This window comes from Musa acuminata, chromosome BXJ2-5 (assembly GCF_036884655.1).
Source record: "Musa acuminata AAA Group cultivar baxijiao chromosome BXJ2-5, Cavendish_Baxijiao_AAA, whole genome shotgun sequence".
Lineage (NCBI taxonomy): Eukaryota > Viridiplantae > Streptophyta > Magnoliopsida > Zingiberales > Musaceae > Musa > Musa acuminata.
In genome coordinates, this window is record NC_088342.1 from 43,383,878 (window position 1) to 43,489,875 (window position 105,998).

At 39.9% G+C, this 105,998-nt stretch overlaps 15 protein-coding genes and 1 long non-coding RNA gene across 24 annotated transcripts; 6 read left to right on the forward strand and 10 right to left on the reverse strand.

Moving 5' to 3' along the window:
* Window positions 1-6,411: 6,411 nt before the first annotated feature.
* LOC135611841 (auxin-induced protein X10A-like) lies at window positions 6,412-7,231 on the forward strand. The gene has a single exon (XM_065107487.1). The coding sequence runs from the start codon at window positions 6,586-6,588 to the stop codon at window positions 6,997-6,999; it is 414 nt and encodes a 137-aa protein (XP_064963559.1). The 5' UTR covers window positions 6,412-6,585; the 3' UTR covers window positions 7,000-7,231.
* A 1,775-nt stretch (window positions 7,232-9,006) lies between these two features.
* On the reverse strand, window positions 9,007-11,832 carry LOC103985519 (pentatricopeptide repeat-containing protein At2g33680). The gene has a single exon (XM_009403244.3). It carries the CDS (start codon window positions 11,672-11,674, stop codon window positions 9,446-9,448), a length of 2,229 nt encoding a protein of 742 aa, XP_009401519.2. The 5' UTR covers window positions 11,675-11,832; the 3' UTR covers window positions 9,007-9,445.
* Window positions 11,833-12,064: 232 nt separating this feature from the next.
* On the forward strand, window positions 12,065-17,373 carry LOC135612878 (uncharacterized protein At1g76660-like). Of its 3 annotated transcripts, none has more exons than XM_065109657.1 (3): window positions 12,065-12,675; window positions 15,632-16,724; window positions 16,812-17,147. In XM_065109657.1, exons 1-3 carry the CDS (start codon window positions 12,544-12,546, stop codon window positions 16,967-16,969), a joined length of 1,383 nt encoding a protein of 460 aa, XP_064965729.1. In that variant the 5' UTR covers window positions 12,065-12,543; the 3' UTR covers window positions 16,970-17,147. The 3 variants fall into 3 exon arrangements, with proteins under 3 accessions (XP_064965729.1, XP_064965726.1, XP_064965727.1); XM_065109654.1 differs by having other exon boundaries at window positions 12,067-12,675; window positions 15,632-16,811; window positions 17,006-17,373; XM_065109655.1 differs by having other exon boundaries at window positions 12,080-12,675; window positions 15,635-16,811; window positions 17,006-17,373.
* Window positions 17,374-17,760: 387 nt separating this feature from the next.
* LOC135612880 (small ribosomal subunit protein uS19) lies at window positions 17,761-21,326 on the reverse strand. The gene is made up of 5 exons (XM_065109659.1): window positions 21,174-21,326; window positions 20,896-21,047; window positions 20,729-20,786; window positions 18,566-18,700; window positions 17,761-18,121 (listed from the first exon to the last, which is right to left on the reverse strand). Exons 1-5 carry the CDS (start codon window positions 21,174-21,176, stop codon window positions 18,008-18,010), a joined length of 462 nt encoding a protein of 153 aa, XP_064965731.1. The 5' UTR covers window positions 21,177-21,326; the 3' UTR covers window positions 17,761-18,007.
* A 98-nt stretch (window positions 21,327-21,424) lies between these two features.
* LOC135612879 (protein MIZU-KUSSEI 1-like) lies at window positions 21,425-23,683 on the reverse strand. The gene has a single exon (XM_065109658.1). It carries the CDS (start codon window positions 23,071-23,073, stop codon window positions 22,381-22,383), a length of 693 nt encoding a protein of 230 aa, XP_064965730.1. The 5' UTR covers window positions 23,074-23,683; the 3' UTR covers window positions 21,425-22,380.
* Window positions 23,684-23,835: 152 nt separating this feature from the next.
* On the reverse strand, window positions 23,836-29,466 carry LOC135612875 (squamosa promoter-binding-like protein 15). Of its 3 annotated transcripts, none has more exons than XM_065109653.1 (11): window positions 29,115-29,466; window positions 28,248-28,972; window positions 27,618-27,811; window positions 26,705-27,537; window positions 26,549-26,623; window positions 26,353-26,460; window positions 26,158-26,275; window positions 25,861-25,996; window positions 25,626-25,770; window positions 24,910-25,512; window positions 23,836-24,664 (listed from the first exon to the last, which is right to left on the reverse strand). In XM_065109653.1, exons 2-11 carry the CDS (start codon window positions 28,880-28,882, stop codon window positions 24,236-24,238), a joined length of 3,276 nt encoding a protein of 1,091 aa, XP_064965725.1. In that variant the 5' UTR covers window positions 28,883-28,972; window positions 29,115-29,466; the 3' UTR covers window positions 23,836-24,235. The 3 variants fall into 3 exon arrangements, with proteins under 3 accessions (XP_064965725.1, XP_064965722.1, XP_064965723.1); XM_065109650.1 differs by having other exon boundaries at window positions 28,248-29,000; XM_065109651.1 differs by having other exon boundaries at window positions 28,248-29,008.
* Window positions 29,467-35,213: 5,747 nt separating this feature from the next.
* LOC135611842 (uncharacterized) lies at window positions 35,214-36,930 on the forward strand. The gene has a single exon (XM_065107489.1). The coding sequence runs from the start codon at window positions 35,331-35,333 to the stop codon at window positions 36,306-36,308; it is 978 nt and encodes a 325-aa protein (XP_064963561.1). The 5' UTR covers window positions 35,214-35,330; the 3' UTR covers window positions 36,309-36,930.
* A 2,650-nt stretch (window positions 36,931-39,580) lies between these two features.
* On the reverse strand, window positions 39,581-40,498 carry LOC135611843 (protein POLYCHOME-like). Its single transcript, XM_065107490.1, has 2 exons — window positions 40,146-40,498; window positions 39,581-40,076 (listed from the first exon to the last, which is right to left on the reverse strand). The coding sequence occupies exons 1-2, from the start codon at window positions 40,392-40,394 to the stop codon at window positions 39,726-39,728; spliced, it is 600 nt and encodes a 199-aa protein (XP_064963562.1). The 5' UTR covers window positions 40,395-40,498; the 3' UTR covers window positions 39,581-39,725.
* Window positions 40,499-41,437: 939 nt separating this feature from the next.
* On the forward strand, window positions 41,438-45,750 carry LOC108952774 (uncharacterized). Of its 3 annotated transcripts, XR_010487132.1 has the most exons (6): window positions 41,438-41,575; window positions 43,215-43,449; window positions 43,949-44,167; window positions 44,284-44,556; window positions 44,629-44,675; window positions 44,781-45,750. It is a non-coding gene; the product is annotated as an uncharacterized LOC108952774 (long non-coding RNA). The 3 variants fall into 3 exon arrangements; XR_010487131.1 differs by having other exon boundaries at window positions 44,629-45,750; XR_001977857.2 differs by having other exon boundaries at window positions 43,215-43,402; window positions 44,629-45,750.
* A 146-nt stretch (window positions 45,751-45,896) lies between these two features.
* On the reverse strand, window positions 45,897-48,469 carry LOC103985511 (transcription factor bHLH130). Its single transcript, XM_009403234.3, has 6 exons — window positions 47,382-48,469; window positions 46,697-47,007; window positions 46,455-46,616; window positions 46,311-46,376; window positions 46,167-46,235; window positions 45,897-46,076 (listed from the first exon to the last, which is right to left on the reverse strand). Exons 1-6 carry the CDS (start codon window positions 47,992-47,994, stop codon window positions 46,017-46,019), a joined length of 1,281 nt encoding a protein of 426 aa, XP_009401509.1. The 5' UTR covers window positions 47,995-48,469; the 3' UTR covers window positions 45,897-46,016.
* Window positions 48,470-52,981: 4,512 nt separating this feature from the next.
* On the forward strand, window positions 52,982-57,300 carry LOC103985510 (protein cornichon homolog 2). The gene is made up of 5 exons (XM_009403233.3): window positions 52,982-53,135; window positions 54,201-54,382; window positions 55,242-55,364; window positions 56,152-56,236; window positions 56,961-57,300. The coding sequence occupies exons 1-4, from the start codon at window positions 53,061-53,063 to the stop codon at window positions 56,219-56,221; spliced, it is 450 nt and encodes a 149-aa protein (XP_009401508.1). The 5' UTR covers window positions 52,982-53,060; the 3' UTR covers window positions 56,222-56,236; window positions 56,961-57,300.
* Window positions 57,301-65,725: 8,425 nt separating this feature from the next.
* LOC135611844 (serine/threonine-protein kinase UCN-like) lies at window positions 65,726-67,422 on the reverse strand. The gene has a single exon (XM_065107491.1). It carries the CDS (start codon window positions 67,302-67,304, stop codon window positions 66,006-66,008), a length of 1,299 nt encoding a protein of 432 aa, XP_064963563.1. The 5' UTR covers window positions 67,305-67,422; the 3' UTR covers window positions 65,726-66,005.
* Window positions 67,423-72,389: 4,967 nt separating this feature from the next.
* Window positions 72,390-72,837, reverse strand: LOC135611845 (arabinogalactan protein 23-like). The gene has a single exon (XM_065107492.1). The coding sequence runs from the start codon at window positions 72,756-72,758 to the stop codon at window positions 72,582-72,584; it is 177 nt and encodes a 58-aa protein (XP_064963564.1). The 5' UTR covers window positions 72,759-72,837; the 3' UTR covers window positions 72,390-72,581.
* A 3,417-nt stretch (window positions 72,838-76,254) lies between these two features.
* Window positions 76,255-79,382, reverse strand: LOC103985507 (mannan endo-1,4-beta-mannosidase 6). Its single transcript, XM_009403230.3, has 5 exons — window positions 78,955-79,382; window positions 77,901-78,098; window positions 77,496-77,618; window positions 77,112-77,323; window positions 76,255-77,019 (listed from the first exon to the last, which is right to left on the reverse strand). Exons 1-5 carry the CDS (start codon window positions 79,327-79,329, stop codon window positions 76,608-76,610), a joined length of 1,320 nt encoding a protein of 439 aa, XP_009401505.2. The 5' UTR covers window positions 79,330-79,382; the 3' UTR covers window positions 76,255-76,607.
* A 322-nt stretch (window positions 79,383-79,704) lies between these two features.
* Window positions 79,705-87,194, reverse strand: LOC135612881 (uncharacterized). 3 transcript variants are annotated; one of them, XM_065109660.1, is made up of 4 exons: window positions 87,077-87,194; window positions 85,497-85,614; window positions 84,084-84,252; window positions 79,705-83,201 (listed from the first exon to the last, which is right to left on the reverse strand). In XM_065109660.1, the coding sequence occupies exons 2-4, from the start codon at window positions 85,608-85,610 to the stop codon at window positions 80,044-80,046; spliced, it is 3,441 nt and encodes a 1,146-aa protein (XP_064965732.1). In that variant the 5' UTR covers window positions 85,611-85,614; window positions 87,077-87,194; the 3' UTR covers window positions 79,705-80,043. The 3 variants fall into 3 exon arrangements, with proteins under 3 accessions (XP_064965732.1, XP_064965734.1, XP_064965733.1); XM_065109662.1 differs by having other exon boundaries at window positions 85,497-85,684; window positions 87,077-87,173; XM_065109661.1 differs by having other exon boundaries at window positions 85,497-85,744; window positions 87,077-87,166.
* Window positions 87,195-93,751: 6,557 nt separating this feature from the next.
* Window positions 93,752-99,973, forward strand: LOC135586883 (probable protein phosphatase 2C 66). The gene is made up of 5 exons (XM_065109663.1): window positions 93,752-94,150; window positions 96,955-97,341; window positions 97,731-97,848; window positions 98,251-98,474; window positions 99,144-99,973. The coding sequence occupies exons 1-5, from the start codon at window positions 93,839-93,841 to the stop codon at window positions 99,672-99,674; spliced, it is 1,572 nt and encodes a 523-aa protein (XP_064965735.1). The 5' UTR covers window positions 93,752-93,838; the 3' UTR covers window positions 99,675-99,973.
* The last annotated feature ends 6,025 nt before the right edge of the window (window positions 99,974-105,998 follow it).

Here is a 105,998-nt window from a genome sequence, read left to right on the forward strand (position 1 = left end):
TTTAAATGGTCATATAGAAAGAGATTTGATAAAAATATCTGCTATATTTTATTTCCTTTTGATTTTCATGACCTCAATAACTCATTGAAGCACATTTTCTCAAATAAAATGATGTTTAATTTCAATATACTTGGTTCATGATAAATTAGATTTGTAGCCAATTTTAAAGCACTTTGATTGTCACCCTATAAAATAGTTGGTTTGTTAATTTGACAGCACACATCCTCGATTACATGTCATAACCATATACATTCATGAGCAGTAATTGAGGAGCCTTATATTCTACTTCGATTGTATAAAGAGAGACCAACTGTTGTTTTTTACTACACAATGAGATGTAAACAGAACCATATAAAAAAACATAGCCAGAAGTCGATCTACGATTATTCAAATCACCTCCCAGATTAACATCTGCATAATCATGTAATTCAAGATGTATGTCATTCTTATAGAATAATCCCAAGTCAAGGGTAGAATTCACATATTTTTAAATTCTCTTTGCTATATCAAGATATGGCTCCCTGGGAGATTGCATAAAATGTTACAGGACCAACTGAAAATGTAATATATGATCTTATAATTATTAAGTATATGAGACTACCAATAAGAAAAGATCGAGGGTCAAAAAGAATCTTCCCATCATTACTACTTAACTTTATATTTGCATCAAGTGAAATAGAAACCTACTTATTTCTACTAATTCCAAACCTTACAATCATTTTCTTTACATAGCTTGTTTGAGAGATAAATATATCTTCTTTTGTATTCATCACCTCGAGACCAAGAAAAATATTAAGCTCTCCTAAGACTTTTACGTAAAGAAAGATCACCATGTATAGAAGAACAAAAATATTAAGGCTTTGAAATCTCTATTTTATCATTATTGGTGATGATCATATCATCTATGTATAGAAGAACAATAATATATAGACTTCCTTACTTTTCAATAAATAAGTTATGATTTGAATAAGAAGAAAATTAATTATAGAAATATAAGTAGTAAACAATATTTCTATACCATGTTCTCGGAGCTTACTTTAACTCATAGAGAGTTTTTTTGAGCTCGTAAATAGAATTTAGTTTAAAAATAAAAGTATACTCTAGTGGTAATATCTTATAATTTCACCATCTGCATTCTTCATATCAAGTTGCCAAAGATTCCATTTAAGATTAGTTGCTAAAGCAATCATCATCTTAACATATATCATCTTGGCCATAGAACTAAAGATTTTTTTATAATCTTCTTTGTATTATTGAAAAAAAAAATCCCTTAGAACGAGTCTTGCCTTATAATGATCTATACTTCGATCTGACTTATATTTCACTTTATAGACTTATTTGTAAGTAATTAGATCTATATTTGCTAGCATTGACATAAGATCTCAAATTTTATTTTTATAAAGAGCATTTATTTCTTTATTCATGGTATCCTCCTACACCTTAATACCTTTAGCTTCATCAAAACAAGCTTAAGATCATCAATTAGTTTAGAAAAGAAATAATGACATATGCTTACACTATCTCCATCTTTATAACGTGTTAGTTTGATTTTTTTTTTTATCTTCTCAATGTTAAAATTATCTCTTCATGAACATGAGTACTCCCCTTATCACTTTGCTCCATTATTGATGATGAAAAAATAACAAGAGTAGATACATATGAAGAAGAAGAAGAGCCAAAATCTACAAAAGCATTAGTTGACAGAAACTCAACCACAAGTTTTAAACATATATCACTTTCATTATTGTGATTGATATTTTAAAAAATTTATATATGAAGGATAATAATAAGAAACTTTATCAAACACAACATCTTGAGATATAACATACCTATGTGTTTATGGATCCATGCATTTTTAACTTTTCTTCCTTTCATCAAAGCCAATAAAAATATATTTCTTGGTCTTAGCATCAAGCGTGCATATTTTTGAATCTAATATGTGAACATAGCATGAAAAACTAAATACTCTGAAATGTTTAATATTTGGTTCTCACCAAACATAAGCTCATATAGAGACTTCACATTGATTAGACTAAGAAGAATTCGATTAATAACATAAATTACATATGTTATACTTTCTGCTCATAAAACTTTTGGTAATTTTTTTGTATGAAGGCAACACTTACAAGTCTTCACAAGATGTCAGATCTTTCATTCAACCATACTATTTTGCTGTGGTGTATTTACATATGTAAATTCTCTTTTGATGCAATACACTTTACAAACAGAGAAGAATCTATCAAAAATATACTCTCCATCATTATCAGTATAAAATCTTTTAATTTTTTTTTAAAGAGCACTTTCAACAATTAACTTGGACTCTTGAAATTTTAAAAAAACTTCTAATTTTTCCTTCACAAAATAGACCTAAGTGAACCTTCTAAAATCATATAACGAGAACTTGAATAAGATAGTATTTGAGTAAGGCCCATTAAATCACTATGAATAAGCTCCAAAAGGAATTTATACATCTTGAAAATGATCTATCAAAAGGTTATTTGTATACTTTGTCATATTGACAACCTTCACAAACTTCATCACTGCTAAAAGAAGTAAGATTGGGAAGATCATTTAGTGAACTTTTCTACAACATAATTTTTAATATAAAAAAATTTATATGATCAAGTCTAACATGCTAGATTGATGCACCATCATTTGTACTTGTTTTATCAATATAAGAGATTGATTTTGATAAAATATATAAAACTTTAACCCTTTTACCAGTATATACTACATCTATATTTAATTCTTTTATATTACAAAGAAACTTAACTTCATTAGGATAAAAAAAAATATAATTTCTAGCATCAACTGTATTTGCAATAGAGAAGAGACTTTTCTTCGTACCTGGAATATGATACACACTGTTTAATATAATAATATCATCATCTTTATCTAAGATTATGATGGCACCTTCCTTTTTCACTTAATGAATAGTATTATCTATTATGATAATTACATCATTACCTTTATATTGATGAAGATCAATGAATTTCATACCATTATCAATAAGATGATGATTACATCCTAAATCAATAATCCAATCATATTTGAAATTAATAGATATCATGGCCTCAATAGTTTCAGCTATAAAACACTTGCCTCAATCTTCATTAGAAACATTAGAACAACCTTCTTTATTTATAATGTTTCCTCTTTTAATCTTTACATAATTTTTTTTTTTATATGGCCTAATTTGTTATACCTATAACACTTAATATTCTTTGGATATGCACTATTGTTTGAAGAAGACTCTTGTTTGTTGTTAGCATCATCTTTATTCTTCTTATTAGTATCATTATCTTTTTTTCTTATTTGTTAAAAAAGCATCTCTATCTCCCCCTGAAATAAAAACTCCTGTTAGAGCAAGAGATTCCTAAGGAGTAAGAAGATTTTTCAATTCTAGATGGTTGTTGAATCCATCCTTAAATAGATATAACATAAGGAATATATTTTTTTCACCATCCAAATCAGATAGCCAAACCATCCAAATTGGGCCTAATATCTAGTCCACTCAATCAAACTAGTCAAAATTAGGGTTGATTGAGGTCAAAACAAGATTCGATCAAAATTTAATGTTGACTTAAGTCATCTTTTAGATTCAATCAAAATTAAAGTTGGCCGAGGTCAAAATAGGTCAAATTAGATTTTAGCTCATCAAAATCTAAAAACCAATCAAAATCTAGAGGCCCAAATCTAATCAAAGTCAAAATCTAATTTGGCCTAAAGTTGGTCAAAATCTCTAGCAGCCCTTCTCCAATCTCCGCAGATCGATCGAGAAGAGAGCAGCAGCAATACCAGCAACAGATTCAAGTTGATACAGGTCTCAAATGATGTGGAAAAAGTCGACAGCGAAGAGACTATCAAATCGCTTCAACTGAGACCACTCAACCATTATAGAGATGGGATAATTACATATTATCATTTTTTTTTTGACCCTATTGAGATTATTAATTTTATACTTAAAAAATTTATATTAAGATCTTTATAGTATTAAAAGTAAAATAAATAAACTCATTTGTCCAAATGTCAATTACATTAACGAATGTTAATTACACAAAAGTGATGGAAAAAAAAATATTTCAATTTTTTTTCTATTTGAAATATTAAAATTACCTTTTGATATGTAAAATTGATAGAAACGAAAGGAATATTAAGATTATTTTTTTCTATTACTTTTACATGTAAATAAAAATATTTGTTTTATTTTTAGAACTATAAATATTTTAATATAATTGTTTTAATTAAAAAATCACGATAGTCCAAATACAAAGCTAACATCTAATTCGCGCGACGTCCCCAACTGGTCCGCCCGTGGCTACTGTCGCACGCTTCTCACCGGTAGCCAATCTCCGACGTTAACCAACGTTGTCCGACGACGCAGCAGTGCCGTCGCCTGTCAACCGCCGTGCACAGCCACCATAGCCACGCGACGCAGCTCGCCGAACGCCGTGCATAGCCACCATAGCCACACGACGCAGCTCGCCGAACGCCGTGCATAGCCACCATAGCCACGCGACGCAGCCTACCGACAGTCGTGCATAGCCACCATGGCCGCGCGACATAGCCCGCCCACCGCTGCCGCATCACGACCTCCATACCGCGGTCGGCTACCCACCAATCCAGCAGCGAACATCCTGGCGCTGCCGGTGTCTGTATGCTGCAACTTCCGCTAAGTTCCACCGTCGTGAACACTGGCAGTGACGCCCAGCTGCTGCACTCCTGTGTTACCACACAGAACACTCCCGCTGCATGTGCAGCCGCTGCAAATGGCAGGGCCGGCAACCAAGGAACGCCGCCGCCCTCCAGAGCGCTGCCGCTACCCATCGCAGGGCCAGCAACCTATGATCACCGCCGTCCGTCGCACTTTTGCTTCACCGCCGTGGACAGCCTTAGCATCCAGCGACTGCCGCATATGCTGCCATTGCACAGCAACAACATTTGACAAGACCGGTGACCACAGTAGGTTTTGACCTTTCACTACACCGTCGCCAACAGACGACAGTCCGTCGATTAAAACAACGACGACGCCTTTTTCGTTTGCGGCTTCCTTGTGTACGTGTGTGTGAGGGATCTTATAATCTTATGTTATTTTCTATGCATATAGATCCCTAAAACAAAGTGTACAGAGAAAGTAATTTATGAGAATCCATTGGTAACAATAACTATACTTTGTTGGATAATCTTAATGAGAATCCCATAACTTAGGTTAAGTATGATCGCATAATCTGACACTATCTGCTTATCATCTTTAACGAGTTGACGAGGAATGAAAGGTCATCAACTAACGACAAAGAAAACGTTTACTTGCATGGTTTGACCGTCGACTCCATCGACCGACATTTGAACTCTGTATAACTCAGATGAACCTCGTCGGTCCATTCATCTTTCGCCTTTCTCCGTTCGAGGGTTGCTCGGCATATTGCAGGGCTCCAACAGATTGCCCACCAATAACAGGAAATGAGCTTCATTTCATTGTATGATATGTAGTATATGTATAGTGTAAATAAATGTAGAGGGAGCATTTGTTCATTTCCTTAAAAGCCTACACTTAATGGGTAGTAAACTGCATTGTGTTCATGGAGCTCAGCCCAGACTGGTGGTTCATTACCTTCCCCACTATCTGCAAGATCCAAAGTTCGTCCCAAAGCTCCCTTTGGTAATTGTCTTTCTGCTACTGCTTGTTTTCATCCATCCGCATGTTGATGAGATGGGAAGAGATGAAAGATGGATAGGTGGGGATCGCAGCACATCATTGCGTTGGTTCTTCGCACCGCGTACCCAACTAAACAATAATAGCACCACCGTCCGCCACGGCCATCTCATGTGTTGTTGGATCTCTCCTCACCTCTCCTCTCGTCTCTCCATCTCTATGAGCTTAACACGCTTTCCTCCACTGAAATATTCCAAAGCCTTCGTCTCCAACCCATATCCCATGTGCTTCCCTCCTTTATTCCGCGGCTACAGCACCACGCGAAGTCAAGCCTCAACTGTCATGCATGCCCCCCACCCACATGATAGATACTCATATCTAAACATCGAGGCTGGAAGAAATATCCATAGATTAATGGGTAAGGGAACTATATTCGTCAGATATGTTGGCTTTACATAAATCTGGATCTGAAATCCTTTTAATTTCGTGTAGAAGCAGAGCGATTCTCAACAGTCAACCGCTACCTTCGTGCATGTGCCTCGACGAGGCAGCAGCACAAGACTACATGTGGCGTTCATGTTATGCATTTCAGAGGACGACACCAAGCTTGATTTGTTCTTGGCCTTCAGTTAACTGTGGAAGATAACAGTGTGATGGAATCAGAATAGCTCGATCGTACGTCGGCTCAGACTACCTTAAAGCTGAAGGCTTTGTGTCGACAGCAGTTTGCGTGTGTACACGAAAAAAATCAAGGGATATCTGCAACATTCATTACTGGAACATGCAGCGTATTCGGATCACCGGTGTGAATGAGAAAAGACACATCATTTGCATGCTGACCGGCTGCCTTTATAAAACGCTCCACACCTCCTCCCTCCTCCACTCATCAACATCAGCATAGTCTAATAGCGAAAGGCACCTTTGACAAGCAAATGGCGATCGGCATGACGGGTTTGGTGAAGAAGTTTTTAGCCTGCGGAGGCAGGAACTTCCGGAGCGGGCTACCGGAGGGCCACATATGGGTGTGCGTGGGCACGGAGGCGGCGGCGGCGCGGAGGCTGGAGGTGGAGGCGAACTACCTCAACCACCCGCTGTTGGAGGACCTTCTGCGGCTGTCGGTGCCGGAGTTCGGGTACTCGTACGAGGGGGCGCTGCGGATCGCCTGCGACATCGACTTCTTTCTGTACTTGCTCGATCTGCTGAGGAGCAGCGACCCCGCCGTCCACTACATGGAGCTCCGGGATCTGATGGCCGCCTTCTACGTCTCGGCTGGCGGTAGCAGACAACACCACCCAAGTTACCACCAGCAGCAGCAGATGCTGCTGCTGCTGCTGCAGCAGCTCTGATTCTAATTTTCCTCAAAACAAAAGGGGAAAAAATGATTATTTTCTTCTGTTTGACTTGATTCATTTCTTTTTTCTACCAATATATATATATATATATATCGCTCTTGAAGAAGAGTAGTTGACTACTTGCATTTGCATGTTTTGCCCATGAGTTGACATTGGGCCCTTCATGTTCGTTTGTACAAAGGAAGGGATGCTGATTGAATGAAACAGTTGGTGGCACTTCTTTTCATTTAGTGGTAGATTATTCAGGGTTTTCGCGTCTATTAATACTTTAAATGCTTTGCAAGATCTTTCAAGTTCCCAACATGGTTTCGGGATTGGAATATATGATGCATCAGACTCTCGACCAAATCAAGATCATGTTGATCTACCAAAAAAAAAACTGAATTGTTCATTAAAAAGTTAAAGGAAGATTGAAAGCTGTATGAGCCTTATTATGGATACATAAAGAGTTTGGGAGCAGAGTCAAGCTAATCTTACATGCTAATTAGAGAAAACAAATATGCCTAAAGAACACTTTGTGGACATACCTCAACTAAATTACAAAATGCTGAAGACTTAAAAAAGGATAACAAATTTCTTAGAAAAACCACTATCTTTGATAAATTGGTATGGAGCACTCTAGCTTTCAAAAATTCTCATACAGTACTCTTTTAGCATGAAAAGATAATTTTGCCTCTAATCTTGTCGACTCCGCCCTTGCTTTTCTCGCCCTCGCAAGGGGGACGAGGTGCGGAGGTGACGACAGCCCTTGCTCCCCCACCTTCCTTGTGCGAGGGCCATAGACGATAATACTAGCTGCGTGTGCAGTGACAAGGATGACGAGGGCGAGGCAACGAGACCGATTAGGTCCAAGGGCATAGGCAATAGCGGGTTTGATAGGGTAGAGAGGATGGGAGGCAGTGGCGGAGGCAACGCAAGTCACGCTGGCCACCTATGTAGTGAGTGAGGATAGCGAGAGTGAGGTGGCAAGTCTGACGGGAGTCAAGATAGAGACGAAGGCAACAAGAAGTTTGATGAGGCAAAAGAGAGGGGAGGCAATAGTAGAGGCGATGTAGGAGACATTAGCGAGGCAATAAATTTGACAAGGGGCAAGGGTAGAGGTGAAGGTGGTGATAAGTTCAATGAGTCAAAGGGGGAGGGGAGGTGGTGGCAAAAACAACATAGATAATACTAGGTACTTGTGCAACAAGGTAAGGACAACCAAGACGAGGCAATGGGTCTAGCGAGCGCTAGTGATGGAGGCAACGATGAGTCTGATAAGGTTTAAGGGAAGTGAGGTGATAGCGGAGGAGGAGGCAGCACAAGGGATGCTGCCTGCTTGTGCAATGGGCGAGGAGTAAAAGTTAGGATGCTCAGGAATTTCTCAAAAATAGGAGTTTCTTTTTCCAAAAATTCACCGGAAGCAGATATTATAGAAAAAAAAATCTGCATCAAACAGAATTTAGAATAACAATAAGTAAAAAGATTGACACCTGACATAGCCTATGTGTAAGGATAAGCCTTATAAGAAAAAATAAAGTGAAGTAACAGTTACTACCATGAGCATCCTAAAAGATTCAAAAGATCAATTAGCTCCAAGAATGTGGTGTGATTACAATTATCATATTCCTGATATATATGTTTATTTTGCATCAAAACAATTATTAGTGTACAAATTACATTCCGTACTTCTGTTAACTAAGGTAATAGAGTACACAAAACACTTTAACTGCATAGTTAGGTAAAAGAGAAGAATGACAGGAAAATTTTTATTCTCATATATAGGAAAAAGTATTGAGTAGCTATTTATCACAATCTGATCATCTATGCCTTCATGGCTTCACTTATCAAATTGATCCCAAAGATCAATGAGCTTTAGTTTCACATCATCTTTTAGAGTGTTGCATTTCAGTTTTAGACTTGGAAGGCAAGGAAATGATGATAAGTACACAATATATGATCCTCTGTTCATCAAATTCAGCAAAAAGAGAATCCACAAATGATTTAATCACACAATTGACATGATGAACAAGAATGACAAAGTTCATCCACATGCATGTTAAGAGTAGCTGTTGTGAAATTGTTTGAATCTAATCATCTATGCATGATAGATGATTACAAAAACAGATTTAAAACAAATTTAATCATCTATGCACTTCATCATCCATATTGTTCAATAAATTACAAAAACAAATTTGTGTATGCTCTAAGATCTCCGGAAGCAAATTTAAAACAAATGTTCCTATTATCATCATGTCAAATGTGTGAAGCCAACATTCTACAACCAGAATAATTCAACACCTGCCCATGCTCCAGCTGTTCTAGATGATCCCAAGTAATAATGTAAATATGTGGTTGAAGACTTGGCCCTAAAAGTCAAAATTTGAATGGTGTGGCTATAATTATATACCTGTTCCGCTTGTTAGAATCCAGCATAGGGAAATCATTTGATTCATGAGGGTCAAGAAAGAGCAGATGCTATCAATTGCGACGCTTCTTCAGTCTGAAATTTTATTTCTGATTCTAGATAATCATGACATGGTGATCGTGAAGCAGGACGATAGCCTTCATCCCTCATGTTTTTAATTAGTCTTCTCAATTCTGCATATATGTCCTCTATCTCAGGGTGCTGGAGCTCCCTAGCAACAAAAACATGAACTGTATTATACAATTCAACCCAACTGCATCCAGGGTCCTTGTCTACTCCTCGGAGCCTCATCAATCCTCTAATTCGTTCCACATCATTCCACCGACTCCAGGCGGCATATATATTTGCCAACAGAATATAAGCAGAAGAGTCCTGTGAGCCAAGTTCCATGAGCCTCTCTCCAGCATATGCACCAATGTCAAAGTTCCGATAGTTGTGACAGGCTCCTAGTACTATCCGCCAAAGACATGTTCCATGATTGATTGGAACTGATCCTATGAAGTCTTTAGCTTCCTTGAACAACCCAGCTCGACTGAGAATGTCGACCATGCAAGCATAATGCTCTATCAGTGGAACTAGTCCGTAGTCATTAAGCATTGACCTTAAGTAACTCCAACCTCTTTCAACTAGCCCAACATGACTGCAGGAACTGAGGAGGTTGACGAATGTGACATGATCTGGTTCTGTGCCCTCTTTCTTCATCTCCTCAAAGAGGTTCAAGGCATCAATTCCACGTCCATTTTGAGAAAATCCTGATATAATCGAATTCCATGCAACAACATCCCTCTGAGGCATTCTTCTGAAGACAAGGCTGCAATCTTCAAGATTACCACATTTTGCATACATGGTAGATAGAGCACTACCAATTGGAATCCCCAAACTGAATCCATACTTAAGAGAACAGGCATGAATTTGCTTCCCTTGTTTCAGAGCAGCAAGGCTAGCACATGCTCTAAGAACGGTAGCCACAGTAAGATTACTAGGCAAAATACTCTCTTTTCTCATGCTTCCATATAATGCTAGAGCCTCTTCATGCTCTCCATTCTGCACATACCCTCCTATCATCGAGGTCCACAGCACAACATCAGCATCGTGCAACTCACCAAATCCTTTTCTGGCATCATCAATACAACTGCATTTAGCATACATATCAACCAGTGCACTTTTCACGTAGGCTTGAAGCTCAAATCCGACCTTCAGCAAAAAGGCATGAGCTTGTTTCCCTTCAACTAGGGCCACTACATCACTGCAAGCATTGAGGAACCCAACAAACGTGAACTCACTGGGCCTGAACCCTGCCATATGCATCTTCAGGAAAAAAGATAAAGCCTTCCTGGAGGCACCATTCTGTGCATATCCAGTGATCATCGCAGACCATGTGATGGAGTTCTTGCCTGCCGATGATTCGAACATGAGTCGTGCATCATCCATGCATTCACATTTCGCGTACATGGTGACAAGAGAATTCTCAACCGAGACAAAGGACAATATACCGTTCTTAATGGCAAGACAATGAACTTGCTGACCCATCTCGAGGAACCCAGGAGCACTCAAGGCACTAAGAACACCGGTGAACACAAACTCGTTGGTGCCACACTCACCTGCTTCCAACATAAGTCTAAACAGCTCAAAGGCCTCCAACCCGGCCTTGTCGACCGCGTAGCCAGAGATCATGGCCGCCCAAGAGACGGCATTTTTCTGGGGCATCCTGTCGAACACCTTGCGTGCGTCTGTAATGCATTCCAGCTTACAGTACATGTTCAGCAAAGAGCTGCCTACGAAGACATCGTCGCAGTTCGCCGTCTTGATGGCGACGCAATGAGCCTCTCGTCCGTACCCGCTCGCGCCGGGCGAATGGGAGGCGGCCGTGAATACACCCGCGAAAGTGAAGCAATTGGGAAGGACATGCACGCCGCCTTCGGCCCTCATCCTCCTGAAGAGGTGAAAGGCGGTAGGGGAGCCATGGGGGCCAAGCTGCGAGTAGGCGTTGATGAGGGAATTCCAGGAGACGACGTCTCTGCCGGCGCCCATGTCCTCGAAAGCCGCGGCGGCGCGAGGCAGCTTGTCGCACTTGGCGTACATGACCACAATGCTGTTGCTGAGGAAGACGTCGGCCCAGGAGCCTGATTTGAGGGCGTAGGCGTGGAGAACGCTCCCCCACGCGACATTCTTCTGCTCCGTGCACCGGAGGAGCAGGCGGAAGAGGGATGGATAGATGGGGGTAATTGGAACGACTGCTGCGACAGCGGCGGCGGCGGCCATCCTCTCCCCGTCCTCCTCCTGCTCCTCATCCGAATGATGAAGCTGGCTCACCGAGAGCGTAGCGTGACGTCGAGTTCAACAGCGGCGTGTTGATCGATAACATCGTCGTACGGTCGACTCATAGGGAGAAGAAGAGAGAGGAAGGACTTCGTAGTGTTCGACGTCGAGTCCTAATTAATAGAAAGGAGAGAGCACGTGGTGCATGTTCTTGCGATCGGTGACAGGGTTCCACGTGTGTCCGACTTGTCCAATCGTAAGTGGGTATTTTCTGAGGGGGACGATTGAAGGTAAGGGAATATGTATAGCTTCAGCCGAAGCTGGTAATATCACGTTATAGATCCCATGATATGAATTATGATAGAGACCCGCAAACCCACCCTCACATACACCCCCTCTCTCTTGCCTCACGCATCTCTTGCTCACGCCTGTAAGCAACACAAGAAGACTGTTGAGGGAGGGAGGACGCAAAGAAAGAGAAAGAAACAAAAAGAAAAAGGAAAAAGAAGGGCCAGAAAAGAGAAAAGAAAAGATGGATGGAAAAAGGCTGCACCTGCACGAAGATAGAGAGAGTGAGAGAGAGAGAGAGGCAGTGCTTACATAGAAGTCCAGTGAGAGGTGGATGAAGGCGGTGGGAGCACACAGCAGGCGAGGAGTGAGCAGAGAGAGGGAGACGGAGGGCCCCGCGGGCATTTGTACTGCTTCACTTGCTCGCTCCTCACTTAAACGGGAACAAAAACCGAAGCAAAGCAGAATCCTTTCTTCTTGCTGCTGCCTCTTCTCCACCTGGGAGTCCTCCTCCTCCTCCTCCTCTTCTTCCAAGGAATCTCTGATCTACTGGAGCAACTGGAGCAGTGAGCCAGCGGTTAACAATGGCAGGAAATGGCGGTGGAGAAGGCAGCAACGGGGTCGGAGGCGGCGGTGGGGAGGCGGCGCCGTCCATCAGCGCCCTGGCGGCCACTGCCATTGGCTCCGTGGAGCCGAGGCTAGGTCCTCAGGAGAGGGTATGTCTGCTGCTCTTCGCCCTACTCTCCCCTTGCACATCTTTAGCTCTCTCGATTTTTGGTCTTCCAGCTTGGTCTACCTCTCTTTACAAGTGAATTCCTTGGTGTACTGCGACTCTTCATGCATTTTAGATTTAGATTTGTAGCGATTGCAGTGTTAGGGAAAAGAATCGGAGACCCCATGGCGGCCTCCGTTGTTTCGTTGTGGTCAGATCTAGGGTTTCGATGTACCAAATTGGCTCATTTGTTTGGATGAGGCGTCTTTTTGGCATCATCTACCCTAATACTGCCCTTTCTTTTGGAAAATACGTTCTTAAGAACTAAAAGAACATAAACTGGGGTTTTGGTGGTGGGATTTATGAAACTGACATCTGATTTCTTGATAAGGTGATCAATGGAAGGCTCTTCAGGGATCCTATCTATGTTAATCTTTTGAACGAAATAATGTCAGGTTTTACCTCCAGTCTTGGGCCTTCATACTCCTGCTTCCTGTTAGTTAATTTCCACTTGAGAGTCTGGAAAACATTTTTGTTGACCAATTTCCATTTGATGTTTTGTTTTGGATCAACAAAACTTCTTTCATAAATATGATCTTTTAATGGAAAATACTGTCCTTGCATTGGATGTTGCGATGATTTGATAAATTAACTCACCATGTTTTAGTTTCTCCATTGTAGGTTTGTATGTAATTTGATATCCTGATATACATATTGTAATGTTTTATGAAGGCCAACTTCTCCTGTATGAACTGATGGGTAGCATCTGCTTCACAATCCTAACAAATCAACTGAGCTATGTGCTTAGTCCGCTAGAAAACTAAAAAGAACCTTTGTACTTTGCTTTAATCATTTAAGGCTTTTTACCCTTTCATCCAATGTCCAGATTTGCAGCCTTCTAGTGTCAAGATATTCAAATTATACGGTAGATGAGGCAGGTTGGGGTACAAATTTTTGTTTGGCTTTTATGGAAGCATTACCAATTATACTTTCCTGGTAATACAAGAAAACAGTGAACAAGATGGTTCCACCGAACAACCGTATGAAAAATGTCTTATGCTTCAATTCCTTTTCATCTAATTGTATTATAATCGATTAATTTTTGTGTGCTTTAACCGGCATGGACTAGGAAACTTGTATTGGTTCTCATTTTTATTTGCTTTCTCTTTTTTCATCATGTGATGATTTTATGAATTAAATCCAATATGTAACATCATTATTGATGTACATAGTCTTACCCCTACAGGCAAAATGAATGTTTTCGCAACTCGAACCCTGGTAATTTTTATCACAAACCTTATAAGGTTTTAACCATGGTAACAACTGTTCACATGCAGAGGTGATGATACCTACATTAGTCCACCTGAGAGCTGCATTGGTGGGAGCCTTATGCACTAGTCTGCAATTTTTCAGATTAATGTGTCTTAGTGTTGAATGAATTGACAATGTTTGCTCTTAGTGACTAGGACATAATACTTTCAAATTTTGCTTACTGATAGGAACCCTTTACAACATTACCATTTGTTACATTCCATAGTCCAGACTTGGCCTCTTGGATTTGTCACATAAATCGCCTACTTTTTTCTCATGTAGAAGATTGATTGGCTTGACTCTGTCCTTAAGAAGAGGATTGGAGTGTTGTTTCCTGAGTGCAGCATTCCTATCTCTCTTGCTGATTTTACTAACAGCAGACACTAATGTATATTTGTCATAATACATATAATTTTTAGGGGTAAGTCTGCCTCGTCTACTGGGCCACCCTTGTTTTAACTGAATCATCCTTGATATTTGTGGATAATTAGACTGAATAACTCCATAAACTAAACTGTTCAGATCTAATTACTTTATTCTCCTTCGAGACCAAAGGCTCCAGAAGTTCACATCATCTACACAAACAAACATATTCTATCCCTAAATCTTAATAATGAGAATTTAGTTGTGTCCTGATTAGTTAGTTTTTCAAAATGTGGTTCAGCACTCAGGTCCACTGGAGAAAACCTTTAAATGATTCTAAGAGTCCTATCACAACGGCAACCTGTTTATCCATTTAAAAACGCAAGTAGTATGTTTCTTTTCATGATTTTGATGCTTTCTATGCAATGTGATATGGATACATCTGAGTTCCGTCATTTAAAATATTTTCTTCAAGTTAGGTTTGTTCTTTTGGTCACCATATCCTTTGATTTCTCGCCATCCATCATATGTTTTCTCCTTTTCTTTATTTGGCTTTTCTTCTTTTTTGATTGTTTTGATCTGTTTGTTGCTCGGGATCTTGAAAAGGTTTTATCATAATTGTTGTCTCCATAATTTCTGACTTTATAAGGGTTGGACCTCAATAAAAGTGGAAAAGAACATGGACCAATAGGTGAAACTTGCTATAACATGGAGCTGATTGGTCAGCATTTTCATGGTATTTATGCATATCTATGATGGTGATATCAACTTGCTAACCTTGCATGTCAGATTAACCTCCACAGCCAATCTGGATGACATCATAGCCAACTGAACATACCTCTGGTGAATGCAACCGTAAAATTGAATCTTATATTTCAAAATTCATTTCTGATGCTAAAATATTCTTGATTAAGAAAAAATAAAATCTATAACTTAATTTAATGAAGTGCACATATGTAATTCATGCCACGAAGTAAAACCAATTTATGCTAAATATTTGCTATACCATAAAACTAAATTATATTGAGTGATCTATAAGCCAGACATATTCCAGTTAGAGAACAGAATAATGAAGCAAAACAAATTAGGGTAAGTATGTCGTTGCTCAAAGTAAATAAGAGAATTATTCTTTTGACAGTCAACATTTATGGTATTTCCAGTTATGATTGTCCTGCATTAGGATGCTGTCCTACATAATCAATTTAGTTTATATTTGTTGCCTAGATGCATTTCACATATTTATACTTATTGTATTTAATTTATACATGTTTGTTTCTTCGAGCTAGCAGAGTAGATGGGAAGGCTGCTTCGGTGGAATGTTTTCCTGGTTTGGATCTCAGAAAAGGAAGAAACGAATTGTTCCAGCATCCCGTACTCCAGATGGGAATGCATCAACTACTCGTGCCAATGGGCTTCAAGCTGCTGGAATTTCTAATGAAAATACAACAGTGAACTTATCAGTTCTTGCCCCTCCTTCATCTCCGGCATCTTTTATAAACTCTGCACTTCCCTCGACAGCCCAATCACCCAACTGTTTCTTGTCAATATCAGCCAATTCTCCTGGAGGACCGTCATCGGCCATGTTTGCACCTGGACCGTATGCTCATGAAACTCAGCTGGTCTCACCTCCTGTTTTCTCTACTTTTACAACTGAGCCATCAACTGCTCCACTAACCCCTCCACCCGAGCTTGCTCACCTTACAACTCCCTCGTCACCAGACGTGCCTTTTGCAAGGTTTCTGTCATCATCTCTGGATATTAGAAGTTCTGGGAAAGAGAATGGACTGCCTTATTCGCCATCCAGCTATGGGGTTGGTAGCGATCTTCAGGTCACTTATCCACTTTATCCTGGAAGTCCTTCGAGCAGCCTTATATCACCTGCCTCAGGAACTCCAAGAACCGGGCTATCTTCACCTTTTCCTGAACGGGATATTCCCATGCAGTGGGATGCTTCTGCATCTGCACGTGACTCTCCCTGTTTTTGGAATGGGTCATCCAAGCTGTTTGGACTTGATTCAGCTACAACCAGAAATTTCATATTGTGTCCTGATTCCAGTTTCTTTTATCCTGCAACATCTGCACAGTTTCATTTGGACCAGGCACAGCAATCATTTCCCCATGCTGGAGGGAGGCTTAGTATTTCCAGGGAACCTGATGGATACTCCATTGGCGGCAACAGACATAACAAAACATGCAAACAAGATGTGGAAGAGATTGAAGCCTATAGAGCATCATTTGGATTCAGTGCAGATGAAATCATCACAACGCAGAACCACGTGGAGCTACCTGATCCACTTGATGAGTCCTTCACCATGTCTCCATTTGCAAATAATAAAACTGGAAAGGAGCAGTGCCCCATTACTGAGTTAGATGATAAAGGTAAAAAGCTACCCAATTTGCTGGATCCTATGGGCCCGAAGCAACCAACATCTGATTGCAAGTCTAACCAGAACAATATACATGCAGGTAATGACAATTTCATTGGAGTCGATATTCTAGTGCATTTATATCAAACCATCATGCTAGGCTTTCCTAACAGCTGCTGTTGTCAAGACCATCTCAACATCAGATGTGTTCAGAATCACACATCTTCTACATCATTTTCTTTTGAGTTCCTGTTCTAAATGTCATGAGCGCTGCTCATCTTTTATGCTGTCCAGCTCCAAAACACAACTGTCGGTCTGCTGATCACCCTCCGTTACTTAATGTTGGGGCAGAGAAGGTCGACTCGAGGACCTCAGACGACCATGTTCGCAAGCGACCTCATCCGGGCCAATCATTCTCAGATGCAGAAATTGATTACCGAAGGGCGAGAAGTTTGAGAGAAGCTAATACACTGCTGGCCTGGCGGAATTAGCTGCAATAACTCAACTACTGAAGTGGTCATCTCTTCTAGTTAGGAAGATGATCAAAACTTCTAAGCTATGAAATGTTTGGGCTGGCAAGTGTTGATGTATATTTTGCTACTGACTACTAGTTCCTGAAAGTGCAGGAAGATGGTGATGGATGAATTCTATTTCTGATTCCATTACTGTAGCCAAATCTTCTTCTGTGAGGAAGACATTAGCCGAGTCTCTTGTATAGAACTACTGCCATCTTGTGTGCTATGTATGTACCTTATGATGTGTTAGCTGTAAAATTTGCTGCTCATAATGATAATGTAGCCGTTATTCCCGTGTAAGATAATTACTTAAGTATAGCTTGAATTTTTTGGACAATTTATGCACAAAAAACAAATCTCTGTTGAGGATGACAAACATGTGTTTGATATTTCAGGTTTATTATATGCTTTTGTGTCAAACTCCATCTAATCTATATCTTATTTGATCTTATTTTTCTTCTTTATTCTTTCAGCCTCTCCTCCGTCTCTCCCTCCAGAGGAGGAAAGTAGCACTAACAGCGTTTTCAAGCAATATTAAGTAAAAGTAGCTGAATTAGTGGAAAATTATCCAACAAGGAAATAGCCATCGTTTCTTCTTCTAGTCAAGGAAGGCAAAACAAAAAGCTGATATGAATCTAACACAGACCAACATTACTTCCCTCAATTAAGTCCAAAAGACAGATGATATAAGTAAACATGATAGCTGCTCCTACATAAGAGGGAAAAAAAGAAAATACTCGAATAGCAGCAGGAATTTGCCAACATCCTCGATCTGCAGTTGTTACTTGAGAGGGATGAACCTGGAGGAGTGCGTGGCACCGATACCAGGCCTTCCATGCTTCACAGGCTTATATGAGATAGAGAACTCCGCCAAGTAATGACCGATCATCTCAGGCTGTAGTCACAAAGACAATGGAACAGAATGGAATTAGCAATTATCCGAAACCATATCCCATCATCAGTTCCACTATACCTATGTTGGTATGTACCTGTAACAAGCTCGGCTCAACCATTTTAGTGGTCATTTATAGTTCAAGGCGTAATAAAATTGGCCTATTTAGCAGCTTCAATTGGACATTTATTACTGTAATAAACCATATTAAGAAGCTTCACGATACAGTTACCCTTGTCATGGTAAAGATTACATTCAAAAGATTAAGTGAAAGCAGAGAAATGAACATACGAAACGATTCATAAATTTGTTATTATATTTTTAAGAACCAAGTCTATGTGAAATAACGTGCCAATCTACCTGCTTCAATTGCCTGTTAAAAAGAAAACATGATAAACCTAGCACGATCCCAGCTGGAAAAGGAAAAGTTAAAGATGTAAAAATTACCTTGATTTCAACCTGGTTAAAAGTTTTTCCGTTATAAACACCGATGATGCTTCCAATCATCTCGGGGACTATTATCATATTCCTAAGGTGGGTCCTCACAGGTTCAGGCTTTTCACCAGGCGGGGCATCACGCTTCTGCAAGTTTTCAAAATCGTAACAAATAAGAGAACATGTATTAGCTAAGAAACAGATGATACAAGATACAAGTAAAATGAAACCATGCAAAAAAGGAAAGATTAACAATAAAATTTCCTATTTGCATAAGTTGGCAAAAATGAATGATGGACTAGGTCAATTTGGTTAGCACAACAAACAGAAAGCGGCAGGGAACCTCATACAGAACATTGCATGGTGAGTAGCATACGATTTTTGCGACTTCTTCAAGATTCGTTGTATCCATGAACCAGTTTTCTTAATCAGTGCTTTGTAGGTCTACAGCTTACAGGGGAAGAATTGAATAATATACATCAAAACTTATTAGACTAAGCATGGGCAAATTCATATGTAGCTTCACATATCTGTATCAAACACTCTTCTCAGAAATTTCAGAATATGGATTACGATACAGATTAAGCATCATTCATATCCAAATAATCAGATAAACTCCAAGTATTGGAGAAGCATTTAGTATACGTATTAGGCCTCATCACATTGTGTGGACCTGAGCAACTTGGGTATGCATATGTCTAAATGCAAAAATGTATAGGTGATAGGGGATTGTGACACATGGATGGCTGCCCACACCTCATTGCCACTTGGCCAATAAATCACTATTACATGGCCAACATGTCAAGATCACTTGGCTAACACCTCCAATCCTATTCAGCCAATGTGTCACGTGGGATCAAAGTCCACACGACTGACAGCATTGCATCTATGGGAGCCATCTCAACAAGCTGTTACTTCACAAGTCATTACTTTGCAATTCCCGAGTTTGACACACGACTACACGACCTCACTTATGGCAAATGATGAACGTAATCGTACCTGGCATTTAACCACGACCTCCAATTTAACGATCTCATAATGCATTTTAAAAAGGTCTCATGTACACTTTCAATCATCTAACTCACCCAAATACAATTAGACTCACATAGATTCGACACTAGACCGAATCCAAAGAGTGGGAACCGAGATAAACATCAAAGGGCCCTTGTCAAGCACGACTTTGACATAGTTTTGCAGGGCCTTCGCTCGGACTCTTCCCTCGCCCGACACCACTTTGTCCTGAGACAAACGCAAAAAAGACCTCGATCGACTCTGAATCAGCACTACATAAGACAACCAGAATCTAATTTAACAATAGGTATATCTAATGCACATATCCATCTTCTTAGGCTACCATCAGAACCACATTAAAATGCTTTTCCCTAATCCGATCCTCAATCAAGAATACACTATATCATATTTATTATTCTATCTTCTCTAGAAACTCGAACTCAATCAAGAATCCACTATATTTGTGTGCTATTATCTGCTAACATTTTAATATGTCTATGAAGTCCATCGAGTCTAACAGATGTTTCATAAAATGAATCATCAAAAGTGTTTACTATGCCCAGTAATCGTAAGTCACCAAGGTTGCCCCACAAAATGAAAATAGCATTATCTTTTTCAACTTCCCTTTCTATTGAACAATAGATCTAATATATCAAAACATTAACTTTCAGGGATTTGTTGCCCATCAAAATTGTGTATCCTATAATATATTTATCTACTTAAACGTTCATGAAAACAAATGGATATAAATACTATTATTTTAATCCAATCCATGCCATTCAGTTGCATCAACAACGCCTGCAGCCAAACCCCCAAAAGCCATGAGTGAGAAACCATCGTGGTTCTTTTAGCTACATGGCATAAGATGAATCTATCCAACGAATCACTCATAATCCTTCCCAGTCCCACCAATCCTCCTATTAGTTCAATATTGCAGAGAACTTCTTGCATAAAATCTACAAAAATACTTCCAGAAACAAAACAACAGTGACCAAATGTGTTCTTCCTCTCCGTTTATGTTTCAATTCAACGTTATTGTTGTATACATAGCAAAACAGTTACTGGAAGGGGAACATATAGCAGACGACCAATGACAAGGAAAATAGAATTGAAACAGGAGATTCATCGACATCTGTTCAAGCATAAAAGAGAAGAGCATCGTACCGCCTTGCGAAGCTTCTTAATCAGAGCCATGGGCTTCCTCTTCAGCCCCCTCTGGAACCTGCATGCGTCCATGCCACGCCACAAGAAGGTCGTCAAAGAGAACGAGACCTAATGGTGGCTACAATAGTGAAAGAGAAGAAGAATGGAGGAGACAAAAGGATCCAAACCTTCTGCGAGCACGAGCGTCGAAAAGCTTGACGAGCTCGTCGAGGCCCATGTCGAGGAGCTGGTCGAGATCGACGCCACGGTAGGAGAACTTCCTAAAGGTCCTCTTCTTCGGCTGCGCCCCTCCGACATCCACCGCGTCCGAAGCGTCCGCCTGTTCATCCCCCACAGCACAGCAAAAAGATCGAATCAAAATACAAGGACGAGATCGACCGTCACGGAATTGTCAGTATCAACTATACAAAACGAACGAGAATTAAGCAACAGGAGCGAAATCAACCATTCTCCTCTCTCCGCTGCGAATGGGCTCAGGGATTGTGGTGGTCGGCGGCGGACCAATGCGGGAGACGCCGAGAAAATTAGGGTTCTTACTCGCGACGGCGGACGCCGTTTTCTTTAGGGAGCGGTTTCTATACCGATGGGTGCTTATTTTACTATATTACCCCTCATTCTCTTGTATGGTTGCGTTATGATTTCCTTCATATCGTAAGGGTAAAATGGTTTTTTTAGACCCTAAAAAAAGGGTTTTTTCTTTGCTTCAAATATAAATATAATATTTTTATATTTTATTTATTTTTTTAATATATTTTAAAAAAATATTTAGATATAATGTATAAATAGTGTAAATAGATAGATTCACCTTATGAATGGCTCTATAGAAAATAAAAAATAAAAAAAATATTTTAAATATAAAAAATATAAAAAAATTATTTAGAGGCGCTTAAAAAAATAAAAAAATAAAAAAAAATAAAAAAATTGTTTTCTAAAACTCGCCATGTTTGTTTGCACCAAACATCATTAATAAGAAGACTAGTTTAGTTAAACAAGATTAAAAAGAAAAAGACTTCCATTAAGTTTTCTCATTTTAGATTGGGTTGTAAACAAACATTAGATCTCGTCAATCTATTCGGTGCACGCATTCCGGGAGACGGAAATGGGACATCATTTCGGGTTTACGGCCGGTTAGATTCTGTGATCATGATGTTGGATAATGGTTTGTGCTGATGCCGATGCTTCATTTCTCAGGCGTGCGTCAGCCCTTTCTGCATCCTTTGAGAATGCACACAGCACGAGGAGAACACGCATTATGGGACGCACAGGCTATGATTCGTCGTCTGCAGAAAGCAGAGATTTATACGCCGGCAGCCAAACAATCCATGCGTCTTGTCTTGGAAACAGCGTTATCCCATGCATGCCTGCCTGCCTGCTTCGTCGTCTTGCTCTGACGGCGTTAAAGGGCCTCGGCACCTCCGTGCTTTTACGAACTCCGATCGCCTGCATGCGTACAGAGAGTGATCATGAATGGTTGGTGAATGCCATGCCCAGCTGACACCTGCTGACGAGAGTCAACGATGACGCACAGAATTACCAGGTTTGATGATAAGACAAGTCAATAGGCCTACAGACATCAACATGTAGACGTAGGTCTCAATTATCTAACATATCTTTTATTGAGACTTACAGAATACGCAGATTGTAGATGGTCTCTAACTTCTCACAAGAAAGATGCTCAGCTGCTGCCCGGTGCAGCCCACCGGATTGATCATATGAAACGACTCCGAATTGATCGAACCAATCACCCTCTCAAAGCTTGCCCTCAGGTACAGAATGTCTCCTTCACCCATCTTGGACGCACCAGGAAGAACGCCTGTTCCGACCGATATGGCCCTCATTAGCTTCAAGATGGCGGCGTCGCCTTCGCTCATCCGACGCCGGATGGCGAACCCCACTTTGCGCCCGTTGCAGTAAACCGACCACACCGGCACGCCGAACAGCGACGAGCACCGAGCACGATTCCGGTCGCATTCGAGCGCCACGCGCAGTAGCCCATGCCGCATCTCCCTGGCGAGGCAGGCGGTGGGGATGGTGAACTCCAGCAGAAGGATGGGGGAGGTCCGGGAGCTGTCGTGCAGGCAGAACCTGACGTGACCGCGGCGGTGCCCATAGAAGGTGCCGGTGACGGTGGTGGTTGGGGGGGTGGAACCGCCGCCGGTGGAATGAGAGTCTGGAACATCAGAAGTGTTGGACGACAGCTGGAAGCCACAGCATGGAACCACGCACTCGATGAGGCTTCGGAAAGATCGCCGGAAGCGGACGTCCTTGGTGCAGTCGACGGCAGTTGCCGTGTCGATGATGTAGAGAGAGTCTCTCTGGCTCCCCAAGTCTATCATAGTCCTCATCTGTATATTTCTAATACAACACAGTATCCAAGAGTGAGAGACGAGAGTATGTCTATGGGAAGACGAGGCATAGAGGAGTGTTTAAATAGGGATGAGAGAGGCGAGTGTGGGGTAAAAGGGCGAAGGAGATGAGGGAAGGGTGGAATAATTGTGTCCACGAGAGCGGGTTTAATGGAGGATCATTCGACGTGCCTTTTGTTGGGCAACGCGCGCATGCTTGTTGCGTTTGATCAAGAAGGACATGAGAGAAAGCTTAGTCGAATTGATGTGGCGACGAAGGCATGATTAGTAGTCTTATGCAGGCTTCTTATGAGCAACTTCGACAAGAAGAGAACATGGAGATAGGATGACAGGAGCACATAAAGAAGGTCTCTCTCTCTCTCTCTCTCTCTCTCATCAACTGGACCGACGTGTGTGATGACCTCAGGAGCCGACGCTTTATCGAAGTAGAAAGTTGGCGAACAAGGACAGCAACAAAGAAAGAGATCATAAAAGAAAGAGTAGCACTCGCAGGGAAAGCAGCCACGCAAAGAAGATACGAGGGATGAGATGCAGACGTCGCCAACCAAGTCAGGATAAGCCCCAGTGAGTCATTACACAATGTGTCATCAGATGTTGCTTGGAAAAAGGTATCATGGTATCTCTCTCTGTCTGTCAACCTGTCTGCACTCCCATCTCTGCACAGCTTCAACAAGTTATAACGTCGCCAGCACGTCTATGATACAATTCCTCTTTCCTCCTCAAGTTATTACAAACACATGGTGGGCTTCTCGTGTTGTCTTTTCCATAGATTTAAAAAGGAAAGATACCACAAAAAGGCAGAACCATAATACAATAATCAACAATTATAGCCAAGGGATTCTTCTAAGTACAGGCAAAGTTAGTACCCAGAGTTTTCTTCGTCTACTTTGGCAGCTTGAGGGAACCACCATTCTCCCACCCAACTCCGATCTGCGTCCTGGTACCTGCTTTCTCAAGGGCCTCGCTAGTGAAAAGGTTTTCTTGACCAAACCACTCATCCCAAGCTTGTCTTGCCTGCCATCAGCCACTTCTCCATATTATGTTACAAGGTGCCAGTGTCAAAACCAAGGCAACACTACTTTCAGTGTCTTCATATCTGAATCACCTATACTTCAGTTGCACCATGACTAATCAACTGAAACTATCTGGGGCCAAAGTCTAGATTCTCCCATTTGAACGGCTCAATAGAACCAATCTGTGGTGCGCCCCGGAAAAATACACAGACACAGACACAAACTGCGGCGATTGCGAGCAATGAATGGACGTAAGGGCGTTGAAGCAGTCCCTTGGATCGAGCATTTCGTCTGAGCCGTGCAGTCCCCACCAAAGCACACTGTGCACAAGATCTTGGTTGTGAATTTTGAGCACCATGCCTGTTTGATCCTCCTACCCATGATCCATCTATGGATATTTCTCCGCCTTCAACTAGTATGGTGACCTGGCCATTCGCCCTGTCAGCAAGCTTTCTCTCCACCAGTCTGTTATACGTAAGATTGTTCCTCAACATAGCATACATGAAGGGGGAGTGATCATTGTCATCCAGTAATGAGTTCCAGCACTTCAACCCAATCTAGAAATTAGAGACACAAGTTAGCAATAGTATTCCTCTAAAGGTTCAAAAATAAATTAGTTAGTATAATGATGACTTGATGTGGTTTTATTTAAGTTTTTAGATGAATAGTTCCAAAACCACATCATTTTAACATTATACCCATATTCATTAGTTCATTTTGTGGAAGGTACACGTTATTGTAGTTAAAGAATATAAGTGCAGAGATATCTGGCTAAATAACAAAAAGGTAGAATTAGCTTTACCTCCTGTGGATCATTAGTGAGTGCATCAACCATGTCCTCTGAGTCTTGCATAGATGCAGCCATATGCAGTGGGGTGATTCCACCAGGACCAGACATGTTGGGGGTAAAAAGATACACCTTTGTCACATCTTGTCCATGGCTTACGCAATAATGAAGAAGCAAATCTACCATTTTCCTGCACTTTCTCTTAACTGCTCTGTTCAAGAGTTCAACTTCTGAAAGCATTTTCAGTGACTCTTGCTTTATAGTATCATTCCTTAAGCTTCTTTCCACAAGAATATCCAGAAGCGTTTTAATAAGAGCACACCAATCTTGCTCAACTGAAAATGTGAGGAGGTACTTCAACCGTGTGCTGGAAAAATCAGCAAACAGAGGGCTGCATGACGCTTGTGTCCTCTGAAACAGCCAACCAAGTTCATTTAGGAAGTGCAAAGCATCTTCCCTTGACCTGGGTCGCACACTGTTATGAACCTCTTCCTCTGGGATGACATCTGGTGTTTGAACATCTTCCTCAAAGTCAGATTCAAGAGCTCTCAATTCCTGGCAGATACTATCATCAGCGATAATAACAGGAAAGCTGTTCCCCTTGAAACCATTTTCCACCTGGCCACAAAATTCAAAACTAAGTTGAGAACAAGGGCTTACCATTCACATCTATATGGGAAGTGGTAAAGTCATGCTTGTATCTAAACTGGACTAAAGTGAAGGTGAATCACCTCAATAAAAAAGCGACCATAGACATTTGGAGATCCTCCAAGAAAGTCAAACCTTTCCACACAGGAATCATCGTATATGGTGCCAGGATATGCTGAGCAAAGAACTTCTTTTGACATGTATTTACCCATGTAAGTGCAGTGGATCCTACATGAATACAACTAATTTATGAGTAACACTGATTGGGTAGCAAAAGCAGTTGTTTGGATAAATTAAGTATTGTGATGCTCCACTCACTTGGTGCCCGGAACGGTCAAATTGCGACCCTTTAGTGCAAGGGAAGTTTCCTGCCCACCTACCACAGCAACAGGTGATACACACATCAACTCTGGAGCACTCCATGCCCTCCAAGTTTTAGACAATCTGATCTTACCTGTAGCAGATAACAATTTCATAGTTATATATTAAAAAAAAATCTAATTATGATGATCTGATTTCAGTGCCTCAACAAACATAAGTTTGATGAGAATCCAAATAATTGAAACAAAAAAAGGGAAATGATGGCTTCATAAAAATTGATATCAGAAACCATACCATCCTTATGTGACACCAGCTGTCTATTTGTACGAATTAAAAATCTCCCACTTCTCCAAAACTCAGTTTCAGAGTCTTGAACTAAAGAAGTGACACGCTGAAGAAGATTGTCTTCAAGCTGCAAAACCGACATATATTTTTAAAATATAAAAATACCTAAACAAAAAAAAGTGTATAAATAAATAAGCCACTCACTGCATTCCATGCAATAGATGGCATCGATAAATAGATTGATAGGACCACACAACCAGGCCGAATATAGCTCTCCATCTCTGATGGGCTATTTGAAAGCCAATTCAATACCTGCAATAGCAGAAAATATGAGGATTTAGTTGAGTATTCAAAGAAAGAATGTTCAAGGGAGACAATATGTAACAGCATTTTGCAGTACCTGAGCACGAAGAGTCTCAGGAAAACTGCCTGGATCCTTGCCAAAGAGCTTGAAAATAATCCGTCCAGTCCGATCCTGTTCAACCATGCGAGTGCAAATGAGCAAATAAGATGGGCAATAGCTTTATAAAGAAGAAAAGGTGAATTTATATGTTACCTGAGTATCAGAATTTGAACTAGAAGGGGAGTGGTCTGAGCCAGAAGATTTGTAGCCTACTCGATATGGTAGATTCTGAATTGTCCCATTCACAACTCGTGTTTCTGACTCCTTGAAGAGCACAAGCGGTGCAATCCCACCGTGACTGGAGCTTAAATCAACAGTTGCTTTGTCTTCCTGGCATTCTGATGCTTGTGAGTATTTCACCATATCCATTGTTGAGTGTAGAGGGAATAGCTTCTTTGTAACAGGGGGAGAAGATGAAGGAGACCTCTCTTCCATAGGGTTGCTACTTTCGGAGGACAGATATTTAGTTGCGGATCCCAGTTCTGGAGGACTGTCATTATCAGCAGGACCAAAAAGCTGGAGAGGTAAATTTTTCCGGGCTTGCTCAACCGTCTGCTGAGGTACATCTACCCGAGATTGACTGATGCAGTTATTGCTCAGACGTCCAACATAAGAACAGACATTAGTTGAGTTACTGTGACTGGAGGGTTCAACATTTTGTAGCTTGTTCTTATCATTGCCACTACTTTCACTGCTCCCTTGTGAAAGAGATGCGGCGGCGTCAGGAGTAGATGCAGCTAGAGCTGCAGAGAGAACTGCCAACAGGTTCATTTTGGAAGGTGAATTTTCATCCCCATTTGCCTTTGGTGACTGCCCAAAGGAAGCTTGTGCTGGGACTTGAGATACATTCAAATCAAAACCTTCAGGTACGGATGATCTTGCGGAAGGGTTTGCATTATTTGACGCACTTAGCTTACTAATAAGTTGAACAAGACAATCTCTATCAGGCAGAGGATGGATGCTGGTTGGTTTAACTTGATTGTTACCTGTCATCATAGTACCAAAAAATTAAGCAAGAAACTCACAGCATATCAGGATTACCAATCCTATAAGCAACATGGCATACCTTGCAAGTGTGCTAGCATCGCAAACAAGTTAACTATATCCAAACTCCCATTTGTCATATTCTGTTGGTTTCTAGGAAGCAGTAGTCTAGAAGAAGCATCCTCTGGTTGTGTCTTCCTTCTGCGTCGATTATGCCCTGCGAGCCTCCTCCTACAGCTTCTCTTCCCCTCATCAAACTCTGAAAGCGGATGAAATCTGAATCACACAATGCCATGGATCAGAAGCATGCAAAATTTGACAAGCCAGGAGATGGTAAATTCAACAGCTTGGAAGACAGATCCAGAACTCTGTGCGAACCAAAGAGTGCAGATCACGAAAATGTTATAAAAGCCAAATACATAAAAGAGCAAACAAACTGGAAATTTTAATTTTTTTACAATCATATGAATCCTGTTAAAGAAAATTATCAGCTGTCGTAATAACAAGCCCAGAAGAAAGATCAGTTGAATCACAGAGTGATCTTTCATCAATCTGCAAGGGTCTTTTCTAGATTTATTGGATTCCGTAGGAAGTTTATAACAGATGAAAATCTATAACAAGAAATCAAAGAAAGAACATCCGACCTGAACGTACAAACGTATAGCTCAAACAATAACTGGCAAGAACACATGTTGGGACGGATCTGGATTACCTGCTGCACTGCTGACAGAATCTCTGCATCTGCTTACCGACAAGTGCCTTGGCAGTCTTACTGTGCATCTCGCACACCTTGTGCCGCCTGTGATAATCCTTGGCGCTCGACAGATCCGCCCGGCAATCATCCACTTGACACATCGGGTAGTTGCAGCCGCTCCCTGGCGAGCCGGACCTCACCCTCTTGCTAGGCCTCGTCGTCGGCTCATCCGCCGAGTACGCTCGGCCTCCTAGCTTCAGCGCTAGGTTCTGGTCATCCTCTTCCAAGTTCCTGCCCAAAACCGAATCTTTGGGTCCCCCGTCCCCTTTATCGGCCACGGCAGCGGCCGCAGAAGCCGGCTGGGAACCCAGGGAGAGGATCTCCGACGCAGCGGAGGAGGGCTTCGCCACGAACCTCTCGCTGTCCCAATCCCACATCTTGGGGTTCCAATTACCGCTCGGGTCCGGGAGTGAAGCGCCCATCAGCCGCTGCCTGCCGTCCTGCTGCTGGTTGTGCTGAAAGCTGGGGTTATTCTTCCACGGGAAATCCCGCTTCTTTAGCAGCAGCGGGGTCTCATGAAAAGGTCCAGGGAGGGCCTGACGGTGGTGAAAAAAGATGGGCGGGGCGACCTGCGCACCCACCTCTCCCTCCATCTTCAGCGACCAAATCAAACTTAAATCCTCCCTCGAACGCCACCAGAGAAAGAGCACCAACCTTCTGTTCAGGCGACAGCGGCACCTCCCCTGATCCAACCCTCGATCAGATTCCAACCTGAAGGCCTCCAAGGAAACCCCCAAAATCCATCAACAAAACATTCCCCCCCCAAAAAAAAAAAAGTTTTGGAAACAAAAGAATTCAGAAAACAAAAGTCAAAATCCAATTTACCGAATACTAGATCTTCTCCTCCATAATTTCCAGATCTCACCTCCGTCGCCAAAACCACCAGCGCAACCTCCCACAAACAAAACAAAAAGAAAAGCACTCGGGGAAGCGGATCGGAGAGGGGAGGAGATCTAGGGGAAGAACCGATCGACGTAAGAAGGCAGCAAGATCTTCGTCACTCGGCGTGGAACTCTCTTCTTCCTCCTCTCTATCTCTTCCCACAGCGTCTCATTTCCTTTCGCTACTCTATTATTCTTTTTCGGCTGGCGTCTCTTCTCTCGTCTCATCTCGTCGCTTCTCACCTCTTTGGCTTCTATCTTGTTCGGCACCCACCCACACGGCGTGGCAGAGTCGGTAAATTGACACGGAGGCGAGGGCCTTTCCTTGAAGCCCTTAGAAAAGTGCGCAGTGGCGAGAAAAGAGAAGCCCACCACCGTTCCTTGCGTGTCCATTATTTTGGTGCGGCGCTGCGGGAGTACGTCTTTTACCCATTTGCCTCGTCAGTACGTCTCTCTTCCCTTTGCTCCGCGCGTACGACTATTGTACTAATCCTATCATTATCACTATCATTATCATTATTATTATTATTATTAGTATTATTAAATATTTTAAAAATTATGATATATATAATTTTTTGTCTCTATAAATTTTTGTTATTTGATGTATTATTCAAATCATCTGAATGCGTACGCTTTAAATTTCGTCCCGGGAATTATGCGGTAAGCAAACATGCAATTGTTTGATGTGAAAGCATGTGACTTCCATATACTTCTACGAATGGATGAGAGGAGTTGGACGACTTCTTCCCACAGTAAACGATCCGTAACGACGACCCCCTTATCACCGACTCTACGTTGAAAGAATGTAACGTAACATTACGCATATGTTTCTGTGTCACTCTCTCATGAGACTTTCTTTTCCGTGTCGTATGCCGACTTTGTTTATATTCCGATGATCTCAGCATGCCAATATTTGTTTTATTTAAATAAATCTTAATTAATTCAAATATATATCTGATAGTGATCCTTTACACCTTGGCAGAATCAGCTGGCACGGCTTGATTCAGTCTCGGGTACGTAGGATCATCCACGTCAATCTTCGGTCGACGAGGATCATAGTCTGGTGAGGTCGGGCTTGGCCTATGACTTTAAAGTCGAAGACTCCCTTGGGTTGATTATCTGTTTCTTGATCTCCGGTCCCTGCACATATAGGTCGGGGTCGGAAAGAGGCTCCTGACCTTGACTCCTCCGAAGATCTTGTTAAAACTGAGTGGCAAATCCCCCTTCTGGTCGACCCCACGAGGGGTTTTTGTATCCTCTCTCTCGGGGATAAGTCGTACCTATCATATTTATTATCGTTGACGTTGTACTTAGTCGGTGTCATCTCGGCCCACGTAGGATGGCGTTGTACTCGGTCGGCGCCATCCCGACCCTCGCGGGACGGTGCGGTACTCGTTTGGCACCGTCTCGACCTTTGCGGGATGGTACTGTACTTGGTTAGCTGCCCGACCTTTACGAAATTAGCGTTGATCGAAAGTATAATCTGACGTGTTATCCTTGATACTGATGTGACTGACAATAATGATAGGAGGATAGGTTCCCAAGATATGCCCAATCAATATCATATGATAACATCTGGAATAATTTAATTCTAGTTTCTCTTTTATGTTTCTATTTTAGCTTACAAGAAAATGATAATATTATATTAAAAATAATTAAAGAATTGATCAATGAGATGAGATATTTTCTTATAGTTATGTTCATATTCCACATGACCAATGGTCTGAGGAAGGTAGAGAAGAGGAACCTTCCTCTGCTCTATCAAGTCAGTGTTGCCTTCACCCACATCTCACATGGGGGAGTCTTCCTACCATCCACGACTTTCTTCGCAGTTTTAGGACACGATTCATGTCACGTAGACTCCAAGTCGGTCAGGGATGAGAGACTGATACCACGAACACCCCCCAACCATCGTGTCGTGTCTTCTGATAGAGATCGCGTACTCCGGAGCCGGCATTTTCGTAATTTTACGATGGACGTATAAATAAATGCGGTACTTCACCGCAATTATTGCGAGGGGGTTGGCTCGGGGAACGGCGACGTACGGCACTGCCGGCCCGCACCGAAAACAAAACGGACGATCGGATCACAGCCGTCCTTTTCGATCGCGTCGTACCGTCGCCCGTGCCCGGTCGCGGTCAACGTCGAATCACATGCCCATCCCCTTGAAATAGATAGTAATAACGTCACCATCACGCGCCGTACCCATCCGCTCCCCACTGCCTCACCGTTTGGTGGGCCCCGCGAAGACCCGTCACGAGCGGAGGCAAACCGGGGGCGGCTGGTCACGCCTCGGGTGCTCGCTCCCGTGGTCGGTCGGGGTGGTACGATAAGGGCGTGGGCGAAATGACGGGGGAGACCCCTTCCGCCCCTCCTCAGCCACCACGGGTGAAAAGTGGGCCCCGTCCCCGACCCGGTTTATTTACCTCTTCTCTCTCCCCCCCCCCACACATTTATTGTGTTGCCTCGTCACGCTTTTCATTAACGCCGGTTCGTACCACAAAAGATAATTATTGCACGGACATGTTTCCCCACGATGGGTGTGTGTGTGTGGAAATCTCAGCTACATCCACGTGGGAGGTAAACCGTGAGGTGGGTACGTGACAATGGATGACACGAAAGCCACGATGCATCGCGAGATGAATTATGTCCACCCTAAGTGGGCGGGGTTGTACGTGGTGGGGCCCGCGGTCATCGGTCATCACTGGGGAATCTTCAAATCTGGCTGGCCGAATTAGGTTTGGGTACAATTATTTTTACCTGATGGGTGTACTAATTGCAGGTACGTACACAAGTTGCGTATGCCAAGCTGGAAAGAGATGGACGGAATCCGACGCGTGCAGTCCATTCATAATTTAATTGAATTTTATTTTATTTTGTTTTTTATTTTAAATAAATATCAATTCGAGATTGATATTTTGTTGTGTTTAGACGGAGAAATGTTAATGTGATGTACACCATTAGTAAGGGTAAGTGACGAAGTAAGAGCAGTGGAACAGCTGAAGTACGTAGAGGAGCCATGGTTGCAATGATTTGGATAGTGGCCAACATGGGTGCGGTCAAAGCAATGGTTCCATAAGTTGGGTGTTGGGGACGAGCTTTTAGATGTAAGGAGTCACATCACAGACACAACATTACTTCTACTCTCGCCGGTGGAATCTACCCACCGATGAATGGAGTGCGCTTAGTCAACGCCACCATCACATGATGCATGATTTCCTCTGCCAATCCCTAATTTGTGCGTCTGCAAATGCAAAATTCAAAATAAATAAATAAATAAGAGTTGATTGTAAGATTCTATCGTTAATTAATTATTTAGGTCTTTATCGCTTAAATTGAATGACATATTTTATTTTTTATTCTCTTAATGAACAAATTATATATATTTTTAGAATAAAAGGATTTGGGTAACAACATGAGAAAAAAAAAGTGTGAATTTGTTCGTGTTTTTGTTTCCTTGTGATATTAGTTTGTATTTTATTTTCTTCTTTTTTGTTTCTCCCATCTTCTAAAAAAAAATGTAATTTTGACTTTTTCGATTAAGCATAATTTTCGATATAATGATTGGATGGAATTATTTTTATATCATGAAATTCATTATCCTAGTGATATTTCTATTAATCAATCATTATCAAATCTTCTTTAATTTCCTCTAATCATTATATTGAAAATTATGACTTGATATTGTTGTTTGGGTTTTGGATAAATTATTATGAGATTTATATATTCATCATTTTTATAGTGGATTATCTCTGATTTGACATATGGTTTTTACCCTTCATGTCAAATTTAAGGTGTTTTTCACATAAATCTTAGTATCATATTTGATTATGATTTTTATTTAATTCTTTTGTGTGTTACGATCTATTTATATTTGTTCGTATATAAAAATTCATATTCTTGTGTTTATGCCCATGAAGAAAATGAAAAATCAAATCTATTGACAACCAAAAAGACTCGTAATCTATTAACATGGACATAGTCACAGCTTTTGAACTCTATAGAACACCATTAGTTTCATATCTATCAATCATAATCTCCAATGCATCAACTTAATCATCTTTCAACTTTTCTCATGTACTGTGTGTGGCTACAACTCTTCATTTCCTTCCACTCTATCCCTCAAGTACTCCTATTAGAAATATGATACTTCCTTTATTATTTAAATATACTATTATTTAAACTGTGATTTTTATGATCACAAGTAAAAGTTCACATATTACCGTAGCAATTCATTTACGATATTTTTTTTCTATGAATGAAAACATAGCAAATCTATGAATTTCTATTCCTCGTATCATAACATATATATGCACTTATACATCGTAAGTCATCGTAATATATACGTGCATTCCCACATCGCATGTCATAATATATGCATATACTCTTATATCACACGTCATAACATATACATGCGTTGCACGTCGTAACATATCTGTATGCTCTCACACTATACATCATAGAAAACATATATATTCACATATCATACGTCATCATAGATACATATATATATATATATATATATATATATATATATATATATATATATATATATATATAAGATATTTTTTTTTATTATAATTCATATATTTTTTATATTTAAAAAAAAAATATTTAATTAATACCTAATTTACACCGATAGGAGTTGAAAATGGTGCCAAGGCACCCAATGAACATGCCTGGGTTGAAATGAATGGTCAGCAATACTCACCAAGCCACAATGGTGCTTTTGTCCTCGCAAAGATGAAGGAAACAACCGATGCTTATCCCTGCCTACTTTAATGATGCTCAGCGCCAGGCAACAAAGGATGCAGGCAGAATTGCTGGGCTTGAAGTCCGAGGATTACCAATGAGCCCACCCCTTTCATATGGAACGAACAACACGGAGGAGGGTCTGATTGCTGTCTTTGGTATGGGTGGTGGTACTTTTGATGTCTCCGTCCTGGAAATCTCTAATGGAGTATTTGAGGTTTGTTCTTGAAATGCTCCTCTTACTCATATTCCTCGTCTTTTTCATCATCATAATGTGATCTTTCAGGTCAAGTCCACCAATGGCGACACATTCCTTGGTGGCGAAGACAAACTGGCTCTGCAAAGGCCAAGGGAAGCAGCTGAGAAAGCGAAAGTGGAACCTTCATCAACCATGCAAACAGAGATAAAACCTTCCTTTTATCACTGCTGATGCTTCGGGAGAGCAAAGCACTTCAATACTACAGTGAGTCTCTCGTTAATCATCTTATTGAGAGAACCCGCATCCCATGCAGCAATTGCCTGAAAGATGCAAAGAAGTTGATGAAGTGCTTTTGGTTGGTCGAAGGAATGACGAGGGAACCGAAGGTCCGAGAGGGTGTGAATCCAGATGAGGATGTTGCCATGGGAGCTGCCATACAAGGTTGGCATCCTGAGAGGTGATGTGAAGGAGCTCTCTTGCTTGATTGACGAGGAGGAAGGTCTTCTCGTCTTCAAATTTATACGTAAGAATTTTTATACTTACAAAAGTGAAACATTTAATTTTATTACTTCTCATAACATCAATAGTACTGATGAAAATATTATACGTATTAAGTGGTAAATCGAACAAAGTCAATACGTTACTCAGTAGTAAATCCTATGATATCTTCGTATATTTTTATCAGCAAAATCGATGATGTGAAAAAAAATAAAATTAAATATTTTACTTTCATAAGTATAGAAATATCAATATAATTTATATATATATATATATATATATTAAAATATTAAAAATAATTAATTAGAAAATAATATATAATTAATCCTAATTACTTCAATAAATATAATCTTTTTCTCTTTGATTTGAATTGAAATTATTCGATAGTTTGAGAGATTTTTTGTTGAGACATTAGTTTCGATTCTTCTTATTTGATATAATACAATTTTTAAAAAACATTTTAATTTTTTTATAAAAAAAATAAATTATCTTTATTCCTTAGAACTTCATAAAATTTGTATATTTATTTATGATTTCTGACATGGCTATTTTATGCAGTGTGAGTGTTTATGGTTTGTTAATTGGTTAAACGTTTTTTTGTTCTATGATTTCGATCATTCGAATTGGGAGGAAAGAGAAGACGGGAGGATCCCGACATATTTGATCGACGCCGATAGCGACTGATTGATCCAGTGACCCTTCCGTCAACCGATGAAGGCTTCCATCAAGCTCCGGGAGGATCGGCCGCCCTTGGTGCGCGCCAAGGTCCCCGTCCCCGTCGGCGTCCTCGGCCTACCCTTCATCTCCGGCGTCACCGCCGCCGCCCGCGAGCTCCGCCTTGACCTCGCCACTGGCTTCCGCGCCGGCCCCTCCCTCCGCCTCTCCTACCGCCCTAACGACGCCCTCAACCCCTTCTCCCTTGTCATCAAGACCGGCGTCGGCGCCCTCGGCTCCCCATCCTCCGGTTCCCCACTCTCCATGGCCGTCGAGTTGGGCCTCCTCGGTGGTTCCTGCCCCACCTTCTCCCTCCTCCTCAAGCCCCGGCTCGGAGATTTCTCTTTCCGGAAGTCCGTCTCCGCTGTCGTATCGGGCACCCCCCATCCCGTGGCTGTCAAGGTCGCGCAAGTTAGCGACGGTCACGGGATCGGGCAGCCGACCGTGGAGTTCCGCCCGGATAACGCGATCCACCTAGGGAGAAGGTTTAGTAACTTCCCCGTCGACGTCTCCGCCTTCACCGCGGGCAGCGGAGGCGGGATCGATGGGCTCCTCTCCGGGTTCGAGGTTAGCGCCAGGAGCGTCCTACCGCTTCGCAACCGCACGGCCGTCGAGTTCAAGTGGGGGCTGAGAGTTCCGCCGGATCTCCGCACGGCATTTGATGATCCAGCGGCCGGGATCTCTCTGACCGAGCTGCCGTGCCTCGTGATGAGTAAAATCTCCATCGAACGGTTGCCATACGACAGAAAGGCGAAGGAGAAGAGGCCTGCTGGAAGCGCTGACGCGACAGATTCGTGTGCGTCAGTGAGGCGCGAGGTGGAAGCGCTGCAGGCTCAGAGCGCCCTGCTTAGGAGCTCCGTTGAGGGGCTCCGGGCAGACATCGGCGGCTGGAAGCTTGCTCCGGTATTTTCACCGGTGGCGTGGAAGAGGGAACAAAGGAGTAACGGGAAGTTGTTTGAGGGCAGGACTGAATAGCCAATGCAGCCTCATCTCCATGAACATGGCAATCTGAGGAAGGCGCTGAAGGTTTGCTTCTTATCTTTGTAAGTTGGTGATGAAGCTACAGAAAACAAATGTCTGATAGCTAATATGATCTGATTGCTTTGACATACTCGTGGTAGAAGCTTCTGTCATGGAATGTTTCTGAGAACAAGATCCAAGAACATGGCAATCCAAGGATGGCGCTGAAGGTTTGCTACTTATATTTATATTTTGGTGATGAAGCTACAAAATATATCTGATAGATAATATGGTATGATTGCTTTGGCATAATTGTGGTGGAAACTTGGAATGCTTTAGCATTTTGATCCATGTTTATTTTCAATGAATCTTGTTCTGTTTGCAAATAGCTGCATCACTTTGGTATATTTGGGCGATATGTATGATGCATCAAAAATGAGAATTTGCTTGATGCAGGCAACCTATTCATTCAAATATCTGTCTTGTAATGTTAGGATGTTGAACGCTGCTCATACCTGTCTATGATTCTTCTACTTGCATATGATGCTATGCGTAACGACAGTCTTTGATGTGAACATAAGACGCCCTAAAGATTCCCGATGCGGAGACGAGGGGGCCCTTTCGGGTCCCAATGTCTCGTCACCCACCTGCTATAGCTGCCATTCGCTAAGGTGGCGCGCGTGCCGCACGCGAGGAGGGCGTCCGCATCTCTGCCACGTGTTCCGCCGGCCACCGGCCCAAAAAGAACACCACCTTCGCGTATGATACGGAGAGCTGACGTGATGAACCGAAATAGAGAACCTGTTGGGGAAGGTGGTTCGTCATGAGCGATCTGACCTTGGGGAGCCCTTCGTATGGTGGAGTTGTGTTGGAGAGTTGGGTCATTCTTACTATTGAGTCACCTAGCATCAGGGATCCTACATAACAACTCTACGTAGGAGCATTCTGGTTTAACCCCTCCGAAAATTAAATCAGAAAGAGACGGAGAGAGAAGTTAACAATGTAAGTGAGAGAGTGAAGAGTTTTTGCCCGCTTGCCCAATATGGTTTAGGGCTTGGTTTTTATACTTGGGTGTTGAGCGGCTTAAACGTGCACTCGCCAAGGCTCCCTTATCCTGTATGATGGAGGTATTAATGAGAGCAGTTTGCTGGCATGTGTCATCTGGTGCTTGGGGCGATTTGTTGGGGGACACTTCTAGGCTGACTTTCTTGTTGTTTTGGGTTAAGCAGGGAGTGATTCCATCATCGGGTATTGGCAACATAAGGCTGGTGAAGTCGGACCATCTTGTTAGTCATTAATGTGGAGGCATGACTTCTACTGATGTATTAGTCAGGAGTGGCTCGTGTGGGCCCATTCTTGGAAGGTGGGGTAGGCGACATGACCTCTTGCTGGTGGCTATAGGGAGTAGGTAGTTCTCGAGCTTTTTGCTTAGATATTGCTTATGTGGCGAGGGGAGCTGAGGAGTGTCAAGATTATCCCTATCATTCTTCGGAGCTTTGAATTGAGGTCTCGAAGGACGTAACTTTTTCTACATTCATGCATAGTGAAGTGATCATTGTTTAGCTTCAGGTTCATTGTTGGCACCGTGGTGATTAGTACGAGGCTCATTTAGGGTGGGTTATGCTTTGCTAGGTTGTTCTTTGCTTGGACGGGTGTTGACTTAAGGGACATCTCTCTCTTTTCCTCTTTCTCCATCTTCGTTCTCCCCCTTATGCTTCGGGAGGTTTTCTTCTCCGTTTCTAACTCCCACTTTCGCACGGGAGGTTGGGTCTCCATCACGTGAATGGGAGGATCAATATTAGTCTGTCGTAGTGGTTTCCATCGTAGCAGACCTTAATTCAACTACTGTGGGTAGGAGTATTAGTATCAATCCATCGTAACAGTATTGATTCAACTGCCACAGTGAGAGTATCGGTATCAATCCATCATAGCGGGTCTTGATTGGAACATCGTAGAATTATACATATACTATGTTGTAGAGTTATGCTTGTTAAATAAATCATAGATTGAGGTATTTACCATTAAATGTCTTATATCGATAATTTTAAAATATTATATACATAATATAATACATACTCACTTATATAAAGATATAAAGATGTATAATTATCGAGTAATTACTTAATATATATCATATTTTATTTATAGGTAAAGATATTAGTACTCCACCTAAGTGATGGTATAAACTCATGCTAGTGTAGATATAGATTATGATCTAGTATAAATTTAAAATATATTATGTTAATATATATATTTTTTAGTTAGAGATTATAATTATGTCCGGATATCAAAACCTCTATATAAATCTTATCATTTTATTTAATAAATTAACAACACATGATCGTAGGAGGGTCAAGAGCTCGGCCCGACGGATAAGACGGGGCGAAGCTGCTCTAGGGCACGATCACCAAGGAGCTCCGACGGCGCTGTAGGCGAACGACTGTGGCCGTTGGGCACAGGCAATGTCGTTGGCCTTGAACAACTCTCGGGCATGGTCGACGGTAGATACCACGACGCAGGGGGTGGAGCCCAGGTAGAGGAGCAGCAGGGGTCGACCGCTGGTTGAGCTTGGAGTGCTTGGTTGGTGGTTGGGCCGAGGGGGTGGAGGTGACCATTGATGGCCTTGGAGATGATGTCGTGGAAGATTTTGGAGGCAACGAAGACAGTAACGAGGAGGAGGAGAATGAAGGCATGGGAGCTGAAGACTTGCTCCATTCTCGCATGAAGCTGGACGCAAGCTTAATTGGAACCGCAGTTGTTACATCTTGAAGAGACAGCAATGAACTGCAGGGCAAAATGGATTTGCTTTAGGATTGCGCTAAGCCTTATGCTCGCTCTTCTTCCAATGACAAGGAAAAATCATCATCTTGCTTCAAGGCTTCGAGCAATTTACCGATTTGGCATCGGTAAAAGAGTGAAGCCGAGAGGTCACAAGCGATGCAACCATTGGCCGCTGCACAGCTACATCACGGCACTTCTGCAAAAAGTAGTCGACATTTAATAGGGGAAGATGAAGGTAAAGGTGAATTTGCAGAGACACAAACCTCAATCGTGTGCACGATCTCACGGATTGAATTGATTTGGCTCCTTTTTACCCCATACAATATCTTCCAAAAACACCAAAACGAAGACACTAAGAAGAGCTTTGGATGGTAATGATCCAAGCCGAACAAATTAAATCAAATGACCTTTGACCCCATATGCGAGATCGATTCCACGATGGCCGGCGTCCGGATCGGACGCCACGCCAAGAACGAGATAAGTTTGTCGTGGTTGTAGCGGGAAGACATGGACGCATGATCGAAGAGCGGTCCTCACGAGGAGATCAACAAAGAGATGAAGCAGAAACAGTGTCCCAGACCATGTGGATCTCCATAGGCAGCAGAGTTGCTGGCTTTACCCATCGCATCGTGGTGAAACGAAATGTTTCACTCACCGCATCGACAGGAGAGTGCTTGTGGGCTTCTTCATCTTCGCATGCGGTTCCGGCGACCTCTTCAGGTTCCTCAGCACGAGCCTTTCCATCTCTGCAATGGTGCTCTGCAGTTTCTCCTCGAATTCAGTAGGTCTCATGTCTTCTGTCGATGGATCGGTTGAGACGGAGACCAGGCCGGAGGAAGGGCTTTGGAGCGAATGTCCGATTGGAGAAACATACCAGGCATCAGAAACATCGGATGAGAGGGCTTCACCGAGTGATGTCTGATCCGGCTCTTTCATTTCACGGTTTCTGTTCCTCCGCTTGACCCTCGCTGCAGTCGCACGCATCCTTCTCCTCTCCAAGGCCTAAGTACAGAACAAAGTTTAGGGCATGTATAACATGGCATTCAAGTGTTTAGGGCAAGATCTCCTTACATTGACGACCACCGTAACGTCACGGAGAGGTGTCCTAGGGTACCAACTCGGTAGAGGACTCTTCCTTCTCCCGACACGGCGTCGAGCTGTCACCACCAGTGACGGGGGGATGTTCTCCTTGTCGTCGGTGGTGAACACCAAGCTCTGCTCACGCCTTGATCTTGATCGCACCACCGCGTCTGGGAAAGCTACCGTCCGGATCCAGAACCCTTCCCCCGCGTCCACCATGGTTCCCAAGCCCTGATTCATCCTCGTCTCTCCTCTTTTTTGTCGTCGCCTTCGACTTCGGAGAGAGCGTGAGGGAGACGGGAGAGGGAATCGGCGGCCGGGGAGCGAGATTGAAAGAGAGAGGGGGGATCGACTTAAGTAGCGTTTTAGGGGACGGGGGCAGTGGTGACGGGACTCGGAACCGCCGGTCACCGCCGCTTCCAGTGCCGCCTAGTTTTGAATTTTCAAAATAGGAGGAGAGCGAGCGGTGACGACATTTCGAAGGGGCGTTTGGCGGATGTGCCGCAGGTTCAACTTAATCAAGTTGTGCACCCCTACATGCATGAAGCTTTGGATATTTCAGCTTTTGTTATTTATCAGAAAATCTAAATTTCTTGGCCTGTGTTTATTAATCCCTCAAATTAATATTCTAAAAACATTTTGCTGATGCTATTATTTGTTCACCAACAATATCATCTTTAAGAAATATTTATATATTTTTATATAAAAATATAAAATTTTATATTATCTTTTTTCTTCAATATCTTATTTTGAGGTATAAAGTTAATTTGGATTTGATATATTTGGGGGTGGTATACCATACCTACTTACTAAATATTGAAGATTCAAAATCTATTTCTGAGTCAAAAATGATGAAGTACTAGATTCACTTAAAAAGAATTTGAGGTTTAAAATCTCATCCGATTTTTTTAATAAAAATATCATTCAATTTTTTTTATATTTATAAAAAATTATTCAAAATAATATATTTTATATAATTAAATGAAGTCAAAGTACAATGGGAATAATATATTTTTATTTAATTAAATGAAGTCAAAGTACAATCTAAGATTAACTCTGAATCATTAACATCTCAAACAATCAAATTATATTTAAAAATTAAAAATAATTAATATTTTATTATTATTTTGGAATAACTACTAATATAAAATATATATCAAAATGAATCAACACAAAGCATTGGAACCTGTCATTTATGTAATAATATACTAATTAATATAATATATTAGATGAAATCCTATTCACAATGGAACGGTCTCTAATTAGGGCTGTTAAGTATATATTAGGCTTCCTCAATTGTCTCCCATGCGACCTATCCAATCTCCACTGACGAAGCCCGTCACGCCGGCCGCAGAGCAAGGTCCTTCGCCGCCGTGACGAGGTCGGCCGCATCGCGATAGGGCTGCGAGGGGCGCCACGAGGTCATAATTTCATTGTTGCTGTTGTGGTTGTTGTTTTGGCACCATATTGCTTTGTCGATCAGTTGCTTGATGATCATTGAACGTGTCTTTTTTTGTATGTTATTGGTAGTGAAATATTCTATCATTCAATTCGATCCCGTTGAAGTGTTGATGGCACTTTTGAGTGATCGTTTGTAATCGTTTGTGTGCGAGCATTCGCGGATATGATTCAAACCGCGGTGTCTGTTGGAAAAAACAGATGAAAATGAGAGATAGTTCAAAGATGCAATTTGAATGTCAGGAGATCCCAACCCCCAATTGAGGTGCAGAATTTGGGCTGCAGATGAACTTATTGCTGATTTTTCATATGATATATTAGGATGACATTATGGGGCAATCGTACGGTTGCATGCATATAAATAATGGAAAGGCTGTCTAATAGGCAGTACAGAAGCCACGAATCTAGTCAAGAGATGACAGTGTTCAACGAAAAAATCTGATTCAAGTGGAATGCTAGTAATTGAATTTTCACATGGTCAATTGATATATCAATTTGTTCAAGCAAATGGCAAGAGGAAGTTAGATGGCGTACAATATTAGAAGCGTCCCCTAAGTTGTACCAATCTGTAACTTGTGTCTCCTAAGTTGTAGGTAAAAGGGTTAGTTTAGGCTTCAGTCTTGTGGCTTATGACACTATATTGGAAGAGAATCCTTGAGAAATTTGCTCTTTTTGTTATTTTTGTGGAGCTGAACATTAATGCCAATCATGATGAGAGGATGGATGCACATAAACCTAATAGGGGGAGTTTCATCTGGTTGCTCATTGTTTGTTCTATTAGTGGTCTTGAAGTTGAGCATGGTAAATTTGCTCTCACGCATAATATGGCTAGGTTCTGGATCCCAGTGTTGGGTTGCTTTAGGATCTTAAATTGACTCTTCTTTGGCATGCTGAAGAAGTCCTTAACTAAAATACTTCTTGCCTGAATTGCAGAGATCTGCATCATGTATTGCAGGTTTGAGCTGTATCTGAACACAGATAGCTAATCTCTTTGGGCCTAGTATCTGATCCAGCTTGAACTTTGCATTCTGAACTTCCTAATGCTTGTATGATATCTTTATTAGTAGCTTCTAAGAAAAGGTCAATGGTATATTTTACAACTTACCGGAGCCTAATTGTGAAACCATTTTTGTTTTTGTGCACTATAACAAAGTTCCTTGCATTTCTAAGGTGGATATATTTTATTTAATCACCAGTTTTTTTGATCCATTGCTAGGGTTTTGTGATGAATCTTATCCTGAAGTTCACTTGGTGCCACTCTAACCCTTCCATATGTTATTGTTCAATTTCCTAATTTTCGTAACCATGTCCTGATTTGCACTTAGAAAGATGCATCAGAATGAATTAATTAATTTATGGTGTATTTACAGAACAAATAATGTAATCTTTTTAACTTCTCATGTCTCTTTACTAAATCCATTGGACAGGAATTCTCCTTACGAATTTAGAGGTGGACACTATATATATTTTTTGAACATTTCAGCATGCTGCTTATTTACCATTCGTGGTGTATGTAGGGTGTGCAAATCTTTCCCTGCAATTTTGAAAAAGATATACATGCCAATTATATCTGATTCCATCTCAGAATCAAAGTTTATGCAGACTGCCGATTGTCCTTCAAATCCGTGACTCAGCAAAGTTGCTGGATCTTATGCTTTCCTTTGGATGCCAATGGAGATGGTACTGCTTTACAAATTCAGTTAGTGAGCACCTGAAATAGTTGATGCTGGCATGGATGCCACGAGTGATTGGGTTGACAATGAGCACCGGGAGAGGCTCTTCAATGCGTGGTAAAAACTTCCACTGGGAATCATGGAGCTCTTCAGATAATGTGCATGTAGGTTTTGGTTTGATATATATTTTGCTTTATGAAATCTATCAAGTAAAGGCTGCTCACCATTTACATTTGGCATTCTGTTTGAGTGTTCTGGTCCCAGGCCAGCACCCATGAATTATAGTTATGGAAGAGAAGTACTACCACTTACCCACAAAAAATATTGCTAGCACTGCTTTCTGCTTGCCAGTTTTCTTCCACCTCGGAGAACATTCTTCAGCTAGCATTTTGAATTGTGATTTTATCAGTAAAGATGAACTTCGATTTGTTATACTTTCTCTTTTTCCCACTTAATAATCTAACACCATTCCAAGTTCCTAATTTTGATCCTGATGCCAATTAATCAAGGTTTGTATCTTACTTTTGAAAGTTAATGCCAGAAACCATAGCATCAATATCTGTTTGTCATGCATCATCTCCCTTTTTCCCGAAAAGGACATCTAGGTGATTGAGATTCTTTGTCATATTATTTATGTGACTCTTACATGTTTGATAATTGTAGGGGTGTTGATGCATCGGAGAAGTTGACCTGGGCGTGTATTCAGCCTGAAATTTTCAGGTACCATCTTCATTTTCGGATCCAATTATTTTATCAGATCTTATTTTTTACCTGATAATGTGCCGAACCAACGTATGGTGTGTGGATCCTCAATTTGGATCTGTGATCTGCAAACCTATCAGATTCAACTAAAAGAGCTAGGACTTAGGTGGATCTGACCTGGTAATGCCTCTCTGCATTATATACAATCAATCATGCTTTGCTATTGTTTATGTTGGTGTGAGGCCTGCGAATCGGGGAAATCACTGTGTAAATTGACTTCAGATACGAAATCACAGGTTCAGTAGCTCAGGTTGACAGGTTCATGTCACAAATCAGCCAACATTTGTGGCTTCCCTTGGTCCAATGGCAAGCACCTACCCATAAAAATCCACTGCTAAGTTTAATGTATTGCATCTGGGTGAGAGGTGGTGGTCATTCTCCAGTTTCTGCTGCTTCGGATTTAATCCAGTGGGGCGAATCCATTATTGTTTAAGGTGCAATGCATCTGTGAGGAGGACATTTGATTCTGCTGGCCGCTATGCTCTCTCTTGTTGGATCAACCTGTACAGGTCTTTGGCTGTAAACTTTTAAGAGGTGTTTTTGTTGCTCAATACTCATCAATCGTCTTTTACTTGTTGCAGACATTGATGGATGTGGCCCAAGTGCTCATTTTGGCTTCCAACATCAGGTATCAGCTGGCAACTCATAATTCTATTGCTCTACATGTTACATACTAGCATTAAACATAGTTTTTTGGAGTATCATCAATCATATTTCTGCTGGGTTTTCCCAGTTTGGTAAGCAAGGATCAAGGTGCATCGTACATGGGTGCTGCTTTGGATCCCAGTAATGTCGTCAAGAACAATTCATCTACCGAGGGAACGGTAAATGGATCATTTACTGTCTCACATGGGTTATGCTCGTGGGGTGGTCCTCCATGGGACCACCGAGCACTAAATCCAATGGGGATCTGAGCTGCGGTAACTCTCTTTCTCTCTCTAGATTTTGCAATCTGCCACAGTACTACTGAATCAGGGTGCCCACCATCTCGACCGCATCAATTTCTACCTGGCCTCCAAATCTAGATCTATGATAGTACCAGTGAACCTGCAGAACGCAATCCATTTCCTTTCCTTGTGCCCTTTGATCTCAGCTTGATGATTACCTTTGTGGATGTGAAATCAAAGCTCTCTCCATCCATCCATCTTTCTGCGTCCATATTCCATCGCTTTTTGTTCTCATGTTGCTTTCTCGGCGCTTCCTACTTCCTCGTCTTCTTCCCATCACCTTCTGCTGGATTGAAATCTTATCCTCTCCCATCATCGCCCTATTGTCTACAGCTGCGGATGTTTTAGACCACCGGATCCTTCCAATACATAAAGCTGACTTGACATGATTTCTGTTTCCATTACAGCTCACATGCATATGGTAACAAAATTCATTCATATTCTTGGAAATGTCATGATCTAAATTAATTACAAGAAGTCAACTTTTCGTGGGAAGAATGATACAGCTATTTGTTTCTTGCTATTTTGTTGTTTATCTATTCTTTTACTTGGTGGGAAGTTGATGGCCATAACAATCAAAACCACAAGACAGAGAAAGGATCCCACAACCACCTCTGCTTGGCCCCCCCGCCTGCCGCCATTTCTTTTTAAGGGTTGGTTGGGAGCATTGAATTAGGCAAAGCCAAGACATGACATGACGCGAGTACATCATCCAAACTGGGTGTGATTTGACTCCGATTCAAGACTAGCTTAGCTAATTGTAGCAGGAAAACATCGATGCCCCACCCATTTCACCTGTCTGAGATATGCTCCTCTGATCTTAGTGCCCTTTCATGGCGTCAGCCGAGCAAATATATATGCTTTCATTGTGTGTGGACAAGAGATTAAAACAAGCATAAACATTTAGGAAACAATGTTAAGTATATAGCTTATTAGTCTGTGATCACATAGCTATACATTTCTTTCTTCTTTACATCCTTATCTGCTTCTTTCTGGCTCTGAGATCTCCTCTTCCACTTGTGTCAGTAGGGCTTCTGCCTGCCAGCTGAACAGCTGCAGCTCGCCCGGCTTTCCGATAATGCCTTCAAATATCAAGTCCGTACATGAATAAACCATGCAGCTCTAATGTGAATCTGCACACAATCAAAATAGTTCGGCAGTAGAATTTATACCTTCACCTGTTTCTGGAGATCCTTGATATAATCCACTGCCAAATCTAGCATGTCTGCTGTGTTGGTTTGCTGTCGATTGTCCACAGCAAGTTAGACACTCGTTGTGACTACCTATAAATCTTAGTTTGTGTTAATGTTGATCACCTTATCCATGTTAGGAACAAGCTCCTGGAGCTTCTTCATCCTCTCGCTAATTCTAGTCCTCCTTACCTGCCCAAAAGCATGATGATTGGTTAAGCCTGTGTCCGCCAGATCACGGATTAGAGACGCGATCAAGAGAAGAGTTACCCTCTCGGCTATGCTTCGCGGGTGAGTGGCGCAGCCTCGTTTAGCTCTGATCTTGCAGGGGACTGCGTCATGGAACTGTAGGAACTTTTCTATCGTGGCTATCTCCGACGTAGACCTCGGCAAGCTAAACAGACCCAACCCATGGTTCCTCACCTCTCCATTCTGTTCCCAAGTAAAAGCAGGAAGACTAGTCAGCGGAGCTTGTGGATGGAATGGAGCAGATGGAGAGGAGCTGTAAGTACCTGTGGCAGCTCCAGTGGACTGAGACCTGTGACCATCTTCTCCTCGCCGTCTCTGCTTCCCTTTAGACCTGACAAGCTGTTGTTGTTGAAGGGAGAGGAATCGTCCCAAGAGCCAACCGGGAATCCCGGTATGTAACTCCGGCCGCCGCCTCCGCCGTCTTTGGGGCTGCTACTCCCATCCATGTCGTCGCTTTCCATCTCGGAGATCTGCGACATCACGGAGTTTTGCCTCGACGAGAAGCTTATCTGACCCTTTGATCTATCTGTTGCATCCATCATGAAGCCACTCGTCCCTCTCCTCATACCATAACCTATAGCACAAATTTTAAGGTCCTCTGCAATCAGATAAAATGGACTTCGCATTCCTGTCCTCACACCAGGAAAGGAAAGTTTCCACATGTTTTTGACAAACAGCAAATAATGAGCGAGAAATTCTTGTGTGTCCTAAATCTTGAAGTTATAATCATCAAATATGGACAACAGTTCTATAAACGGATAAAAATCTCATGGGTCAATCTGAATCTGGTTCTTCTTCTTCTTCTTCTTCTTCAGGACTTGTAGTGTAGGCCCTATGAACAGTTAGGTTACTGGATCTTTCTAAGATCTTCCTGACCTCAAAACTATTGCCAATAACTACGCCAAGAGTGAAGTCGTACAGTTTCAGGAAGAGGAGAAGAGTTTGTACCTTCGTCCACGTTCAAGTGAGAAAACAGGCCAGCAGGAGAGCTACTGTGCCTGATGAGATTAGAGGAGCTGCCGAAGTCTCCGTGCTTGAGTTGTGCCGCCTCCATCGTCAATGATCCCATGACGGCCCGGAACGGGCTCTCCGATGAGCTATGGTTCGGCATCTGCCGCTGCTGCTGCTGAGGACGGAATATCATCTGCGGGGCAGAGGTAAATCCTCTGCTCTGCTGTTCTTTGACCTCCTGTGCAGAAGGCGGCAGCTGCGGGGGTGGAAAGTGAGGGCTGCTCTGGCCGCTAGCGGTGGCGGCGCCACCGGAAGGACCGTCCTGGGTCTCGTCGCGGAGATCCGGCGCCAAGAACCGGGCGAGCATGGTCTCGGTCTCGGGGCTGGAGGCTCTAACGGAAAGGAAGTCCTCGCAGACTTCGCCGAGCAGCGAGCTCGGGGCTGACCGATACCGGAGGAGGCCGGAGCTCATCTGCTGCTGCTGATGCTGATGCTGGCGGCGGAGGAGATCGGATTCGGCTTCCGCTGTTCGTTGTCCACTGAACGGACCGGCGGGAGGGTAAGGAAGGTTGAGATCTTCCGACGGCCGTCCCGAAGGCGACCCGTACATCACGTCTCCTCCTCCCTCTTCTCTTCTCCCAAACCGCCCTCTCCTTGCTTACCACTTCAAATCAAAAGAAGCTTCTTTTCCCACAAAAGATCTGAACCTACAGCTTCCGCCTCTTCGCCGTGAGCGCAGCTCCAAGAACCAGCTTCCCAAGAAACCACCCACATCCAAAGCCAAATCAACCAAACTATGTTATCAGCTACAACGAGGCAAATTAAAGAGGCTGTTCCGATCGGGAATCTTGGGGACGAACCGATAAAAATCGTTCCTTTCACGGCTCGCCTCCCTCTCTGACGCCCTTAAATTACTCATGATGACCATCGCGAGACAGCTTGCTTCCATCGATCCATCTCCTCTCCGACACCGAAAGCAAGGCAGTGGCTTTCGGCTATAATTACCACGACGACGACGAGGACGACACAAGAAAGAGAGCGAGAGGCGCCGATTTGGAGTGGTGAAAACGCGAGCAATCGCTGCCTGGCCTCCGAAGTCCAAGTTATTTATAACATCAAAGTGACCAAACTGCCCTTGGAGTTATATTTTCGTAAATTAACCAAAATATTCTCCATATACTCCCATCCTCGATGCTTAATTGATAGATTTGGTTGGGATAGATCATGTGGATTCGTGACAGATGCAGTCAAATTGATGGACGCACTGATTCCAGGATTGTTCGGTAATTTTGACCAGTCAACGACGGGGGTGCTACCGTAATTTTACGTCGAAGAAGAGTTGGCCAACCTGTTTTAACAACCTTTACGCACACGTGAGTGGCACGAGCTCCCAGAAGCATCCCAATAATATAAATATTCCGGGAACCACACGGGGAGGCCGTTGACGGGCGAATAGGATGCCGTTAGACGGCGTCAGGCGCGGCAGAACGCGCCTGCCCCGTCGTGTTCGCCTTTTGCTGCCTCCCCACGTGACTACGGCTCACGGAGTTCCCGATTCCGTCGCTTTCCTCTCCGGCCGCCGTCAAACCCCCCGTTTGTTGGCCCCACCACGCCCTCCCTTTTCCTAAACACCCCCGATGTGTACGTCCAACTCCAAAACTGCACCGTTGCCTGTGGGTATCCATGTAATACTATTTTTGGCAATTTCTTGGTGTGGCTGGTGACTCGTAAGCGCGGCACCAATAAGAAAATTTTACCATAAATAGATCTTATCAATCTTGATCGGAATTAATTAATTTAATTATAAAAATATTTATATGTCACAAACCCCAATCAAAGATTTTTCGAGACTTCGAATCTATAATAATTTTTTAATCAATTAACGAACATGAATTCATTAATCTTAAAATCATGATGAGAAAAAAAAACTTTTCATTCTTAGGAAGAATAATGGTGTGGTTTTGAGGAGTTTCTTGATTAGTGAGAGGGATTGAGGACCACCACTTGCAAAGCATCACTTCACTTGTTGTGGCTCTCTCCCTCCTTTTGAGTGGCTAAAAGGTGCCACCACTCTTTGACTTCTTGGTGATAAGAATAGCGGTATCCCTTCTTCTTTCTTAGTATTTTTTCTTTGGTGATTCAACTTAACATTGGGATTGTGGCATGAGCTTTTTCTTGTGCCTTTCGACGTGAGGCTAAGCATTTTATTAGACTGTTGAATACTCCTATAGATGCATCTGACCACCATCACATCAAAAGCACGAGAATTTGTTTATCTCGACTTTGGATGAACGAATAAATGAAAAAAAAAAATAAGAAAACATGGAAATAGCTTTATTATATTTATATTTTAGGTCATCTGCATGGTACGTGCCTTCGCATGATCCCTTGTTTGACGCCATGCCGTGACGGCACGGCCACCGGCGATCAACCCGACCGATAAGTGCAGCCGATGCACGTAAAGAACAGCAAAGGAAAAAAGGAGAGGAAGTGATGCCTTCGGCATTGAATGCATTGAATTCACCTTTTACAATACTGTGCATATGAATCCCAGGCTTTTGCATGATCTTACAGGAAAGCATATTATCTCAAGAACCTTGATCTTACAAAAATCAAGGTTCTTGAGATCCATCAGAGCGAGTCCTCAACTAGCTTAGCTATTCAAACAATGATCTGCTTGCCTTTTTCTTTTTCTCTTTTCATTTCTTCGAGGGAAGCTGAGTTTTTATTTAGGAATCTTCAAAGAGAAGCTCCTTTTGGTGGTGCCACGGTCTCATACAAGTTGTAGATGGAGTGGAAAGTGAGCAGCTCCTTCAGTCAACACTTACTTGGCAACTCCAATGCAAAAGAATTTTAATTGGAGTTCTTCTTTGATTAACTATCATGTGAGTCACCTATATTCCTTCCTCTCACCCTTTCCTTTTCTCTCCTTTAACTTTGCATCCATTGGCACTTGTTGTGTTCTGCATGAGAAGCCTGCTGCAAAATCATTATAAGATCTCATTAGCACTAATCAAAGAGTATTGCTAATAAACTACGATAGCTTAGGACTGCACGGAAAGGAACTTCATATATAATTAGCTTCGGTTTCGATAAAATAATGCCATTACACTGCTCTAATCTTTGGTTACCACAATCTTTAACAAGCACTGGTTCCAATACCCCTTCCAAAAGGACCTTTTGCACATTGACTTGTGCCATGAGGATAATGCATAGAATTCAGCATCTTCAAGAGGTTGACCTTGGAATTGGGATAGCATAAGGGATAAGGGAACATCTACTACATATCCACCATGCTAATGCCAAGGATCTGTAAACTCCCTTATTCTACCTGTGCGATCAACAAGTAGGCATCATGTTCTCAGATGCTATACTCGAGTTGGTTCTTGAGAATGTGTGCCATATATTCCTAAAGTGCCTGCATAAGAGAGCATTATTGTAACCCAAAGGATTTAAGCAAGTGGAGTGTCCTTATCATCACATTCTTTGGATTCAGATGGTAGGGATTCAGCAGTCTTCTTCGAGCAGTGATGCTCATGCATTGTCAGCGCATGCAGTGGAGCAGTGCTAGTACTTTCATGTTTCCTGCATTTAGTAGGGGGGTGTGAAGCTTGTCTTGATCATTAGAATCAGCAGACAGACAAGCACGAGGGGAGTGTGTGATCCTTGTTGGATAGGAGGGAAGCACATCTTATGGGCTTTTTATTCCCTTCAATTATTTTGATCCATGCTTATCTGTTGCTCTTTTGGTCGGATGGGGATTCCATGAACACATCCTCTTCAATGCTTTTGCCCCATGCTCCTCTCTCTCTCTCTCTCTCTCGTGTGTATTAGAATGTGAAGTTTATGTTTCTCATGGAATCCATGGAAGATGTTCTAATGCTCTCTTATCCTTGGATCAGCATGCTGTGGCATCTGTGGAATAGCACTGTGGAATGGCTGTGGAGAAGTAATGTTTACTGCATGCACAAGCCTGATTCCTATCTTGTGATGGTATGGTCCTGTCCCTCTCATATCTTAAGGTGCTTCAGCTGTGGATGTGGTGGTCACATGACACAAGTTGACGTGCCATATGGATCCTCTCATATCTTTGTTCTCAGGAGGGGGGAGGAGCAGCCAACTCTGAGGAACATGGACATCATTTACAAGGGAGTTTTGAGGTGATCAGGTTTCAGCGACAAGCATATCACATGCTCTCTCCACAAAGAGTGGAATTTTTTGTTCTTATAACTCAGTTTTATGGTTATGTCTTCTTGCCCAAATAGAAAGAGGATTAGAGGGAGCAAAGAATAAGACATGCTTGACTAACTAATCAAATAAATGATGCTGGAATACCTCGATTAATCTAATAATAAAAATGGGCAAGATTAAGATTGACTCATGAATGTATTATTATATACTTTAGTTTAAGTATTTTTACTAATAGTTTGGGTCAAATAAAATTAATAGACCAGTTAACTTATGAAGCTATGATGTTTAGACATAGTGAGTGGAGTGACCACTAAGTTACTAAGTTACACCTTGATTAGTCTCATATTGGACAAGATTTGGTTTGATGAATGTATTTATTTTGACTAGTCATTTGGGCTAAACAAAATTGATACGCTAGTTAATTTGTCAAGACTCAAATCATGATAATATGAGTATTCTAATTTATAATGATTTTTTAGATCGTATCATTCAATTCTTATTATATAGGAAAAAAAATTAATCATGCTTAATTTATTAATTTGTGAGGAGATATTAAACTTTTGAATTTGAAATATATTTCTCTGAATTAGATGGTGATTAATAAAGCAATTGTTGAGATGTTAGTGAGATCTATGGGCATTCAATTAAGATTTAGACTATGAACTACAATTTTCCAGCTTCATTAAAATGGATCAAAATGAATTGATCTGATTTTTTGATTCAAAGTAAGTAGATCAAAACTGATTTGAACATACTTAATTGAACTCGTTCTAAATTGATTAATTCGATTCGATTAGTCGATTTATAAATTTAAATAAAGAAAATATGTATATTTCAAAAGAATTAGTTGAATTGAATCGAACTGAAATCTTAATCCAATTGGATCGACATAAAAGATTTGTTAAATTAGATCTATTGATAGGACTAACATCGTTAAAGGGGTCCCTACGTCAGTTTGATTAATCAAATTGAATCGACTAGAGACTTAAGTCATTGAATTTGGATAGATTGATATATTGAAAATTAAGATCGATTTAATTCGAATCAAATTAATCAATTAAAATAAAAAAAAATATTCTTTAGAATTAGAATCATTTATAGTTTTTAAAATCAAATTATTGATGAATCGATTCCGATCAAATCTCTTCTCAACCAATTCGATTTTGATACTAATTTCGATTTGATTTGAACACCCACTCCACTAACGTATTAGTGAAATGTTGGTTCCACGTTTCGGTGGAAAGAAACAAGTTCAATCACCCATCTATATCGTACCCATTAGACACGTGGAGTGGTTTCCGAGGTGGGTTCCACTGATTCCTCCACTCGGCTGTGCGCGTAAACATGGACGCGTAAGACAAGTGTTGCGTGTTACTTGACACTTTTGCTTCGCTACTCGGGCTTAATGCCCAAAGTCGAAATCCGGAATCCTATGGTTCGATTCGATCCCTTTCTCCCCTTTGAAGCGACAAGATCGAGGCCGCCATGGCGTGGGAGCTCTTCCTTTGGCTCCTCGCCTTCGCCGCTGCGATCTCTCTCATCGGATTCAGCGCCTATCAGGTGAAACTTAAACCCTAAACCCTGCTTGTATCCCCCTTTCGACTCGCCATCTCTCAAGAACATCCCAAACCGTGCTCTGTTTTTTGGCTTTGTTTCGTATATTTTGGAGCCTTTTTTTCTTCGGATTGTTGCCGTGTCCGTTGTCTTCAGCTTGTGTGGTTAATATTTGTCTTGTGTTGTGAGATTTCACGGGAAAAAAATGCAGCCTTTATGTTGTTAACTCGACACTGGTGCCTGCGTCGTGGTATAAGTTGTTAGCTTCCCCTTACCTTTTTGTCCCCTTGGTTTTGGAATAGTTCGTGAACGTGTAAAAAAACGATCTTGAGTTCTATTTGGTTCTTTAGCACCAGCTTGAGCTCCAACATTGCCTTTGAAGTTCCCTTTGATTGCACAGTTTCTACAACCTGGTGGAAGGTACAGTAGCTCCATCTATCTTCAAAGTGAAGGATGCCGATCTTTTTCTCTACATCACCTAGTAGCTGGCAGCTTGGAATTACTAATCCGTCGTTCTTGTAGCTTTCCAGTTATGATATATTTTAATGTATAAGCTCCAGCATCAGGCAGACATACACAAACTGAAGAAATGATTCTTCTGCCAGTATTTATGGGCTTGCTTAAGGATTGTACAAATCCTAAAATGCGTAATGCATGTTAGTAGCCTATACTTGTCAATTTAAACGTGTACATGTTCTTTATTTATTGAAGGCAAGGCAAACTGGTATAAAGTGCAATATGGCCTCAGTCATCTAACATCCTCTTGTGACATACAGTCATTATCCTTTTCTTTTTTCCACTTATCCAACCATATGCAATTTTATTTATCAAGTACCAGAAGTTCATTTATCTGTTTCTCATTTAACGTGTCAATAAGTTGCTTCTCTGTTTCTCATTTGTCTGATTAAAATAGGGATTTTGGTATATTTGTTGGTTTCTTATGTTAATATATTAAGTTCAATTTACCTGTATCTGTACAAACTGCCTGGGGGTTGTAACAGGGTATTTAAAATTTTTTAACCATGTACCTTTTTGACCTTCTAACTTTTCTTGGTTTTACTTATGTAACAGCTCATTTGCTTATCTGATTTGGAGTTTGACTATATCAACCCATATGATTTATCATCACGAATCAATGCTGTTGTGGTTCCAGAGTTCATGGTGCAGGGAACCTTATGCATTTTATTCCTTCTGACATGGCATTGGTTTCCATTTCTACTAATGGCTCCCATCACTTATTACCACACAAAGCTGTACGAATCATCTCTTTCCTATGGTTATATGTTTGGTTATATGCCTTCTTTTTATTTGTTGATGTGCTTAGTAGATTCCTTGGGAATTTTCAGAGCCATCAAGATGTTCATGTTTGATGTTTTTGTTGCATTAGTCATATCATTGTCTGCTGGATAAGTACTAAGTGTTAATTATTTAGTTCTAAGATATCTTCTGGTCTTACAATTTTCTAAATCTAAATGCATCAGTCTACCTGATTAATCAGATAGTTGTGGTATCCCTGAAAAGTTTTATATAGTTCTAATATACTTGATGCATGTGGGAGTCTTTTAACCACAGTTCAGCTTTGTGGATGATATATGGAATTGAAGAAGGTTCTGTTTGGCAATGCTTCCTCATTTTCATATGCATGACTATACATTTTTTGTAACAGGGGATGGGCTTAGTTATGTTTTTGCAGGGTCAGGAGGCTATATCAAAAGTTAATGTATGGTTCAATCACTTAGAAAAGGATATAACATTTCTTGTAGTTGTTTAGTATACTACTTTGACTTTATTAATAAAGTCTTGGTTAGGAAACTGGACTTGGTTTCACTTCAAGCTTTGCCTAACATAAAAGAGAGAATGCCTTGATTCACTGTCATTTAAAACTTGAATATATACTTCATTCTGTATATATCCTGAAGAAACTTATAAAATGGACATCTTACATCAGTATGTTATTGTTAACTGCTGATGGCATGTTTCGACCATTACAGTGTGCATGTTCCAGTTAGTCGGTTTTCATTACTTATCTTTGGCCACTTGTGGCATCTTATGTTTTATAAGTTCATTGGAACTGGAATAACTTTACATATGATACACTTTTTTCTACTCCAGATATATGAAAAGGAAGCATCTAATTGATGTTACTGAGATCTTTAGACTGCTGAATGAAGAGAAGAAATACAGAATAATCAAGCTTGCTTTTTATTGCAGCATTTTTATCATTGTTATTTACAGGTATGCTTCTAGGTGGCTATTGTTTGCATTTCAAGTTCATCTAAAACCTTTATGCATTTTAAAACTTGAGCAGTTATGTGCTTTCACTTTGTTGGATGACAACAAATCACATGCTGTTGACCATACCGGCAAACTTTCTAATGCAGTCTAGTATAAAAAGAGTTATTTCTTCTCCATACAACCAAATAATGAAAAAAGGCCAAAAATAGGAAATTTGTTAAGAATGTCTCCTGCTTCTGTCTACTGTTCTTGAATCTTCACAGGAAGTCAGGAACAGTTGTAATTTCATTCAGGGATAAAAGAATAATAATTTTAGGACAAAAGTCTGAACATGCCTTATTGAAATTTGGATCATTTCAACTTATTTTCAAGTATGTTGTTTCCATACTAGTTTGAGTCTGAATGAGAATCATCAGATATATTATATTGTTATATTATGCTTAAAGCCATACGTATGGGTCAATTATCTCTCATTGACTAAGCTATAACGACACTCTTCTTGGTCATTGAGATTTATGGTGTTCATTCTGCATTATTATCTTGTTTCTTGAAATTTTAGAGTGCTATACTTTCTGGTTTGTGGTGAGGTCAATGAAGGTAAAATCTTTATAATTATATATAAACTATCTTGAATTTCCTTATGTGTGATATTTGGTCAATGGTTTTTGCTTTCGGTTATAATAACTTGCATGAGTTGCATTTCTTCATTTCTCTTTGTTCTCTGCTATTAGCTTTTAGTTTTACTATTATCTGAATCAATGTCCTTGCTAACACAACAATTTTGCAGGCTTGTCACAACTGCTGTTCTTTTACTTATGGAAGATGATTATCGGACTATGGAGTCTGGGATCTTTTAGTGTGTGTTTCTAGAGGTATGCATTAATTCTTTCTTGCCAGATTGCTGAAGGATGTTGTTAAGTTCATTATTGAGAAGTCTTCTGCGGCATGAAAGTTCAGAGCTTGTGTAGATTTTGAGGAAGCCAGCTTTAATCTAATGGACTTTTCCAGGCATGATCAAATCAAATATTCCAGCATCAACCTGATCTTTGTTTTCTTCCATTCAGATGATCTAACCTCATGCCATATGTGTTACTTCACTAGATAATCCATATAGTCCTTAGCTTTATCGTTTAATGTCACATAGAATTAAATTCACCCTAATTTTGATCTTTCATGCTATATGGGTTGAGAAATGTAGCAATAATGAATTTTTGTAATAAACAATAATATACATGCCTTGCTGGTTAAATATTGGAGATTTGAATGCTATTAGATATCAGTAAAGGACATACGCAACTAAACTAAACTAATATTTTGTTTAAAACAATAAAAATACAAGAAAAATAACTAGAGAAATCTTTACATACTTTAAGGTTGCAAAGTGCTCTTAATGTAGTCTTCTAGTAGCTATATCTCTAACAAAGCAGTTGTCTAGTCTTCTATAATGTTCTTGGTCCTGCCATGTGGTTGTACTAGATTGTTGCCATGAAACGTACGAAAAGGATAGACGAATCATGCTATCGGCACATTATCTTTTCCAATGCATTGATAGGGGCTTGAAAACCTTACAGAAACCTTTTCTTCATGTATATGCAGATCTTTCAGATCGGGGAATTTGACGTCAGTTGTGGAGTTGAAGGATTCTCTTTCAAAGTTCCAGACAACTCTTCTTAAGAAAGATGTATTTGTTACCATTGAAGCTGTCATTTGCCTCTTGCCATTCTGCAAGGAGAATAGGAGGATTCCCCGTGAACACTGAAGTTTTGGCACAACTTTTGCTTCATGTATCGTGTAATCACTTCAGCTGCCGCTCGTTTCTTGAGATGATTTGGTTGTGATATCTTTCTGTCTTCATCGAACTTGCATTATGATTCATTTTGTTTCTGCCTGATGCTGTAAAATTGTTAGAGAGTAAGAGTATTGTATCCTTGTGTTCTTTGTCTTGTTTGGACAGATACGTGATAACCTCACTGGTCGTCTTCGGACCCTTATTCCAGCTTCTCGGTTCGGTTCACCGGAAGGTGAGGATGAGAAAGTGGAAATCGCATGGTTTTTGTGCTGGTATAATTTTTCTGTAAGCATTAAACAGTCTTGTTATATCTGGTAACCTCACTGGAGAGTCATCGGAACTTTTTGCTTCGTGTAGAGTGATCGATTTGATCACGGTCGACCGCCAAAATGACCGGTCAATCAGGACCGGCTTGAAGTGTCCTCGTCGGACCCACTCATATCGAGTGCTGGTCGTAGGATGTCGTAATTCCCGATGGATAAGCGGTCATGATGCATGCGCCCGTCAATTTTATAGGATCCAAGTTTGCCATCTGACACAGCGGGCCGTACAATTGAACCGGTTATTCTACAATGTCCGGTTCGGTTCGGTTAGATCAAGAAAGGGGCCAGATTCTGCTCACCGGAGTGAGCTTAGGGCGTCACAACTCGAACGCTTTTGGGTCGAAAATTATTTTTCGGAAGCTTTTTAGCGTTCGAGTGATCTCAGGTAAGCACACCGGATAGTCGGCGGACCTTTTTTTATTTCCTCAAATAATAATTACGTCATTGCGCATTCGAATGGCCGGAGAAGGCTTCCCTTCGAAGCTTCTTCGGCAATGCGGAGAGGGAGGGAGAGTTCTGGTGAGCATACTCTTGGATTTCGTCGTCTTCTCCATCTCTGTCTGTTCAATTGCGGTATATGCTTGTCATGATTCCAAGCAGAACGGACCATCGGTAAGCTTGGTGGCAGCAGTGGATCTTCTGATCTGTATCCGACTTGTTCTTTTGTGCATCCTCCCTATACTACTAGGTCTTATTCTGGGTGGAATTAGTTCGGATGTGTGTCGTTAATCGGAATCTTGGAAGACTTGGAATGTAAATGCATTTAAGCTATTTGGCTTTTCTTAAGATCGAGGATTCTGTTCTATATGCATTTGCATTTGCATCTCCATCCTTGATTTGGTATTCGGATGTGTGTCGTTAATCGGAATCTTGGAAGGCTTGGAACGTAAATGCATTTAAGCTATCTGGCTTTTCTTAAGATTGAGGATTCTGTTCTATATGCATTTGCATTTGCATCTCCATCTTTGATTTGGTATCTGCAGTTTGGAGACCTTCAATAATGGTTTTTTTGGGGGCCCAAAAGGCAAAATTCATAAATCACAAAAAGATGCTTTTCTTTTTTGCAATATTGTAAAAGGTTTTCACCGTGAAGTTGGAAAGATGGAATTTTTAGATAAAAACTTGTGTGTCTAAGTGTAACTCTGGAGTGCAGATAAATCAGCACTATGTGAGTGAGCACCATGATATTATAGATGAGGATCAACATTTTCTAAAATCCTGAACTTGAATTTTCATTCAAGGCAACTGTTAAGGCTATACTTTTCAAATGTTGACCTGTTAGATCCAAGTTGTCCTTCTAAATTTCAGTTAGTTCCCTTTCACTGCTCTGATACAATGAGTTATATATCATGCAAAACTTGACTGGCTTATTAGAGGTTCATGTATTTGAAGATAATGACAAGAGGATGTTACCATTACAAGGAATGATCAGGTTAGGTATTATAGATTTATTATTAATGAGTGCACCCTGCTGGTGCTGCCATCAGGGGAGGAGAAGATGGGTTCTTTGGCAGCTCAGGGGGGACCAGCTTGACCATCTTGGGGTGATGCTACAGATTGTTGGCTGTGGCATGACTGATTGCTACTGAAGTGAAAATGCGGGTCACCTTCTGATTATTGGGTGGGCACAGCATGGGTCAAGGTTCCTTTGGAAATAGGACAAGAGAAGGTAGGGAAAGATTGATAGGAGATGACAAAGGAATTTAAAAGGGACAGAAAGAGGAATGGAGGTGACCTTTTTATGAATATAGTTTTTTTAATCTATAAATATTGTTTAACAAGTTCAATTAGACATTTATCTGCTTGTCCATGATTTTATACTGTTTATTGGTTCATTTTGTTTGCTCTTACAATATGTACAATAGTTGAGTGGTAAACATTGAGTACATGTTATAAAAAAGAAAAAGAAATTGCATAGTTAGGTACATTAATCTTAACCAGACCCTATGTTAGCGGGAGCCTTGCTCACCGAACCACCCTTTATATTTATCCTAGAGGTGTGTATTGACTATACCTGCTTGTGCATGATGAGAAAGTATCAGTAGTTGGGTTTATTAATGTGGCGAAAGAGTGCAGCTAAATGGAGGAAACAACATGGGTGATTTTTAAGCACTAGAAGGTCAGAAGCTACTACATGTACAGACTGACAGATACACATTTTGATGTGCTGATATTGATGAACACATAAACAAGTAGTTTGCTGCATGCAGTGTCAAATTTGCAGTTCAAAATTCTTTGAAACAAGCCATGATATGTTGGTGTTACTCAAATAGGGTAGATCTTAAGGTTCTTGTCACATGGAGAGAGGTGCATTTGGTTTAATGTGGAATTAGATTCTTGCAGATTTGTGATTATACGTCAAGACATTCTTTACTCTACGTTTGCTTGCATAAAATAACCAATCTATACAAAAGCTTTAATTAATAGATAAACCAGATTTTGGGTAGTTTATGTTCCTAACACCTCATCTCATACATGAGTTGGTAGAATGTCTCAGATTTCCATATATGCTACCTGAATTATGTAGGAAATATATGCAAACAGCAGCATGGCACTCGATGTAGGATCTTCTGCTTTAATTTCATATTAAATTATCAGTTCCTAGTAATTCATGTAAAACATAGTCCAATAGATAAGACAAACAGAGATGCTGACTGATCTGTCAGCTTGGATGACCACTAGGCCCTCAAGTATCTCTTTCTTTTTTCTTGGTTCTAATTCGTAAGAACGTATATAATAGTGCTGGGTCTCTTTCATGTTGCAGATGCTGAGCATGACTGCAGGGGAGAAAAGGCTTAATGGGACCATTTGTCAACCAGGCGAAACACAACTATCAATGGCGAATTTTGTATGGGTGATATAGATCGAGAAGAGTCCTGTGATCAAGATTTTTTTCTCTCAGTATCATCATCTGATTAATGCAACTCTTTCTTTTTGTGAGCTACAACATCTCAATGAGGAGGAAGAAAGAGACCAGAGGCACAACTTGTCTCAACACAGCAATGCAATAAATTGCAAAAGGAGGGATGACAAGTCCAAGACATGGGGGACCTTGTGGGAGTTCTTGGCATTGTGCTAACATGGGCAAGATGCTGACGAGGGCTTTCTCTCCATATGTTCATCCAGCAAACAAGGACGGGTGCTTCTTGGGACCCCTTGCACTTGCCTTGTTTCAATCGGAATGCAACAAGAACACAAAAATGAAAGGATTCAGTCCTATTTGGTTGGTCTCTACAAGTCTTAGGGTATCGAAGCAGACAAGTCATGAGCAGAATTAGGGGATGCTGTGTCTTCTTCTGTGCATGGATTGTGAACTTTTTGTTCTACTTGTTTATGATGAAAGATTAAATTCCATGGCATGTTTCTACTGTCTTTTTGCCGAACTCCATGCCTGACATGAGTTCCTCCTATACTTGGCCCTCTTGAACGTCGACTTATTTTTGTTGTCTCCTTCTCTAGCAATATGGAAGCTGCTATTATATCTTTCTTGATCCATAGATTAGATGGATGGATAAATCATATATCTGTTGTCTTAACTTTGGAACAACTCAGTCTCAAACATGCTATAGAGAGACATCAGTGCCAATCATTACTGCATAAAAGGAACAGTCTAGTGCATAGTGTTGCTAAGGATATATTCTCTAATATGTGCATTTAGATTGACATTACAAAACAGATCCCCAATGTCCAATTAGCCAATGCTCACGTTATTTTTGTTGATAGGGAATCATTATCTGATATATATAGTTGTCATGTAGAGTTTTTGATTGGAGGAAAAGATCCAAGTCATCTGTCTATCCACATGTAAAAGATGCCAAGAAGAAGAAGATGTTGTGATAGTTAGAAGCTATCTATCCTTCAAGGCTAGGATGATTTATTTCTTTTGACTAAGCTGTCTACGTTCGTACACCTCTGGTAACTAACATGGATGTGATCATGTCGAGAAATCTCTCTTGACCTCGATTTTTAAATAGGTGACACATTAGGAGTTCAATGTTTTCACCTTGGAGACATCTCGAACAACCCTATGCTTACAGGTCTAAACTACCTTGGGACATCCTCCACCCTTGGGTTGTCTAAAAATAAAACGTAAAACTTGATCGTTTGGTGGCTAGTAGATCGGGAGGAGCTTGTACGAGAAAGGAGAGACATCCTAACCTAAGGAGGCAGAAGAGTAGGATGGTGGAAGATTCATCGGTTATAGAACCGATACCGTGACTACAAGGGACTCGAGGACCGACTTGCCCTGTAGGGTACTGGTACAAAATAGAGAAGGCTACTAAGGAGGCCTTGGAGACTCAAATGGATAAATAAGCCTTATCCATATGGTATGGGAGGATTTACATGGAGGGAGTTTATCTCTCTCCTCCTACGATTTAGACAAGTGTCCCTTCGAGACAATTCCAAAGGGACACTAATAGATGAAAGACTGGAAAAGTACCGGATGAAAGACTAAAAAAGTGCTAAAATCCGTCATGGTGGAGGTAGAAGACCAAATATGCCTGAGACATATGAGTCAAGAAAGGCCAAACCCCATAAGGAAAAATTCGCCACGATGGAGACCAAAGGCAAAATGTGCTTAAGACACATGAGTCGAGAAAACTCAACCCGTATGAGGAGAAATCCACCACAACGGAGTCACAAGATAAAATATGCATGAGGCGGTGAATCGAGAGAACCCGACCCACCGTGAAGACAAATCACGACGAAAACACAAGGTCAAATGTGCCTAAGGTGCACGAGTCAAAAAAATTCGACCCATGTGAAGACAAATCTGTTATAGCGGAGGTGCAAAGCAAAATGTGCCTAAAGCACATGAGTTAGGAAAACCTGACTCCCATGAAGAGAAATCCATCACGATAGAGGCACAAGGCAAAATGTGCTCGAGGTGCGTGAGTCGAGAAAACCTAATCTGTGTGAAGATAAATCTGCTACGACGGAGGTGCATGGCAAAATATGCCCGAGGCGTATGAGTCGGTAAAACCCGACCCAAGTGAGGAGAAATCTGTCATGGAGGAGGTACAAAGCAAAATATGCCCAAGATATATGACTCGGGAGAACCCTATGCACTGGAGAAAAAAATCCACCATGACGGAGGCATAAGGCTAAATGAGCCTAAAGCGCATGAGTTAGAAAATTTTGACCCGCATGAAGATAAATCTGTTATAGTGGAGGCACAAAGCAAAATGCTTGAGATGCATGAGTTAGGAAAATCTGACCCATGTAAAGAGAAATCTATCATGGTGGAGGTGCAAAGCAAAATGTGTTTGAGATGTATGAGTCAAGAAAATCTGACCTGTGTGAAGAGAAATCTACCACTACGAAAGTACAAGGCAAAAGATGCCCGAGGAGTATGAGTCGGGAAAACCAAACTTGTGCGAGAAGAAATCCGTCATGACAGGCATAATGCCAAATGTGCATGTGGTGTATGAGTCGGGAAAACTCGACGCACACAAAGAGAAACCCGCCATGGCAGAGGCACAAGGCCAAATGTGACTAAGGTGTGTGAGTTGAGAAAATCCAGCTCATGTGAAGAGAAATACACAATGATAGAGGCACAAAGTAAAATGTGTCAGAAATATACGAGTCAGAAAAACCTAACTCGTAAAGGAGAAATCCACCATGGTGGAGACACGACAAAATGTGCCCAAGGTGCATGAATAAAAAAAACCCGTGCAATGAAAAATCCACCATGACGGAGGCACAAGACCAACTATTCCTGATGCATGTGAGTCAGAAAAACTCAACCCATGTGAATAGAAATATGCCACGGTGGAAGCGTAGGGCAAAATGTGCCCTAGGCATATGAGTCGGGAAAACTTAATTCGTATAAAAAGAAATTTGTTACAACAGAGGTGCAAGACAAAATGTGCTTAAGGTACATGAATCAAGAAAACTCAATCCGTATAAAGAGAAATCTACTACGACGGAGGTGAGACATATTACAAAATGTGCTAGAGGCTCGTAAGTTGAGAAAATCTAACCCATGCGAGGAGAAATCTACTACGGTAAAGGCACAAGACCAAATATGCTTGAGGCTCATGAGTTGGGAAAACTCAACTCATGCAAAGAGAAACCCACCACAACATAGGTACAAGACCAAATATGCCCGAGGCATATGAGTAAGGAAAACCCAACTCATGTGAAGAAAAATCTGTCACAACTAAGGTATAGGGCAAAATGTGTCCAAGATGCGTAAATTGAAAAAATTCAACCTGCATAAGGAGAAATTAGCTATACGACGGAGGTATAAGGCAAAGTGTGTCCAAGGCACATGAGTTGGGAAAACCCGACTAGCACGAGAAAAAATTCGTCACAGTAGAGGCACAAGGCCAAATGTACATGGGACGAGTGAGTTAGGAAAACTTGACCCGTGTGAAGCGAAATCCACTACGGTGGAGGCGCAGGGCAAAATATGCCCGAGACTCATGAGTTTGTAAAACTCGACCCATATGAAGAGAAATCAACCATTATAGAGGCATAAGGCAAAATATGCTTAAGGTGTGCGAGCCGAGAAAATCAACCCACGTGAAGATAAATATGCCACGATAAAGGCGCAGGGCAAAATATGCCTGAGATGCATGAGTCAAGAAAACCCAACATAGATAAAGAAAAATCTATCATGATAGAGGCGCAAAACAAAGTGTGCCTGAGGTACATGAGTCGGGAGAAGCTAACTTGGAACGAGGAGAAATCTACTATGACGGAAGCATAAAGTAAAATGTGCCCGAGGCATGTGGGTTAGGAAAACCCAATCCACATGAGGAGTTCCCGAACGCACTAATATCGTATGAACTAAACGTTGCACTTCAGACCCCTTTTGTAAGAGCCCTAAAAAACTTCTTAGGGGAGACAAATAATAGGGAAATCCTAATTCGCGTGATGAGAAATCTGCTATGATAGAGGCATAAGGTCAAATATGCCTAAGGCGCGTGAGTCAGGAAAACCCGATCTGCACAAGTAGAAACCCTCTACAATAGAGGCATAAGACTAAATGTGCCTGAGGTGTAAAAAAACCCAACCCACATGAAGAAAAATCCACCATGGTGGAAGCATTGGGCAAAATATGTCTGAGGTGTATGAGTCAAGAAAACTCGACTTATGCAAGGAGAAATCTGTCACGGCGAAGGAATAAGGCAAAATATGTTCGAGGTGTGAGCTGAAAAAACCTGACTAATATGCTCGAAGCACATGAGTCAAGAGAAATCGACCTTTGTGAAGAGAAATCTATCATGATGGAGGCATAAGGCTAAATGTGCTCGATGTGCATAAGTCAAAAAAACTAACCCACGTGAAGAGAAATCTGCCATGATCGAGGCACAAGGCAAAATGTGCTTAAGGTGCGTGAGTCAGGAAATTCTGACTCGCATAAGGAGAAATCTATCATGGTAGAGGCACAAAGTCAGAAGTGCCCGGTGCATATGGGGTGAGAAAACCTGACCTATGTAAGAAGATACCCGTCACGACAGAGGTACAAGGCCAAATTTGCCTAGCATGAATCAGAAAAACTCAACTCGCGTGAAGGAAAATTCGTAATGACAGAGGCATAAGGCAAAATATGCTTGATGTGTGTGAGTCGGAAAAACTCGATCCGTACAAGGCGAAATCCATCATAGCAGAGGCATAAGACAAAATGTGCTCGAAACATGTGAGTTGAAAAACCTCGGCCCACGCGATGAAAAATCTATCATGGCGGAGGCAAAAAGGCAAATGTGCTCGAGACACATAAAGAGAAATCTACTACAGTGGAGGCGTAAGGCAAATTATGCCCAAAACGCGTGAGTTGAGAGAATCCAACATATATAGAAGAAATCCATTACGATAAAAGCATAAAGCAAAATGTGCTTACTTCTTTTGACTATTCACATATGCACTTATATATCTCGGGTTACTAACATGGGTGTCGGAGAGATGAGGTCGGGAAACCTATCTCAACCTCGATCTTCGTATAGATAATACATCGGGAATTCAATGTTTTTACCTTGGACAACCTTGAACATACGGTTTTGGACCACGTTAAACTAATCAAGACGTCAACGATTTTTTTTCTGAACACTCCCTAATAATAGTGAACAGTTTCAACGTAAGATTTTTCCATCGATATGGAACATGAAATATTATTAACTCATCTTTCTTTTTATGATGAGGAACATTAATCGTAAAGAATAAATTGATTGAGAATAGAGCTGCTCTAATTTTTTTTCCGAAGATTAGGAGTTTGATGTGCAGTTTGATATGACAAAAGAGAATTCAATGGATCAGCTTTAGATGTGACGACCCTCAAACGTGCGTTGCGTTGGCTGCTTGAGAACGGGACAACCACCACGTGCAACAGCATCCAACTCTGGCACGGATGGATTCGACGCACGTGGGGACGTTCACGGAGTTTTACATTTTGACCCCATACGTTACTCAATTCTAAAAGGCCCCCCGCCGCGCCCCAACTAACGGTATTCCGTTATGTACAGATCTAGAGGATAGACGGAGACGGAGACGGAGACGGACAGGAAAACTGGAGAGTGTCTGCCGTTAGAACTCCGTCAACGAGCCCATCGACGGCGACGGCTGCGATGCCGGCTGTCGGAGGCCGTTAAAGTAGTCCCTGACGTCGAAGCCCCCATCTTCGCCGAGCCCGATCACTGCCGCCTCGAGGTCCTCCTCCGGCGGCGGAAGGAAGGGCGGCCGCGTGACCTTGGCGAGGATTTCCCACCGGACCCCGCGGAAGAAGGGGTGAGCTCGCACCTCGTCGGCCCCGGCGGCGGACCCCAGCCGGCGGGCGGGGTCCTTCGCGAGGAGGCGCTCGATGAGGTCGGTGAGGTCGCAGCGGCGGCCCCCGGGGAACTCCGGCGGCCGGGTGAGCACGTTGCGGAATGTCTCTTTGCGGTTACGCCCCTTGAACGGCGTCCGGCCGTAGGCCATCTCGTAGGCGAGGACCCCGAGCGCCCACCAGTCGACGGCGAAGCCGTGGCCCTCACCGCGCACCACCTCCGGCGACACGTATTCCTCTGTCCCCACGAACGAGAACGACCGCTCTCCTCCGCCGGCGGCGCCGGACGTGGAGAAGCTGATTCTGCGACGGCTCACGGGGGAGACCCTGGCGGACCGAGCCTTTTTGAGGTGGTGGCGGTGATGGTCGGCCTCGGCGTAGGCGCTGGCAGCGCCGAAGGCGAAGATGCGGGTGAGTTGTCGTCGGTGGCGACGGCGTGGCCGGTTTTCAGGCGGCAGCGGGTGAGGGGGAGCTGTGGACGAGGCGGAGGGGGAAGCGGAAGTGGAAAGATGGCGGGAGAGGTCGAAGTCTGTGAGGGTGATGTGGCCGGAAGACTGGAGGAGGACGTTCTCGGGCTTGAGGTCGCGATAGGCGATGCGGAGGGAGTGGAGGTGCGCAAGCGCGGCGACGAGCTCGGAGAGGTAGAAGCGGATGGCGGTGGGTGAGAAGGCAGCGTCGGGGGAGAGGGAGTGGCGGAGGGCGTGCAGGTCGCCGCCAGAGCAGAAGGGTACTGCCCACGCCAGCAGCTCCGGCGTCTCCACCGAGCCCAGAAGCGAGGGTAGGAACGGGTGGCTCTGGTTGCGTTGTCCGTCGCCGCCCGCCGAGGAGAGGCGGGAGAGGAGGTTGAGCTCCCAGCGGGCGCGGCGGTCAGAGTCCGGCTTGGCGGAAGGGGAGTGCTTCTCCACCACCTTGAGGGCAAAAAGAGGGGGAAGGCAAGGCTGGGGATCGGTGGTGGTGGCGCCACTGCAACGGGAGGTGACTAGGAACACAGTCCCCATGGCTCCCCGGCCGATGACTCGGACGGCCCTGAGGCGGTCCAGATCCAGTTCCATTATTGCCATCCGGCAACTCTCTCTCTCTCTCTCTCTCTCTCTGTCTCTATGGGAGATGAAGAGGAGGGAGGGAATGAAGGGAGACGAGAAGAGGATGCAATTTAAGAGGGAGGGAGGGAAGGAAGGAAGGAGATGGCTTTGCGTGGATTCTCCTTTTCTTTTCTTTTTATTATATACATATATTTATATACAGTTTAGTTGTAAATAGTTATTTATCTAAATGGTGTCAGAAGAAGATTTGATTCTCTTAGTATTTAACACAAGTAATCTATCATAAAGAAAGAAATCCAATTATTTGCATGGAAAGGTGGCTAAAGAAAGAAATCTGCATGGCAGAGAAGTACGTGTAAATCTAAAAATACTGCTCCAACTTACCCACACAACAAAATACGGTGCTGCAAACCCCAGCCATGCTAACTTTAGACTTTAGCGGGAGAAGGTCTGCAACATTAATGGCGGATGCAACACGTGTAGGGAAGAACATGCGTGATGGTTGCAGAGGGACAAAACTGAGGGGTTCTGCTAAATGCGGAAGGAAGGGAGGGTTTAATCTAAGCATCTCAACAGCACAAGGGAGAGAAGAGGAGCAGTTCTTAACTTGGAGGAGATGGCAGTATAAAAGACTGCTGCATGTGTTACATTGATGTGTTGGTACTGATGCAGACAGCAGCAGGAGAAGCTCTCGCCTGGATGTCACATTGGCATCATTCACTCTCTGCCTCGGAGAAAGAAGAGGAAATCATGCAGATGTAACTTTGAATAATTACATGGGGAAATAAGAATGCAAAATAAGAAAGCTAGATTGATAATTGTAATGTTATTTGGAAGGATTTTTATCTCCCTACTTATCTTTGGATCTCCAAAATGACTTGCAAAAGTCATTCGGTAGGGCTATGAAATTTTATTTTTTAAAAAAAATCAAAATATTGACTTTGCCAATATTTTTTTTTTTTAAATATCAACAATCAAAGTACAAAGTAGAAAAGTAAGACAATTTATATGGTTTGATAACCCTATTCTATGTACATAAAAAAAAATAAATATTTTATATCATGAGAAAAATAAATATAATTAATAACTATCTCTTGAGTTTAAGTCTGAAATCTCTTGTACACTCAAAGAATTTTTCTCTCAATCCTTTCTAGATTTATTAGAGAAAATCTTTCTAGATCAAATAATCAAAATCTCTTATACACTCCTTCACATGATTCCGAAGAATCTTCTCTTTCAACTCCTTCTAGATCTATTAGAGAAAATCCTTAGAGCACCTAAATTATTTTCTTCTATACTTCTTTCTTAAAATAAATTTGAGATAGAATAAATAAATCTTATTCTACAAGAGAATCTTTTCATAGTTGGGTTTCTAATCCTTCAATAATTTAAATATAATTAGGATTACTAAAAAATACTTGTGAACTTTAACAAAACTAAGAATATATATACCCTCTAAGCAATGATTACTACAACAGAGAATGTAGGTTTAAATGCTAAGTTGACTTCCAATGATACCATCTCATCCCAACAAACCAATTCATGGTCTGCAAGTACTTGAAGCCATAATTTGATGTCCCAACTATGCTACAACAAATGTGCAGGACATGTTTCTATACCACAGCTCCTCTTGATGACTCACTAACCTCTATGCTTCACAAAGCATATTGTTGTTTCTTACCATCTCAATCCATTAATGTAATGCAGTTCCAAACTACATCCATTAGAATCCATCCTCCTCTCGTGGACTTTTAAGTGCCTCACAATAACTTGAATCTCTAATCAAAAGAATTCATGCTTGCCAACCAATTTACAGGTTGGGTTTGGTGCTTTCTTTGTAAGCATTAGTTTAACTCACCATAGTGTATGAAACTGTGTACACCACCTGCATTAAACAATTGAGGCCTAGTGGTTGCATGTACTATTAGCTAGTCTTAGGCACAGTGAGCAGCATGTTGCTAATATTCTACATTAAGTTGGGTCACTATCACTTGTTTATCTTTTCCTAATCATTTAATAGTTGCTTCCATGATTTCAGCCGGAAATACTGTGATCTCCTCTTTGTTTAGTGTTCTCTATTCTTCTCTTGATTTGTTCCTCTCTTAAAGGGTAGTATTTAACCTAAGAATCATCTAAAAAGCTGAGTGTTTCATTGGTCCAACTCTTAGCTATGGCTTTGCAGTAGGGTAACCTACGTTAAATTGTTGTATTGTGTGTGATATAACATGTCGGTTGTTGTCACTCATCTCCTTTTATCTGATGGTTTCACTTTTTCTGTAATAGCTGAATTATTCTTCCACTTGGAGGTGTTGAAGATAAAACAAGGTTGTAAATCTTTCAAGGATGTTAGTTAAAAGCTTAATGCAGCCTATTATGGTAGAAAGGGAGTCAAAGGATTGAATTCTTCTAAGTTTCTCCGGAATAGATTTAAACAGGGTGAGATTTATATCTTGGTAGAAGTAAGGATGGACTGTCGAATCTTATATTCTCCTTTTATTATGATTTGTGTTTGTTTGTTAATAGCTAGATTTTTCTCTCGATATCAAGATCTTCTCTACCAACAACATGAAATGTTGCTCTTAACTTGATTGCAATGGAGATGAGAATGCAAACAAGGAAGACAAGAAAATTGAAGAGCAGATCAATAAGATTCCAACTCTATGTTGCACATGATTCCTTTCTCACAACACTTGGAAGACTTCAAGATTGTTTCACCCCTTGAAACTTGAAGAACTCACATCAATTCAATCTGGTCATCTTCTAATGAACAAAGAAATGAATTCAATCTTCTCCTCTCTCTCACATTTGTTAGCTGATGCCAGTTGTGGTTGGATAGACAAGTGTGTGTTGTGATTCTTACACAGCTCTCATCAGATTCTTTTCACAGACATTTTTCTTTTGCTCTGCGAGTAATTAGTGTTGTTTATCTGTGTGTCCTCACCACATATATGATTGATCACAGATAAACTAATAAGGACAAGTGCTTGATCACTTTTACTTCAATTATGTAATGCCAACCACTAATGCATGGTACTGATCCCATGAACTAATCATTGACCTAAAGTGGAACTGCACATGCCATTGACTGCTGGAATCCATTTGGTAAAGTATGCTTTTGTGGTTCCTCAAGTTAAAACAAGGATTGTGCTTTTGAGTCATGACATGAGTGGCACTTCGATATCTCCTTTCTCAGATGCTATGGGAAACAAACCTACTGTGTCGATGATGCCTAACCCATGTCATTAATCCCAAAGTTGTCTTTAAATTATTCTTAGAGAGAGAGAGAGAGAGAGAGAGAGAGAGATCAAAAGGTTGTGGTTCACCACTTTAGGGCACAAGAAGGCTGGCCTACTGCTGTGTCTTTCCTGCCTTTTGAGTGTGTATTTGGCACGAGATGCGTGAAAGAATGTGTTCTTTATCCCGCTAAACGAAGGCCAGAAAAGAGATGAGATAAAGGTGAGGTTTGGTGACTTTGGTCGGCCATCATTGGGTCGTTTAATAGTGTCGATTCCCACTTCACGAGTGGGGGAAGTAAAGCTGCCTTTGTTCCCATATGTTCTTCCAACAGTGCTTCTCAGGATTACAGTGCTTAAAGGTTGGCGAAACATGATGCTATTTAGGACAGTGGTAAAGGAGATTTCGTATGTTGTGATGCTTTGGTCGGCCATTATGACAAGCTAATCTAATCTAATCTAATACCTAAAACAAGCTAATCTAATCTAATACCCTGTGAAGCAGTTCCAGAGGTTGAAGACGAAGATGCATCACCTCAGTAGAAATGTATGTGGTCACATGACTTCATTGACTCTGCCCGCTTGTCCTCCACCCACTTCAGCTCGTAGATAGCCACAGCCACTCGTGTATGCGATGCTTATGGGTCGAGTGATTCTCCGAGTTGATAGAGCAGCTGTCGTCTTCAATATCATGCATGCATGATCTGTAACCATGAATGAACCTGAATTCTCTGTACCGCAGCTTATTGTTGTTGATGCTTCGTTCAGTGCTGAGCCAAAAGCATCTCTATTGCTTCATGTGATTGGAATGGTGAGATTCCTTATTTGATTGCTAAGTCCATCGACACACTGCTGCAGTCAGTCTGTCACTACAGACCAAAAGAATGTGGAAGGAAAGAGAGTGGCCGTAAGAACAGATGGACTGTTGCAGGCAACAGAGTGGATAATAAACTGATAAGATCAGAGACAAGACGAATCATGGAATGAGAAAGTCCGAGGAATCGCGGTGAGAGTACCGGATGTCAGTCAGATCACCAAAAGCTTTCGAAAAATTATTTTGGCACAAAATTGCCCTCTAATTTAAATCCTTACTATCACCACCGGTGCGCAGTAGCCGGACTTATAAAGGGGCTACCGGTTTTAAGAACCCGGCTCAAAATAATCGAAGCGGTTTATCTGGTCGACCGGTTTAATTGACGATCAAACGCATCCTGGCCATTGATCTTCCGGGAATTATCGTATCCTACGGTCAGGATTCGATCCCAGCATATCCGGCAACACATGGCTTTATACCGACAAATTGGTGGACCAAAAAAGCCGGTTCGAAATGACCACGACGCTGATCTAATCATTCATTCTGCGCGAATCACGATGCAGGAAACAGAGTTCGATGACTCCCCGTGAGCTTACCCGATATCATCATGCTAATGGTAAATTGCTTAGAGCAAAATAAATTCGGCACGAAAACGTCTGGTGTCGACTTCTTTTAATACCTTCCGGTGAGCAGAATCTAGACTTCTAGAAGCCGGCCCAAATTGGATTAGGCCCAATAACTAGGGCCCGAGCCTGGTCGAGAAAGGGTCCGAAGACTCGACTGTGAGTTTACCCAATACAATTCAAACGATGAAGGGCTTCCGAAATATTAATCATGGCACGAAACTGTTGGAATTCCGCCTCCTTGATCTCACCATCGGTGAGCAGAGTCTCGACATTAACAGGCACGTTGTTCTTGCAATGCATCTTTTAGCTTGAAAGATCGCGATAAAGTTCGTCCATAAACTAAATGATCTCTACTTAGAACACCTTTTAGGATCACTGGCAAGGAACAAAGCCTGAGATGATCTTGATAGAAAGTTATGGAGAAACGCTATAACAAATCGGAAATATTTCATTTCAATTAGGAATTAACTCCAAAACAAATCCCATCCGGCCTTTCTTACAACCCAAACCGATGCAGAAAGAAAGAAAGACAGACAGAAGCAATTGCGACTGGTGGAGCTGACAACAATCAATCAGAGAAGAAAGAAAGGACAATTATCGATACTCTCTTTCTCGTCAAAGGTTACTGCAAGTAGAAGGCGAAGAAGGAGAGCACGGAGGCCCCAATGGCGGCTCCAACGGCGGGGGTGACTGCGAAGGACGCGCTGGCGGGGCCAGGAGCCGGCGCCTCGGCGGCGAGGGCGCCGGTTGCCGAGGCGGCGACGACGAGGACGGCACAGGCAACCTTTCTCATCTCCATCACGAGAGGCGGGGCTGTGGAGAAGATGAGAAAGAGAGACTTATTGGTAGAAGCTTATGTAGGCCTGTGGATGAATGGGGAGGGAATGGGAGGGGTTTTATAGGGTGTTCCAGTGGCTGGGATGGGTATTCGGAGAGGTTAGGAGCTCTCTGTGGCCATGGTTTTGTTTAGGGTGTCGTGGGGTGGTGAATGGCCTCTACGTGCAGGCTTGTGCATGGGAATCGGTCACCTGGTCAACGTTGTTGACCGGGCCGTGTGCATGGTGGCCTGAGGTTGCAGGGCATGATTGGTGATTAATATTGAACTAGTTTTATTTTTTACCCTTAGCTAATATTTATAATAGAATTGGTAATTTGTATTGGTTTGAGATCAGATTATAGTCTTTTTGAAGACTCATCATTCTTCATTATCATTTTTAAAATGAATAAATAAAAATTATATATATATATATATATAAGACTCTATATGAAAAAAAGATTTATCATCCTTTATTTTAAAATATGTTAACACAATCATAATTTTCATTCAAAACCATTTGAATTTTCATAAAAGTAATTCTATGGAACCTTAAAGGATGATTTTCTTAAAAACACCTCTCTTTTTAGGCTTTTCCAATAAAGGTGCTCTTTGTTTTTAATTTTTTTATTTAATATTTTTTTCTTCTAATATCCTAAACGTCTCTTGTCATAACCTATTGCCTTTATCTTGTCGAAAAATTTTATCCTTTATTTTTCTTTCCTCTTCATACTTTGTCACACAGAGATGATGAACTCTCACGGTACAAAGGCAACAAAGGCGTTATACAATGACAATGGATATTTTCATTCATTTAAAATAATTTTAAAATATTTAAAAAATTAAATATATATGATTATAAATAGTAAAATGGGATTTCAAATAGTAATATGAAAACTAGAGAAACCTTCCCAAAAAAAAACCTAATTTTTTTTTTAGAAAAATCATCCAACCTTAAAATATATAACATGATTGATAGTGATTCGAGCTAATTGACGTCTAATCACAGCGTTCTTCAATAACAAATATTACCGTAAATTCATATCAAACGAGTGCACGATCTCACCCCGCAGATACGTGCATGTCGCATGCACGTAGGCGTTCGCAGAGACTTCGTCGAGCAACCATCCCTTCACGTCCGGTTCATGGAGGTCAGGACTACCATGAGGTCGGAGCACGCGGTGATCTTGATCAAATTGGGCGGTTGGATCTTCGACACGCCACCACCTGCTTCTCGATTGCAATGCCCGCGAGGACAAACCCTTATCGTGTGCCCGTTAAATTATTCGTGGTGTTCGTACGGTGGGTCCCGACGTCTCCTCCAAACCGGGCTTGGATCCGACCGATGTTGTCGGATCTGGATCCCCGACTCGGCAACCGTGGGTTCGGAGCACGAGGCCCCCACGTGGGAACCGAAACCCAATAATTCAACCTCCTCATCCCGATATATTCCATCACACATTTTAATTCTTGGCTCCCACATGCCCCTCCCCAATTCGTACGATCACAGAATTTAGTACTCCTAATCGATCATTTATCGAACAATATATTGTTTTGTTTAATCTAAAAAAATACTATTACAATCGTACCCGATTTCGTCCTCTTTGATTGTTTGTTTTATCCATAGTTATAAGAATTGATTAAAAATATTTTAAAATATATTAAATGATTTTAAATTATATATAGCAAAAAAATAAAATAATAATAATAACTAATTAAGTTTTTAAGTAAATAATAAAAATAAATTTAAATTAAGGGTATTTAAGTAATCATGCATTGCACTGTAAATTCGAAGCAAAACAAGAACAAGATCTCGTCGTCATCTTCTTTCTTGGGAACACCCATCTCTCTCTCTCTCTCTCTCTTAATACTGCCGCAATTTTCTCGTATGTGTCTGCTGTCATATGGGGTTTATTTAACATGAAATAAGAGAAATTTTGCTAACCATTAAGGGAGTGTGAAGCCATTAAGTACCACCGAAGTACTGTTCTCTTTCCTGTCTCCTCGTCGTCTTTCCTCGCCTCTCTCACTCCTTCCGCTCTCAGCAGTAGGTATGAAGGTGGAGGAGGACGCTCCATCTTGCAGAAGGCTTCCCCCCTCAGGTACCACACTCGCTCCGGAAGCCATCTCTCCTCGGTTCTCAGCGAGAAAACCACGTTGGTGACATGTGATTTTGGTCAGAATACATCAGCCTCCATGGCGTACATGGGAAAGCCAGGCATTTCTTCTGCTCCTATTGTTGCTTGTTTCTCTCTCTCCCTGTTTCTTCTTGTTAGCAGATAAGAGTTCGGCGGCAGGTGCTGCAAAGCAATGTCGCTCTCTCTCTCTCTATATATGTGCCTGCCTTCGTGAATTAGAATCAGATGGAAAGAAATGTTGTATATACGTCTTGATGTCTGTGTGGAAGTGTAAGCGGAGGTACATAGTAATTACCCAAGCGAGAATGCTGCGAGTTGTCCTTCAATCATCCACTCTCTTCGTAGATCTTGTTTCACTTGGATTGAGTAAAGTGTCGAAGCATAATTGGCAGTCATGATTATGATCTTTTTCTTCTCTCTTTGTCCGATAAGATAGCATAGCTGAAGCATAAAAGTTTCTGATCACATCAGAATGCAACGATTCTTCATTTCTTTAGCAAATCAGTTCTTCATATAGGCAGATGCAATTGTCTCTTGCACCAACCACTCTTGTATTATTATTTCCGTGTCTTCTTCACATTATGAATGAAAGCTTCCTTCGAAGCAGCAATCACTCGAGCATGGAATCCTATTGTCAGAAATCGAACGTTGTTGTCGGCAATGTAAGCCCCACACTGGCCGAGCAACCTTGTAATCTGTAATGATCATATAATGATGTATTTGGACTCATTATAGAAGGGTTTCCATTAAACTAATCAAGCTTATTACAGTCAATAATCCGGTTTTCCATGTGGTTGAGTACCGATGTTGTTGAACTGCTAGTTTTGCCTTTTGGAGGAGGCCAAAGAGATTTGGATTTAGATGCTTTGGGAAGTAGTGATATAGGAATGATCGAATTAGTGTTTAATTGCTGTAAATATAGCATCTTGCATATGTTTTCTTTGTGCGTGGTAGATTGTGTTGAGGGCTTATTTTTATGTTCTTCCAGAACTATGCGGCAGATATTGCGCCCTTGAGTAGGGCTCGGAAAGGTCACCCGTTGACTTCTTGTGGGGCTATCGGTCTTAAATGGAGGGCCTAATCCTTAAATGACCATCTGCTATCTGCTTGTTATACTCCTAAAGATGAAAGAACTGTTGAATTAGGTTCCATCCATGAGAGAATAACTAAGAAAGCTGTAGAACTTCTCAGCAAATGTATGCTAGATTGGGATGATTTACAACTCCCAAGCTCTGAAGGAGGTATGCTGGATTGTTTGATGCTAATGTGTTAAAACATTAGCTCCTGGTACATTGGTTACACATGATGAGAGAAGGAATAGCACTGAACAAGATGCATGAGTGTATATTTCAGAACAGATGTGATATTTCTTTTGGACAAAAAACAAGGAATTGATCAATTTATTCTCACAAGTAATTACAAGTAATCATGAATAAGTTTGTTGTCTTCATGTGCTACATACTCTTCTAATATGGAAAAAAATCCATCATGTGTGCCAGTGAAAAATAACATACAAATCCTTTCCATCCTTTGTCGCAATCGTTTCCAACTAGTAGTTGGTCTTCTTGTCTGAATGCTTCTGGTGGTAGCTCGCAGGATGTCAAATCTAATCTCTCTCTATTTCATAAACAAATCTCTACGTCGTTGATCATGTCATCAAATAGCCATTTCTACCTTGGTTGGAAGTCTTCGATCCTTAGGATGGTGGCTCCAAACAGCTCTGGACAACTTCTCTACTTGTGTTATCCTTTGTCATGTGCAAGTTTCTCAGTCGACAAGATTGTTGTGCTATCAGTTTATATGTGGATGGGTGCTCGCTTGCTACCAATGAGAACTCATCCTGATAACTCTGCATTCCTTCAACCATCAATTGCCAAATTAAAGCACCCGCTGCAGCTTGCCCCTTCTTAGCTGACTCGTATACTTTGTCATAGACGATCTTCAGTAATATGTCTCTGTCATATGTCCCATTTTTCTTTACACGCAAATGGGAGCCAACCTCGGAGAAGAGGACTGGTTTCTTTAGCACATGCTCACTATCATTGACGTGAGAATCAACCCAACTTGAGAGATACTCAACCTTTTCTTCCAGGCTTGCCTTTGGAATCCTACAAGTAATGGTCACATGTCTTCAATGCTAAAGTGCAAAATAGCAAGTGTCATATAATGAAACCAAACCAAGAAGGTCACCATCACCAACCAGCTATCTGGATATGCATGTACCGAAGCGAAATCAATATTCTCAATTGCTGAGTTTTGTATGAAGTCAGAACCAAGTGAAGCTGCCCATGACCCTGGATTAGCACCCAACCGGTCGTTCCTTGCAGGTCCATAAAACCCTTCAAGCCCCACTGTGACAAGATGTTTCTCATCCAAGCTCTTTACATAGGATGCCATTTCAGCGATCCAGGCCTGTTAGAAGTGCTTGATAGAGTTAAACTTCTTGAAACTTTTTTCAGTCATAACAATTAAGCATTTGTACTTTCACATCGCTAGTTTGATCTTGAGAAATTTACACACTGGCATAAAGTAATAAACTAATAGAAAAGAAAGCGAATTAAGAATTCATAGGTTGTTTTATTACCTGAAGAAGTGGACCGGATGAATTGTATTCACATCGAGGCTCATTAATGAGCTCCCAAGCAAATATGGCAGGTTCATCGCGGTATCTGATGCCACTATATGTGTTCTTTCTTGAAATTATTGCCTGTACACGCATTATATTAAAATGGTTGAGCACTAGATAAGGATTCGAAAATAACTAAGTACCATCATCTGGTATAACCATCCTCATGTTCACTAGAGCAACTATTGAGCAATGATTTAACTATTTGCAGGTAAAAGACCATAAATCACTATGCAATCATCTGTTTCACATTTGCACCAGTGTCGAACAAGAATCTCATCAAGATACTATTAATTCACAACAAAGAAAATTAGCATCTTGATCCAATTTACTCTGATAATCACATGTGCATAACCAGTATACCTTAACATAGTCCTTATAGTAGCCCTTGATGGTTGGATGCGAGAAAAATGGATCTGTGGAAGTTGACACATTGATCCCAGAAGCTTGTGCCCACCTAACGTACTGAGATTTTCCCCCAAATGCGCCGAGATTGTTTACAAGACAAAGAATTAACCGTATGTAATGCTTCCTTGCTTGATATATGACAAAATCCAGTGCCTGAGACCAAACAGAGTTATAAACAAATACTATTAGGAAAGAACCAAATTATAGAAGCCAGTGCCATTGCAAGAATAATGCTGAAGTTGAAACCGGATGCTGATAGCTCAATATTCTAGTAACAAAACAATTTTTTTTGCTATAAACACCATAAAATGATTGAAAATTATCTTCTTAAATCAATTTTGACCTCATAAGCACTAGTTACCTGCAATGGTACCTAGTTGTAGTTATCAAACCAGAGCAACATTTTGTCATGTATCTATTTACTTGATTCAACATGTTGTGTCGTGTCTAATGTGCTGATGTTGCTTATCATGATCAAATTCTATGCCAGTTGAATAGTATTAATACAATTATCAGAAAAAAACTACAAAATCAACTCAGAGGCAAGCACTATCAAGAAAAGATCGAACTGATGCTATAAAAAAATTTGACACAAGACAGTTAAGAGTATATAAAGTAGAAGAAACAGAACAGCATTGGAAGACTTCTTATCATATATATTAAGAGTGGAATTCAAGGAAACTTATGTTCTTTCTCATAGATAGCCATCACAAATTTTAAGCCATTCTCTGAAGTCGTCAGAGGAACAAATGGGAAAAGTTTCATCAGCTAAAGCCAACACGGATTTCAATTATAAATGTTCAATTAATGGTATAAGGTGCACCAATTTCTCATGTAGGTCAGCATCGGCATCGTCCATCGCTACGATTCAAGATTTTTCGAAACAGAATGCAATTGAGACTTTATTTCCCCATCTGAAGCCGACAATCCACTCAAAGATTCCAACTTTGTAAGATAGTACACGAGACCAGGAAAGATGCAGAAGCAGATAGGATGGGAGATCCAAAACCTGGAAGATCCGCTCGTCGAAGTGACCAGGGTAGATCTGGAGCGCGTTGGGTCCACCGTCGCTGAACGCCCAGGTCCGGCACACCGACATCCCCATCGCCCTCCCACGCCGGAGCATATCCACCACCCGATCGCTGGAGTCGGACGACATGAGCCAGTAGGAGTTCCACCCGTTGACGTACACCGGCGACCCGTCTTCGAGGTCGATGAACCGGGTCCCGTTCCTGCCGACGAAACCCATTTTCGGCTGGAGCCACGGGATCGGTATCCGGACGCCGCCGCGGCCACCGCCCCCGCCGCTCGATGACCAGTTGAGGTAGCCGACGGCGGCGAGGAGGAGGAGGCCGAGGAGCGTGTAGATCCTCCGCTCCTTCATTGCTACCCCCCTCGGTTACCCAACGTGGAGATCTGAACGAACTCCTCTTGTTACCTGATGATCGAGCGGGGCCCAGTCGTTGGAGGCTGGCGTATAATTGGCGGGTGGATTTTAGCTTTCTACTTTCCCGTTTTACCCGATCTCAGTGGAGTTGAGAGTGCAACGGGCTTTAGTTCGAGCACGAAGAAGCGTGTGACGTTGCAATGAGAGCAGAGTGCTGAGAGCACTAAAAGGTCAGCGACACAAAATCTTAGAAAATGTTAATGAAAAATAAACATATTAATTTACTTTTTGAAAGCTAAATCACTGCCATTGAATTTTTGGGAAAGCCAAACAGATGGATTCAACGAAATCTAAATAGCCACCAGCACAATATTACTACCATATGCATAGATCATTTATTGATAAGAAATTTGACTCTGTTCATAACATTACATACTAACAATAACTTCAATACCATATTCTTTCACTAATTCTTCCACATGAATCTTGTATTCCAGAACCGAGGTAAGTTGCAACCCAAATAGCCTTCACACAAAATTTCCTGCAATCCGATCAACCAAGTTTCTTCCACGAGTATAACTTTTGGGCATTTCGATAGTGAACAAAAATGGATTTTATCTTTGAAAGAATTCTACATTTTTGCAATGGCCATCTGTGAGCTATCAGTTGGGCATTGGGTTGTAAGAACACTAATTGTTTCCAGTTGAGCTGCTAAGTCAATGATGCAAGTTTCTTCTCAAGACGCTTGGCAGAACGAAGAGCCTCCAAAGCCTCAGCCTGCTTACCTGCCCGTTTGAAATCGAGTGCTCGGAGCTTCTCAGCCTTGATTTGTTCTTCCAGAGCAGCTTTCTCGATGCCATGGTTCTCACGCTTGTCAAAGTTTGGCTGGGACTCTGTTTTATTATGTGGTTGTGGTTGGCTGGTAATAGCAGGACCTTCCAATCCAATAGCTTTAAGGGCAGACATAAGTTGAGGATCGAGAAGATCCTCCACGACTACGTCTTCCATCGCTTCTGACTTGCTGCCAGACATCACAGTGCTTGAACCTTGGTCAAATTCTTCCAACTGTTTTTCCAAAGCTTTGGCCAATTCAAGTTCAGCCTCTGATTCATCTATCTTTCCTTCTCTACGCAACTTGAGAGCGTTTCGCTTGTGAGATAGGGATTCCTGTTGAATCCTGAAACGATCACGGCCTGACATTGGTTTCTCTGATGGGCTAGTTCTTTTCTCTTGCATGGAAGAAGTGTTGTCAGATGTAGAAGATGAAGCACCTTCCTTGACCACATTGGCCTGCTGACCATCTTCTAGACTCTTTTCTAACAGCTTTGCCTGTCTCAGTTCCTCTCTGGCTTCTGCTAGCTTCCCTTCTCTCTTCAGTGCAACAGCCCTTCTCTTGAGTGCTAGAATTTCATCCTGGAGAGCATCAACCCCATGTGTCAAATTCTGTTTTTGTGCTGCCGATATATTAGTTCCAGTGGCATTTGTTTCGTTTCTCTGAGATATCTGAAAATCCGTTGTGCATGAAAGTTTACCACTCCCAGAGCAGCTCTTCTCGTTGGCATCGGTATCTTCTCTTTTTCCTGATTCCCTAATTGATGAGTGCAAAGCTTTAACATCACTGCCAGACATTAATTCTACCAAATTAAGTGATTGGTTCGACTGATGCAAAATCGGATCTTCTACAGAAATTTCTTCAGTTTGTAGACCTGATTTTTGCAACATCTGCTTCTCTGTTTGCAAAATTTTAGGTACCATGACAGAAGCTTCTGCAGCTTTGTTTTTGTCACTTTTTGCATTCAAACCAACATCAGACACACCTTGTACTAGTACTGCTTCATCTTTTGGTATTTTGTTAACTGCAAATGATAATAGGCTATCAGAGGTGTTTCGCACATCACCAGCAGCTTGCTCCTTACCGTAGAATTTTTGTGGAATCGAAGTTCCATAATCAATTGAATCCATCTCCATGAAGTTGGCACTACTAGAGACTTCCATTTCTGCCATTTGATTCTCCAAGGCTTTTGCTTTTTCGAGCTCTTCCTCAGCCTCCTCAGACTTTCCTTGGCGTCTTAAGGCCAGAGCTTTTCTTTTTATTGCTAACAGTTCTTTCTGAATGTCAGCCTTGTTTTTCTTCACCTTCGGTGGAACCAAAGAAGGTTCATTCATCCGTTTAGAAGTTATATTTGTCATGCTGACATTTTCAGCATTGTCATCCTCATTCCATCCCAAATTCTTCAAAAGCGACAACATTGCAGGATCACACATATCATGTTCTGTTACCTCAGTTTCAAATCCTTCCTCTCCGAGATCCAAGCTCCTGGCATCACCACCCTCATATGTCTTAGCAAACTCCAGATTGTTCTTTACCAGCTTAGGTTCAGGTCTTCTGGAAGCATTTTCCATCTCTTCCAGTTGTTGTTCTAGAACCTTTCCTTTCTTCAATTCTTCTTCTGCCTCATCGATCCGACCTTCCCTTCTCAATGTGAGCGCTCGCTTTTTCAAAGCTAATAACTCTTTCTGAATCATTAATTTACTTTTTGGTGGCGACTCAAAATGAGAGCTTGTTGTTTCAGAAACATTAACTTGACGGCTCAAACTCTTTTGCTTAGATTCAGATTCAGATATTTCAGGACTAGATTTCATATTTTCCAGGTCCTTTTCAAGTAGTTTTGCTTTCTTCAGAATCTCCAATGCTTTCGAAACATTACCAGCTCGTTTTTGACTGAGTGCCTCCTTCTTCAGACTAAGTACTTGGCTCTGCAGTGCTTCTCTATCAAAAGGAACAGACTGCTCATCTTGACTGGCTACTTGTTCTTCATCCTCTTCAGACCAGCCAAATGATTTTAAGGCAGCTGCTAACTCTGGGTCATTCATATCATTATCAGTGACTTCAAAATTGCCATCAGCAGGGAGATCATCTGAGAAAACGAGTAAGTTGTCAAATTTGATATTAGCCTCAGGTGCATGGTCCAACACTAACTCATCTTGCTTGTCTTCGTCCATACTATTAATTAGAGCATACAGTTCGTCATCAGAACCTTCAGCCTCACCCAAGATCTCTTGTTCTTCTATTTTCTTTTCCAATATTTTAGCCCTCTTTAGCTCTTCCTTTGCTTCGGCAAGTTTCCCTTCTCTTTTCAGTGAGAGTGCCTTTTTCTTAAGAGCAAGGACTTCTGACTTATCAATAGCAACTTTTTTCATCCCTTGAGAGGATCTTTGAGTAACTTCTGCAAGAAGATTTGACAATTCACCCTCCAAACTAAGCTTTTCTGGTTTTTTATCTGCATTATGAAGATCTACATCAGACCATCCCAATTCTCTGAGTTCAGCTGCAAGGTCATTCTTTGCTTCTTTATCCCTTTGAGAAGGTAACTTCTGTTTACTGTCCGACTCTTCACGACCATCGCTTTTTGGGTTAGCAGTAACAGTTCTCATATTTGATGCCTTTAAAGCCATTCGCTGATTCTTCCTAATTGCAATTTCTAAAGCTCCAGCTTGCCTTTCAAGTTCTTTACCACGCTTAAATGCCTGAAGTGCTTCCTCTGATTTTCCTTCTGCCTTCAAAGTTTTATATTTTCTCTTTTCTTCTACTGCTTGATGACGCAATTCCTCTGGGTCACCTAACATGATATCAATATTAGCCTTGTTGCAAGTATCAACTGACATGCCTCTAACGATATCTTCTTCTTTTCCTGAAGAAGCAGACTCTTCCCTTAAGTTAGAGCAGGATGCACTGCTTGATAATCTTTGGAGATCAGAAATCACATCACTGTCTGATTCTTGTTCAGAAAGCAATAGATGCTTTCCATCTGTTCCCAGAATCTGACCTAGAACTTCTTCCTCATTCTTCAAGACCTGTTTTGTGTTAACTGCAAAAGGAATATAAGAAGAAAATGTTGATATTTCCAACAAACTTTGAAGCAGGATCTCTTTGCATGATACACTGACAACTTAATCTACCAAAAAACTAGATAAACATATCAATTACATTCTGCTGTAAGATATATCTGTAAAAAAGGAAGTGGAATTCCATTGTTTCTTTTTTTGTTTTTTAGCCCCTCATTGTCCTTACATATCACTCTCCATAAGGCGTTGATCTTTCTTGGATCACTCTCTCTTTCTCTGGAATCACCATCTACAGATTCACCTAATTTTGAAGAAACTGATTTCATATCATGAGCACCTAGAATGATCCTTATAAGAAGCCTGCTCAAAAAGCTGCATGCTTCTATCAGACAGCAGACATAATATTCACCATCCGGAGTTCGAGACCACTTCCCATCAGTATGGGCAGATTTAGAAAAAAGAAAAAAATGCCAAGCTCGGTATTGTTCTCCTTAAACAAAGTTCAATAGTAAGCTGTGAAACTGATGTCAACCATCAGAGCTCGTGCAGAAATTCTGAATTATGACAATCTATGAATCTAAGTAACAGAGAAACTTATTGTAGATCCTAAAAAGATATATTACAGATGTATGATAGTTCACAGCTACAATAAATTTATAACAATTAGCGTAACCAGGATATCTGGCACACTGTTCATCTTCAAAGAATAATCAACATAAAAACTTGGCAATGAAATGCATATGAAGACATTTACTTATCATGAGCTCCTACATGTGATGCTCAACAAAGACAAGTGAATTCTTCATGATCACCTTAAATCTAGCTAAGTTCACTGCCAATAACCTTCAAGAACTCCAATAAAACAAACATATAATACTGCCCAAGAAGTATGGACCATCACTAACCCTTTGCGGTTTGCTTTCTGTGTCCATATCTCGACTGAAAGCGTGCTGTTTCCTCGATCTTTTTACAAGGATCACATATTCGGACTGCTGAATCACCTTGTCCACGTAAAACCATTCTTTGCTGGGTGCAAGTATTGCAAAACAAACCTCCACATCTGCGACAATGATGCTATGGCAATAAAAGTAATACATCATCAAGAAGGATCATTTTTTTCGTCAAAAATATTCTGTAAAGCAAAACACGACATAGCTAAACACTAAATTCTGTAATCGAAACAGATCAACACATTAAGAAGGTTTTAATGTTGTAGAAAGTTCTACTCACTACTTATCTTGTGTCTAACTGTAATAGTGCCTGCATACTTCTAAAGGTCAGAAAACTTGTAAAAGATAAGAAATCAGGATAATAGGAATAGTATCTATCATAGATACATCTAGCATCAAAACCAAGGAACCAACCAGTAAACAAGCCACATTCAGAAAGGAATAAAATTTCTCCACGAATTCCAAAATAACTCATATAACTATCATCGGACAAAAAACATGTTCTGTTCAATTATTGATTAGAAAGTGGAACAGAAAATGGTTCCTTTGCATGATTTAGTTAACAACAGAGCAAGAATAAGCTTGTTCCGTGACCAAGTATGCATTTCGACAGGTAGAATTACATTTATGTGACAGACAGTACAGAAAAACAAAAGATCCCTTTGTGACCAGCAAAAAGAAAATTCTAAGAAGATCAATATCTGATTGCGACTTGTATTGCTTCTTGGTATACGGATAAGGCTAAGCTTAAGCCATTAGATTTTGGTGAGTGACATTACATAGTTAACACATTGGAATTGGATCGTGTAAGAGCCATAATACAATTACTAAATTTAAAGTTAATACACCATTGCAATAGGAATTTAACAATCAAGCTAGCATGTGGGAAATTATTTGGTATTGTTATATCATTGTTTGCCTAATATTTGGCAATCTTGATGAGGATAATCTCTAGTAACTAATTCTTGTTCATGATTTTTTCTTAAATGGCCACTGAAGCACAATATAAAGAAAACCTGTTTGGTCTCATTCATAGGCAAATTACTATGCAGAAACGGGCAAGAAGGCTAAATTCATTGACATCAATTAGAATGACATTTCCAGTTTTCTTCTTTTATTTGTGTGCATAGATACAGCATCATTATTATAAATTCAGGTGCAAAAATGGAACAACAACTGAGGATCAAGGACAATAAGAATCTAAACAAGTATGCCTAATTATTTTAGGACTTCAAGCTACTAAAACCCAACTGATTATACAGCTGAAATCATTGACAGAAACTAATTTAAAAGGAGTTATAGGGAAAAAAAAGGAAAAAAAAAAGATGGTTATAGAAAGAACTAAGAAGTACATCAAAAGTTGCATACCTTTCTATTAATAAAGGTGAACTGAGATGCGCAACCCTGACAGTGTGATGCATCTAACACCCAACTTCCTCCTCGCATTGAAGGCTTTGCTGGCAGGCCAATCTTTTCCAACATCTTTCTGGTATTATAAAGGAATTTGAGGTGAAGATAACAGAACAATTTCGGCTAACTTTCAAAGTTCAATCCTTCTGTATGTTCCAAGTTAGTTGTCTTTATTGGAGTGCAAAGAACATTTTTCAAAAATTATTCTGCATAAGTGAGGAATGATTAACACTTATACGGCACAGAACTTGAAAATTTTCCAGGTTACAATGATGAAACTTTAACTTCGGTGGACAAGATAGATCACACCATCGATGTGGTTACTTTAATTAAAAAGTTCAACATGTATACTTCCTTTATCATCAACCATGATGAAGTCAAACCACAATCACTCCGAATACTACTACCAAACTTAAATCTGTCGTACATGGAGTGGTCAAATAGATGTTAAACAAAAAAATTAAGTTCCCTAGGTCATTTATTATAATATCCAATATTGATGTTATACTACTGAAAATCAATTTCGACATTTAAAGGCTCCAACTTCATGTCGATTTCCAAGGCAATAATGTCACCAAGCATGGTATCTACTCCAAAAGGAAGATTCATTTTTTGAGTTACATTAGTCCGATAATGTTGGCTTTGTCAATTAACACCCAAAGAACTCCTCAAGAGTTAATATCTTCTCATATATGAGTTCCACCAAAGAAACATGCAACCTATCAAGGACCCAAGCTCAACCAATGGGAACCTAAGCAGGTCCACACCTTGATCGGGAGCCCTTCTATGAAATACCTCTTGGCTTCTGGATATAACCTATGCCGGACTGCTAGCACCTCTTTTCCTTCATCAGAGATGGGACTAGTCTGTTCTGAAGTTAACCAGGCACATGTGAAAGAAGCACTCCAAGCCTTACATTACTATCATGAGGATTTTTTCTCATCGAAGCAGATTGCAGGCATATGTTACGCATGAGCAAAAATTTCTACAGAGTTCAAATTTATCAGGTTGAGGTCAAATCTCTTTTTGTTATGTGCCAACTACCAAAAATCCATATTTGCATACGCTTCTCCAAATACATGAGTGATGGACAATGACTAGGTACTACTCAAAAGCTCCTAATAGCCAAAACCCACCACGAACTATCAACCATTGCATGTTTGCTAGATTACAAACAAAACTCCAGAACATTATGTTGGTCGCCCTGCCCTGCCAAATCTAGCTTCGACCACCCGCACTTCTCTATCAATAGATTCGATAAAACGAAGATATTTATATAGGATAAAGATGCAAATTCCACTTAAATCGATCCTCCTTAGGCGCGACCAAGGTACTCTCGCTTAAAATCAATCAACAAAAGAGGAAGAGAAACAAAAAGAGGACTTAAGGAACCCTAAATTGGGTCATTGGCAGACCTGACCAAGAGGAATGAAATCGAGAAGAGAGAATGACGCTTGGCCTTACATCAGCCGAGCCGGAACCAGAAAACGTACGCATCTGCAGAGGGATCGGATCTGGAAAGCGAGGGTTATCATTACCTTGGACTGGAAGATCAAAGCACACTGGATCGATCGAGGCTGTGGCGGTCTTCGTCCGACCCTTTTGACGGGGCGAAGGAACGAGGAAGGAAGAAACAAAAGGGAGACGCGAAAAAGGTGTTTACTTTGCTCACATATCATTCGTTCGTTACACCAAAATCCGGTGGCTCCGATCGCCTGTCGCCCGTAACGCAGGGAACAGGATTTCTTGTGGTAGAATCCTGTCCTACGTCTTCGACTAGACAGGCACATTTATTTCCATTATTGTTCTGCTATCCTATTATTAATATCTGAGTGATAGAAAGATTAAAAAAATCGTTTATTCCATTTTTAGTAATAATCAAGAATTTATACTATTTCTGGTAATTTTGATTTATGAATAATATCAAAAAGTCAACTGCATAATATTAAATATAATATACTTTAGAAATTATATCTTTAAATTGTAATTTTTAAAAATTTTGAACTCCGAAATTACTGTAAAAATAATATTTTAAATCTTGAATTTTGAAATTGACAACTTCTGTTTAAATATATATTTCAGATTTAAACTTATATTCTGTGATTTAAAAAAAATCTAATTTTTTATCTTAAAAAAAGAGGAACTTTGGATTTTGTATATATATATATATACATATATATATATATACATATATATATATACATACATATATATATATATATATATACATACATATATATATGTATATATATATGTATATATGTATATATATATGTATAAATATATATATATATATATGTATACATATATATATATATATGTATACATATATATATACATATATATATGTATACATATATATATATATATGTATACATATATATATATATATATGTATACATATATATATATATGTATATATATATATACATATATATATATATACATATATATATATATACATATATATATATATACATATATATATATATATATATATATATATATACATATATATACATATATATATATATATACATATATATATATATATACATATATATATATATATACATATATATATATAAAGAGGATTGAAATAGCTGTAAGGAGTTGGTAAAAGAAAATTATTATTTACTGTAAATTTTCTCTGTTATAAACACTCTTGTTATTTATAGGTATTACTAACATATATAACAATTTTAAATTAATTCTGTTTTCTCATCAAATGAATATAAATACTGCCATCCTCTAATGATCTCTAAGAAGAGAAGATCTATATGACTCAACCAAAATACTTTGTTGTGCTAAGTAAAGTATGTAAACTAGTTCTAACATTTTATTGACTTAAAAAATTGTTCCTTTGATTTCAAAACTAATGAATCTGATTATTATTTTTATTGCAAAAGAGTTGATGATAAATTTAATTTTTTAATCTTTATGTTGATGGCATTTGATTTTGATATTATTAATGAAATCAACATATTTTTATCATGTCATTTTGATATGGAAAATCTTGGAGAAGCAGATGTGATTTTGATAATGAAGATCATATATGATTCAATCATTTTGTCTCAACCTAACTATACCCAAAAAATTATTGAAAAGTTTGGATAATTATTTAATTAATTCTACACTTTATGACTCTAGTGTTTATCTCTTAAGAAGGTAGGTAAGTCTATGAATTAAGAAAAACATTCTTATATTATTGGATCTCTTATGTACCTCTTTAACTGAATCAAACTTCACATAGCTTATAGTATGTTTAGATTAAGTAAATATACTAGCAATCCTAGTATAAAATATTAAAATATTTTAGAAAGAGTATTTAAGAAAATGTTCTTGAGGGTTGTAGTGATACCAATTGAATTTTTGATTCTTTTGATATATCTTTACTTCAAGTGGTAGTGTTATCTGTTGACACTCTACTAAGCAATCTATCATTCAAAGTTAGAATTGATTGCATTATAAATCATATGTTTAGAAGTTGAATGGCTTAAAATTTTTTATCAAATCTACCTTTGATTTTATTGCCATTGTCTTTACGGCTTATTTCAATATATTGTGATTTAAGAGCTGCAATAGAATTTTATAAAAAATTATAAATTCAAAAATCAATAAACATTATAAAGTTAGAAAAAAGTTTATATGGTGGCCTGATATTTATTTAATTATTATATTACATTATATTAAATTTGAATAAAATCATATTAATTATCTTACTAAAACTTTAAATAGGATAAAAAACTTCTAGTAAAACTCTAATGATAGGCGATCTCTTGAAAGAGGTTCAATGCGAAAATAACAAATTGATTGATCGACTAAGGAATACACTTACGAGTACTTTCATAGTATATAATATATTATGATGAACAACTTTAAACCCATCCGGTGATTAATGGTCTTACTTACGTAGAGAGATAGAAAAAGCATTGTTTGGATCCATATTCAAAATGATATTTTCGTAAAATATTATTTTACATACATCTTTGGTATAAGCTTTCCCATATTAGAGTATATGTAAACAATCCTAATTAGAGATTTGGATAATCTTTAAAAACTCTCATGAATAAACTAACATACGTTCACATGATTATAAATGAGCAACCCTATAATATAATATTATATATTATATACTATTATATACTATATGTGTAATAGTGAATATTATTATAGTATATATACTATTATATACTATTATAGTATATATTATATATTATATGTTTAATAGCGAACATTATTTATAGTATATATTATATACTATTATAAAGGCACCTCACTAACCGCATAGTATAAGTTTGAACATTACTTCTTATTTATTCACATTATTTTTAATATTAAAATATTTTAAAATTTTGTGGGGGATTGTTAAGATTTAGTAACAGAAAATATCAGAAATTTACATTTGCTCACATTTATTTCTTCTTTTGTTTCACTTTTCATTTATTTATTTTTTATATTTTTTCCTTTCCTTTATTCACAATTCCCTATAAAGCTGATAGATTTATTCAAATTTTCCTCTCTTAAAGATTTTTCTCACATTCTTTTTCTGTTTTCAAAATGTGGCTTAGGATAGCGTAAAATGCGATTTTGGGTTTTTTTTTGTTTCTTTTAACCTTATCTTATTTATTTTAAATATGATTGATTTATGTTCTAATAGTATCATCCATATAAATTAATATAGAAATAATACTACTAATATAATTATAATTAAAATATTTGATAGCTTTAGTATGAAATTAAAGAAATATAACTTAGCCACATGCAAATACGGTCTTAAGCATGTATTTTTTTTAGATTCATGCAATGCACTGTTAATTAAGAAATAATCCAAAATATAAATTATTCTCCCAATTTGTGAAAAATGAAGGAACAATGGGGGAAAGTTTAGTTGAGCAACAGTGAAGAGTGTCAATCAAGAAGAATTGATTTTTTCCTTTTCTTGTATCTCATCATTAAGTAGAAATAAGGAATGAACAGTCTCTTTCATACAAATAGGAATTTTACATTGTTCATATAAATGCTCCAACACAATCTCCATTCCTAAATAGAAAACTTATGCCTCCCTCCTGCATAGTTTGGCCCACTAAGCTTAACCCATTCATTCATGAGGAGAGGTTTCTTATGGAATTTGTAAATGGCATATCTCCTTTCTTCTTCAAAGTCACTATCTACTTTCAGATGTATGCAATAACATTCTGCATGATCCCCTCAATTCTTATGAAGGTTTGGGCAATTGGAGATGGAGGACATCCATCCATCACCTACCAAACTGGAGAATATTAGTACCAAAATGAAGAATAATAGTAGGTTGAAAGATGAGAGGTTTTCTAGTAGCATTATATGGACAAGAACTAGAAACCAAGTTGGGCAGTATACATGATTGACATCCTTGTACATCATCTCTACCCAACTGATGTGATACTTTGAAGTCAGGGGAGCATTCATTGACTATGATAGCTGACATAGCCATCAGTTCTACCCTGAAGAAACTCCATCTTGGTTTAAGGAACAGCTGCAGTGGATTGACAGACTCATCTGACAAATATAGTGGGGGTTGGCAACAGCAACATTTACTCAAGCTGAGTTTTTCTTCTGATAAAGATCAAAGTGGGGTTCTCATGATCAAAGTTTTTCACATATGTTTTTCTTTAATGTATACACACATTACTGCAGTAAAAAGTTAATATCAATCGATATTTTCTTTCATAAATCTCGTTAGGTTAGAATATATACGACCTAATTTACTAGGATAATTTTATGTCATTACGTATCCTTTGACTATATCCATCTATTTTAATAAAAATAATAACTTATTTTAAAAATATGAAATTATTAATTAGACTCGGAGTATCATATCTCCATCAATCATACTAGCGAAAGAGAAATATTTCATCATCAAATTAATAGCAGACTATTTAATCATCTATTAACCATTATTTGTGGTCCATCAAGAGGGTTGGGAGTATATGCCTCTTGTCTACAGCACATGCCTTCATATCTGTCCATTCAAAATAAATAATATTAATATCAATGTTAAAACTAGATTGGGAACTCATGAGATCAGAAGTAACCAAAGCTTGAAATGAGAATACGAAAGATCCTAGGCTTTCTTCCTTACATACTTCTTCTCAAATTGCTTTGGATTTTGTATATTTGCTTGAATAGCTAACATTCATTTCAGATTTCTTCTTTTTCTAATTCCTTGATGATGTTTCTTAATTGACTAATTAAACTATTCTTTTCCTGAAGAAGAAATACATTATCTACTTTTTACTATGATGATGAAGCTTGATCTAAAACATTTATATTAACTTGGTTATATCATATTTTTAGAATATGTTAGATATAATTTTAAATCCTTAATGAGTCAAATACATCATTACCATATCAATATTTTTTTTGGATTTCTTATATGTATTGGATTAAAACAATCATGTCATGGACAGTATATATACCATTAATTCACTATGTGTAATACTATATATTTTACTCGCAACTACAACTAATAACTATACATAAAATGGTTGTATTGGAATATATTGATTGGCATTTATCGGTCCGAAAGATAAAAGATTTGAATATATCATTTTATGGTAATCTATCAAAATCTTCTGAGTGACGTATAATTTAATATTGATATAATATCATTCATTTTATTTTACTTTACTTTATAATTCAATAGTATTGAAAGATACATGATGATATACTATTCTCTTTATTCCTCTTTCAGTCTATAGTATGTAATAGTAAAATGTTAGATTATATAGTTCAATAACTTAAGATAATATATATATATATATATATATATATATATATATATATATTAAAAAAGATTAATTAGATTCTGATTAAAGAAAATAACTAATAAAAAGAGAATATTAATCTTAGGATATTATTTTGATGAGAATTAACTCCCTCTAGTCTTATATTTAGAGGGTCTTCTTGTATTTTAATCAATGATCATAAATATCATTAATTATAGTGATTATATGTCAAGTAGTAGAAAGGGGGAGGAGAACGATATAGTTTCCTTCGTTAAGCAGCAGACTTCATGTTTTCGAATGTATTATGATATAATTTAATAATATTATGAGATCTTAATTCTAACTAAAGATTTATCGTATAAAAGTTTTTCTAACATAATACTATACCGATTCATACATATCAATCAGATTAAAAATCGATACTTATGGTCGACGATCTTTGATTTAAACATTATATTAAACATATATAACATTTTCGGTGGATGATAGTAGAGGCCAAATGACCTTACTTCAATCATACTAACTGATGCCAAATCAAAATCTCTTAAAATGTAGTCAAAATAACACTAATCAATCAAGATAAAGTATAGGGAAGTCTATCGATACACGCACACGCACGAATTGTAGCCACACACCTTCCTCCACAAAGAAAACATCACCATCCATCACTCCAATTACAAGTCCAATTCATGTAAAGAAGTAGGGACAGCTCATGTTTGTGATTGTGCATGATTTGAATGATCATATGCTCTATTATTATTATCAGCAACAACTATTCACCCACAGCTGTCTCAAGAAATATAAAATGATGAGTTATGATTAATAATAATAATAAAATATTAAATAAATTATGAGCATATAGTCTTTCATAACCCAATTAGAATCACTTTTATTATTTTAAATTATTTTAAATAAAAATAAAAAAATTAACTATTCAATTTTGATTTTAGAATCGACATATATACGATATCTATCGATTCAGATATACCTTTTAATCACTAGATTAAAGCATTCACATATCTCATTTATCTAATCTCACATCCAAGTAAGTCAAATCTGTAAAGCATTATATAATTATTCATTAAATGAGGATTTGAACTGAAGGATGAGTAAATCTTTGTTTCATGCATGGATATTTGAATCCCAAATTTAAGATAAAAAGTGAGTCAAATACATCCAATCATACTGATCTTTTAGACATAAATATTTTGGATATCATTTTCGTCGGAAAAATATTTTTTTATTTATTTTAAAGTATATTTATGTTGACAATTATCCATTCGAGAATATTCTTCACATTAATATTTCTGTAAATTAATTTCCTGTTGAAGATTTAATTTGTGCAAAAAAAAGGAAACGCACATAAAAAAAATAGGAAAATAAATTAATGCATAAAAAAATATTATTTTCCAAGTCATATATAAAGATACCAACTCAGCTGCCCCCCTCCGCTCCCTCCCTCCCTCCGTCTCTCGAGCTCTCTGGAACCTGCGCGAGCTCGACCGCAGCCGTTCGATCAGTGGTAGCTTTCAAATGGGTTCCTGCATGTCGTGCTCCCAGACGGCGGCGAAGGAGCCCGCCGGCGCCTCCTCGTCCCGCGCCCGGTCTGGCTCCCAGAGCTGGAAGGCGAGGAAGAAGCTACAAGAGCAGGAGGGGGCGAAGGGCGAAGGAGGAGGAGGGGGAGGACGGTGGCCAGCGGCCGTCTCCGTCTTTGGCGACGTAAGGGAGGACGAACTCCACCGGTTGCCCGATCGGTTGTTCTTGAATGGCGCCACCGAGGCTGCGTGCCTCTATACTCAGCAGGGGAAGAAGGGGACCAACCAGGACGCCATGATCGTTTGGGAGGTACCAGGTTTTAACCCTATGCATGTGGTCAAAAACTTTTCCCCCCTCCTTTTTGCTCTTGGTTTGTGGGGTTTGACGGCAAAAGCTTGGATTCTTGTGGGTAATGGATTTTGGGTTAATGAGTCACTCGTTCTTTTAAGTCATGCATGCATTTGGACTCTCCTATTCGCCCTAATCCAGATTTTTTATATGGTTAATAGTGTTCTTTTTAAGGTTCTATTTTCTTCGCCGTGAAATGAGATTACAAGGATTCCCTCAAATGATTTGAAATTAGCACAGTAGACAGAGAAAAGGGGGACGAGAGAAAGAAAGGCTACAGAGGAAAAGGACAAGGAAACAAGTGTAGCATTAATTTCTCTTGATTAAAAAAATACTTTTTTGGTTAAAATTTCAATCCATTTTTCTGTGTGATTAATTTTCTGGAAATTTTTTATGCCCTTCTTTTGACTTGAATATGCCTTGATATTAACTCATCAGTGGAAGTTCACTAATTGTTGGTGGTTTCCAATTGGGGCTTGTTTAATGCATGTACCATGGTCAGTAGTGTTGTATGCTAAATTTGTTTGTAATAATTGCTAAGTGTCCTTTCCCCCGTAACATGTTCTTCACCGGTAAAATACTAAACATACAAAATAATTCACTGGTACAAGTAAGTTAGAAAAGTTCAAAAGATCCCAGCATTACCAGTAACTTACATATCTAGCTAGCACTGTTCAACTTGTAGCTGTGGTTTATGCGTCGTAATATTCCCATGCCTATATGATCAAATCTATTTTTGGTTTGTTTTATGTGGATGTTTTAAGGATCATTTTAGGTTCAATTGGTTGGCATTTAGTACACTCATGTTCCTGCTACAATAGGTTCATTACTAACAAAATTTACTTATCAGCTGCATTCGCTAGATTAAGCTCTTCTAGGGAATTATAGACACAACTGCATTTTGTATTTCTGTCACTATATTCTGGCAATTCCATTAAATTTGTCATACAGATATGTCCCATTTATGGTTTTCCTTTGGAAACAAACAGATCTGTAGCCCTAGACAGTTTTAACACATCAAGATTCTGTTGTTATATACCTAAACAAAACCATTGAGGCAGCATATCCCTGTATCTGTAGTGTAATCTGAACACATGCAAACACTTCTAACAGCTCACCTCTTGAATGGTGATATATATGCATATTATACATCTTGATTTGTATTTTATGTTCAATTGATATTCACTAAATATTGACTGCGATGGAAAGTTTGAAACTCTGTGTACTCTTACAATGGAAAAAATAGTGACGTGTGCTCATAAATCATTCAGGTACCTTCTTTTGTGTGGGGAAAAGAAATTTTACTTGGCAAAAGTTATTTTCATGTAATAACAGAAGTACACACGAAACTGAAGGAGAGGATTTATGGAACAAAACAAGGAAATAACCATTAACTAGTCCAGTATGTGCATCAATGTTTGTAAAGTGACATGTATATGAAAGCATCAATTTGATTCACAGAGAAAGCAGATAGTTTTATCACAAATTTCTAAGTAGGAAGCTCAAGTGATCATTAAAAACAACTGTCATATGTGGAAGTTCATTGTTCTGTTTCTTTTCTCCATGCCTTTTCTGTTCTCCTTTTTCTTTCTCAAAAGTTCTTTGCTACTTTTGTAGAAGAACTTCATCATGTGGAGAAGAGTTGTCATAACAGAATTTATTCAGTGGCATTGCCTTTTCTTTTCTTTTTCCTTCTGAGTGGGTGAATTGGTCCCAGTTGATTGCTTCCTGTCAAACATATCGAATCACATGAATTATAGGTTACCGATCATGTCATTGATATGATGCTTCTGACAAAAGGCTGAATCCGACAAGTTGCTTCTTTGTGTTGATTCCAGCCATGCTCATGTTTTGAGCATGAACATGTGACAAGGAAATGCTATCGGTATGCTGTCAACTGAATGGGCCACAACTTTGCCTTTTCTCACAGGATCTAGCATTCGATTGAGAAATTCACCAATATTGTGTTGACAATTCCACTGAAGTCTTATATAATGGAATTCATGTTATGATCTTAAATGGTTTACCATTGATGATGGAACCTTACATTAATCTTATGTCTCATGTAACTAGTAAATCCCTTGCTTTTTATTGATGTTTTCTCTCTTATTTGCAAACCATTTTCATTTGTACAACTCTTCTAGTGTTACGTTGAAGCAGTATCAATTCAATTTTTTATCCTTCTGTAGAGCTTATTTATATTCACTAAATGAATGAAATCAAATCATCTATCCATTAGTTTCTCTTTTATGTTAGCTATTTATTCCAAGACCATCAAGTTCTAGATTTTCCATTCTGTAACGTAGTGTAGGTTTCTTCAAGTGTAGATTGTTAATATTTACACAACCTTTTGAATTCACAGTGCATCAGCTGTAACATATAGAGAGGTGCTTTAGCTAACCATTAAATAGGATTTCTTTTTGCTTCATGGACCCCTTATAATCCTCTAGCAACTCTTTCACTCATAATTTTTTAGTCAATCATGTCTAATTAATGGAAAGAACCATCTCTTGCCTTCAATTGTTTCCTTTAGTTTCCCAAAATTTTAGTTAAGATATTACTAATATGTTCTCCGAACTAGGATCATAATTCCAAACAGGTTATTGACTTCTATTTAATCTCGTGAGTTTCCTGATATGAATCTTTTAAAAGCTTCCAGTCTATACGCATTCATTTGTATTCATAATTGTTTCTTTTTTTTTATAATAACTACATTATCAAACTCTTTTTGACTAAAATTCCAATGACATTATTTTTTAATGTAGAATTTTATGCTGAGAAGTGACACAATCTTCTGTGGAGTGTTTGACGGTCATGGTCCATTTGGTCATATGGTTTCCAAGAAAGTCAGAGATTCTCTTCCTCTCAAGCTATCCGATCAATGGAGAGCTAATTTTAATGGCAACAAGGGCCCTCATCAATTTAATAGCATGTCTGGAGGGACGGATTCTGTAGAAACAACATCAATTACCATTGACGATGAGTTCAGTGATTCCTTAGATGTCGATGAGAATGAAACACTACCTGCGATGTATCTTCCACTTAAGAAGTCTATTCTGAAGGCCTTTAAAATAGTGGATAAAGAATTGAAGTTCAACCCTACAATTGATTGTTTCTGTAGTGGAACTACAGCTGTTACTGTTGTAAAACAGGTAATGAGCTCCAAAACATTTTTTGTCTTCTAAATAATTCGCTGCTCCTGAGTTGAACTTCGTTGGAACAATCGTTCCATACTCTCTTTATGGTTCTAATATTCCAAACCAAACCAGCTCCACATGGATAAGTTCCAAATACCTCCAAGTTCTAGAACATTCATTTGCCTCCAATAAATTTTGCCTGCTGTTACTGTTGTAAAACAGGTAATTGTTCCAACACTCCTGAGTTGAACTTCGTGGAATTGTTCCAAACTCTCTTTATGGTTCTAATATTCCAAACCGAACCAGCTCCACATGGATAAGTTCCAAATACCTCCAAGTTCTAGAACATTCATTTGCCTCCAATCAATTTTGCCTGCTGTCTTAGTTTATCTACAATTCTGCAGGGGCGGGATCTTGTAATAGGGAACCTTGGGGACTCAAGAGCAGTAATGGGCACACGGGACAAGCACAATAATTTGATTGCAGTAGAGTTGACTGTGGACCTGAAGCCCAATCTTCCAAGTATGGCACATTTTTCTTTGTGAATCTAATAAAGCATGTTTTTGGAGGCAGTAGAACTTGCTAGAAGATATTCAGACCTTCTGTTCCCCAACTCATTTTTTGGTTACTTTTATTTTGCTTATGTCCTACAGGCAACATACCTTTTTCTTTTCCTGATGTCATGTATGTCTGTCATCAAGCAAATTTAACTATTTTAAAGTCTGATAGAAAAGCTATTTCCATGACTCAAACCTAAATAGAATAGCTATTTAGGTTTGCAAAGGAGTATCTTTCTCTGACTTCAAAACACACCCTGTCATTATTGTAAATGAAGCGATCACTATATATTCTCATTATTGAGAACTTTTACTTGTGCAGTCTTTATTTTCTATGTGCTACTTAATCTTCAATGTGTTGTTTTAGGAGAAGCAGCCAGAATCCAGCAATGCAAAGGAAGAGTTTTTGCCCTGCAGGATGAACCAGAAGTTGCCCGAGTATGGTTACCAAACAGTGACTCTCCTGGCTTGGCCATGGCCAGAGCTTTTGGGGACTTCTGCCTCAAAGATTATGGTTTGATATCTGTTCCAGATATCTCATATCGTCATCTCACTGACAAAGATGAATTTATCATTCTGGCTACTGATGGGGTATGCTCCACTTATATAACATTAGTCATTGTGAATACTGTTGCCGAAAATAAATCATTTGCAGATATAATAACTTTAACCTTCTAATTTCATGGTTTAATTTCTTAGTAGACCAGCTGAAAGTACTTTTGTTTTCATGTGACTACATCGTGCAAATATCTTAAGCTTATGTGGCGAATTCAAATTCTTTCCGTCAGTACTGTGCCTGTCGGAGTTGTGTTCACAAGCATCCTCTTTGACTGTTGTAGCTATTTCCAACCCTTGTTTCCTTATCGAGCCCATCAACTAAAGTATTCAACCTGTAACATTATCTTGTTGTAGATCAATCAGTTATTTTTTCTTCAGTCTCTTCCCTTTTCTTTGTCTGTCTTATTCTCTATTTATCTTCCTGAAATGATTATGAGTTCCTAACCTTTGCTTCTAGCATCTTGTCCTTATTACTGATCTATTGAGAGAGGCATAAATTTTTCTGTGGCTTGTCTTTTTAGAAATTATTAGATGATGCCATATGATATTTAATCCTCTTAAGGATATAAATTATTTCATCTGATACTTAATTTTCCATCGTTCATGGAGTTACCACAAACTATGACATAAATAGGTGTTTGTTAAAGAATGTCCAGCATGACAACTTTCAGAATTTTTGTAATAACTGTGCACTTTTCATAGGTTTGGGATGTTCTTTCAAACAAGGAAGCTGTTGATATTATTGCATCAGCACCAACCCGTGGAACTGCTGCCAGAGCTCTTGTTGATTGTGCGGTTCGAGCTTGGCGATTAAAATTTCCTACCTCAAAAATTGATGACTGTGCTGTTGTCTGTCTATACTTGGATAACCCATCATCATCTGACCAATCTCAGACAGTCCACTCCAAGAAGTCGCCTATTCAGCCAGCAGTATCAACAGCAGTAGTAATAGATGATTCAATTGCGGGTGGAGCTCAAGTTCGTGCTTCCCCATTGGAATGCTCGCACACTCTTCTTGATGCTAATGAGATTGTTCCAGTGTCTGAGGTATCCAGGGTGCCAAGGGTGGCAGAAAGATCCCAGTCTAGTAAGAGTCTTGCTGATTGTATATCTGCGACAGAGGATGAGGAATGGTCTGCCCTAGAAGGTGTTACGCGAGTCAACTCCTTACTTAATCTTCCGAGGTTTTTGTCTGGTGACAAAGGGTCGACAAGTCGGAAGAAATGGTTTTGAGGATGATCTTGAACATGAAAATTTGGAACATGCTATTTTGGCCGTTCTTTCCATTAACTAGTATCACAAAAGGAAGATGAGGCCAAGTAATTGGAGTTTCTGTTCAAAATCATGATGCTACATGTACTATTGTTCATTGGAGAATCATACTTCACAGGTTTCATTACTTGTGTAAATAGGTTTTGTTCCTTTTTAGGTGTGAGGAAGCTTGTGAAATATGCATCCAATGTTCATGAAACACAAATTGTACAATGTTGATTCCTTCTTTTGCCAAACAGAAAAATTCTCCCATTCTACTATTTGCCTTGGGGTTGTATTGCTTGGTTGCTTCTCCTCTCCCCCCATGTTGTTTTTGGACATCAGAAGTTTGATCCAAGTTCTTGTTCCTCGTACTGCTCCAGGATTCTCTTAGAAAGGTGGAAAACCATGTCAGCTTCTTCTCAAGTGCCATCAAACAAAGTTGGTATGTGCTCTTCTCCATGGACAGATGTGTATCAACTGTGATCTCTCTCGCTCTTCAATTTGCGCCATATTACCAAGTGCGATCGACGTGAAACCTCGTCGTTGGCACGAGGTTTTGACATGTGATGGTCAGATCCAATGTAGAGAATAGCGCCCTGCGGCCAACAATTAATCGGATTTGACCTGCTTTATGATCTTAATCGGATTTGACCTGCTTTGATGCAATCTAGTTAGCCCCAGATTTCGTGTTGGGTTTGATCGACACGAGTCGAGGTCAACGCGACGTGATGTAGTACGGCCACCCGACACGACTCGATCTATTGCGATGCGGCGGGCCCATAAAATCCTGTTGAGGAACCCTAATTCTGCTTGTATGAAGTTCCCGGCTTTACTCTTATTTTTTTGACTTTTCCGTTTCTTTCTGACCACTATTTTTGCGTCCTAATGATTTCTCGTCGATCATATTTGTCCGATCGATCGAGGGAGGTCAAAAGGTTCGGGTTTTCTTGTGACTACGGGGTCGATCAATGCGACATAGTCGGTTTTTGAGTTCTGCCCGCAATCTGTTTGTTGTTTTGTTCTCCCGTCGAAAGCCGTGATTTGTTGCAATAAGATTTAGGGTATTCTTCTTGTGGATAGGATCATATCATGCTCTCTTCGCATACCGTTCGTCGAGTCTGTGCTGCTATTGATGCCTTCGATGTGACTTGTGTGGCTGCCACTATCACAAAATCAAGAACAAAATCAGATCTTTCAGCCGTTCCTAACGAGTGTGACACTCCTGAAAACTTCCCCACCATTGCTTGTTGCAAAGCTGCGAGTTTGACTAAGGATTCGAGACTTGAAGCCTCAAGCAGAGCCAGAGGCGTCCTTGACCAACACGTGTTTGAAACCTAAACCCATCGGCGAATCTGCACTCGTGAGGATTAAAGCAGAGAAAGATGCAGAGAAGCTCTTCCATCTGTTCAAATCCAATGCTCACAAACGGCCTTGTAGTCGAAAACAGCTTCGCGTTTGAGGACACAGTATCCCGACTTGCTGGAGCCGGCCGCTTTGACCTCATCGAACGTCTCCTTGAACACCAGAAGACACTTCCCCAGGGATTCATCGTTCGAATCATAATGCTATATGGGAAAGCCAGGATGTCGGATCATGCCCTGAAGACGTTCTATCAAATGCATCTCTTTGGGTGTCCTCCAACTGTCAAATCATTCAATGCCACACTTGAGGTCTTTTTCCCAAACCTGCAGATTTGATGAGGTCCAAGTTGTTTTTCTGACGAGTGTGCGAAGAAGTCTGGAATTGTGCTGGATGAGATTTCATATGATAAAGTTGGTTGAAGCAAGAAAACCCTCATATACAATCGATGAGATCAAAGCATTTCAAAGCATAATCTCTCATGGTAGGAAATGATAGAACAAATGAAGTCTTGGAACAATTTCGGTTGTACCTTTCGGTTTGAAAACAATGATTTTGTTCATTATATTTTATTTATTTGATAAACCACTGGAAAGCACTAATTGTCCTGAATTAGCCGCTGAGGCTCTGGCTCTTGCATGTCAGAGTCAGAATTATCAGATTGAAAGAAGCCCAGGCAACTGGATTTTGGGCTACCTCTAGTCATGGGGAACCTTCTCATAAGTTATTTCAAGAGGTTATATGCTAGTATGTTTCATCTGAACTATCTTTATTTGGTATAACATGTTAAATAAGTATATGTTCCTTGTTGCTACTTTAATTATCCAACTGATAACTTTTACACTGTTGTTTGTTGTGTAACTTATTGAATTTGTTATAAATGGCTTCTCATAATATTTGAAGATCTGAAACATATAATAAGGTCAGAAACCTAGGGGCAATTAGGGAATGGGTAAACTTCATTTACGTATCCACTGTTTTTCTGGTTGCTATCATTAACCTTCATCCATATCAGTTTGAGTCTGTGAACAAGGCAGATGACTTCACCTACTCTCTATTTGTGTCGAATTATGAGTGATCATGATGATGGTTCGTTTGTGAGGATCTACTATTTTGTAATTTCAATTTAACTTTCTCATTGCAAAAGATTGATAGTGGAGCTCGGCTTCTGAAATGACTGGAATGGAGGTGTGGCCTAACAGAAGACATGACAAATATGTCTCAGCAAGATTTCAGAGTACTCTTTGTAAAAAAATGATTTAAATCAGAACATCTTATTTTAGAACCACTTCGGCCAGTACAGCTACCAATGTGAAGATTTGAAAGCAAAAAAGCAAGTTCTAAGCTTCTTCTGTTGACTAGTTTTCATCAAAATATTGAAGAAAGTCTCCCTACATGTAGTCAAATGTTATAGAAATAATTTAGAATCTCATTCTGTGAAGCAATGTAGGAAAAAGTCTTTTTAACTTGATGATTTTGTGTTGATGTGTTTTTATCATTGCTTTTTGTTTGTTGAATATGTCATCTGGCTCTTAAAAGGTGACAATTGTGGAAGCTCTCTAGTTGTTACTTTCTTTTCCAATTCTGCATGTTTGATATCATTTGGGTTGGGAATATTGTTTTTAGTTTATTGAGCTAAGGTAATCTATTCACTAAAGGTGAATTTGACTTGAAACATAAAATAAAAAAAAATGTGTAAGAGATAGCTTAACTTTGATAATACAAATATGTTGTTGCAGTAAATAATTGTTACATATATTGCATGCAAAAAGACCTAGGATTTATCAGTTTGGAGCTTTAAGCATAGTGATGACCAAAATTTATTCTTTAATTGTCTTTTTAGTGAAGTGTTTAGTAATATAAGGACCAAGGTTTGCTGTACCGATGCATACCGCCGGTATGGGTGGTACGTACTGGTCCAATAGGAAATCGGTATGCAAACCGCCCTCTACCGGGTGGTATTGATAACTTGATCCCGTATTGAGCGTTACGGGGTCTGTATCGGGTGGTAATGGTCGAAATCCTATCGTTATCGACCTGTACCGATTGGTATGCTCGGAGTTCGATCGTTATTGACTTGTACCAGGCAGAAACGATCGAAATTTGATCGTTCGATCATTACCAACCTGTATCGGTCGGATTTCGATCGTTATCTTTCAAGGGCTGAGATTGCCCTATTTCAAATGGTCAATTTGATCGTTTGAGGCTTAGAAAAGGGTTTTTAAACCCTTTTCTCTGCCCTCTTTCAATTCATTTCACTCTTTTAATATTTTAAGCTCTCTCAAACTTTTTTCACTCACATCTCTCTTATTCTTATATTTTCATTCTCTTAAACTCAATAAAACTATGATTTGTAGATTGGATCAAACTTAGAAGGCTAATTTGGGAGGATCAAGAGGAAGAACACTCTAATTAAGAGGTATATATTCTCTTTTTAGATTTTTATTGATTTATGAGATGATTAAGCCTATTCTATGTGATGTATGATCTAATGTCTAATATGTTGTTTGATATGTTTTTGATGGTAGAATAGTATTAATTAGGGAGTAATTAAGATATTTAGTGTTGTAATTAATATGCTTAATATTAATTTTTTTAAAATTAGACACTCAATGAGTCAAATCTTTATATTTCATGTATATTAATGATTGGATCACATGTTTGTGATGCTATAATGGGTTTAATTAGGTTTTAATTAAGTTTTTTTTAATATTGTGATTAGTAGTTTTAATAATGATTTAATCAATATTTAATCGATATTAGGTCAATTTATATTATTTTTGCTAAAATTATAATAAATTTATATTTATTTCTAACTTAAAACCCTAATTTATATATATATTTTTTATTTTTCAATTATTTTTGATGGTTTTTTTAATGATTTTGGGTGTACCATTAGTACGCCTCAATATGTACTATACTAATCAAGGCTCGGTACATCGGTATAGATCAAAATTATAATCTTTGATAAGGACTTACAAATTTTTTTTTTTTAAATAGAGAATTCATGAATGTTCCATATCCCATGATATCTCCCTTCTTTTTTATTGCGTCTCTATTCCTTTTAAGAGATCAAGGACTGCTCTTTGTTTCTTCTCTTCTTTCTTTTTATACTTTCCTCCCTGTCTTGCATGTCAGTGAACATCGGCCATTGCAACAGTGGCAGCAAATGAAAAATGTTGCGACTCAAACAAATGATAACAAAACAATAGTGAAATATGCAAGAGTGCCTGGGAGTTTGAGTCACTGGGATTACATCTGAGGCCCTTATAATTATCATAGTCTCCTTCTGCTCTTGCTTCAATCTCACTGATGTATAAGTCATTGGTTCATTCTAATTGTTAGATTGAAACTGTAATATGTGGTCTGGATATGAAAATTGAAAAATACTTATTCTATTATGCTATTACCATGTTTTAGTTTCTCTTGTTAATTTTGTGGCTTATAAAGCTTTTTGTCCCTCTTATGTGCATCTCTAACGACCATTGGTCTTCCTAGTACATGAACAAGGAAAGGGATATGGCTGCAGCGGGCTACATGTTGAGATTTTTGGATGGATGGTATGCGTGTTGTGTTATGCATGGTTTACTTGGTTCGATGCAAAACCTCCAATGCTGGTGCCAGAAAATGATGCTCAGCTGCTTGAGGAAGAACCGGTAACATCATGATCTGGAATCTTAAGATGACACATTACCAAAAGGAATAGTGGGTACATTCATGTGGATGGCATCTTGATTGCTGTGTCTTTCTCAAGTCACAGAGAAAAGTAGCAGAAGTTTACAGTTCCAAAATAGAAAGATATCTTTAGAGAGGAACAGAAAGTAAGTATGGACATACACTTGTTCCTTTCGCATTATTGTCAACTTCAAAATTGACCCAGCAATCAGAGAGAGGTGATTGAGTAATAAGCTAGAGATGAAACCGGCTGTAGCTTTGTTAGCTTTCCTGATGGAGGCAACCATGCATTGAATGCGATGAATAACATGAGTGCTGACGTTTAATCAAGTATAACACCATGTTTTAGCAACATTTTCTAAGTGATCTTTTAGTATAGCTTGCTGAACTTTATTCTCTTTTAAGAGTTTTATTTGGCCACCTATTAATTAAATTCAAGGAAAAGTTAGAATTCTCGGGATGAGGCTCAAAGTCAGTGGCAAAGAAATTATAGAAAGCAACTACTACTTTAGCTTCGCCGCTCAACACAGTTCTCAGCAGCTCCTCCACAAACTCGCTAGCCTTCTTTATTCAACAAGCATCTTTATGAACAAATCCTGAATTGGAGGGTGGAGCCGGGGATGGAAAAAGGTAGAGCTTGCACTTTTGAAGTTGCTTTTGTAGAATTTAGTGGAATGCAATATGTTGCTATATTTTTATTGTGTCAATCCATTTTTTGCATTCAATTTCATTGTCCCAGGTAACAGTTTACATATTTCAACTGATTATAGTTGTTTTATGGGTACTGAAACATTGCATCAAAATGAGTAGTATTCATTCACCAGATATACTTGAACTAAGTTTGCCAACTGGTTTCAGTTTTCATTTTTTGAATTGAAAAAGGGTTTGCATGAGAAGATTTATTTGTGTTAGCTGCACCGAACAATTGGTTGTTCTTTATGTGGATGCTTGACTATTAATTAAGGAGCCTAAAATGCATAACTGGTTGTTCTTGCTCAAGTAGAGGTAATCTTCACTTTGTTTGTTTGGGGGGAAAAGGATACAAGACAATTTTCTCAATCCAATTGGTGTGTGCAATTCTTGGAGGGTATAAACCGTCTCATCAGAGTTAATAGCTTATTAAAACATGTGAAGGTTACAAGTCATGTATCAGGAGGTTGCAATGTCAAAACTCACCTAACAAAGCAAGATAACGATGGGCATGCTATATGAAATTGATTGGACTTGCACTATTTCGATTGCGAAAGTCAATCATAAGAGCAGCTAGTT

Coding starts and splice junctions, on each gene's coding strand:
- LOC103985510 (XM_009403233.3), top strand. CDS start 53,061: ATGGCGTGGGAGCTCTTCCTTTGGCTCCTCGCCTTCGCCGCTGCGATC. Junction 53,136..54,200: donor TCGGATTCAGCGCCTATCAG/GTGAAACTTAAA, acceptor CTTATGTAACAG/CTCATTTGCTTATCTGATTT. Junction 55,365..56,151: donor TTTATCATTGTTATTTACAG/GTATGCTTCTAG, acceptor ACAATTTTGCAG/GCTTGTCACAACTGCTGTTC.
- LOC135586883 (XM_065109663.1), top strand. CDS start 93,839: ATGGGTTCCTGCATGTCGTGCTCCCAGACGGCGGCGAAGGAGCCCGCC. Junction 97,342..97,730: donor CTGTTACTGTTGTAAAACAG/GTAATGAGCTCC, acceptor ACAATTCTGCAG/GGGCGGGATCTTGTAATAGG. Junction 98,475..99,143: donor TCATTCTGGCTACTGATGGG/GTATGCTCCACT, acceptor CACTTTTCATAG/GTTTGGGATGTTCTTTCAAA.
- LOC103985511 (XM_009403234.3), bottom strand. CDS start 47,994: ATGTACGGGTCGCCTTCGGGACGGCCGTCGGAAGATCTCAACCTTCCT. Junction 47,008..47,381: donor TCACTTGAACGTGGACGAAG/GTACAAACTCTT, acceptor TTTGTGCTATAG/GTTATGGTATGAGGAGAGGG. Junction 46,236..46,310: donor TTGTTCCTAACATGGATAAG/GTGATCAACATT, acceptor GACAATCGACAG/CAAACCAACACAGCAGACAT.
- LOC103985507 (XM_009403230.3), bottom strand. CDS start 79,329: ATGAAGGAGCGGAGGATCTACACGCTCCTCGGCCTCCTCCTCCTCGCC. Junction 77,619..77,900: donor ACTATAAGGACTATGTTAAG/GTATACTGGTTA, acceptor ATGCGTGTACAG/GCAATAATTTCAAGAAAGAA. Junction 77,020..77,111: donor CATGCATATCCAGATAGCTG/GTTGGTGATGGT, acceptor CATTACTTGTAG/GATTCCAAAGGCAAGCCTGG.
- LOC135611841 (XM_065107487.1), top strand. CDS start 6,586: ATGGCGATCGGCATGACGGGTTTGGTGAAGAAGTTTTTAGCCTGCGGA.
- LOC103985519 (XM_009403244.3), bottom strand. CDS start 11,674: ATGGCCGCCGCCGCCGCTGTCGCAGCAGTCGTTCCAATTACCCCCATC.
- LOC135612875 (XM_065109653.1), bottom strand. CDS start 28,882: ATGGAGGGAGAGGTGGGTGCGCAGGTCGCCCCGCCCATCTTTTTTCAC. Junction 25,997..26,157: donor GCTGGTGTCACATAAGGATG/GTATGGTTTCTG, acceptor TATCTGCTACAG/GTAAGATCAGATTGTCTAAA. Junction 25,771..25,860: donor TTGACCGTTCCGGGCACCAA/GTGAGTGGAGCA, acceptor GTATTCATGTAG/GATCCACTGCACTTACATGG.
- LOC135612881 (XM_065109660.1), bottom strand. CDS start 85,610: ATGTTGGAAAAGATTGGCCTGCCAGCAAAGCCTTCAATGCGAGGAGGA. Junction 84,253..85,496: donor TCACCTTTATTAATAGAAAG/GTATGCAACTTT, acceptor TTATTGCCATAG/CATCATTGTCGCAGATGTGG. Junction 83,202..84,083: donor CAGAAAGCAAACCGCAAAGG/GTTAGTGATGGT, acceptor TTCCTTTTGCAG/TTAACACAAAACAGGTCTTG.
- LOC135612879 (XM_065109658.1), bottom strand. CDS start 23,073: ATGAGGACTATGATAGACTTGGGGAGCCAGAGAGACTCTCTCTACATC.
- LOC135611842 (XM_065107489.1), top strand. CDS start 35,331: ATGAAGGCTTCCATCAAGCTCCGGGAGGATCGGCCGCCCTTGGTGCGC.
- LOC135611843 (XM_065107490.1), bottom strand. CDS start 40,394: ATGAATCAGGGCTTGGGAACCATGGTGGACGCGGGGGAAGGGTTCTGG. Junction 40,077..40,145: donor ACGTTACGGTGGTCGTCAAT/GTAAGGAGATCT, acceptor TTCTGTACTTAG/GCCTTGGAGAGGAGAAGGAT.
- LOC135611845 (XM_065107492.1), bottom strand. CDS start 72,758: ATGGAGATGAGAAAGGTTGCCTGTGCCGTCCTCGTCGTCGCCGCCTCG.
- LOC135612878 (XM_065109654.1), top strand. CDS start 12,544: ATGGCAGGAAATGGCGGTGGAGAAGGCAGCAACGGGGTCGGAGGCGGC. Junction 12,676..15,631: donor GGCTAGGTCCTCAGGAGAGG/GTATGTCTGCTG, acceptor TCTTCGAGCTAG/CAGAGTAGATGGGAAGGCTG. Junction 16,812..17,005: donor CCAGAACAATATACATGCAG/GTAATGACAATT, acceptor TATGCTGTCCAG/CTCCAAAACACAACTGTCGG.
- LOC135611844 (XM_065107491.1), bottom strand. CDS start 67,304: ATGGCAATAATGGAACTGGATCTGGACCGCCTCAGGGCCGTCCGAGTC.
- LOC135612880 (XM_065109659.1), bottom strand. Junction 18,701..20,728: donor TTAAGAAGCTTCGCAAGGCG/GTACGATGCTCT, acceptor GAAAACTTGCAG/AAGCGTGATGCCCCGCCTGG. Junction 18,122..18,565: donor TTAACCAGGTTGAAATCAAG/GTAATTTTTACA, acceptor TTGTGACTACAG/CCTGAGATGATCGGTCATTA.